At 33.5% G+C, this 144,179-nt stretch overlaps 2 protein-coding genes across 3 annotated transcripts; one reads left to right on the top strand and one right to left on the bottom strand.

Annotated features, from left to right (window-relative positions):
• Positions 1–32,428: 32,428 nt before the first annotated feature.
• Positions 32,429–87,609, top strand: LOC149085584 (fibroblast growth factor receptor-like 1). The gene is made up of 7 exons (XM_089233714.1): positions 32,429–32,524; positions 60,982–61,089; positions 74,174–74,440; positions 76,550–76,849; positions 83,463–83,575; positions 83,675–83,915; positions 85,085–87,609. The coding sequence occupies exons 2-7, from the start codon at positions 60,999–61,001 to the stop codon at positions 85,498–85,500; spliced, it is 1,428 nt and encodes a 475-aa protein (XP_089089840.1). The 5' UTR covers positions 32,429–32,524; positions 60,982–60,998; the 3' UTR covers positions 85,501–87,609.
• A 4,949-nt stretch (positions 87,610–92,558) lies between these two features.
• Positions 92,559–141,582, bottom strand: LOC149085583 (fibroblast growth factor receptor-like 1). Of its 2 annotated transcripts, none has more exons than XM_089233712.1 (8): positions 141,454–141,582; positions 126,881–126,982; positions 112,320–112,604; positions 110,421–110,525; positions 110,073–110,345; positions 109,237–109,364; positions 95,909–96,146; positions 92,559–92,907 (listed from the first exon to the last, which is right to left on the bottom strand). In XM_089233712.1, the coding sequence occupies exons 2-8, from the start codon at positions 126,951–126,953 to the stop codon at positions 92,597–92,599; spliced, it is 1,413 nt and encodes a 470-aa protein (XP_089089838.1). In that variant the 5' UTR covers positions 126,954–126,982; positions 141,454–141,582; the 3' UTR covers positions 92,559–92,596. The 2 variants fall into 2 exon arrangements, with proteins under 2 accessions (XP_089089838.1, XP_089089839.1); XM_089233713.1 differs by lacking the exon at positions 141,454–141,582 and adding an exon at positions 132,597–132,738.
• Positions 141,583–144,179: the final 2,597 nt, after the last annotated feature.

Below are 144,179 nucleotides of genomic sequence, written 5' to 3'. Positions count from 1 at the left end.
ACGAAATAAAAAATGTCATCTTTTCTCAATCATCAAATTCATCGAAAGGAATAAATGGATTCCAAATTCACTCAAATAAATTCAGCTGAGAACCAATATATATATATATATATATATTTTGCAATCACATGATTTATATCGACGATATAAATAAAATCGCTGAGAAATTCTAGATAGAGACAAGCACTTGTTCTCATGAAAATAAAAAGACTGGTCTTAGGAAAGAAGGGGCATTGATACAGCAAACGAAGACAAATATTTGAATAGCAAAATCCTTTAAATTTCTTATTATCACTCGCCTACACATTTGAACTCTGTCAACTGAAATGGGAGCATTAGTAACAGAACCACTTTTTGGTTCAATGAAAATGAAATAAGAGTAAGATTATTTTACCATTTAAAATAGCTATACTAGGCATACGAATTAGTTTATTTACCTGGACCCAATTTCGAAGGTTTTTCATCGCTTGATAATTTATGACTTTCTATTTCATTATGAGGTTTTTTGATAATTTTATAATCCAACTTTATGTATGAGTATTAAATAGTTTTTCATCAAAATGTTCGTGTTTGGTACTTGAGCCTAATAAAACTCTTCATTGAGTGTTAAACAGGAGAGCATTGTCAAATTTGTATGGTTTGGAGTAAATGACATATATACAGTGGTTCTCAAAGTGCACGTCGTGACTCCTACGGGCGTCGCCAATCTTTGTCATGGGTGTCGTGACATGCTGCCGATATTGATGCGTTCCTATTCTCAGTGCTTTGAAGTGGTTCTTTTTATGGATTCAGAATATCTACTGGACTATTCTGGGGAACTGCGGATGAACTGTGACTAGGGAAAGAAAGCCATGGGTCTCAAAAGTTTGAGAAGAACTGACTTGAAGCATAAACTTGGGATTATGACATTTTTTCCCATTTAAATATACGCATATTACACGAATAGTAGTCACGTTGACACTTTTCTTACTGCCGTATTTGCTTGCATTATTAAGTGACAAATAAAACAATCCAGCAACATGTAAACAACATGTATGCGACATATGTATACACATTTTTATACACGACATATGTATACACATTTTTATACACGACATATGTATACACATTTTTATACACGACATATGTATACACATTTTTATACACGACATATGTATACACATTTTTATACACGACATATGTATACACATACATATATGTATAATGTCATAGATTTTGGGAACAATTTGTTGCCAAATCTAATGCGTGAACATCTAATTGTGGCCTGTTGTTAAAATGACACAGTAAGTTGCACGAATGAGATGCCATAAAATTCCGCTATCTCTGCGTTTCTCGATGGTCGTTGTTTAGAATTTCCATGAATGCGACAACTTGTTTATTCATTATGAATGTTGAAAGTCATCATGAGTCGATTTCTTAAACAAAGATCCAGTACCGATCACTGATACATTCTGCTTGTCTCATGAATTAGCAATAAAAAAAAAACCAATTGATTACACATTGTATTTACTATGTCAATAATACCAAACACTCAGCAGGGAAAGACGTAACTAATATTCAGATTTATTAAGTCTATATATGGATTTTCTACTGTGTGTATTGAAAAAAATAAATTTTATTTCTGCAAATTTATTAGTCATTACGATGTTCATTAGCTAGATTTTGAGTTTCAGGTTTGTGAAAAACTATCAATTTTTTATCTATCAGATAAGTTGAGTTCTAATTAAAAAATTCTAAATTTTTTGAATATACATGTTCAGTATAACTATTTACTTGATGGTCCTGGAAAAAAAAACAACAAATTTCTTTCAAAAAAAAGGTAACTCTAATCAGCGGCAAACATCCATCACGATAAATATAGACTTATCAATATATCAATTATGCTAAGACATTTCATTAAAAGTAGTTTTCAATTATTGATCTAGTCTATGAATAAAAAGTGAGAAGAAAGGGCAAAAGCTGGTGATTTGCTTAATGCACTGGCGAAGAAGTACCTATCTTTAAAAGAAACTCCGCAGTTGCTTGACTCATTTCACAACTATCACAGAATCATACCCTTTTCTCAACTCTTGTAAGAGCTTAAGCCACACCTATAATCGATATTTTTTGCAAGATTTTACATTTGATTAATATCGATCTTTCACAGCTAGACATAAAGCATCACGTTTGTGTATCTCACATCTCTATATCTCTATAACTACAATTTTAGCAACTCGAAAGTGCCACGTATTTTTCATCAGATAAATGTCGCAATATTTCATTATTTAACAAAACGATATTTTACGTTTCATAAATGACACTTATTTTCACAATAATATTGTGAAATGGATTTATATAAATGGATCGATGCCATTGAGAGATATCATTGATGAGTGACGCGATTTTTTCCACTTTAGAATTACAGCATTTGCATTGTATATGGGCAATAGAAGAGATTATAAAGAAGTTATTCGAACAGAATGACAAGAACTATTTGCATTATATAGATTTATTTCGAATATAAAAGCAATACAAGTTAATCTTTTTTTCATACATTAAAAAAATTCATTAGAAAATAAAGAATGAATGAAATGCATGAATCATTAAAAAACAAAAAGAAATATGAAATGAGATAAATCTTTCAATATATATAGTACATATTTTCCGAGAATGTATATTTTACAAAAATCAAATTAAGAATCGCATAAAATTTTATTTCAGCAAGACATGAAATATATACTTAGAATCCAAAAAAAGAAAAGGAAGAAACTTTCAAGAATAAAGAAAAACGCATTACATTTATATTAGAAAAAATTTATTAAACGGTAAAACTTGATGATTTGTTAATATAGCAATGTAAGAAAGAAATTTAATTGAAAAAAGATTGTACATACAGATTTATTCACCTAGCTTGATTGAACCATATTTTTCAAATGTAAAGTAAACAAAAGATATCTTTTAGGGATATAAATACAAGCATAATGCAATTTTTTTTATCTACATTAAAAATATTACAGTTTTTAATAAAATATGAAGTGAAAAAAAAAACCATGAACAAAACCAGTTTAACTAGAAGCAGCCGTTCGTTCATTTTGAAAATACCAAAGAATAGGTAGGGGAATTTTCTACTGGAAACAAAAAAGTTATCTTGCTTCAATAACTTTTTTCGAAAGACGTTCATTGACGCATATTAGATGATTTTACATCTCTTCTGCAGTTTTTTCCTTTGGAGCTTTCATTATGACCATGGAAAAAAAAAATAAACTAATGAAATTTTATTAATTACATACAATTTTCCTCTCTTCATACTTTTAAGTTGAACGCTGCAAACTTTTGATGTTTCCAAGTTAGAAACAAATCAATAAGCTAGATTTTTTTCCATGTTTATACAATACACTTACTGGTATTTTTTCAAAGCTTGTCAACACAGTTTACTGAAAGAGAACTAACAAAATATTATTTTATTCAAACTTTTAGTTACTGTTCTATTATTGAATATTTCAATTTTACACTATAATCGCTTGCACGTGAACTATTCTTATGTTAGATAGAATATTAATTGAATTTTTATATATTTATACAAGGTAATTCAGAAAAGATAGGAAAAACTTTAAGAGGTGATAGTACACACCAATACAAACAATTTTAATCAAAGAAGACATGGTCTAACAAGAAACGGAAACGGCCGCTCCGCAAACGTTAAAACGACATTCCTGTTGAAATTTATCGGGAGAAAAAGAACACCACGCATGCAAATGTAACCTGGGGAAGAAGAAGAAACATCGTATGCAAATCTGCGTCAAAGGTGAATAAAAGGTGCGAACGCCATTCCTGTGAAGTTATTCCATCGTGCAACCGTTCTTACAGTTGTAACGTACGGAATAATGACGCACTTTAGTAACGCTGGAATAACTTCACAGTGCTGGCGTTCTCGCCTTTTATGAGACGCAGATTTGCAAACGGTTTCTTTTTCTTCCCCGGGTTACATTTGCATGCATGGTGTTCTTTTTCTTTTACAAAAGAAACTTTCTCTTTATTTTACAAAAATATAATATTTCAGGGAATAAAGATGACACATTTTAATGTTTTGTTTCTTGAATACAATTTTTTTCTTGAAAATATCTTCAAAGACAAGTTTACAAACTCGTGTTCGTTCAAAAGATTTTTTAATTTAAGGTTATTCGATGTCGGTGCCATTGAATTTACACGTTGGAGGTTATAGACAGTAGAGACGGAGAGAACCAATGGGTTAGCGGGAAGAAGTATCGATAACGAGAATAGCATGTGTTGTGTCCCGCTATTTATGCTAATGGTTTTGTTGTAATGTGTATAGCAGCCTAAATTCAAATTATCACTGACGTGGCAGAAAATTAGATTAGATGCGTCAAGGCTGAAATCAGTGACAACATGTCAAGCTGAAGCGTTAAAGAGATTTTCTACGAACTTTCGTAGCAGAAATCCTTTTGCGAAATTTCGTTTAGAATTTGGAAACATGCATTAGTCGTTACTTCAGTATCTTCTGCGCGGGGGGCTCTCAAGTAGTCAATACCTTCGAATCTTAAAATTCGTGGTGCCACTCACTCTGTGTATTTATAGCTAAAGGGATATTTCGATGGAAATTCTAAGGAAGGTGACTTGTTAATGGATGACAACACTTATCATGTTCAATTTCTAAAAACTCTAAGTTGAACGAACTTAGCGTTCAAGGCATTAATTTAGGGAATTTAGAAGGATTAAAAACAAAGTACCGTGAACTTAGGTAACTTTAGGACTGCCATTGTTTTCATATTTGAAATTATGTGGTGGGCTGAGTTTTTTCGTGCTATCGTCATTCCATCACGTTCTTGATCTAGAATTATTCATAACAATCAGTAAAATGTGCAGAGAGGTGCTTAAATATATTCTCAGTGATGATTCTGATCGTTGGTGCCTTGTTTCTTCTATGTAGTGATTACCATAACTTCGTGAAACCTCTTAAAACTTTGATTAGTCAAAATCGTACATCAAGTGAAAACACATGAGTAATTATTCAATTGAAAATTTTATAATGATTAATTTAATGTTTGAATTATTTCTGTATTATAACCCGTACAGCGGCAATGACGAGATATCTCGTCCAATTTGATGCCTTCCATTTCGGCAATCCCGAAATATCTCGCCTCCTTAAACTCTCTCATTCAGGCAATGACCACTTCGCACAACCTTGTAAAGACCTCTCATCAGTAAGAAAGTTTTCCTTTTGCGCCCACCACACACAACCTGTCAATCAACTGCCAGTGGGCAGTTTGTTCTGAGATTTTGTTCAAAGTTTGGTAACAGAAAAAGAGAGACGATGTTTTTCCTTTCTGTTCGAGTATAGTATTCCTTTCTGTTGTATAGGATTATGCGTAAAGCATAAATCGCAGAAAAGGATACAGTTTTTCTCCTCGTTGTTATTATTATTTTCGTCGTGAGGGAAAGCATTTATCAGATCACGCAATCGGAAAAAATCTTTTTCTTTAAAATAGGTGTAAATTTTTAGAAGGGTTAGTGATTTCCACTGTGACAGTTATAATGCAAATCAGGAAAATTTTAAAAACCGCTTAAAGAGTTAATTAGGTAATTTATTACGTAATAAAATGTAAACATACAGTATTACATTAGACAGGGTAACTCTAGAACGTAGCTGTCCGAATTTTGGTAATTTTAGAACAACATCTTTTCATTTGCTCTGAACTTTGAATCCGAAGTTAGTATGCAGGACAAACTTTGTGTAACCTATTGCAAATTTGATAAAAAAAAGTCTTATACCTCATAACCATAAAAGGTGATTTGTTTTTACTCGACATGAGAAACAGGTTTAATTTAATCTTAATTAATTAATATTTGTACAATTTTCACCTATTTTTGTGTTTTAATAAAACGTTGAAAATAAGTGAAAAATTTTCAATCTTTTACAACTTCCCATCACCTGTTTTTCAAGAAAAAGTATGTTAAAACTTGACTTATTATTACTTGTTTTTTTATTCAGGTCCATTTCATTTTTTTATATATCTGTTGAAAGCTGTATAAAAATGAAATTTCTTGTTAATATGTTCTTAAACTTTAAAAGAACAAAAAGAAATTTACTGGGAAAAAAAGAAAAAAAAATTGTTTTTAAGAAAAAAACTAAAAAACTAAAAAAAAAAGACAATTTTTAACTTTAAAACTCCTGTAGAAATTCTACAGGCTAAGATTGGGGTAACAATGAGACCAGAGTGCTAATATGGCTTTCAGAATGGGAAAATGTCTTGTCCTATAGTTACCCCGGAATGCAGGGTAACTTTAGGATAACAGAATAACGTCTCTCCGTACCTATTTTGAGAATAATTTTAAATAATCGCGCATGGCAAGCAAAAAAAAGCTGAGGATTGCATCTATATTTCCCCCCAAAAAATCAGGTTGTTAACAATCACAGTACGGATGCTATATTCAAAATTGTGAAATTCTTGTTCTAAAGTTGTTCAAGTTTACGGTATTCAATAATAATCAATATTTTGGCAGCATAATTGGTATAGAAATAGACGTCTTTGGTAAATTTTTTATAGTGCTAGCGTTGTATAATGTGTCTGACAGGAGTGAGTTTCAGAATAAAAACGAGCGACTACAGAAAACAGCAATTTTTTGAACAGCCAGAATATGCTGCATTACTCTAGAATGAAGAGAAAAAGTTTCATGTGCTATGTATCTTATAAAGAAAGAGGAATACATAATTTTTCTATACAAATACGAACTCGGCATCTTTTACTGTACTGAAAAAAAAAACATTGAAACACATCTTTTTCCCTCCCTATCGTGATTTTCCATATTTATTTCCTTATTCTTGAGAATCTAAACTAAAGAGAAAAAAATACAGCAGTCCAGTCCAAGATGAATTTCTTGAAATAGTTATCGTTGCATTTTTTTCTTTGAGACATTTCTGTGCGGCAACTTCACTACATAACATTTCATAAATAACCCAGGAAAAACAGAGCAGTACGGGAGATTAAAAGCGACGTACTGCAAGCATGAGATAAAAGTCCTTTCTTTCTTTATTTTATTTTTTTGTAGTGGTATGAAAGACATACCACAATGTTATTTCTATGGCTAGAAAATGGGTCAAGGGATCATTCCAATTTCGACCGGGAGTTCTTGAAAGATGATCTCTAACATTCTTTCAAACCAATCATCGATGAATTCGTTTTTGTGAAAAAATAAATGTTTTTATGTATAACAACTGCTAACTAATTCGGTAAAACTGAATAGATGGATGTATAATATTATACGGCATTCCTAAGCAAACCTGTGAGGTTTGTTTAACCCTTTAATTGACAAGCAGCATAGAGATATCCAGGAGGGAAAAATTAATTAAGCAAATGAGGTACCCAGAATGTCATTTCATGACAATTAAAATTTAGTGCCAATATTTAAGAAAATATGGGATGTTGAATTTTAAAAAACACACTGTATTTATATGACTTACATAGTTCAAAATAACACTAAAATGTCATTTATTGCTTGACAAGTAACTTTTCTATCATTGTTGAAGAATTCAGAGCAATATCTCTCCTCAACATATATTACTCCCATATATGATTCCCATTTAAAAAATGCGCAAAAGGCGTTCAAAAATCATCTTGTACCAGTTTTGAGAGTGAAAATACAGTATGTAACAAAATAAAAAAAAACCTAAATTTTTATACGCTCCCCTGTGCTCTAATTTCCAGTTACGAAGTTGTTGTCCTGTCTCTCCTGATGCCAACAAAAAAAAATTCCATGTTTCCAAGTGATATTTGAATTCACAAATATATTCGAATTCTAAAAATAGAGGAAGAACAGTGTTAAATGCGGAAAGACCGAATAGCTCTGTGAATATTGCACTTAGAAACTTGGAATTTTGTTGGCATCAGGAGAGACAGGGCAACAACGTTCTTACTAGTAGTTAGGGCACAGGGAGACTGTATAAAAATTTAGATTTTTTATTTTGTTACACACTGTATTTTCACTCTCAAAGCTTGTACAGGGTAATTTTTGAACACATGTTGAGCATTTTTTAAATTGATATCATACCTGTACGACGGATGGTTGAGGAGAGTTAAAAGGCCGTGCTAGAACTTACAGGACACCCTGTATATCTTGTATTAATAAGTGGATAAAACGTCTTTCTCTACATAAAAATTTATTTTGAAAACAAATTTTTATTTTTGCTTCTCTGAAGCTGATGTTGACAACTAATATAATTTATGCTTGTGTTTTTTAACCTGTTGTCCGCGGACACTTGGGGAGGGGTAAGTCAGTACTTTGTAAGGTAGATCATTTTCATTTGCTAGCATATTGCATAAATAACACATTTAATGCTGTGAAATTGTAATTTATTGCTTTTATTGTTTAAAATGATATGCAAATTATAAAGCAAATTGTCAAAAATACATTATGAATTTTATGGGGGGGGGGGGTCCACGAAATTGAACTTAACCCTAGCGGTCCGCGGAGCATTCACCTTCACTATAAGAGGTCCGTGACATCAAAAAATGTTGGGAGAAATTGATTTATGATTTTGAAAGTTGTTCCTTTCGTTGGATTGCAATGCTTGATGTATTTATTCGGCCAAAAAAAAGCATTTGCTCTGAGCTGCTGGAATAATAAAAAATGAATAATACGAACACAAAACAATACTGATGTAGATTTAAAAATCTTTATTCATTTTTTCCACTATATTGTTTCTTAAAAAAAATAAAGAAATCAAAATGCATAAAAAACCATGCGAAATAAGTATGCATTCGATAGAGTCACTTTGCTTAAAGATAAGGAAAATTTATTACCACCTACTCTTGCTATCGAACTTCTTATAAAGTTATATCGTTCCCTGTAAGATAATGATCTTTTCCTGAAAGCTCAGTGAAATAACGGAAATCGAATGCCTGTTTGATATAAAGCGACAATTTTTTTTTACAGTTACCATGAAAGTTCACCCAGTTCTTGGAATTTATACTGTTTTTATTTCCACTGTTTCGAAGTAAATAGAAATTTATCATTCCGGTCAGAATGAGCATTTATGGCTCAAACTTGTGCACATTTCAACGTTGGGATTATAGATGGTCCTTTGTTTCTCTGTGCTATCCTTTTTTGAGCTTAGAAGTCAATAAATTTTCCAATATCGAGAGAGAATTTCATGCGCACAAGGGAACTGAACTAAAAGAAAAATAATAAAATAGCTAAATCAAAGAAGCAGGAAAAAAAGGAACACCTCGCATATGGAAATTCACAGATACGAATTCCTTTTTTTTGTCCAATATTCAAGAACAATTTTTTACTAGAAAAAAAATGTCTCCCATGTCTCACGATAACTACTCACAGAAATACAAAAATATGATTCACTACTCGTTTACAACAGTGGATAAAAGTAGAAAGCCATGTTGTGTATTGAAATGTATTTTTTATGTATAAAAAAATGTTATTAACAACTAGTGAAGATATATGAAAATTGAGAAATTTAGAATAAGATTTATTCCGAGCTGAGTTGAAAATGTTTCAAAAGTCTCTGCGTTGACCATATTAATGACTGACTATATACTACAGAAAACAATAGAGTTCTCTTGTGGAGCTCTTACATTACAAAATAGCGTTATATTTTCCCTGAAAATTCAACTTTCATTGAAGATAGAGTCATAGTAGTCAATAGGGACTCTAAAATGTGATAGATTTTCACATGAAACTGCAATTTTTATTCCTTCAGTTTCATAAAAAACTTTTTTTTAATAAAACTGTTTTGTAGAAAACGCAAAAAACAATCGTAAAAAATAAAAATAAAATATAAAATTGAAAACGCTCCGGTCAAGAAAAACATATACTGTAATACCCCGTAGGAAGATCCAAACATATAGCTTTTAAGATAGATTTTTAGCTGTTGCGGCTGATTCGAAGTCGCGGCCTATCCAGTAATTGTTTCTCCAGACATCGTAACTTTAAGAGATTCTAATGATTTTTTTTTATAAAAATTTTTTACTATAGGATAATGTTTAATGTATAATCATTAATATATTACAGAGTTCTCAAAGAAAACTGAGAATGTAAATTTTAAATTTACAAAACTGAGTTTTACTTAAATTTTTGTGTTGCTTTAGTTTTCAAATGCTAATTACATTCATCATACGAGGGTTGTTTGATAAGTAAGGCAAATAAATCTCTGTGAGATAGCAGCACAATCACTTTCAAATTATTACAAATCATTACAAGTATGACTCTTCAAAACCTGATACCAGAAGTTAGAGCACAAAGCTTTGTGATTTATTTTTTGGCGTCGTCGCAAGTTCGAATTGCAGCAGTTATTCTGAAAATGTATAATAATAAGTGCTGCGCAGTAAAAAAACATCTGCATCTAAAACAGTTGCAAGCTTCCCATTTCAAAGCGCATTTATTTTATAAATGAAGACCACTTATTTTTGGATCAACGAATTTAAACAGGCTGTACATCCACCGGAGAAGAAGTGCACCCGGTTTTGGTCACCTGGGAATCATTGAAAAAGTCCATGGTATCGTCATCAAAGATCACAGGAAAAAGCTGTATGAAAGATGGGTGCCGCGATTGCTGACGACTGATCAAAAGCGAATGTAAAAGACATTTTAAAAGGGAATTAGTTGATATTGGTTCATAATCTTGAAGTTTTTCTGTGTCGATATTTGACCGTGTGTGAAACATGGATTTAGCACTGCACACCAGAGTCAAACCAACAGTTAAAGCAGTGGGAAAGCGTGGTGAAATGGCAGCAAACAAGGGCAAAGCTTGTTTTTCCTGCTGAGAAAATGATGGCCAAATTTTTTTTTAAATTCTCAAGACATAATCCACATGGACCACTTCCAGAAGGGTCAGACATTGATTGGAGAACATTATGCCGTACTTATGGGAAATCTGAAAGAGCAGCTGCTGATGAAACGGCTAAAGTAGACGCACAAAAACAGCCCTATCTCACCAAGCCAATGCATGATCTCACAGCTACATCATTACAATGCTCAAATTGCATGAATTAGTTCTTTGCCCAAATCTCCCAGCCACCAAATACTACGGATTTGGCTCCACGTAACTTTTTCCTGCTTCCAATATTAAAAGTTTTGCTTGGTAGAAAAAAAAACCAATTCATCAGATGAAGATGCCGTTGCAGCTGTAAATGACTTTTTTTGAAGGTTCAGAGGAAATGTAATTTTCTGACGGTATAAAGAAATGTGAACATCCTTGAAAAAAAACTTGTGGAGCTGGAAGCAGACCATTTCGAAAAATAAAATAGAATTGTTCAGGCCATCATCCACTCTCTTTCTAATGTCAGAGATTTTGGAAATAAGTTCTTCCCACATCTAATGGCTGCGCATTTTTTATGATAAAATGACATAGCAACTTGCACAAATGAGATGCAAGCAATTTCCGCAATCTCTGCCACAGTTTCTCGATGGTCGTTGTTTTTAGAATTTCCATTAATATGACAACTTGTTCATTCGTTAAATATGTTGGAGGTCGCATCGTAAGTCGCCTCTCATACTCGATATGCTCACTCTGTTATACAGGGTGTTCTTTAAATCTTTATTTGGCTTTTATCTCATCAACCGCTCGTCGTACAGGAATGATTCCCATTAAAAAAATGCTCAAAATGTGTTCAAAAATCACACAGTACTAGTTTTTAGAGTGAAAATATATTGTGTCCGAAAAAAATATAAATTTTTATATGGACTTGTTGTACTAAAGAACCCAATTAGAAAGTTGTTGCCCTCTCTCTCCTGAATCCAACAAAAAAATTCACTTTTCCAAGTACAATATTCGCTGCGATATTCAAATTCAAAAATCGGAGAAAAGTTGTGAAAGGACAACATAAATTAGGGGAAAAATGTTGTTTGTAAGCTTATGCTGTCTTTCTCAACTTTTCTTCGATTTCAGAATTCGAATAATAACATTTTTTTTCAAAAAAAACGTAAACACCGTTTTTTGTCTTACTTATCAAACGACCTTCGTATAACCATCATATTCATTTTAGGCAATAATTGAATGTAAGTTGATGACGTTACGGTTTTGAAACTCTAGTGCAGTCGATGTCTTTTAGCTCTGTATCTCTTGGTACTGCATCTCTACTTCTAACGAAACCTTCTCTACTTACCACTTACACTCACCGTTACACTTTGATTTAGATTCGCTGAAGGGGAAGTGTCATACATAAAGCGAGGAAATGCACTTCGGACCTTGTTAACGTTTTGGTTCAGGTTACGAGTTCCCTGTAGTCTGTGTGGTGAGAAGTTACGCCATCCAGGTAAGAAATGAGAGAACGTGAAAGCCGTAACCAGGGTAACATAGTTCTCACCGTCCATTGCCATTACAATCCCGAGCGAAAGATCTCATTCCCTTGAGCAAAAAACAAAAAAAAAACAATATGATGTGAGAAAGGAAAGCAACAAAGAATATAGAAAATATAAGAAACGATGCGATTGCTTTTCACCGTTTCGTATCGAATTGTTGCCACCACCTGCTAGTTCTCGTAAGGCCTAATTTGATATCTCTTCTCTTCTTTTTGTTCCTTTCAAACAGAAAAAAAACATATCGGCCACGTTTGCCGCGATGTTTAGATATAAATTCATAGAAAGGTTTACTTATTTCTTTTGCGTTTTTATTTCCACTGTCTAAGTAAGAGAAAAAGAACAGAAACATCTTGAGGAATTCTCGCAGATATTATGTTGATGGTTTTGCTTGAAAATAACTCCTTTATCTAAATGCATCAAAAAAGTTCTAGCGAATACAAAAATTGAAATTTGAATTTTTAGGTAGATAAAAATTTCTCACAAATATCTCGATACAGTAGACGACGTTTATTGGAATCATGGATAATGTTATCATTTGGGCATTCTCATCACTTTCATTAAGTACGGAACGGGCCATTATCATAACATGGGATAAAATTCGTTTATAATTATGAGAACTTCGCTTCATGATATGAATTTTTTTTTTCGAAAGTTTTTTCTTTTTGCATACATTGGAGCTAAGATTGAACCAGATTAATTTTTCTCTATAATTTATCGTTATTAATTTGTCAGACTATGTGGCAGGTCAGAAAGCTCAGAAAGCTGTACTCAGTTCACAATGCCCTCCAGTATCGGGCAGTAACATCGGCTAATATCGATGTATGCGTAGTGCTGCGTTTGCAATTTCTTTTCTATAGTGAATGCATGTATAATATAAAATGAAGCCCCTTTCTTCAGTTTATGGTGTTTCTTCCAACTGAACATACTGACAGTTTCTCGGCTGAAAAAATTTCACTAGGGAATCTGCACCGTACAGTGTAAAAAGTACCGTAATGTGTAATACACATTCTACCCAGTTCCACCGTAACTCCTAAAAATTGCTGAAGAAAGAAAAGGATTTTAGCTCAAAGGGAATAAAATCATGTTTTAGAACAATTAAAAAAATGCACATTAAACATTTTGGAACCTGTTATGTTAGAAAGAGATAAACGGAGTGTTGTACATTATCTATATGTCCCCATTGGACGAAACGGGATATGGTCAGCGTAGTCACAATAGTGATTTAGTTATAGTTACTTTAGATATACAGTCGAATTGTTGTTGGTTCAAAGTCAGTTGATTCAAAGTCCAACGTCACTGGAAAAAGTTTGATTATCCTTAATTCGAATTATTCAATTAATCTACCCTGGATCTGTAAAATGACTACAAATTACAACTTAATCATCAACATTCATATGGGATAGCATTTATCAATTATTTAAATTTTATCATCAGTTGTGGAATTGTTTACCAAATTTTAATAACTTATAATTATAATAATTGATCTTAGCCACTGTTACACTTATTCTATTATTCCACTGTTTTGCAATCAGCATAACTGCAGAAGTTCTTGACAATGTTCAAACCTGATTTAAGGAAACAGTTTATGATCATCCGTTATGAAACTGTTTCCGAATTTTGCTTATCGTTCTTTATGCTATCAAGGAAATATACTTTCACTAACGTATTACAATCGGAACTTTCCGATAATTTTCATATTAATAATGACGACAAATTTTGAATGTTACACCTTGATCAATAGGTTGAAATTCATTATCGGTATTCAGTGGCACAGTCTCGATGCACTTCGGTTGAACAATGTTAAAATTGGGATTAAATTATAAAAAAAAGAATAGGAGAAAAACAGAATTTTCAAACTTTTATTAGTTTTTGAAAATTTGTTGTTTAACAATTTTATTGAGAAAAGCAAAGTCTGGCTTCTTGTCGAATTTTTCCAAACTAAATTTTCTCATACAAAAATCACGATTTTTTTCCCTCCAACTTCGAATTATCCATAAAAGTTCGAGTTATCCATCCAAAATTTGAATTAACTAAGTTTTACTGTAGTTATCAATTGGTTATTATTATCAGAAAACTTGAGTCCCGATGTATTTAAGTGTATGCATTAAGTGTGCGTACACTGTATTCATTGCAGTAGGTGATGACTAAAAAGTATTGAATCGAAAATATATATAAGAAACATTTTTCAATTCTCGAATCACTGAAAGAAAAAGGAAATCCGTAAACATCTCTCTCTGGAATTTTTAATATTCTACCGGATATGAAAATCACGCGGCCTGCTTGCCTTTTCTATCATTTTATTCGTCTGTCCTTATGGAAAAAGCTTTTATTGTAAAGAAATGGACTGACATACACCAACGGGAGTAAAGAAACATGATTTCCTGTGAGTGAACATTGAAATGCATCGAACGTTGCGCGCGATCTTTCTCACCAGCCGCAAGGTTATATGGCTATGCTAGAAAAAAAATTATTGATTTATCAGATGGTATGGTTATATATACTACATGTGCTATGAAATATATATATATATATATATTCTCACTCTTGAAAAAAAATATTATACCTGACTTTCACTAGATTCTTTTTCGTAAGTAGTTGATATCGAGAATGTGACGAAAGGCATTCGCGTAATGTCTATGTTACGATAAATGTGATAAATCGGTTATTACACATAATAACCAGTTATTATGCATAATTACGAATCGTCTTGGTAAGGTTGATAAATTTGTCACTTTAACCGGTGAATATACATAATAACCAAGTGTCGTTGGTAAATTTTATAAATACTTTAAATTGAGGCAAATGCGGCACTCTATGACTCCATAATAATTAGAAGGTTTTAATTCGAACTAAGAGCATAAATTTGCATAATCGACAACTGCAAATATTAAAACGTTAAAACGACTAGTTGAACCTGACGACGTGCGTTAGTGCTAAATAAAAAATCAAATGCGCAACGAAGAAGCATTAGAAATCGTTTTATATACTTTTTAACAACACTTTAAAATTAGTATATTTAAAGAATCGAGTTCATAAGAAAGTCAGCATCACTGACCTAACGATCCTTTTCTTTGCGCGAAACAGTGTCACGTCACAATCTCACGTAACAATCCTTTTGCAGATCGATGCGCTAAAAAATTTATCTACTTTATCTGTGGTTATGCATAATACCCAAGTGTAATTGGTGAATTTGATATAAATGAAAAAAAAATTCCAAACGAGTCTAGTATTTGTGATGAATATAGTCGGAACCCTATACAATGATAACTAATTTTGCGATCATACTCCGATATAATGATACAATACATGTATGACTTATCATGTATAATATATCACATAGTACGATTTATCAGGTTTACAAACGACGCAGCGCTTGGATATTATGCATAATCGCCGGCAAAAGTGATAAACGTAGGAAAGGTCCCCCAGACGCACCTTTGACGCCCCCCAGCGTCAAAGGTGGGGTTGACTAATCTAATGTATATATGTATATATGAATTGACACCATCATCTCTCATCGTGCCTTCCCAGACTTAAAAGTCTATCTCCGCCTATGTCATCATCAATGACAGCTATGGTTGATCTATTTGTTTGAGCTTCAATACAATGAACTTTTCTCAAGAGATTTATTCTTTATATTAAGCACAATTATAACTGAAACGACCTTATTTTTTTCTGCTAGATAGATGAATGAGAATTCATTAACTTCTCAATTAAGAAAAAACAACATAACACGTTAGGTTTTTCCTGCTAAGATGGAGAGAAAAGTTGCAATTAACATGTACTTTTCTACTTTTTTGTTGACGTAAATGTTACTGAAAATGAAAACAGAAATACATACGTCAGAAAAAAAAATTCCAGTCTGTCGAATTTTTTTCTGTGGGGAAGATTTCACTTGCATTCGGAACGGTGTCTTTCTTTGTATGTGCCCATTTGTTTACAAAATCGCAAACTCTATTGAATCGGTTGCCAGCGAAGCAATTTCATTCAATGCCCGTTTTTTTCTTCTCTTATTTCCGTAATTATATAACAAACCAAAAAGTCTGAAGGAAGCAACTACTTTGTAACTTTGAAAAGACAGAAACAAGAAGTTGACATTTGTACTTTTTTTCCTTCCTCTTTATTTTGGTGAAAAGAATCCTTTAGATGAAGGAAAGTATTAAGAAAAAAAAACACACACACACACACACACATACGAAGTGTTTGTATGAAGAAGGGCGCAGAGAAAAGAATAGCACTCGAAAAGAATTGCAGAAACTTTCACTGGTGAATTCCCGTTTTGTTTTTGCTTTTTTCACCGTAAATTTTTATGAAATGTATCTCATGAATTTTTCGTTGTGATTTTTTTTTTTTTAAATTCATGAACGCAGTATTTCTTTTAGGTAAAAAATAATATGTGTGTAGGGGATACCAACTCAAATATCAACGTAATGATGAAACTTCATTTTACATAGAAAATACCAAGTCGTTTTTCAATTACAAAAAATTAAATAGAATATATTCATAAAGATTTAAGAAAGCACAGCCTGTTCGTCGAACTTACGATTTTACCACAAATTTATATAAACCAACTATAAAAGCTAATAGAATTGATAAGACTTGCTTGAGAGTTACTCTTTAACCCTCTATGGGGTCCACCTTTAAGAACATGTATTAAAATTTTTCACTTTTGCAAAAAGGTATGTAAATTGGAGCAATTATATAAGAAAAATACTGTATCGATATATTTTTAATTGAAAAAAAATACATAAACAAGGCAATTTAATTAATCAGAGTTAATTTCATAATTAGTTACAATGGATAATTAAGAGTAAAATATGAATGCTAATACAAATACAAGGCAAAAATTGCTACCGCAGGGAGTCACCCATAGAGGGGTTAGCGCACCAACCTCTCGATGAGTATAAAAAACAAGCCTGCCGTTCGGAATCGGCAATAAATTGTAGGTCCGGGTCTAATTAGCCCTCGTGTGCAGAAAATGACCGTGGTGCGCCAAAAATGACCAAATGACAAATAAAAGGCCACCATAGGCAAAATGTCTGAGAGATGGCGGAAAAAAGATGCCCATAAAAAATATGGATGTCAAATATAACTAAAATACAGCAACCCAAAATAAGATGAATTAACCACGAAAAAAATAATTCACGCTAAAAAAAAAACTAATGATAATGATAAAATAAAACCCACTGCCATAAAAAATTATGGTGGTCTCACCTAAGTATGAAGGATCTCGATTCTTTCCATTGTAGATATCGTATTTGTTTTCAAATATGTCAATTGTGGTGGAATTCACGACTGATATGTGGGGGTGAGATATTCCATTTATTCACAACCTGTTAAATAAAAATTCTCTGTGACACCACAACTTGGAATTGTCCTTTAGTAACCGATACTGGTGTCCCTTTGTCGAAATACTCGATTGACGGTGCATTAATAACTCATTATCTATCCTATCCATTCCGTTCAAAATAACTTCAATCATAGTCCAGGACGAACTAAGCCCCTGGAATAGTAGAAGGATCAAAAGCGACGACACCTTTTTAAGAATGAAACCGAGCATTCTATTCAATTTTCCTTTATTTTAATTTTACTTTAACAAACAGATAAAATCTTGCTTAGTAAAATTGAATAGTTGTTAGCTTGAATTTAATTTCCAATTCCATAAATTTGATGCGATTTTATAAATCTTTTAACATCGTAAGATTTCAGCAGCATCAAAAAAGACACCGACGTGGAATCAATTCTTTCTAGATAAAATACTATATTACTTATACAGGCTGTGTCCCAAATTGTTTGCACAGTAGATACCTCTGTAACCGTTGATTTTCGATTACAAAAAGTTATCAAATGACGTACAGTTACTTAAAATCTCAATATTTGTTTGAAGGGTCGTATACATGAAAAAATAAGGAAATTAACATTATATTCAGTCCCCGTGTGCTCAAAAACCGAGAATTGAAAAGATATTTCTCTGTCCCCCTTCTGAGACCAATAAAAAAATTGCAAGTTTCTAAGTGCAATATTCACTGAGATGTTCGTATTAAAAGAATGGAGGATATTTTAAAAAATACAGCTCTAAATGCGGAAAAACCGTTTTACCCGCGTTTAACACCGTTTTTCCCAAACTTCCCCCATATTTCTAATTCGAATATCTCAGTTAATATTGAAACGTGGAATTTTCTTTTTCCTCAGAAGAGCCAAGGCAAAAAATTTCTATTTTGGTTTTTGAGCACACGGGGACTGTATAAAAAGTTAATTTCGATATTTTTTCCTGTATATGACCTCCGAAACGAATTTTGACATTTTAAGTAACTACGCGTCATTTGAAAACTTTTTGTAATTGAAAGTATGTTTCCAAAGTCAACGGTTACAGAGATATTTCGCTGTGGAAACAATTTGGGGGAACAGCCTGTGTGAATAGCCGTATTTTATACTTTAATAATACTGAAAGATGTAATTTTAAAATACCGAAAAAATTGAGAAAATAATCTATTATAATGGATATTTTTGACCATTTATTTGCCGTGTATATTCAAATATATACCGCGCGCGCGGACAATAAAATGGTAAGTATAATGACGATTGTTTTGGAAGGAAAAAAATTTTTTTCTTTGTATATAGACAATTTTTCTTCTGATATCACTTTATACATCAGAACAAATTTACTTAATCATTATTGCTTTCGGTTAATTTTATCTAGTACTATCATCTAGTAGCTTTCTTTCGAAATTATGTTGAAAATGTCAAGACATAAATAAATCTATTCCATCGATATCTATGTATAACACAATGTACACTTTGAACGTGTTTAAATCCCACTGTTTTGAACGCACGTACATATTTAAAAAATGACTGGGAAAATAAGATATTTATTGGTTTTCTGAAAAATTTGTACTTTCAAGAAATGTGTCAATTTAATTTTACTGTTTGGAGGGAACTAACTGGTTTCGCTTTTGTCAATTAGCTCGTTGCTTTCAGCAGATAGCACTTGTCACTTTGGTGGAGCTGGGTTCAAGTGACTCCCTGAAATTTAGCACATTAACGACTCGAATGATCATCGACTCAAACGAATTCATTCGCTCGTCCTGATAATTAACATGTTCAAGCCGTTTAAAACGTTGTAGTGTCACGTATCTCCCTACCGTTTCTAATTAGCGTCGAGTGATTGTTATAGCGGAAAAGCTTCTGGAATCAAATTCCGGTTGTTCCAATACCTATTCAGACGTGTTTTGAAGAATTATTTATTGTTAATATTATTTTGTTTCTTTTGTATATATTCTTGACTTGTAAAAATTATACCCTTTCAACGCTCATCAAACTGAATTAATATATAGATATATTAAAATAATGACAATGTTGTTAATCGGTAAATATTAATAACACTAGTCTACAAGGTTTTTCTAACATGGAAAAATTTAGCTGTTCTCAATTAACTTTTTAGTCTGATTCCAGATATCTGACCTTAAAAAATGGACATCACTTCTAGTTTTTTCTTATATGGTATTTAATCTTGAATCTCTTAAAATTTACATATTCAGAATATAAGTGTGAAATAGTACTAGAGAGAAATCATATTTCTATTTTTTTACATCTAAAAATTGAGGAATTACAACACTGATTTTATCTCTAATTGCAACCGGATATTTTCTGTTTTTTTAATTGAATAGAAACACAGGTTTTATGTTTATGTACAACCCTGTAGTCGAAAAATGGAGCTAAATCAGTGTAGCACATACATTAATGTTCAAAATAAATTTTGCTATATATGTTTTACTGCCCTTCCCCCTTCGCATTAAATTGGGGTTGATCAGAGGTGTATGCTGGGGGGGGACATGGGGGCTTGTGCATCTCCCAAGAGGATCAAAAATTTAAAAATATGTTTTGATATTTTTTGTAAAAAATAAAATATCGGAGGACTGAATACGAAAGACTAATATAATACCTTTATCAGCTATTTTAATCAATTTCTGCTAACTTAAATGTTTTTTGAAGGTTAATAACTAAAACTTTATCTGGAAGAAAACCCTTGTGAATACCTCTCCAAACCTTCTGTGATCCTTCCTAGGTTAATCCTGTGTGCATCTCTGGGCTTTGGGGTTGATGGAAAACATTTTGGAGTAATGTTTTCCATCAACCCCAAACTTATAATTTTTCTGAAGTTAAATGAGACAAAACTAAAAGAAAAAGTATTTGTAGGTCCTCAAATATGGAAACTTTCGAGTGATTTTGTTTTCACACAAAAACTTGCTGCGTGGCAATCATTCGCATCTGTAATGAAGGGATTTTTAGGACCCACAGAGAAGAAAACGACCAACAGCTTATTCAAGCTGTTGAATACAAAAATCTTGGATATTGAATGACTCCAGAAATCCATTTTGATTTTTTCCCTGATAACCTGGGAGTAGTCAGTGATGAACCAGGAGAAAGGTTCCACCAAGACATTCGAACTATGGAGGAGGCAGGTGGGACCCATCAATGGTGAATGATTACTGTTGGTTTTTCAAAAAGCAAACACACACAAGAGAAAGAAATGAATTGTTTTTTTTGTAAAATACTGGAAAAATGTGTATAAATTTTGTTTTCTGTATATAAATGTATACTCTAAGGATATTATACGTATGCGTACGAAGAACTTTTTTTTGCTATTGATGCATGAATATGACGAAATAGCTATCGTAATGAATGTATTATATTTTTTTTATCAAGAATATGCCAATTATTTCAATTTTCAAGATACGTAAGTTTTGCATAGTATATACGCATTTCAAAAAGTGACCATCATGCATAAAGAAAAAACTGTACGTGATGGGGATTATTTACATTCACATTTGAATTCACCACCCCAAAATTATTCTAAAAGAAACTATGTTATATATATTTCACTGATGTTATAAAAAAGTTAAAAATTGTTGACTAGTGTAATTTGTAAATTCTAACAAGCGTGTAATTATGTAAAAAATATAAGACCTTAAAAAATGATTCTATAATCAAAACTTAGTATGTTGATTTATGGAAAAGAAATATGCTTTTGCATTATATGCGAAAAGAAAATCGAACGGAAGTAGAGAAACTGAGTTAATTATAGGATGTGTACTTGATGAAATGCAATAAATCAAATTTTATTTATTTCCTTAGTGAATATTTTTGATCAAATATGAGTAAATTATCTGTTCTTGAAATATCTCCACTGTATATTTTAATTAACGAAAAAAAAGAGAAAGAATTTTTAAATTATTATGGACATGAAAATAAGAAAAGAACCAAATTCGAACACTAATCATCTAAGTAAATAATCTCATCTTGAAATAGCAAAACATGAAGTTTTCGAAAATATATCTGTAAAAATAACGCAAATAATGAACGTAAAAACAAAATAACGCGATTCACAAATGAAACCGAATAGATGTTGCATAACAAAATTAACAACAGTAACAAAAAAGAAAACCCCCTACAATATCTTAATAATACTGTTGAAAACGGTCTCATATTTATTAATGAAAAATCTTTGTATGAAACTCTTGACAATATGATATATGTTTAACTAATGTACGTTTAATCATGAAAATAAAAATCCAATCAGCAATCAAAATTGTACGTAAATGCTTTCAAATTTTCATCAGATGGAAACAGTTTTTGTTATATATCTGATGACGAAACTTAAATTAAAATAATAGCAAATGCCAATTATCAACAAGAAAGAAAAATAACTCATTACAATTTAAGAACAAGAATATATCAAACAAGTACGTTTTTGCGGTGTATTTCATCATCATGATATCAATAAGCCGGAAATATATAGTCCACATCTTTCAAGAAAGAGTGCATTACGGAATAAATAACTATCGTCACAGAATCCGGCGAAGAGATATTTTTTCCTATATTAGATTTCCTTAGACAAGATTTGCGCATCAAATATTTATCAATGAAAGAGACATGATACAGGAAAGTAAAAGAAACTTATTGGATCATTGAAATTGGAACCTTCCATGTTTGTCATATAACCAAGGTATGAGGGAAAAGAAGAAGCTTTATGTGATGTGTTCATGATAATGCACGGAAAGCAAATAAACAGGTCAGAATCAAGAAGTGTGACAAGATAATAGTATATGAGCAGCTATGAATCTACTGCACCGCAGACAAAGACACCATAATACAAGAGAATGGAATGCCATGACAAGATGCGAAAATGGGTAATGATTTTAAGGGATCGCTTTGTTGTATGCTGCTTCATAGTAATAAGATTACTATTTTTGGAGCAATATATATCTTTCCGAGTTACAAATTGTCCTGCAAAGAAAAACAGAAGGGGTTGCGTTGTGGTTACAGTCGCTATTGTTAACCACATAACAGTTTCTTTTTTCTGCCAGATTGTGTCCAAAAATAAGCATATTTTTTGATAAACAAGTTTTTATTCAAATCAATTCAATCATTTGTTATTACAGGCATTAAATTTATTAATTTCTGATAAAGAAATGACATTTTAGCTCAAAGTTGGCTTTTGCAGTACTGAACGGTGTTTGCGCAAAACTGTCAAGTGATTAAAGCCGTAGAATACGTCAGTGAGGCAAAATGGCGAATGAGAATAAAAGAAATAATCTATTAAAACACAGTTCAAAGAATTTAATTTCCTGCATAAAAATGTTTGTTTCATTGCAAAAAAAAAATCACCATTCTCTTAGTACCATCGTAGCTTGAATTACAAATATATTTGCTATTCTAAAATTCTATAAAAATTAATATTTTTTACAAATTAAATGTCACCCCATTTTTATTAATTGAACGTGCAATGAATTAATTACATTCACAATGTATGAAACACTGGTCTATAATAAAATTGGTATGACTTAAATGCCAAGAGACCGAGATCAATATTTCACGCAAATGTCAAATTTTTAGTAGCGCTACCTAATGTAGTAGGTGGTTCGATAGGTGTATAATCTGAATAAGTGATTGTTTATAAAGCTGAGAATTTGTGAATTTGATCTACTGTCTACATTAAGAGATATCAACTAATATAATCGACACATCAGAGTGCACCTCCATGTTATTTATCAGCATAGCTGAAGGTGAATATTTGCAACATATTTCATATTATGAGATATTGACACATTAGAAGAACGCTGTATATATAATATCTCACAACAGCCTCCCCTCCACTTACAAAATATATTGGTTGGAGGGTTCAAGTAGCCTAAGCCTTCAAGTTCCGACTCTCGTGATTGTAATTAGCGCTTCTCTCGTATATTTGTCGTCACACTTGGAAATCGCTTTACGGCAGTCGGCTTCTCTAAATGCGAGACGCTACCTCTAAGTACTCCTTGGACGTTCAAAATTTTGGACTATTTGGAACCTTCTTTAGACGGTTTATCATCTGAATGCACTTTTGGTACTTTTGAAGGCACGCATATCAGAATTATATCACGTTATTTGGCGAGAGAAAGTTCTTCGCTCCACAATTTTGAACATGATCACTATTTACTTTTTTATTTGTCGTATTCTTGTATAACTCACTTTAAGAAATCCAACGATACCTCACATGATGTGATATTATGCCATAGTCCAGACTAACACTAATTTTTATCCCCGCGGAACATCGATTTTAGTGTCTCAAGTTGGCAGCGCTATTGCCACAGCCGAGAACATCAGTTCAAGGAAGGTCAATGAGTGTTTATTACATGCTTTGGTTAATGCTGTTTCGAACACGATATCGTTTCTGCCCAAGGCCGTACGCAGAATCGACCTTCGGAGGGGAAACAAAAAGCTTAAGAGAGCACAAAAATTTTCTTCTCGAGTAATTTTGAGTTACCACCCTTCAGAAAGCGGTTAACTGACAGAAATTGATTAATATAACATATAAAGGGTATTTTCTTTCGATATTTCATTTTTATCCACCGAAATATTAATTTTTTCCCCACTTTTGGTTGACTTGGGGAGGAGGCACGGACCCACTGACAACCCCAGCGTACGCCTCTGTTCCTGTATCATTCATAGTTTTCAAGTCATTACGTTTTTCATGATAAACACTTTTCTAGATACAAAAATTTAGCATGGTACCCTGTTTCGAAAAGTAAGACGTATTTTACGTCAAAAATGTACTCATGCTTTCTCTGTTAAAGTAGATGCTCAATTTATATAAGAACTGGATTCACACTTTTGGTTGTTTAATCTACATAATACAGGAAATGAATTTGACCGAATTTAAGAAAAAATCAACAAAGTGCTGCGATTTATGTCTTTAAACTTGTTGCCTTAGAGCCTTAGAGTCAGATTTTTCTGACACAAGAAAAAAATCAAATTTTCACCAGTAGGTAGCACCACGTTAATACAATAAATGAAATGCATCTAGATTATGCAGCAGACATTCGTTCTCACTTGGGAATGTAAAAACAACACAAATGTGTGTGTGTTCGACGTGTCCACCACCATATAGCAAAAAATTTTCAGATTTGTGTACAGCATGGGTAGTCGATAGCAGAGATCTTGTGGCGTATGACATCTTCCAGCTCAGATAAGGTTTGAAGTCCATCCCCGTTGTCTGAGCGGAAAGATGTCATACGCCGCGAGATTTCTGCTATCAACTACAACATGCCGTACGCAAGTGGAAATAGTTTTCTCACGCGATGTTTTTTTTCCAGGATTTTCTCGTATATATGGGGTACACACATAAAACATTCGTGTTATTTTTAATTCTGAAGTGAAAAGGAATGCTTGCTGCATAATCTAGATGCATTTCATGTAGTTTGTTAACGTGGTGCTTCCTATCGATGAGAGAATTTTAGCTATTTCTATATTCCTCTGTAGAAAAAATTCGACTGTTTGACAAGTCTAAGGGCGCAAACCATATTCCAGTACGTCAATTTGTTGATTTTTTATGATTTTCTAAAATCTATTCAGTTGTATCAGTTTGTATCATCGAAATGATTAAAGCGTTGTCTTCATTGCGTGCTTATTGGCAATAAGCATGAATAAAATTTTTTCTGGAGGTATATTCTTGTAGTATAGTAATGGAGATTTTATGAAAATTTTTTCTAAAGAAAACGATTCACATCCATGATAGTGCTTACTATCAACGAAAATAATATATGATGAAAAAAGACCTGTTGGTTAATCGGAAACCGGATACATTTTGTTGCATACTCTGAAACGCAAAATTTCGAAGCCGAAGAGTTTCTTAATAGAAAAAGAAGATGAAAGAGACCATTTTCATAAGCTGGTGTTGAAAGTGACGCAACTAATGAGAGGGTGCATGGTCATTAACGTTAATAAAACAGTTTGGCAACTCAACAAAAGAACTCCATCCGGTGCAGCCAATCTACCAAAAGAGTTCGTTCGAGCCGCAACAACATATGTGGTTTCCAGAATGACAGCGATCATTTTTGTTTTTTCATCATTATGCTAGGTGATTGCTTCAGCCATGCTTAACAACAGAATATTTGCTAATTGCTTCATTATAACTATCATCTTATTTCATTTTTTGGTACGTCTACTCCTAACAAAGATTACTTTAGAACAAATTGCTTAAATATATATATATATATGTTACGACAAAAAAAATTTCTCTTCAATTAATTCTTGAATCTAATTTATATTGACCCTTGGGGTTACAGAGTGCCTGTGTCATTGTAATGTCATTTTTTTGGCGGGGTTTTTTTCGGTTGTTTTGATTGTATGTTTTATGTGTTGTGTTCAGTCAAATAAAAAAAATTACCCTTTAATATTTTTATGTTTACCTCCTTCATTAATTTAATCCAGTACTATAATATATTGCACATAATGAAATGCCTCTTATTTCGTGATATAAATGCCTCAGAACTGAGTTAATTATTTATGTGCTTTATTTATGTGTAATTATTTATGTGTGTTCTGAGTGGGGGCTCTGCCATAAAAAGCAAATGGATAAGTCCGTTGACAGAGTTATATATTTTGTTTTACTTTTCTACAATAAGTTGTCGTTATTTAATAATACAGATGAACTTGGCTAATTCGAACTTGATTAATTCGAATTTTTGGACAATTCGAATTTTTATTAATTCAAAATTTATGAATTCCCCCTTGAGTTTCCTTTCCAATTTAATGTTAAAATTACCAGTTTAATTTGATCTTTTGTCCTCATGTTTTGGATAATTCGAAGTTTGATTCAAATACGTAATTTGCAAAACGCTTATTTTCGCAGAACTTCTGGCTAAATTTTGGACATCCTTTTCGTCATTCCGTGGTTTATTGATGTTTTCCAGAATATAACATGTAGTCAACATTGAAAATTATGAAAAAATCTAAATTTTTTTTTGTTGTGTCTCTGAGAAATAAGTAAGAAGCAATGTCTTATTACCAGTTTCACACGCTGGCTTTTGTCTTTCAGTGAGGAGTTTTGTCGATTGTTGGATGACTTGCACCTGCCAAGAGCAGATGCAAAAAATCTAGTCAGGAAATACGAAAGTTAGTGTGTATGAGTTACAATCTTTACACAGACGAAATGTTTAAAAGCTGAAGTGCTGAAATCGCAGTCACTTTTCTGGTAAAATGTGTTGGACATTCATATCTCTCTAACGTTATTGTTCATTTATTTTTAAATATCAGTGTAGTGTAGCTTAGCAACATTTTTGCCATGTCCAACCAAGGCTCATAAACTTGTTCAACTCAAGGAAAAAAAAGATAGTTGCGTGACGGATGTGTACATCTTTGAAGCAGCAGAGAATATAGAGTCATATTGAATCTGCTCATGAAGAGGGCGGACATGAATATAAGAAAGCAACAGTGTTCCTATTCCGAACACTTGCAGAGGTGACAGGATATATTAAAAACAAAAATCGCATCTTTTGTTATAAATGAACTTTTTTTATAAAAAATTTTGTGCAATGTTTAAGAGCATCCAAAAGAAAGGAAATTAAAATTTCAAATTTCAAAATGAAATAGTTTTCGTGATCGTTTACGTTTTATGCAGGCATGGTAAATGACACAGCATTCAATACATTTTTATAATTATTGAGAGACTGATGCTTTGAGAAAGTATAGTTATATTGATGAATCGGGTAACTAGAACTTTTTTACTGCCCCGTCCCATGAGTTTCGAATTAACCAATTTCGACTGTATGTTGAGTGGTGCCTGAGTTGCGAGTAATCCTGGTTACGAGTTATAGCATATTTCTAAAACTACTTCAACTCGTGTGCACATATTCAATTTACGAGCTTGAAATTCATGAGTTATTTGATAAAAAGTAATTTTAATCCTGTTTTTAATTAATAGCTTCTGGCATGGAATTATCATAATTATGCGCAGAATATGCAGATGTATTAAGGTGATCTTGAAGTAAATATACACATGTTTTGAATAACTTATGTAAAACTTTAAGAAAATGGTATAGGAAGAACTTCTTGTTCTTTCTCCATTGTTAGTTTTTTTTACAATGAAGTACTGAAATCATGAAGCTCTGAAATTTTGGTTTTGCTGTTCATGAATAAAGAAATGAAAACGTGTGAATGAAGGAAAAAAAATTCAATGTCAGAAAAATTAGGATGCCTCGAATATATTTGCATACAAAATTAAAGAATAAATCATTCGATGCATTTAAAACAGCTAGAGAAGTAGTAGTAGATTTCTCTTGATAACGAGAATGCTAGAAGACAGAAACAAACGTTACTATTCCGTTTATAACAAAAAATAAACAGAAAAAATTCCAACCTTAAAATGCGTCAGGTCATATGTTTCCGTCCTTTGAAGTGCTAAACATTTCTGCAACTTTAGTGAACATAATACACATGTATTTGAAAACGCCTTCACATCTGAGATGAATTATAAATTTAAATAAACAGCGAAAGACATCTGAAATCCGATTAATTCGCGAGCTTTTTTCACATTCTCAAAAATTCATTTTTGAATCGGTGTATTCATTTCATTCCATCTATATAAATGATGCCGATGTAATAGACACTCATGCATTATGAAAAAAAAAGAACACAGAGCTGAAAACATTGATCATAGGTGCGTTTGTGATGCTTTCATTCCTAATGTATAATTTGAGAACTAATTCCGGACTAACTTTTTTAGTGATCGTAATTGCTCTAAATGTCTACATCTAAAATGCACATTTCCAACAATATACCGTAATTATCTGCTTATAATCCGCAGGGGCGTGTAACCTGCACGTGTAAATTTTTGGTAGTTGTCTTTGTCGCTACAACACAACCTTAAGAAACGAGAGAAGTTATTGGTTACGTTTCTTCCAAAAAAAAAAAAGATTCTTATATTAAAGATCTTTATTACTGGCGAACCGTTGATGCTAGAGGCATACTTACAATTAGAAAAAAATATTCAAATAACGTTTAGAACTCAGGTATATATGTCATTCATGTTGCAAGGGGTTATGTAGTTATTAAATTATAAAATTTTACTTTTTATACGGAGAGTCGGTCCTCAAAAACCCAAGTTAAATGTTGATGCCCTGTCTCTTCTGGGGCCAACAAAAAATCCAACGTTTCTGAGTGCAATATTCGCTGAGATATTTGAATTCAAAAATCGAAGAAAAGTCGGGAAAGGACAGCATAAACGAGGGAAAGAAGCGTTGTTCGTTAGTTCATCATGTTTTTTCTCCACTTTTCTCCAATTTTAGAATTAAATATCTCAGCGGATATTGCATTTAGAAACTCGATTTTTTTATTTTCCCCGAGAAAGATAGGGTATCAACATTCTGATTGGTTTTTTAATCCTTTAAACGGGTCTTAAAATGTTCCTGATCCGCATAATGACTACCGCAGTGGAAATCACTAAACCTTCTAGAAATAGCCACAAAAATTTTCACGAAGAATTTTTTTTCGATTGCGTGAGCTGATAAATGCTTTCTCCCCAACAAAAAAATGACAGCAATAAAAAAACAAGGAAGGAAAAAAATATTGTTTCCTTTTATTCATGCTGTACGTAATAATCCTATACTAACTTGAATGAAAAGGAAAAACGCCTTTCACTTCTTTTCTGTTATCAGACTTTGAATAAAGCTGACTCTGCCGACCGGCAGTCGATTGACAGGACGGAGGGGAAAGAAAAAGTGTTATCAGGAGAAGAAAAATTTACAACGGTATCTGAGCTCGTCAATGTATTTACGGGTTTTAAGAACCCGAGATATTTAGGGATTGCCAAAATAAAGCGGATCAAGTTAGAAGAGATATTTCGGGATTGCCACTATAAGGGTAGCACGGTTAATTTTAATAACCGTACTACCCTTTGCAATATGAATGACGTATCTGAGGTCTTCACGTTATTTGGATACTTTTTTTAATTGGAACGGTTCACCAGTAAAAAACGGCAAGGAGTTGGGATGCTGTTTAATCCCGAAATTCCATCTGTTGAATTCAAAAATTTACAATAAACTCTATTGTTATAATAATGAATGGCTTCGTGGAAAACAGAATAGTAAATCTATGACTTTTCCCTCTGTGAAATCATTTGTATATAAATGTATAAGTTGATATTCCTACAATTGTTTTCTTACTTCACGTATATATTTATATCTTTTTTAACGCCAAAGATACATAAATGTAATGTACATATATAGAGAGATGTATCTTTCTGTAATCTAAGAGAGAGAGAGAGTGAAATTTAAATGTGGCATCTCTTGGAAGCCACCGATACGCAGAAAGTACTCAATCCTGAATGCTGTTTTCTCTGCATATAAACTTACTCGTCCAAAAAGCTTCATTTAAAGGATATTTCGTATGTTGCGATGTTTTAATCTAAGTAGCTTTCTACCGATCGATCGATATATATATATATATATATATATATAAACTGCTTTCACGAGATTGAAAGCTGTGTTGAATTTTTGTTTCGTTAATCACAAATACACATATTCAGAAATGGGTATTACCAAACAATGAAGTTTGTTTATTTGTTCAATCAAGTTTTTTAACGTTAAAAGAACATCCCAGATATACGTAATAAAACAAAAAACACATGTTTAAGGTATCCGACTACTTTTCTTAGCACTTTTTCTGTGAAATGCTGTGCTGAACTTTAGCCCTTTTAGCGGCATCGACGAGATGGCTCACCTTCTTAAAAGTCTCTTATTTTAGCATTGACAAGCACAGATATTTTGTAAAGTTGATTTCTCAATGAAACATTTTTTCCTACACCTCTTAATTTGCTCCTGCTGAAAAGCCAAAAAAAGGAGAAAAAAAAGTGCTTTGTTAAAAAGATATGTCATTTTGTAGGGGGTTTAGTGATTTCTGCTGTGCCACTTGAAGGATTAATAGCAGTTTTTGGGGAGAGTCTCAAAATGGTGAAAGCAATAATAAATTTTGGACTATACCTATGCCATTTTCTATATAAAAGTCATTTTTATGTCTAATTTTAAGCAAAAATCAAACATAATATTTAAAACACGATTATGTGTGTGTGCAAAAAGTTCTATGAATGAAATGTTTTGTTATTTTCACAGCACATTTAACTAGTAATGACGAAGGTTATGAATTAAAATTTAACACTAGAACTACCGGAATTTCCGGACTGAATGATATACACACAATAATAGTTGCCAGCTACTACGGAATCACCGTAGTTTCTACGTATTTCTACCATTTAATATGTAACTACAGCGAATCGTGAAAAGCTACTTTAGTCTGTTTTTTTTTTAAACTTCTTTCGTTCAAGGATTTCACTGAATTCCATTATCCTATCCAGTACAAAATGATGTCACGCAAAGACAGCATCTCTAAAGAATAAATATGAAATTAATAACAAATCAAGAAATTGACATAAAAAGGTGTAGCTTGTACTAAGATAACTTATCTTGCCCTAGAATTCTTTTTGATAAATAAAAGCAAGTTCGAATTTCACTCATAGATGGTGCTGTAAAGCAATTGCCAAATTTTTTATGTGTACCAAACAGGACCCTACTCAAACGATAAACTAGTTTAAAAGTTCTTCACAGTTGGGTAAATGTCCGGTAGGGTCAAAAAAACTGTCCGGCAACAATGACTTTTGGGATGTCTACTTTGGTCACCTTGATTTCCAAATAATGTGTTTGCCGCTTTTCAATGTTCCCAGAAAACCCGGGCAGTGCCAGGTATTACACTGCTAGTTTGATATAAAATGCCAGATTCACAATTTTTTTCTGATGTTGCAGAAAATTGATTTGAATTAAAAAAAGTCACGATAAAAAAATTTCGAATTTTTTCGAAAAATAATTTCGGTGAGCGAGAGGAGCTGTGTGTGTGTGTGTGTGTGGCGATGAACATTGTCACTACAAACAGGCTTGGTTTCAATTTTGGCATATATGATCATGAGTTACAACCAAATCTGTTGATGTAAGTGTTAATTTTTGAAATTTAATTTTACGCATCGAATATAAAACACTGTAATGAGACAAGTACATATGTTAGAACTTATATTTTTCTTCCCAACCTTAATAATGTATGGCAAAGTATCATATTAAAATTTTGTCACGATAAACTCAATACATTTTTGGAAATCATGTTTCAAACTTAAGTAAAATATCAAAAATAATATTCTTTAAAAGAACGCGTTTTAAAATTTTTATTCATAGATTACTTGATGTAAAAGCGGAACAACAAAGTAGACATAATTTTCGTTCTATGCGTTATACAAAAAAAACAAGGCCGGTTTTGGAATCACAAGAAATGGAGCTTTCGTGAAAAAAAAAAATCGATATTTTCTTCCAAAATGACGTTTTAAACGTAGTCGGATACCTTAAGATATGTATAGGATAAGTTAATGTTTTTTTAAAAATAAAAATGTAATTACTTGGAAAAGAAAGAAAAATATTTCTTAAAACGGAAAGATAAGAGTATTGAAAGTGCTTGAGGAAGTTTTATTCATGTAATCGAAGCGGTATAAATATGGCTCATGACTTTTGATATCGGCAAACACGTTCAACAGCAAACCTTCATTTCAAGAAGTTTACGTAAAAAAATATTCTTTCGTTCATTAGACTTGAGGAAAGAAAGCAATTCTTTTGTTTTCTTATTTTTCCCACTTTATATCGGAAACCTTCGTGGATTTGGACTGTCCAATGAGAGTGAGAGGTGGATCGCTTACCTGGCTGTTCGCAGCGCCTCCCATTCGAGGGTCCCGGTAGATGCAAAACCCCGGGCTCAGCTGCTCATAAGACAGTTCCCCCGGTCGGATTGCAGAAGTATTTTGCGTTCTAAAACTCCTTATAGTGCGTTTCCTCAGTACAGAATTTTCAATCTAAACGTGCAGGTATGTTCTTCATATATATTCTTGTTATGCATATCGCGACGCGATATTTTTGAAAATTCTGGAATATTTTTTTTTTTGACAAAATATTTTCTTCCTTAAACGAGAACTAGTAAATAATTTATAAATACGGAACTAGAGAAACATTATATGCGAATACAGTATAACATAAAATGCTTGCACCAAGAAAATGTGTATAAAAGAAGTGTTTTTTTCTAAGCAGTTTTCTCTCTCTCTCGTTAATGTAAATTGTCATTGTATGTTCAATACTTTTAAGTACCAATTACTTTCACAACTAACACGTGTGAAGGGCATTTTCTTTTCAAAGATAGAACTAGATAAAAAGATTGATGCAAAATTTTGTGTCGAACATTGTTAGTTTATGGAAACACCCTATAATTCACGAGATTACCCGTTTCGGTAACATCAACTGAGAATATTTTTTGTGGTTTATATAACTTGGGGAATTTTCCCGCGGGAAGCACGAACGATATTCGGGAAAGACCAAACATTGGAAAGTGCGCGATGAAAGTTGACTTTAGCGCGTTTTACTTCCAGGAAGTTTTATGAAATTATTATTTTATGAATAATTTCGACTTGATGTTTGAATTTCAGACCTTGCTGATATATTAATACTCAAATGGTTTGAACTTAGGGATTTTGTCTGAATAGAAGAAACCGAAAGAAAGCAAAAATATATTAACGACAGTATATCATACTGGTGAAGGTGTGTTATATTACCTTGGGAACCAAGCCTCAACAACATTAGGTTACTCGATTCAATCGATAGGATTCTTTAACCAAAATCGTGGCAAAAAGATGTTCACTATCTTCACTTCCCAATACATTTATTTACACACACGCACGCACACATCTTTCGCGTTACCTCTTAAGCAACAAAAAAGTTCTTACGTTTTTTTTTTTCGTTTAAAAACTTTTATTTTTTGTCACCCATTTTCTTTTTTAAATACATAAAAGATAAAATTGTTATAATTTATGGTATAATTATATTTTTGTTTGTGCGAGTATAGTTGAGTTCAAGATATAGGCAGTAGTATAAAGTAATTACTTATATTATACTCATTTTACTGTACGATAGAAATATGGCATTCAACCTATTTCTCAGGAAAAAAGAACTGTTTTCTGTTTCATTCATAATAATAATAACAATGAGATACTTATTAATAAAATAAAGAAAAATTTCAACCTCTGAGTAAGTTAATCGTATCTTATGAAAATTTTCTATAAAATTCGTCACTAAGAGCTAGAACATGTTTTGTGATCCCGTTAACCCTGCAATTAAATGAGAAAAAGTTGAAATGGTCAACTAATTTTTTCCTCACGTATATAGGATTTAATAAAGATAAAATAATGAGTTTCATAATTCATAAAGATGAAAATGCATACATTTTTTAAAAGTATTAAAGAATCAGTAGTTTGTAATAAACATACAAAGAAGGACATTGATTATCTGAGCTGATGTCAGATGGACGTATCTCGGATAACCGAAACCAAGGATGATACGGATCTTCGGAATATTGGGATAAATTGAATAAATAAAAAGCCGTAAATGGTGGAAATTACATTTACACAAAAGTTATTTCTAATAACTTCACAATAATTGGGGAAAAATGCTCACTTAAAAGGACCAAATGAATATTAGAGTCGTATAAAGTTACGTACTTACTGTTCTTAGAGTTTAAAATGCGTCTAAGTATAAGTGTCTAAGTAATGCGTCTAAGTATAAGTGTCTAAGTAATGCGACTTGTATAAGTGTCCTAATATATTTAAATTAAGCTATTCACCCATTTGTTAAATTTTCAAAATTTGTAGTTAGTTTATCGACAATCAGCGGAACTTGCCTTGAATTTTGTAAGGGCGTGAATAAACTTCGAAAACTTCGGAAATTCGACGGTATCCAGATTTTGGTTGACTTTTTTTCCGTTCACTTGAGTAATAAGTCATGAGACAATTCTCTGATACTGAACTTGGTATGAATCACAATTGCATAGAATTTTTCAAAATTAGACGATGAGGTTATAGGCTGAAGCTTGGAAAAAAAATGTAAGTGATACATTGTGCCTTCAATTACATCTGTTTTAACAATTTTCAGTTCGAAGAACGATTGTGTGGCGTCTACAAAAGGTAAATACTTGCAAATGTTTTTCAGTTTTTTTTACTTTGTATGCGTTAAAATTATACATGAAAATGGAAATCAAAACATAATGATTATTGTGGCTACAGGTGATATTTTTTCCCTACTGAAAAAACTTCTTGTAGATACCGAAGTACCAGCAACTATTGACATATGATCTATACTAATACACCAGAAGTTCCAAAAAAATTAAAGGTATATACAGGGTGATTACTTAATTCCCCTTGCCGCATTTTACTGGTGAACCGTTGATGCTTTATAGGCATACAATTAGAAAAATTATCCAAATAACGTGTAGAATTTAGATAAGTCATTCATGTTGCAAGGGGTTGAATAATTTATCCAAATAAAAAAACTTACTTTTTATACGGACAACCTAACATCAAAAACCTAATTAGAAAGTTGTTGCTCTGTCTCTTATAAGGGCAACAAAAAAATATTTTCACGTTTCTAAGAGCAACACTCATGAGACATTTTAATTTAAAAATCGGAGGAAAGTTGGGAAAGAACAGCATAAATAAGATAGGGGAAAGGAGCGTTATACGTTAGCTTTGCAGTTTTTTTTACCAATCTTTCTCCAATTTTTCAATTCAAATATCTCAGGGAATATTGCACTAGGAAATGTGGGATTTTTCGTTCGCCTCAGGAGAGGTGGGCAACGGTTTTCTAATTGGGTTTTTGAGGACAGGGTGCCCGTATAAAAAGTTAATTTTCTTTTATTTTAATAATTATACAACCACTTGCAACATGAATGACGTATCTGAGTTCAAAACTTTATTTGGGTACTTTTTCCAATTGGAAGTACGCCTCTCTAGAACCAATGGTTCGCCAATATAATGCGGCAAGTAGAATTATGGAATCCCCTGTATATATATAATACACACTTAATTTTACCTTAAATACTCAAAATTACCTCTTTCGATAGTCTTACGTCATTTCACACGAAGTTAGTGAATTTGGTTTTCAGTTGATTTTTTTTATGTGACTTGAGTTCATAAAGTCGCATGATTTTATGTGATAACACCGATGATATGAAATACTTGCAAATGATACTAAATTACAAAAAAGGGATTTATTTTCTAAACTCTCATCACAAAATGCCGTTTTTAATACCGAATCCATTTATCAGACGAATAAAAATGAATATACGGACATTCATGTGGTTTCTACACACAATTTTAGGTGATTATTTTCACATACGATGTGAGAGTAAATAGTTATTTGTTGACATACACAGTGGTTTACATAAATTAAGATTTACCACAATTACAATTACAATTATTAAATTCTACTCGGTATTAATATATAAGTGAAATAAATTATGAAACTCAATTCAGTTTGATTCGTTTCTTTGATAAAAAAACCTTTTCATAATATAATAAAAACCTCGTGTTTGACAATAAAAGGCAATAAAAAAAAACATAGCACCAATTAATTCACGTTTTTATATTTTTCAGTCTGCGTAGGTTACAAACAACTCAGGTTGTTTTCATTAATTCAGTTTTAGATCAAACAGTAGAATAAAATATATATCATTTTAAATTATGTTTCACAGACGCGGATTTTTATTTATTGATCTTAATTAATGTATTTTAAAAGTTTTTTTTTATAAAATATCACCATGCTTCATTAAGGTAAGAAGAGCGTGTATATAAACTAACTAAAATTCATTCTCTGTTACATTAACTTGGATGAGCTGCTATGTTTCTTATCTTGTAAGAAAATATAACATCCTCGGCGTCTCATATAACAAATTCGCCTCGTTACTTTAATCAACTGAGTCAAGAAAGATAAAGAACAATACTGCTGCCATTAAGAAGAAACCTCACATTTGCTGTACGAGAAAACGCAAATACCACTAAAATATTTTTAACAGTTCCTATAGAGAGATAATACATAAATTTGATGTCCTTTTTGTTCATATCCGATAAGAGAAAACACTAAGACAATATATATCAAATAGAAATATATATCAAAAGACAAAACATAATAGTAATTATGGAGCACTTAGAAGTAAGCTTTTTTTTATGTTAAGAAAATGAATGAATATAAAATATAACCAATTTCATTCAAAAATCGTTGAATGCGAAAATCCTGTGGGAGTTCATAATTTCAAACTGAAGCTTAGGCAACTACCGGTGAGCATCGAAGCGAACTAAGATACTTCATCGATTGCTTTTCTAAATTAACACATGCAATGCGAAATTCACTAGAGAGAGGGGTGGATAATTATCCTGCTGTGATGGTGAATTCTGCTTTAATCCAGAAATTATTTATCTAAGTACTCCATAAGATGGAAGTTAATGAGGCGAAAACAAATTCTTCTACAGAAATAAAACATTCGCGGTTTTATATTCCAATTAACTCCGCTCTGATTCGTAAGCATGATATATTTCACGTAAAAGTTACTGAAATTTTATCATTTATTTGTTTTGCCCTCACTTAATTACACTGCAACTTGGAAACTAAATATTTTGGCATTTGTATTCAGTAAAATTTATCTCATGCTGGAAATTCGTAAAATAAAACACTATTAGTATAAATAAAATACACATTGAATATGTTTAAATACGGATCAGTGAAATGAACAAGCATGATTCAGTTTTTACTTGGTTTAGGCAAACCACTCACCATTAATACAAAACAAGAATATGGTATCGTGATTAGCGCAACATCGCTCAGCTTCAGGATAAAACACAGTGAAAGTAACTACTGTACGCATAACAGCTAAATAAAGTCATTTCAGCTTACCCGATTTAAAAAAATTATGAGAAAAACTAATCGTACTATGTTTTATTGCAAATCCCTAAATATGAAAAATAAAAATATAAAAAACGAAAAAAAAAAATCGTAAAACATTCCAACATGATAGTCACAATACAAATCTGTTATTCAGATTATCCAATTTCCATGGAATATCGAGAAAAGATGAAAGATATTTTTTGAGAATTTCTTTACAGATAAAAAAAAATATATTTAAAAAATTTGCGAGACTACTAAAAAAATATGAGTTCCACATCATCAATTTTGTTTCGCTTCTTTTATGAATTTTTCTTCTACTATAAATTAGTAAATCTTTTTTTGAGAAGCTCGGACTATTCCGCGTTCGGTGATAAGAGACAATGAAAAATTCGCGGAGTATTTCGCTTCGGTTACTACGGTACTCACAATTAATATGAAGAAAACTATATGAACTCTAAATTGAAAGCAAACAATGATTTTAAATATTACTGAAACAGATGTGAAAATAATGAGGTTGTTCAGAATTGTGTTTAGTTCATCTTAATTTATATATATTCATTATTTTATAATGCATATACTACTGGCACTATACAGGGTGTCTTTTAAATGCTGATGCAACCTTTATCTCATCTACCGTTCGTCGTAAAGATGTGGTTTCGATTTAGAAAATTTTCAAAAGGCGTTCAAAAACTACTCTCTACCAGTTTTGGGATTGAAAATACAGTGTGTCACAAAATAAGAAGTCGAAATTTTTATACGGTCCCCCGTCCTCTAACTTCCAATTAGAAAGTTGTTGCCCTGTCTCTCCCGAGGCCAACAAAAAGTAACAAGTTTCCAAGTTCAATATTCGCTGAGATATTCGAATTCAAAATTCGGAGAAAAGTTTGGAAAGGACAGCATAAATAAGGGAAATTAGCTTGTCCGTTAGTTTTTCTGTTCTTTCATAACTTTTCTCCAATTTTTGAATTCAAATATTTTAGTGAATATTGCAGTTAAAAACAAGCATTTTTTCTGTTGGCCTCAGGAAATACAGGGCAACAACTTTCTGATTGGTAGTTAGAGGACTAGGGGACCGTTTAAAAATATAGATTTGTTATTTTGTGACACACTCTATTTTCACTCTCAAAACTAGTACAGGGTAATTTTTGAACGCCTTTTGAGCATTTTTTAAATTGAAACTACATCTTTACGACGGACGATTGATGAGACAAAGGCCGCATTAACATTTACAGGACATCGTGTATAAAGACATTCATGGTTTTCTACATGTGGTTAGGTAAGTATCTACTCAACTACATCACATAGTCGTATCCGTATCTCTAAATCTTATACATTTAAATGACAGTAAATTTTATCACGCGTTCAAGTAGTTTCATATATTCCAGAACTGTTACTCATTACAATGCGTTTGGAAAACAGTCTATGTGCACACGAATATCAGACTCTTAACCGTTTTAGAACTAATATTTTTAAAAGCAAGACAAGATTTAAATATCAGTCGGTCAAAGCTGAACTTAAAAAAAATAGGTAGCTGAGATTTGATAGAAAATAAGGGAGAATAAATAAATAATTTGTTGGTATACACATCGGTTTACATAAATTAAGATTTACCACAATCGCAATTATTAAATTCTACTTGTTATTAATATACAATGAAATAAATTATAAAACTCAATTCAGTTTAATGAGTTTTTGTGTAAAAATCTTTTATAATATAGTAAAACACGTTGTGTTCAACAATACAAGACAATAAAAAAGCTTAGCACCAATTAATTTGTGTATTTACATTTAATTTTTCAGTCTGCGTATAACTCAGGTTACTTTCATTAAGTCAGTTTTAGATCAGGGAGTGTAGAATGCAATAAGTGCTGTTATAAATCAAGTTGTAGACACGGTTATTTATTAATCTTTTAAAAGCTTAACTTTCATTAGAACTATATGGATTACTATGAGGGAATAGCAACGTATAAATTCCATCTTGGTAACTAGAGAGAAATTCTATTTAAAAAAAAAGATATGTAGCTTCAAGTCAATTGTCAACGCTGTGGTAGATCCGTTTTCAAACTAGGGTGTATCAGGACGGGCCTAGTCGATATACATGAAATCAAGAAACCTAAATACATGGTATTTGTATATAGAGATGCGTATATATGTTCTGGTGGTGCTGCTAACCTATTTTCCAAATTGCGTGTGTGAAATCGGTGAAAAAATTAATGAATTTTTCGATTGTGGGTCAGTTGCTTACTGTGACGAAGCTTTTTTTTGACAGTGAAACCCACCCGCATTTGATCCACCCAGATGGGTAAACCTTTCAACAGATCATGGGGTAATGGGGATCAAAATCTCAGAAATTTTGGTTCCAAACCATCATGATATTCAAAGTCCATAATACCAAATAATGGAGAATGCAGGACACACACACACACGCATGCAAAATATTACTACACTTCCTTCTTCGACTCTCTTTGCATTTCACTTCAATATTTCCGATCGCTGCTCTGGAACTTACGATATACGATACTTATCCGAATGGAAACACTTCACTATTGAATACTATTCTTGATTTCGAAGGAATTGACTATATTCCAGGAAGAGGATATATTCATATCAAATAGTACCGCAGCGTCTCTCCTCTAATTTGTTTCAAACGATTGATTCAGAATTGCAATCTCATTCAAAAGACCTGTATTAGAAAACGCAAGAATTCAAACCATCAATGTCTGCATACATATTTGGCTACGATTTATTAATATAGCTAATTTATTGAACCGAATGTTGCCTACATTTCAAGAAATACCATTTGGTACTTCAAAGAAACTCTCCGCAGTGCAAACAGCGAAACAATCGAGACCTGAATTTGAGTTTGAGAATTGGTTTAATATCTATATAATGATCAATATATGCGGGTTTAACTCATGCGATTAAAATTATATGCTCATGCACACATACTTGGCTATACCTTTTCCGTAAATACCAAATGACGATTCCGATTCAATAACCATTATATGTCACTACTGTAATCGCTCGTGATATAAATTTCAAGAGGGAAATGATTTTGCTGGAAAATTACTATCTTCTTCAAAAGGTTGCCTTATTAAAAACCATTTAAATCCTTTTTTGTAACATAAGACCTGGACTTCCCGTATGATTTCATATACTGCACGTAGTATATTAAAAAAACAACATGAAATTCAAAAAATGTTTGAGAATTGAGAAAGAGAAGTAATTAACATTCATTTTTATGTTAAGAATTTTCAAAAAAAATAATAAGAAAACGATATCAACAAATTGCATGATATCTTGTCTTAATATGGCATCTTCAGCTTAGCACCATCGTGTTTTTCCTAGTATCTGAAGTTTTGTCTTTGTGTGTGTGTATGTGTGCTACTAAAATTTATCTATATTCAACAGAAAAAACTATTATTTTATTATCTCAAAGAAATATATATGATGTTCCTGCATTCAAGAATATAATTTGAATATTTTCCTGATTAATAAAAGATTCTGAAATCGATTGAGAAACATGTTTATTAAAATTAATGCATACCGGTATCCAACCCATGAGTAAAAGCAAATTAAGTCTAATATTCGATGGAATTTTTGGAAATATTTACTGAAACGCCGAGATAATATCTGGGATTAATGCACAGCATGCCATTGTTAATGAAACGAGATGATTTTTTATCGATTCTGTTCGGGGAAGTGCAGTATTTTAAATATATTTTTGCAATTTAGCATTGTGCTATTCATTGTTTGTTATAGCAAAAATAGTGTAATTGTGAATTTTGAATAGGCTAGAATTTATTCCATAGTTTTTTGATCTCGAATACTTTGTGTTATTTCAAAGAAAGAAATTACTCTGGGACACGCGATACATAAAAGGATATTTGAAATGAAGTACAGCTGATCCTGAATATAACGAAGTCACACGGGAACTTGAAAAAAATTCGTAACATCCGATATTCGTTATAACCAATGCATGATAAATACTCAGGTTTAATGAAATGAACTTGAATCAGAGTTTCCCAACTTATGCAGATTAGAGGTCATCGTCAGGTAGACATAATAACGTAATTAAATTAAAATGAAAATTATTCACGCGTTTCATAAATACTAACTATATTCACATGGTTTTGAATAAAATATCAAATACAAATATAAAGGCCACAACAGACAAAATGCTTAACGAGGTGGCTGAAAAAAGATGCTCGTAAAAAATATGGATGCCTCTCGAATACATATCTATACTATATCAAAAATACAGCAACCCACACAATAAGAGCAATAAAATCAATAATTATAATAAATAATAAATCTACTGCCCACAAAAATTATGGCTGTCTCATCAATATCAAGTCCATATACCGTTCTCAAAGTGTGCATCGCGGCTCTTAGGCGCGTCACCAACCTATATCAGAGGAAAGCTGTCGATATTGGTGTGGGCCTGTTCAGTGTTTTGAAGTGATTCTTTTTATTAGACTATTTTGAGGAGCCGCGAATAAACGTTTACTGAAGCAAGGAAGCCGTGGGCGACAGAAATGTAAAGAACCACCTCTGTAAATGGTTCACCGAACTGTTACAGACATTTTAACGGTCCTGAGTTTTACAAAAACTGAGAAACGCTGACATAAACGAAACTGCGGTTATGTCAAACTCCTCCCTATATTCGAAAGGTACTGATAATTAACAGAACCAGCGGTATATCTGTAGCTAGAGACCGTCATCTAGCTATAGATGGCACTAACAGAATACTTCCATAGCCTTTCTTGGAATAGTACAGCAGTATTTTACATTCGGATTTTGTTTCTGAAGAGAATTTCTGATTTCATGGAGCTTAATCCAATAAAAAAAATCATTCTTGCAAAAAACTTTGTTAGAACCAATATTCATGAACATCGAAATTCGTTATAAGTGATATTTTTAACACTATTTTTGTATTCGAGGTTGATTGGGACGAAAAGAAAAAAAAATTATTTATATAACCGATAACTTCACAACATCTGATTCGATTATAACTGGGCTCGACAGTATCAGATTAGAGCGACGTGAGCGGCATAATTTGCGTAGGAATTTTTTCAATGGTAAAAAAAATAGACGAGATTTTTATTTCGTTAGAACTGTAAAATATAATCTATCACATACATGAAAATGAAAATCCAATATTTCAGAGAGACTCAAAATGATTTTTGATTTCGACACAAGTAATCTTTGATTTTTCTCTTGCTTGAACTGTGGTTGATGAGATTTTAATTGGCAATCAAATTCATAAATAAGTAATGTATTATGATCATCATATATAAGCTTAAAAGCTAATGCAATAGAATTGAATGATGATTACTATAGTACGAGTTTCTCGATTTGGCCGTGTGACTATCGAATATAATTTAGACTTGTTGATTGCGAGTAAGATTTCACGAAATGTGCTCAGCATACTAAAGAGCAGTTATTGATTGTGTCTAAGGTTAGAGCTAGGACTGGATCATTTCATTCCACGCACATGAACACGCCATGATTCGCATTCGAAACACGAAGCTTCGTTTCCGTGCGGGGTTTTCAAACATTGAACAAGGGGAAAAGATTAAGGTGTTAACTGGCGGAGAAAATGAACTGATGAACAAAAATTAACTCCTTACCTCTCATGGAAAGAAATTGTTTAGGTATATTGCAAAAATTTTTTGCGAAGAAAGTTTTTTTACACGTTAAATCAACAAAAAAAAAGTATTACTTGTATCACTTAAACATAATTTTACGATGCAAATTCGTTTGACGGAATACTTCCGAGAGTAGTTGAAAGTCATTATAATGCTAATAATCGAAAGTGAAACAGGTAACTAAGTAACAGGCAAACGTCAGCTATCAGTTTTTCAATTTTTCTTTGTATAAAATATTTTAAATTATTGTTAGTTTTTTGCTGCTATATTACATGATTTGGTACATTTGCGTGCGGTTGTTAAATAATATAAATACGTCATTTATTGATTGTTAAACAACTTATTTTATTAATCAGTTATCTCAGAAATAATACCAACAGTATTTTTAACCTTTTAACGGACGATATTCGCAATTGGGAACATCGTTTTATTCATTAGAAAAAAAAAAAATTTCTACATGAAAGCACTTAATTTCTTTTCCCGAGCGTGTGAGATTCCGAAATAAATTTGCAAAATAATAATTTGATTAATTTCAGTACTTATGACACTTTTTTTAGTCGTCTATTTTTAAGGAGTAGAATTTAAATTTTTTGTTTTCGTAATTTTGTTTCTTTAGACAGGAAAGTCCAGAAAACATATGGGGAATTTTTCCATGAATTTTATGGTCGATATCTCCATAAATAAACCATATGGTAAACTGAGGGATTAGAAGAAAATAACAGAAAAAAGTAAGAAAATCAATTCTGTGGTGTTTGATCAGAACATGATATCTCCAAAAAATGACTTTGATCTAAAAAAACCGTGCTAATTATAACTAATTAGAAGTGAGATAAAAGCACAAATACGTGCGTACGGCTAATCATGGTGATGTATGATATTTTCATTCGTATTTGTGTGTATGCTTTATTTTTGATTTTAAATGACAATGAAAATGCTTATATCTCAAAAATATGATTTTGGAGTTATGTTCTGACCAAACACCACAGAATTGAAATCTTAAGTCGGCCGGGAAAAGGTTAACAATCGGCTTCACGCGTGGTAAAAGAATGTGACTGAAATACACTCCTGTTCCAAAATATTAATCCTCATTTCTCTTTCGCTTATCCCTAAGCTTGTAACATTGCTAATATTATCGACATCACATTTTTCCCGAGGGATTTGAGTATAATTCCCATTTTCTCCTCATTTTATCCCGATAACAGACCAATGGATATTTATTTATGGGTAGATTATTTCGACCATTACATTCGAAAAGAATTGATTCCACTAACAGGTCAGATAGAAATATATACAGTATATAGAATACCTTTGAATCAATCTTTATGTCTAATTATATGCATGGACTGATTTCACCTGAACATAAATTGTATCTGAAGAAATTGTTAAAATTTGAAATAGTCATTTTGATTTTTGTAAATAATTTTCCACTCAACTTAATTGCCTTTTTTTAAATAAAAAAAGATGAATTATATTGCATTATCGCGTATATTTGTCACAAAGGAGTGAAATCACATTGCAGTTATCGTTACCTAGATATAGGTTATTCTAATATCTTGCTTTGTGTTTCTGACAGAGAAATGTTGCTTGTCAGTGATATATTGAGACGATATGCAGTTTTATTCTCAGTATCATGTATCTGAAATTTCTGTAGCTAGTCTAGAACACAAATGTTTTTCTCACTAAACCAGTTCACGGTGGGGATCCAAATAATATGTTATTGTTGAAAGGTTTTTCCTTGACACAACAAGCGATATTGGCTAATAATTTGATGGCAAATTATTCCCGTAATATCTGAGGTGGTCATGGGAAGACTTTGAGCCACTTTCGATTGAAAATCAGTAGTTATGAGAGATTAATTGCACCAGACAGATAGGGTTTCTGTATTTACTCAACGAATACCATCACTAATACAAACAAAAACCACATTATTTGATACATTGAATTAGAAATATGTTTTTTTCCCCATTTTATTCCATTTTTCCATTTTTTTGCTCCACTGCGAAGCAGTGTACCATTGTTTCACGTGTAAATAAAAATATAGTAACATTTTAACTATAATAGCTTACTATTAATACATAAAATTCTAGTTGAGAAAGATTATAAGCACAGTAACAAACACGAGAACGTTATTGCTCTGGATAGATCAGACATATAATTTCCTGAAATGTATCGTAAGAGGGAGGATATTAAATTAATGGATTTTTTTTCATATATTGGTAAAAATGCGATCCTTACATTTTGATAGATAGAATGGTCGTTAAAATATTTTGAAAAGCAGGGAAAATATTTTTTGAAACTGCAGTAAAAGACAAAAATTCGTGTCTCAAAATGGCTGAATTTTCACGTAGGGGAAAAGTGAAAAAAAATTTCATCAGAACCATATTTCTTACGCTCAGCGCGATAAGAAAAAGGATGGTGAAGGGACGGTGAAGAATGAAATGTTTGAAAGATTATCTGAGAAAATTCATGTTAGACTATGAAGCTTGAAAATATCGGTTCAGCTAGGGGAAAATATACTAACTTGAAGAGTAACTTAGAAAAAAAAAGTATCGAATACATAAATATGCATTTTTAAGTGATGTGTGAAGGATCTTGATTTGGATATATGTTTGTATTCAAGTATAATATATTCAGGGTCAAAATAACTTATTTAAGAAATCTTTCTAAAAATGGAGAGCAAAAAATATGGGTGTAAAAACATTCTTGATATAAGGTATGTGAGAGAAATATGGCCATGCTAAGCTTCAATGATTTTTGCTAAGACCTGCATGATAAATTTTGAAAAACAGATAATGTTAAAAAATACTTTGAAGTGTTGTTAAAAGAAAAAAAATATTGATCCACGGTATATATAACTCAACGGAGAACATTAAAAAAATAGTTTTTTTGAAGAGTCTACCTCTTGGCCATATTCCCAACGGCTAAAGGTAATATGGCTAATGAAGTCCTCAACGTACATACTGTATATCTCAACAAATTAACAGGCATTTTCACGAGAACTTATTGATTTAAAAAAGTTATTCAACTGAGGAAAATTTTAATTGAAAACTAAATACAAGATGAAATATACAGTACTTCGTCCAGAGAGAAAATAAATTTTGTAAGTTTCAACTAAATTAAAATAATCAATCAAAAATTGAAAATTTTGTCGGAGAGATGAATCCTTTTTCTTTCTTTTCAGTGAATAGGAATTAGTGGGGGGGGGAAGGGAAGGGGGCTAGCGACCTTGTCACATGAACCTTCTGACAAAAAAATGATATTAGCACATGCGCAGTGAGTATGATATACCTATCTGTAAAACCAATCCGTCAAATATTCTAAAGGAACCTACATTACAGAATTTTAAACAAATTGTGAAATTACAATGAATGCAGTTGAAAAAGCATTAAAAATTGCGCATGTCACGATTAACGAGCTAAAGTTGTGGAATAATGGAACTGAGAAAAGAAATGAAAATGTATCGTAAGAAAAAAATGACAACGTGATTTTCAAAATGAAACTTTCAGCACAATATGGTGAATGGCGTAAAAGCATACTACAGTACATCACACAAGAATAAAATATAGGTAATTTATCGAAACAAACAGTTGCACAACATATAAGGGCATCAAATTGCGAATTCCCTTGAAAATGTAAAAACAAAATACAGATAATTGGCCATACTTACAACATGCCATAATTAACTTATACGAGGATGATGCCACTCTCCGCTAACCATACGAAGGTTTTTAACAACTGGCTGTTGCGAAGATGAATTTTTAGAAAAATAGAAAAATTCAACTGCTTTTGCGGAGAATCGAACCACTGCCTTTCAGTGCACGCGAGCTCCAAGGAAAGATTGAGAGATCGTTGCCTTTGTAGTCTAGTGCGTTCACCTGGAAAGTGAAAGGACGTGGGTTCGATTCCCCGCAAAGGCAGTTGAATTTTCTCTCTTTCCAAAAATTCATCTTCGCAACACCAGTTGTTAAAAACCTTCGCATAATTAACTTGTTGGGTCATTTTTTGCAGTTAAAACATAGTATTAAAACTCAAATAAATCAATATTTCATAGATGATCAGGTTAAATGTCGCGTGTTCGTGGGATATACTTGCGTGAATAAATCTTTAAAATCCAAGGGTTCTGTTTCTATAATAAGATTTGAATGAAATTAGTGTGAATTTTTGGCAGACGTATGGTCTTATACACAGCAGTGATGCCGCAATATTCAAATCGGCTTTCCATCACGAATAAAAATATCTGTAATAACATAACGTTGTTCATAAGACGTTTTCCGGCACAAAAACTGTGTTATTAGGATGTAGATTCACATATATTATGAGTATCTTTTGAATTATTTCTCGAAACCGTCTGTGCTTACTCAAGACTTTGCGTACAGGGATATCGTCATAACACAGATCTGGGTCTGAGAAATTGCACCAAAGCTCGGATATAATAACTAGCCACATCAAGGGATTGTAAAACTTAAAATTTCATATCGGAATTTACTTGGAATGGGGAACACATAAATTATACTAATTCTAAGGATTATGAAGAAAATATCCCAGACTGAATATTACGGCTTCAATTTCCATAACACAGCCGCGTAGCATCGACACGAAGTAATTTAAGTCATGTTATTTTCATACTGGGTGGGATGTGTGAAAAATTTCAACACACCATTCACTCGGTCGGAGTTTAATAGAATCAGAATTGGACAACAATTTTATCTTAACCAATATTCACACACCAGTTTTTTTTAAGTAGATAAGCTTATATTTTAACATATACTATATGCAGTAATAATAATATGGACGATGTAGCTACAAAACAAATTTTTATAAAAAGAAAAACAACGTTAATAGCACTTTAGAATTCGAATACCACATAATATCTCATATTTCGTGATGGAGAAAATGTAGAACTAGAATTTTACTTTGCATATCTATACTATACATGTATGAATAAATGTGCAGTATGCAGTGCATAGGTAACAGGACATATGGCATTTTACTGCCAAACAGTGGATTGATTGATTCTAGAACTGGGTAAAGTATGAAAAATTGTATTTAATTAATTAATTGTATTTATTTCTAATTGAAAGTATGCCAACTTGCATACTTTCAATTAGAAAAATTAACCAAATAACGTGTAGTACTTGGTTACGCCATTCATGTTGCAAAGAGATGTTTAGTTATTAAAATAAAATGTTAACTTTTTATACGGACACCCTGTGCTCAGAAACCCAATTACAAAGTTGTTGCCCTGTGTCTCCTGATGCCAACACAAAAACTTTCCACGTTTCTAAGTGTAATATTCGCTGAGATATTCGAGTTCGACAGAGGAAAGTTGGGGAAAAAGCAGCATTAAATGCTGGTAAAACGGTTTACCCGTATTTAACGCTGTTTTTTTCCCACGAGGATGGTATAAAAAGTTAATTTTTCTATTTTAATAACTACACAGCCCCCTTGCAACATGAACGATATATCTGAGTACTACACGTTATTCGGATATTTTTTCTAGTTGAAAGTATGCCTCTCTAGGATCAACGGTTCGCCAGTAAAATACCATACGCCCTGTTACCTATACACCCTGTATATATGTGTATGTACCGCGTAGACTATTTTTATACACAATTTTTTCAAACACTTCTGTATATATACAAATGAAGTTTTTTACCAGAGATTTTTTTTGATTTCCCAGAGCATATTGATCTAAATATATCCCGTGAGCTAAAACTAACTCGAGCTTTCATGTGATCGTGAACCATAAGCAAACAATTTAATGTGAAGCCAAGAAGTTTCCCCAGCGAATTGGCGAGACACTTATCAAACCTTCCGCCGTTGAGCTCGAAATAAAACGCTGAGAACGTACACAAATAGTCAGTTTTCTAGTTTATTTCTGAATAATACAATGCCCTTAGGAACGCGGACACACAAAAAAATTCTTGCTAAAATGAAAAAAAAGTTGACGAATAAATTGCGTAGCTGAAGACAATAACAATTTTCTTTCCATTTCTCCAATGATATACGGTAGTCATATTTTGACTGAGCGATGTTATTTTTAAAACGTTTTGTATGAAGGCTTTTGTTCAATTGACTTGTTTGGTTTTGTCACCGGGAATAATAAAGTTTCAGAAATGTGTATAGAAAATCTCATCTTTAACACTTTAATTGGAAATGATTAAAATATCGAGTGAAAAATCTCTTCTTTTAAGGTGTTATGTTAAGCAAAAATGAGATACTCTGAATGCCATTACATGACAAAAAATACTATCGTCAATATTTAAAAAAAAAAAATGTGATGTTGCACTATAGGGAACACACAGTGTAATAATGATCTACTTAGATTACAAATGTCATTTATTACTTGCCACCTCACTGTTATAACATTGTTGAAGAATGCTGAACAATATTTTTCCCCCAGATATAGTATTTCACTTCAAAATATAAAGGCGAACAATTATCATTTCTTGGCTTGTCTACAAATAGGACACGTGTACTTTTGAGCAATTCTGCTGGTGATTGTAGAAACTTCATGCACAGTTCACAAGTCAAATAGAAATACAAATACAAGGTTACAACCGGGAAAATGCCCAACGAGGTGGCTGAGAAAAAGTTGAACATAACAAATATGGATGTCATATTTTATAAAATTCAGCAACCCCATTAAAAATGCAATCACAAACACTAAGCGTCAAGGAGTTGCTCAGAAGCATCAGCGTCGAAACGAACACAAAATATACAATGTCTTTACTTGAGAAATATAAGAAACTCATGTTGCTTTGGAGAGCAACACTGTCGAATAAAGGGTTCAGGAAAAGCCCAACATGATTTATTAAACAGAATTTTTGATACTGGCCTGCATTGTTAACCAGCCTCTAAATAACTTTTCGAACTCAACGTATACCTATTTGCTAGAACATTTAAATATGGTACGCATAAACATTTGGTAAAATATACCAATTACATTAGTATATCAGGGAAATTAATATGGCTGTCAAAGATTATGATGATAAATCATCACACACTGTTCACTAGAAAGGGTGTAATAGTATTGTGCTTCGTGTGCATTTTGACGTTAGACTATTCTATGCTGTCTTTCCAGACGAGAGAAAATACTATTTGCTTTTCCACGTCCAATATATGATTGCTTATAGCAATTTTTCCACTCTATCGACAAGAGACAATTTAGGTTATACTACTACCACTACTATTTCTGTTTCCGTTCTCTCAACTAAGCGAACTCACAAAACATATCCAATAAACCTCGTTGCAGATGTCAGTGCTCTTTGACCGAAGACCGACTGCATCTGTTTTACTATCAATTCCTCCTGAACTGGAATTGCATTTTTGCTGTCGTTGCTGCGCTATCCCTTCGTTTCTACGTGACGCTGCCTATATTGCTATCCTTGATCAGAAGTCACGATAATAAGAGAACCTCTCCAGCAGTTGCTTCCGAGTAAGAAAGTATTGAACGCAGTTTCCACAAGTATTGGCAACAAATATTATATTAAGCTATAAACTTTCCTAGGCTAGCCACAAAAAGAATTTCGGATGGAAACCTAGGTGAAGCTTAAGTTCAGTGCGCTCCAGATATTTTGATGGAATATTTTGAAGAAATGAAGAAGCTAGAAGAAGTGGTGGTTCATAACCACAAATGAGAGAGATTTGTCTTCCACTCATATATCCGTACCTAATACTTTACCTTTATATACTTACCTTTATTTAGGCAATATGTGACTTGTTAAATACATCAATTACTATTCGAACCAAATGTGTGTGAATGATTCAGTCATGTCTTTTCTATTCCCTAAAAGAACAAAATTAAAGGAAAAAGCAACCATAACGAATGTTTTCAATAACGTACTCTCATGTTAGTTACATGTTTAGACTGGGGATTTTCAATCCGCACACTCAAAGGACTCTTAGGTAGAACACCCATGCAATAAGGAGCCCTTCAACTGTGTTTTAGGCCATAGTTCCCAAACAATTTGTTTCATCACTCTCTTCTTCAGAAATTTTTTCTCTCACCGCCCTTCCCAACTCAAGCGAACCCATAGAATCCTATGTTATATCCGTAGCTTCTATCGCCCCCGGACCATTCCATCACCCACTGAAGGCGATATTGCACACTTTGGGAAACACTGTTGTAGACGATCGCCATATTTTCACTTAATATCTACTTTATTCTGGCCCTCTCAAGCGGACCTCACCTTCGCTGCCAAGGGACTCGTTCAGGGGCATTCACAAACGTCACTGTTATGTCAATTTCGATCAAACATATACGTGTTCGATAAAAACGTTGTAACAGAAGTAAACTTTATAAAAAAGTGACGATATTATAAATTCTTTAATTTCATAGAAAAATGTAAAATATAAATTTGTAGAAACTTATCGTGGAAGAGGCACAATGGTCACATCTGTATACATGCAGTATATTTCTACACGGTAATTATTATCAAAAAATTGCGACTTATTCAGATATGTTAAAATTTTATGCAGTCTATGCAGGATGTCTGCAGTTTTGGAAACACCCAAACGCGAATGTTTGATAAAACAAATAGCACAGAAACAATTTATCATTAAAATTAACTTTTGATCCATCAGTCTAAAAGTGGCAACAATAGACGAACAGGGACAAGTGTAGAGTTATCGCAATCAACCGAAACTACTGGAGAAAACTATTCATGCAGCGTTGCTCATTAGGACTATCTCCTTCATCTACAACAGCTCAAGTGTGCGAATGCCAAGTTCGTGTTTAAGTTTCATGGTAATTGCGAACTAAAATCAAGTGTGGTAGTGAACATATTTATTTAAATAACATGCTTTGTGTCGCGTACTTCTCTCATATTCGTAGTATTTAAAATGCGATCAACTATCGACAGCGTAATCAACGAATATCGAATCTACGATAAAAGCATCGACCCTACGAAAATATATTAGTTGTTGTCTTTATAGCTGAATATTTTGACTTTGAAATTACGTAAGATTAGTTGTTGAGGGATTTAATATACAGGGTGGTAATAAAATAACTTTGCCGATATACGAGCACCTTGTGGCCACAGAAACCAACTAATGCTAATGAAATTCGAGATATAGGTATTTCAGAGTGTGCAATCGAGAATGAGATGAAACAAAAATCTATTTTTCGCAGTTACGGTTACAGCAACAAAAATTTGAATAATTCAAATAGCAACAATTATTTTTAGGCATTACAAAAAATGATCGGTGCAGGGAAAAACCATGAATGGTGTTAAAACGATAATTGCAGCACCAGCATAAACGCTGGTGCAGGACAGGACGCCGACCAAGAAGATCTCACTTGAAAGTTAATGCACTAACCGCTACGTCGGGTACATCCTTAAGATCTGACGCTGATACCCGACCGAGCGGTCAGTGCGCCAACCTTATGAGTGCATACTGTGAAACATCTATATCTCGAATTTCATTAGCAATAATTTATTTTTGCGGCTGGTAGGTGTTCGTATATTGGCAAAGTCATTTTATGACCCCCCTGTATGTTATGCAAATGGAAAGAAAAATTTATCGAAACATATTTATATTTCTACTCTATAATGAAATCAATTTGAAAGACTATATACCATGCTTAAATAAAAAAGATTACATACAACGGAGTGAAATAACATACAGAGAATACAAATTTTACATGAAGTAAGTTGATAATTCTCTTGTCATTATTATAAAAAAAATCATAATAGAATGCTGTAAATATGTGTGTTTTGCAAACATAACGTATTATGAAAACTACGTATTCTAAAATTAGATTTTAATATGAAAGGTCCTGATGCTACCTCAACATTAACATTTACACGCTCAAAACAATGAATTAAGTGATTCTGGCGTGCATCAGAGTGATATAGCTCAAATGGCATTGTCAGATGAATGATGTTTCATAAAAAAATAATAATAAGTAAAAGAGCGCGATGAAATCGATGAAAATACTGTATGCTATAGAAGCTGGGGGAGAAGAGTCACGATATTTCTGTTGATTGGAGAACGGTAAAGGTTTTAGTACCAACACAGCACTGAGAATTCACGTCGTCTTACCTAGTTGTATGCTGAATGAATATTAATGAAGCAAAAGGGGCTACCCCACCCGTCTCAAATGGGCAGCTTGATCTTGAAAAAAGAAAGAATATAAAACTCACCAAAAAACGTCAAAAACCCATTGGCTCCAAATTGTTGGACAGGGTGTGGTCAAGGCATCGACGATTCATTGCAGAAAATTCGAGACACAAAAGTATCATGATGGTTTGCCATTATCAATCAAACAGGTATAATACCCTTTCAACGGAAAAAAAGCTGTTCGGATTGGACAGCTGTAATTTTTCTTCCTTTTTATAGTATAATGCTGGAATCAGGGCAGGTATCGTAGTTCATAATTTAAGTTGATTGTTTGCCGTTGTATAAATCAGTTGTTTCCATTGAACCAATATTCATACATTCCTAACATTTACTTTTTTTTTGGTACAGTAAAACTTACCTAAGTTGGACACCTACGGTTCCATAAAAATCTGTCCAACTAAGAAAGGTGTTGAAGATGTAGAGGTAGAAACATATGTATATTTCACGGCGTCATTAAGGGGGTTGGTGCACGCAAATTTCCTAAAAAAACAGAATTTCGATTTTTTTTTTCAATTTTCAAATCCTGTAAAATTTTCTACATCTAACTGTGTTCGAGTTTTTGTTCTAACTGCAATAGAAGTATTTTAATAGATTTTGATATAAAACATAGGGGGAGATAGACTTGAAAGTCTGGGGGGGGCACGATGATGATGATGTCAATTCATATATACACTACACAATACACATATACATTAGATCAGACGACTACACCTTTGACGCTGGGGGCAGGGGGGACGGTGCCCCCTCTTGCCCCCCCGTATGTCCGCCCATGATATAAACTGCTAACAGGAATTATATACATGCTAATGTTTTCTAATAAAATACTCTTTTCTCAAAACTGAGTTTTGTCAGATAAGGAACATTATTGTCAAACAACACTTATTCGAATGTCTTGAAACTTTGTGTGTCTCTGAACATAAAGGTGTTACATACTTTATAACAAGAGGATTTCTTATTAAAATTATTTAACGAAATTTTATGGCACAAAGTAGGAGAATAAATTCCAGTGATTTTTGAAAAAGTTACATGTTGTTCAAGTTAGAATTATAAAAAAAAAATAGCCAACAATTATAATCCTAAAGGATATCGTTAAATTTTGTAAAAATATCCATAGTTTTTTAGAAAAAAAATTGAGTGCCTAAAGTGAATAGAAAATTTTTAAATGTTTCTTTTTTTAAAGGAAGGAGAATGATGGGAAAGCATGGGAAGCCAACTCTCTTGAAAAGTTTGAACTGGTGCGGAATATGACAAAAACTAACTATACTTACAAGCTTCAACTTTTTGAATAGGTGTTAGAAAATTATTGCGTGCACACAAATTATCTCTTTACTAACAATATTTTACAATTAAGGAATTTAAATGCAGTAATCAAATATGTCAATTAAATTACTCATTAGCCTCTTTTTTTCTCTCCAATGATGAAATCCGCTAACTTTCGTTCATTCGTAATACCAAGTTAAAATTTACTTTCACACTAGCAGGAAGACTAAAATGATACTACACATACAAGATCACTATTGAAGATAATAAAATTTAGAAATGAAGAGAGAAAAAAAAAAGCTTAAGAAATAAACGGATGCGAACAGTGTGCTGTAAGAAAACACCATAATCCTTAACTGTTACAACATATTTCACAGGCAAACAACGAAGGTGTTTCAATAAATCTGTTTTTTAAATCTGCCTTAGAGTCCAAGCTGACAGTGGTTATATACTGTATCACTTAATTTGAATGAGTTAAATGAAAAAAAAAAATATATATATATATATATTTTTTTTTCATAATATATATATATATATTTTTTTTTTTCATTAACTCAGTTCTATATATATATATATATATATGTATATAACTGCGGCTTACAAATAAAAAATCTTTAATGTTTGCGGCAATAGTTTAGTTTGATATTATTTACCATTTTTTTACTCGGTAATCCAATGCAAGATTACTTCTGAGACTGGATTTCTTATTTTCCATAAATTATTTTATTAACATGTCATTGTTTTGCCATTCTACAGTGAATGTAATTTCTTTTATAATATTGGCTAATTCTTGGCGTCAAATAGAAAATTATATTTATAGTTTTCGATTCACAACTAAACTCAAAATGGCTCACCTTGGAACAAACTATCTTGCCAATGCCATAACTGAGGCAAGTAAGTATCAAAAGGAAGAGCAATGCTTATTCAGAAATATATCATTCAGGAGCGCAATTGGCATTGTGTTCGTGCGTGTATTTAAAGTTACTATACTTAAAACTTGGTTACATAATGCAGTTTAACTCTTCCATAGTGACTTTTATTATCATTTAAATATTCTTATCAGCATTCTGTAATCATACATTGCCGGCAATAAAACACAAATATTTATGACGATACGCAGAGTGGAAACATATTGAATGATTAAATTTTATCACTAGCATTCAATCGTAGTATCGTTTATTCTAAAAATTAAAATCATTCCCGCTTTCTTACGATATTTAGCGGAGGGGGTTATTATTTTCTTTCACTAAAATTTATCAAAATGTCGATGGATATCTATCTGTGTTTCGAATACAATAATTAAAAATTCAATTGAGTATTAGTAATGTAGAATCAAAAATTAAACTACATTTTCACATTAACTCAAACTGAATGGAACGCATTTCCCTGTTGCTTCATTTTCCTGGTAGTTTAATGATCATAATGATTTTATTAACGAATTGATGCGATGTATTGAATATAATCACCATTTGAAAGTCTTCGCCTTTTTAAATGATGTTTACAAAATGCATATATCAATCATTGTCATACCTAAAAAAATAGATATTCACACGTGCACACACGCTACATAAAGGCAAATTTTTAGGAGGTGCTATTGATAAAATTATAAATAAGATATTGGAAAAAGTAAATATTTTAAATTTCCTCATAAAAACAAATTGATTTAAAAATAAGAAATCTCACGTAATGTTCATTTTGGAAACTGCTAAGATTGAAATAGGCCTCAAAAAAGTTGAGTATCGGTTTCCGACAGGACAGTAAAATAGTGCAATTTGACTGCCGGCGTGTTTCTAATTTGACAAGTATTGTTGAAGTGCGCTTTCCTATAGCTAATAGGATTAGAGAAATAATACTAATTTAATGGAGTATATTTACGTATATGTATGTACTCTCACCAGCAACGCTCAACCCTTTCAATTGCTTTGGTAATTTTAGTAGCTTCTAGGGCAAACCGTCTTTCTTCCATCATTATGGAGGTTGCTTTGAAGGCCTTTAATCCCACGTCAATATTTATCGGATATGCTAATGGAGGGAAATTATCGAGAGTAAGACCACATTATACATAGTTTATCTTATGTGAGTGGTCAAGTTCCTCAATAGAATTTGTCTGTGTACTATCTATCTCCGTCCAGTTAATACTAATAAGATCTTATTTAGATAATCATAAACTCTTTAAATATTTAGTTTTACAGCAAAAAAGTTTAAATTTTTTACATAGTGAGAATTTCGCACACTTACTGATCAATATTAATGTTTTATGTATTAGATTATTATTACTATTTTATTTAGGCATGTTAACTTCCGACTTTTCCCATGTACCTCAAATACTATGTAAGCAGCGATTCACTTGAAAAAAAAAAACTAACTATCATTTTGCTTTAGAATATTCTTTCAATATTTGTTTTACGAGAACGTATATTTTCTTCTCAATATTAGAAGTTTAAGTTTATGAAGTTATTAAGTTTATCTTATCATCAGTTATTAAGTTTTTGTTTGATTAATATAATTATCGGAATCAGGAAGTAAATGATGTTTTAAAATAGCAAAGCATGCAATAAAAGTGGCATGGTGATCACATAGCCTCTTGTGCTGTGGACTTTTGAAAATATCCATATGATTAACCTAAACAACTTATACAGGGTGTATAGCTAACTCCTCGAATCGCAAATTACTAGCAAAACGTTTATCCTAGAGGCATACTTCAATTAGAAAAAATATCCTAATAATGTGTGAAACTCAGATATGTCATTCATATTGCAAGGAGTTGTATAGTTATTGAAATGAAAAAAATTAACTTTTTCTACGAACACTCTGTGCTTAAAAACCCAATAAGAAAGTTGTTGCGCTGTCTCTCCCAAGACCAAAAAAAAAAAAAAAATTCCACGTTTGTGAGTGGAATCTTTTATTCGCTTTAATATTTGAATTTAAAAATCGAAGAAAAATCGAAGAAAAAAGAACAGCACAAACTAGGGAAAGAAGCGTTGTCCGTTAGTTTATGATGTTCCTTCCCAACTTTCCTCCATATTTTGAATTCAAATATCTCATCGAATTTTACGATTGTAAAGGTAGAATTTATTATGTTGGCTTCAGGAGAGACAGCTCAAAAACTTTCTTATTGGGCAAAAGTATTTGTATAAAAAAAGTTATTTTTTTATTTTAATAATTATACTACCCCTTCCAATATGAATGGTAATCTGAGATCCACACGTTTTTTCAGCGTTTCTCAAAGTGTGCATGCGGCTCCTAGGGGTGTCGCCAACATTTGTCTCGGTGAGGTGTCGCGGCGAGCTGGAGACATTAATTTGTGTGCCTATTTTTTTGCTTTGAAGTGGTTCTTTTATAAATGAAAATATCTACTAAACTATTCTGGGGAGCCGCAAATGAACCACGAATTGGGCGAGGAAGCCGCGAATGACAAAAGTTTGAGAACCACTGCGTTATTTGGATATTTTTTGTAATTGGAGTAAGCCTCTAGGATCAACGGTTAGCCAGTAATTTGCTGTTCGAGAAGTTAGCTATGCACCCTGTATAATGTTATTCAAATACAAAATCATTTCGAACTTCTCTACGTGTTTTCTAAGCTCCAAAGGCTTTAATTATGGTGTACATTTAAACTTCTGAGATGTTTTCGTAAAAATAATATCATTTATCCTTCTCGTGATTTTCAGCAAATTACTAATTTATGTCATATTTTACGTACGTGCGAGTCTTACATTGAAAAAAAAAAGAAACTGAATTTATTTAGAACTAAATTTCGTGACATTAAATCTTTCCCTTTTACTAACATTAATATTATTTCGCTAAAGAATCGGCGATAACTGCTGCTTTTACGTATCCTGTGGCAGGAAGTGCAATCAGGGTGCACCAGGTCATTATTGAAGATAGGTATTTTTCGAATGAAGCCATCAAAGGGAAATAAATTTAATATCTTTGTACAAAACATTCATAAATATGTGCGGAGAGTGGAGTTGAATAAAACTTGCGTCCTAGATGGAAGGAAAGAAAAACAATAACTATGGTAGTCGATTGAAGGTTCTCTCGTTGTAAACGATTGTTGACTCGAGAAATAATGTCCTCTAATCAAGGACGCATATATCTTGCTGAGTATCGTTAAGTAGATTTAACAAAATGAGCCGAGAGATAGCTTAAATTTAAACTGACGATAGGTTTGCGAAACTGCAACGCGGTTTAATTCTGAAATTTACTGTTGAGGGTTGAGTTCGTACGAATTTTCATTAACAACTTTTTTAAATTTTCTTCAGTCGCTTGTAATGCATCAAAAATATTTTTATTCAATTATCCGTAATATATTTATATTTCTAAAAACTATACAGTGAAACCTCGATATAACGATACTCTGCGGACCAAGAAAAAATATCGTTGTAGAGAGGTTATCGCGTTATATCGAGATGTAATATTATCATCAAGAAACGCCAAATTTATTTTGTGTTTGGCATCTCTTCTGAATTGGCGTTGTTAGCATCACCATAGAATGCATTTAATTATGTCTATTTGCAGCAAGAAATTGTAATTGATCAGTTGATGAATAAAATTCGGTTGGTTGTTTTATCCTGTAAAGTATACTGTGTAAAGTTTACTATATAGCTCTTCTATGTGATACAAAAGAAAATGGCAACTACTTTGCATTTACGGAGGGTAGATATTGCAAATACCGATGCTATTATTGAACACCCTCGAAAGAACAAACACCGGCGAAGAACTTAAAAATCTATTAAACGTGATTTTGAATGAAATATAAAAAATATCGTTGTGATAGAGAGTTTTCAAATCTCAAAAAATATCGACACAGACGGATTTATCATAGCAGGGAATACCGTTGTATCGAAAAGAGTTTAACATTAGACTATAAGCAATGCCAAATACGATTAAAAATATTGTTGTAGAGGGATTTATTGTTGAATCGAGTATCGCTGTATCGAAGTTTTACTGTATTTCAATGAATTAAATTTATAAGTTCTCTTAAGAAAAATTATAGCTCTCTGTTGTTCAAGTTGACACAGATTACAAGATTCTTGGCTAAGCAGTCGTGATCCAGGTGAATTACTACCAACGTTTCGTTTAAATCTGAGATGGAAAATCTCAGTGTAGACGAGATGACTTAGTCATTTCTAGACAGCCGAACATGTGTCGGGATGCCCGCCGTAGATGTGGACGAAACTATCGGTAGTGATTCTCCTGGACCACGGCTTTTGAGAACGCGATCTTCTCCCCTTGACACCAAAGGTGAAAGCCTAGATTCTTCTATCCGCACAGATTGATTTATGAGACCAAATATTTTCTCGTAATTCCAGCAATGTGCACAGGAAACTTCTGACGAAAATAAACTAACTGAGTTTTTACGTTTTATAGTTAAACATTTTATCACGAAGAAATAAATACTGAGTTAGATCACTTCAAATACCAGTAAAAACTTACTCTTTATATATGTTACGGTAAATTTGATAAATCCCGTTAATTATGCATAATCGCCGAGCATTTTGGTAAGTTTGATAAATTTTCCTAAATTTATCACTTTTACCAGCGATTATGCATAGTTTACCCAAGCATCGTTGGTAAATTTAATAAGCACTAAAAACAATTATCACTTATTTCAGCGATTATACATAGCGAAGCGTCATTGGTAAACATGATAAATCGTATGAAATGAAAAAAAAAACTATACATGATAACTCATACATGTATAATTATAACGGCGTACGAAGGTAAAATTTGTTATCATTACATCGGGGTCCCACTACATTCATCATACACATGCTAGACTCATTTGGAATGTTTTTCACATTTATCAAATTCAGCAATTACACTAGGGTATGTTATGCATAATCACAGATAAAGGCGATAAATTTCAAGTATTTATCAAATTTAACAACGATGTTTGGGTATTATGCATATTCGCCGGTGAAATTGATAAATTTATCAAACTGACCAAGACGATTGGTAAGTATGTATAATAACTGGTTATTATGTATAAGAACCGGTTATTATACATAATCGCTGATCATTTACTAAGTCTTATTAATTTCCCTAAATTTATCACTTTTATCGGGGATTATGTGTAGCTCGTATTGGTAAATGTGATAAATCACATTGTAGTTAATGAATTATTTAAACTTTCCGAGCATTATGTTCAAACTTCAGTCTAGGATAACGAATTCGATCGGTAATGTTGGTTATCATTGCACATGTTGATAAATACGAAGAAAGCCAACATAAACTAAGAGTGAGAAGAGAGAGAGAGAAAAAAAAAAGGCCGATGTGAAAAAAAAAAAAAATTCTTTCTCTCTTCACACTTATATTAATTTAATGTAATTTTTATGACGCAATATGGGCAGTGCACGCATCACGTACGGGTAAAACTGTTAAGATGTTGAAGTACGCCTACTCCTAGTTACAATATAATATTTCCACAACAATAATCAGTTGGTAAATTTGACGGTTAAAAAAAAGAAGAAAAAAGATTGGAGATTCATCAGGAAAGAGTCAAATTTGCGTTTGTCTATTTCCAGGGTGACACTTGTGTATTATGGCGAGAAATATCCTGCAACATCTACTTCTAATCATGCTTTTGTTCTACAACGGTGGATATGCTTTCCCAGGACGATTGAAACCTACAGGTTAGTGCCCAAATGGAAAGAAAAAAATTTTCTTCTCCATGGTTATATGCAAGAGTATAATTTTTTTTTTGATAAAAATTATTTTTTTAGTACTGAACATTGATCTTGTGTTGAAACGCAATAACCACAGAAATCATTTTTTTTATGAGCGGAAAAAATTTCGTAGTGATTTTTTTCACATTTCTTTATTTGTTTTTCATCGACCGAAAACTACAGATTTATCAATTAGACAACATTTAATCCGTTTGATGAAGTCAGTGAATTTCCAGACCATGCGGGGTTAAACAACTGAATCTACTTCAGGCATAAACAACTGAATCTCTTTCAGGCATAAACAACTGAATCTACTTCAGGCATAAACAACTGAATCTCTTTCAGGCATAAACAACTGAATCTACTTCACGCATAAACAACTGAATCTACTTCAGGCATAAACAACTGAGTCTACTTAAGGCATAAACAACTAATTTAGTACTGAAGATAAAATACTTATATCTCAGCATACTGAATGAAATGGTTGTCTATATAGATGCCAGCGAAAGTGTAAACGCGATGATAAAGCAGTATAAAAGGCAAAGTGTTAAAGAAATCTCTTGGCTATAAATGTTTTAGATTTTCTGAAAGGAAAGCTTGCATTGATGTCCACAAGGGTTCGTTTCGCTAATCAGGAGAGGCAACAAAGCATCTCAGAGATACTCGCAAACAATGTTGACAAGTTTTGACATTGTCTTGTACCAAAAAAATGTCTAGAAATTCAAGTTGAAACTTATTGAACAGGAAAAACGTAACAATACTGTTTTATTAGTTAGAGAAAATAACACATGTCGGACGGGACTTGAATTTCCAGATATTATACAAATTATGTCAGAAAAGTAGTGCTGAGCCTAATGTTTTCAGATCGATTCGTAATCGTCGCTTACTACATTTTTATCAAGATAATGTAACTTTGCACATAGTTTGGAATGTTCAACCCTCAAATGCTGAATTTTTTTCTGAGCTGATAATTTTTTTCATACTTAATGGCACGTACTGAAAGCTGGAAAAATCATTAAAAAAAAATCTATTTTGAATTGTACTGTTTATACAGGGCCTTATTGAAGATGTGGAAAAGCCTCAAAACTCACAAAATAAATGTACAAATACAAATACAAGGCCACAACGGGCAGGATGGCCAACGAAATGGCTGAGAAAAACATGCCCATTACAAATATGGACATTATATATTTATGAAATATATCAACCCAATTAAAAATGCAATTATAAAAACTAAAGACTATATATACACGATAAGATATAATACAATGCCCATAAAAAATATTTATGGTTGCCTTATCTAAGTATGGATAGCTTCTTGATTTACCCCAACACGTTTATCGTATTTATTTTTAAACGTGTCAATTGTGTTTGAATTTACTATCCCAGGGGTAAGCTATTCCATTTATTAACAACTCCTATTAAAGAAAAATTCCCCGCGACACCACACAACCTAGAATTGTTCCTTACCAATCGATACTGGTGTCCATTTGTCAAAGCAGTCGACAGCGTATTAATAATTTATGGCAAATCCTATTCATCCCGTTGAAAATTTTGGACACTCCGATCGCACACCCCCCCCCCCCTCCGACACCTGCGCTCTTCCAATGTAACATATTCAAAAAATGAAGTCTCTCTTCATACCTCAAGCTTCGTCTACCAACGAGGAACGTGTATCTCTTCTCTGCACCCCTTCAAATAATTCTATTTTCCGCTATGTAGGTATGGCCTCCAAAACTTTACAGCGTACTTCTGTTCAGGGCGAATTAAACTTCGGAAAAGTGGAAGAATGACTTTGGGAGAACGCGAAGACACCTTTTTGAAAATGAAACCGAGAATTCTATTCTCTTATTTGACCACCACACACTGAACAATGTTCAGAAAAACCACTCGTCAATTCTCAAATCGAGGCCTAGTTGCATCCGGGATAGTGACGCTATTCAACTCGTAAGAGAAACGTGGGTTGTTCAAACCAAAATGAGTAACCACGCACTTGTCAACGTTAAACGTCACGCTCCATTCATTTGCCCATGCGGCAATCCTGTTTAATCTGGTCTGGAGCAACTCCCTATCGCTTTGATTCTCGACTACCCCCCATTAGCTTTACGTCATCTGCACGTCATTGTATTGAAGTAATATTATTTTTCAAATATAAACTACCTTCTTTGTGATTCAAACTATAGTAAGAAAAAATTCAGATTGCAAATTTCAAGATGAAAAAAAAACGAAAACGAAAATGTTTTAACAAATTATGGAAATCACATCCACACCTGCTCTGCATTTAACAAAAAGTTGTTGTTAACAGCAAATTCAAAACATAAAATGGAAAGAGTATGACCTCACCTTATATGGGAAAAAAATTCTAAATTTCATCCTCAAACTGGCTGCAGTACAAATACAAAAGCCACAACAGGCAAAATGCCTAACGAGCTAGCTGAAAAAGATGCCTATAGAAATATGGTTGTCAAATACATATGGGAAATACAGTAACCCAATAAGATCAATAAAAAACCAATAATTATGTTAAATACAAATAAACATACTGCCCATAAAAAGTTATGGTTGTCTCATCTAAGTAATTAACCTTTAAAGACCTCTTTGCACATATGCAAATCTACGCATTTAAGGGTAAAGACATGAAATATCACAGAAAAAAATATAGAAACTGCCTCTATAGGAAATAGTGAAAAAGAAGTGAGAAATAACAAATTGGAAAACCAAGGATAATTAGTAATATTTGGAAAATTTGTTAATCATGAATGCATAATTTGTTTTTGAAGCAATATTTGTTGCATTTGTTTCGTCTAAGAACAAAAAAACGTTATTTCCGTAGTTTTGTCAACTCGTTTCTTCAGCAATACTGTATTCAAATCATATATGAACAAGGAATTCCTTTTATATCCTTCTCGAAGAAGAAAGTAGACCATACGAAATCGGGTATCGACTACTTTCTTTATATCGATTCTCGAATACTCGTGCATTGTTCAGCTTCAGCAAAATGCATAAGAAAAATAGAAACACACATCTCGAAACATGAAGAATACACAAAAACAAAGAAAAATTAGTTAAAGGAAGAAATATATACCATTCATAAGAAAGACAGTGTTGGTGAAAATATATTCTTATATATTCAACGGGAAAAACCACTCCATGATGAAAATGGGGCATGCACGTGTTTGGCTTTAGACAGTATCTAACACATAGTTTCCCAAACTTTTCGTTCCATCGCCCCCCTTCAACTCAAGCCAACCCATTGGATCCTATACTAAACCCCAAGCCTCTACCGCCCCCTGGACCCTCCCATCAGCCTCCAGGGGGCAATATTGTCCACTTTGGGAAACACTGATCTAACACAGCCTTTAACAGAAAATAATTTTTCAGAATAATCATCTCATTAATACTGTTGGAAATAACTTGACAATAATGACAGAAAATAATTTAAATCATACGACAGATACATAATTGTATCGATTTTGTGTAAATCGGTATATCAATGTTCTTGAAACTTATTACCGGTAAATCATTAAAATATTTATCTCGAAAATATTCATGCTAGAAGCATATTGATATTTTTTTTATAGAAGTCTGATAACGTCATAGAACGGTCTGATACAAGAAAAACCCCTATTGTGCACATTCTAAGCTAGTGTAAACAAAGCTCTAATTCTTCCGTAGATAGAGTTGTGATCCTTTCGAAAATACCATATTTAATTTCATCTCAAAGAAGAATGGAAATTTTTGTAAAGTAAGTTTTGGTCATACTATTTTTATGATTGTTTGGTCGTATATATGTTTTTCTGGTACACCTTTACGGATCATGCGCAACAATGGTAAGAATAATCATTTTGTTTTGTTGAAGGAAATTTAAATTTATGGCAGCCTGAAGGGAGCAACATTCAATGAGCCACTTATTAAGAGAACCTGATCAAATTTACTAGACGATAACTTGTCTCAAATTCTAGCAAGTTGATAACATGTTATGTGCTTTTTATTTTTATTTTGATTCTTTTTTATTACGCTCACAAACATCATTAACGCAACTGCTGCTTCTGATAAACGATCTTGCTACTATTTGCTCCTTTCCCTTAAAAACATTGGGCAAAAACAAGAAGAAAAGCCATAAATTGCCTGAGCAGCTCTTACACAAAATTCACTCGCAAGAAACGTGTGGCGTTGGACATTCTTCTTTGTTATTTACTCTGGGCTTAACAGATACTGAGAGCTAGCACAAACTGTAGCAGTAAACCGGTCGATGGTCCTCCCATTAGATCTAAAGCTACAGTTTAGGTCTATTAGATACTAGCGTGAAGCCACACATGTACTTTATTGTAACACACTTCTAAGAGCATATGCGACCACGTACACACGGTGTGTATTTTTACTTCTGTTTTTTTAGGTAAACCATGCTCTGTCATTGGCTATCACCGTGTAAAACGATCGAAGTTCAAGGTATAATAAGAATCTCGTTCCCTGCAACAAGTCGCAATACACATATGCCTATCGTATCATTTCACAGTCAAAGATTTCTTTTCGTATTAAAACTTTGTAAAACCTTGATTTAATCCTTTGACTGACTGTACTTTAAAGCAACACTTTTTTTTCAAACTCCCGTAACATTTCTTGCATACATTATTGGGTGTTGATATTTTGTATTACAAAGACTGTATAACTACTTTACGATTACAAGATGACGGGGAAAGTGTGGAAAAACTAGTTTTTTAAATATGTTAATTAATAAAACTCAGTCATTCAAATGTTTACTGCATTGCACTTTTGAGTTATGCAGTAAAACACTGCTTTTACAAAATGTTCCCTACAAATGTATGAAGCAAATTATAACTTTCTTTCGGGGTAAGATAAATAAATATTCATTATTATGATAATTATTCAACATATTTGAATTGGTATTTTTTATTTTTATCGTAAGCGTATGGTGCTGGTGGTACTTTAAAGTACCAGGTTAATTAATTCGTTGTGTACGTTACTGTATAATTTTTTTTAAAACAATTGTTTTGTCAGTGTGCTTGCCCGGTATGCAAGAGATCCTGGTTCGATTCCCGGTGAAGAGAACAACACTTTTTTCCCCAAGTTCACCTCGGTATAATACCCAGATACAATAATATAATATATAATATGCATAATATATATTATGGGTATCACCGCTATAATATCAATAATATCCATATTAATTTCATGTATCTTGGCCGAGCAAAAATGATCATCCATCTCTACTGCCACCACCTGGACGCCATTAGCTGAAGTTAAGTGAGGCTGCAATGTCTCTACTCAGCCAGTCACGCTACTATGTGTGTTTCAAGGGAAAAGACATCGACTCTTTGTGGTATAATGGTCAGTGCTCTTGCCCGATAAGCAAAAATTATTTGGTTCGGTTCCCGGTGGAGAGCGCGAAGCTTTTTGCCCAAGCTCACTGCGGCATAATATCCAGATAGTCTATTGATTTCATGTATCTTTGGCTGAGTAAAAAAACATCATCCAATTAATATTTTGTTTTTAGAGGATTTGATTAGAAATAAAATGTCCTACCCCAAAAAATCTACATGATAATTATTAAATTTTTTTATAATGTGGCAGATAAAGTGTCAAAGCAACTATACATAAAAAGTTATTTAATGCAACTGCCAACCATGTAGACACATCGAGGAGCATAAAATGCGATCAAAAATTAGAAAAGTATTTTAAAAATATATATTTTTGTGCTGTTTCACAATCGATTTCTGAACTGCTACTAAAATTTCAAAGGCTACTATCGAAGACTAGCAACTAAAATTTTCCCTGGAATAACCTCTGCGTACGCCCCCTCCCTTCCCAAAATTTAGGTCCTGCTCACGTCCCTGCTCCGAACTATTGTGTGTTGGATTACAGCATTGAATTGGATGTTGGTTTTTTTGGTGCAAGTACCAATTAGGTGAAAACTGCACCAAAGCAAATGACCAACGAAAAACAGATAAAAGGTTCCGACTTCTTTTCAATCATTTATTTAAACTTTATAAGATTTTGTGACATCCGTTTTTTTTCGAAGTCGTTAAATGAGTTGTGGTTTAAAATATTCCTTTTTTATATACTTTCGGAAATTCAGATGTATTTTAAAGAATGTCAACACATGATCACGAGGTTTACTCGAACGAAACCTTACTCAGTTCAAAAGCAGAGCCACATTTGAAGCCAAACAAAGTAGTGAGATCGTTTGAGAATGTAAAAACATATTTTTATATTTTTTGAGAGATGGGGAATATACTATAAAGTTTTTTTTTACATCCAAATAAGTCAGGGAAATAAGCTTCCGTAAAATACACTTATATCATACAGCTGTGTGTGTGTGAGAGCTCATCTCAAATCTGACTTATTATTATATCTCTCACTCAACGTTATTGACGTAGAGTAGTATTCCTGTAGAAAAGAGCATCGTTGAAATAGTCTATTCATTTATACCGAACTTGTAGTGACATATGTGTCACTAACACGTCTCGTACAACAGGTTCGATGATGAATAGTAATCATTGACCAAATACATGCGCTTTGAATGTACCTATACTAATGTTTGAATAGCCAGAAAAAAAAATAATGATAAAAATAACGTGGTGATATTTCAGAAAAATACATAAGCAAAATATGTAAGAAAATAGTTTGCATTAAATTATGTGCCAAATGCATCATAATGGGCCTTACCGTATTTCACTCCGTATAATCCGCGGATTATCTGTTAAAAAGTGATTAAACATTAATAAATGCGGATTACTTCCCGCTGCGGACAATCTGCAGAAAATGATGTTATTAGTCGCTAAAAGATGGCTCTCCTAGCTATGAATTCAATGAAAGCTCACACATATTCAAGAAAACGTAAAAGACGTCTGCAAAAGTTGTGGTGCTTGTCTTTCAGTGTTACCTGGTGGTTTGACTAAGAAGTTGCAGAATTTAGAATCAGGAATAAACAGGTCGTTTAAAAGCAAAGTTAGAGGCTATTGGGAAAAGTAGTTGACTGAATTCCTTCCTATACAAAAGGTGGAAATTTACACCGAGCTTCCTATGCTGAAGTATGCCAGTGGGGGATAGTGATGCCCGGAAAGATTGACCATAAAAACTATAAAGAGTTCATTCGTAAAATATGGACATTGGACTCCAGTGATTCTGACTATGAAAATGAAAATCCTCTTGATGAATTAATTACACTTTTTCGAATTAGATGAAGAACTCTTGCGCTTATTTAATTCCGATCATTCTGAATTTGAAGGTTTTTGATTGAACTGTAAATATTTTGTTTTGTGTACAAAATAATGTTATTGGTTTGTAAATAAATTTCATTAATTACCGTACCAATTGATTGATTATTGAAACGCAATGTGAGGCTTTATTTATTTTTTAAAGCCTGCGAATAATAGACCGCCGCAAATTTTTTTATATATTTTTTTTCTTTCTTCATATTTCACATGCGGATTATGCGCCACCGCGGATTATACGCAGGGAAATGCGGTACAACATTGTTGATGTATATTTTATCAGAAAAGTATGAAATCTGACATTTTATAGAATACCTGGCTTTACGCAAAGGATAAAATGGTGGTTTCTAACGTTAATTATTGTTGTAATTAACATGTAATAGATAATTTGTTATATAAACGTTATTTCGCATGCAAGTTTATATATGTGTTATATTCATATTATGCATTCTGTAAGTTTATAATATGGCCAAATTACAAACGCTCGTATTTCATATTGTCTGAGAACCATGAGGTATTCTATGGAATGTCTAACCATTCTATAAAATGCCAGATTTTTCATATTTAGTCGGCAACTTACATAGCTCAGAATGGCGTTGAAATTAAATAACTATTCTTTTACGACTTTCCAGCTTCAAATGAATAGATGTTTAGTTAAAATACAGAAAGATCACTACGTACAACATGTAAATTATCATTTTAAATGTTTGTTTTGATTATACAATTTTCACATCAGTATTTGGTTTTATTATTCTGATTCCACGTTGATTATCTAAAGTGGCTTTCTCGCTCATACTAATGTTTTGGTCTTCCTCTTGTGAAATTCTAAATAATTTAGCCCTAATTAATTTCCATCCAAATTTCCCATATTCTCATTCATAAATCTTTAAGCAATACAATTTTATTTCATTGGTTCCAATAAGATTATGAAAAGAACTATGGCTGAGAATCGATTAAAAATTTTAAATGGTTAATAAAAAAAAAATTTAATCGATTAATCGACTGATTAATCTAATTTTAATTGAATATTTTCGAATGCTATTAATTCATAGCAAACGTATAGTATATTGTTGTAACTATATAATATTAATTGATGCTATAAAAATATATTCGATTCACACACACACATCATCCACTAAATAAATGTAAACATATATAGTAATAGATGAAGAAATGAAGTCCACCCACTTGAAGCTATTCAATATGCTGAACATAATTGCCATATCCTGGAACTTCTTTTTACATGGATCTTATCTATTTTTCAAATCAGTTATTTTTAGTTAGTCACTGATTTCGAAACTAATTTCTATTTTCATATTGTTAATTTTTTCCCTTAAAAAATGGTACTCGTAGGGGAGTGTGGATGATGCTTCCCAAATAAGAAAAGTACTGTTCACATTGAAAACAATAAATTTCGATCTCGTCTTCTAAAACTCGAGACCAAAAAAACAAAAAATTTGTTCCCGTATGCAGCTTCAAATTTAATTTGAAATTGAAATTACGATATCACCAGTTTTCGTGGAATCGACTTCTGTTTGCCCATGTTGGCAAATTTGATCAAAATATTTATGTTTTTAAGTAATTACGGTCACTTATCTGAAATGTTATGTATAGGAGCATAATTCACAAGACATCTAATCAGCTTAATCAAATAAATATCAAGTTAAATTACAAAACTTTAAATAAACATTTGAATCGAATTTTAATCTGATTGACCGAGTCGATTAACCTAACTAAATTTTTTTAACTGAAATTAAAAATTGATCGAATATCCGGCTCGATTAACCGATTGATCGGACTAGCCCTGAAAGGAACTATTTATCGTCCCAGAAATCAAAGTTAAATTAAATGTTTCAACAAGTAACGATGTCACGGACGAAGGGACGTTACTATAAGGGAATTTTCCCTAGTTTTGGCATGAAAAAGACTGAAGAATTCTTGAAAAAATGGAGTTTTTTCTCATTTAAGAAATATTACTCATGTTATGTTATCGGTGAATATCTCATTAATTCCTAAAATAATGCTCTTACAATGTTTTTTTATAAAATTGTTGTTCGGTGAGCTGGAATTCGTTTTCAAACCAGCTTCATTATTTTTTTGGGAATTTTCATCTAGGGGGTTATTCGATATTAATATAATAATGCCACAATGTTTTAAAAAGTAATATGCTTCGTTTCAAAAATATTTATTCCTGAACAACCATATTTTTTATTTTAAAATTTATATTTCATATTTTTTGGAACACTATGATAAACGGGCACATGAATTTCATGTGTGAAATTGTGTGTTTTATTGGAAAAAAATCTCACGTAATGAGTTTAACTTTCACATTCTTCGAAATTAATTATAAATTACTTCAGAAAATGCTAACAAAAGGTCAAATGATATGATGTAGAACAAGGATGCTCAACCGTTAAAAGAATGCGGTCCACTTCATTGGTTTGAAAACGTGTCGCGGGCCGCTTAAGTGAGCTGGAACAGCGCCGCAGGTCAATCAAGTGATCTGTAAATGTGCCGCGGGTCATTCAAGTGAGCTGTAAATGTGCTTTGAAGAGCTTGAGTGATCTGTAACTGTTCCGTGACTCGGTTAAGTGATCTGTAAGTGTGCCGCGGGTAAATTAAGTGATTTGGTGGTGGTCGAGTGGTCATAGTGACGGACCCGCGTCGCGAGGTCCCGGGTTCGAACCCCACCGTCACCACAGTGGTGGTCGGCTGAAGTTGGTTTTCTGTGGTTTCCAACTTCAAGGTGCGAATGCGAGCCAATCTTCCCTTTAAAAAGTCTCGCCACAGAGAGCAACAGACGTACAAATTGTAATTCAATCATAACACATCACTCACTTCACTTCTGAAATATAGATGGCAGCACTGAAAAGTCAAACACAACACTACATACGCACTCAGGCTGTTAGGTACGCTAACCCAGTTATACTTCCGGCACAACTCACTAGGTAGTAAATAACCCATAGATGGTGATACACCTGAGTTGTGCTCGGTTTGAAAGAAAAAAAGATGTGGACCTGCGACGCGAGCCGCTTAAGTGCTCTGTAAATGTGCCGCAGGCCGATTGAGTGATCTAGTACTGTGCAGGGGGTTACTGAAGTGATATGTAAATGTCTCGCGGGTCACTTCAGTCATCTGTAAATGTGCCACCTAGCACTTGAATGATCTAGAACTGTGTCGCGGGTGACTTAAGCGATCTGTAAATGTGCCGTGGGTCGATCAAGCGATCTGCGAATGTGCTGCGGGCCACTCAAGTTATGTGAAGCTGCACCGCAGGTCACTCAAATGACCTGTAAATATGCCACTTGTCCCTCAGCGATCTGGGAATGCGCCTTCTAGTTAATTTTTACAAAATTAGGCTTGAGATCAAGGGCCACATCAGATGACTCTGAGGGCCAAATTTGGCCCTCGAGCATGTATAATGTGGAATATGAAAAATCAGTTGTTTCTCTCAATAGAATAATTTTCCGTTTTTCAAACACATTAATAAAATTCGAGAAAAATCATTAATTTTCGTCTCAAATCCTTATATAACCCCCCCCCCCCCCGTGATGGAAATTTCACTTGCACGATTCTCACTGCCTGCAGCAGAGGTTGAATTCGTAAGTGAAAGACTTTTAAAACCAATAAGGGAAGCCATATTGAATGGGACGTAAAGAAGGGACACATTAAAGAAAGAAAAGTCATTTGGAATGAGGGAAGGAGAAAAGAAAGGAGAGAGGAAACTCAGGAGAGAGAGAGTTGATGGACTCGGAAAGAATCGTGACTTTAGGGACTGCGATGTTAAAGGATTTCTCGGAGCTTATGCCCAAAGGGAGTTACATCACTGGGGCAAATATATCCCCAGTGAGACTAGCAAGAGAGAACGTTATGGTTTTTTTCCTTACCTTTTTCTTTCCCTCAAAAACTTCCGAATCGGTTCCCATGACGACCCAAGGAAATTAGATTCTTTGGATGGACGTCAAGTCAAATTTGATCACAAGAGTGACAAAGTATTTGATTCAACCTTGCATTGAGAGCTTACTGAATTCACCTGAGCTACCTGCCCTTTTTAATATAAAATATTCCATATGACATCCGTTTACACATATATATATACACACACAGGGTGATTCCATTATTCTCTTTGCCGCCTTTTACTGCGACCGTTGATCCTAGAGGAATATTTCCAATTAGAAAATGTAACTAAATAACGCGTATACTTCAAATACGTCATTCAGGTTGCAAGGGTGTGTATATAGTTATTCAAATAAAAATATTAACTTTTCATTTATTATTTAATTATTTGTACAATAATGTTGGCCGTGTCTTATACATGAGAATGCGGTTGGTGGTGATAGAAATAATGTTTTAAATTTTTGAAAAATATAAAGGGCGCGGGTGAAACAACAGGGGAGGTGAGTGTGTTCCAGTTAACTATGGTATGCGGAAAGAAACTAAATTTCAAGCTGTCGGTGGAAGCAGAGATAAAATTTATCTTATGTAGATGGTCAAGAGATATATATTGGTTTTTTTTTTAATCGACATGCTTTTTCCTTTCCAAAAGCATTGCTAATCGAGATAAAAGGCGGTGAGTACTTAGAGGGAGAAGATTAAGTTCACGTTTCAGTTCGGAAACAAAAGCAAAGGACGACACCATGTCCTAGAAATCCAGTAAGAAAGTTGTTGCCCTGTTTTTCCTGAGGCCAAAAAAAAAATTATTCGTTTCCGAGTGCAATATTCGTTGAGGTATTTAAATCCAAAAATTGGGGAAAGTTGAGAATTGGAAAGAAGAAAGGCATGAATGAGAGAAAGAAGCGTTATCCGTTACTTTATGTTGCTCTTTCTCAACTTCCCTCCGATTTTTGAATTCAAATATATCATCGAATATCGCACTTGGAAACGTGGATTTTTTTGTTGGCCTCAGAAAAGACCGGAAAACAACTTTCTAACCCATTCATACAAATTTTTGTATGAAATTAATATTTTTGGAAGTTAAAAGGTTTAATGAGAGTGCCATAGCATTTTTTAAAAGTTTTTTACAAAGAAATTCAAATTTTTATGACTTTTCCGAAATGAAATTGTCCTGATTTTTGATCTGCAAATTATCTCTTCCATGACCGTGAACAGAAATAATTTTATATAAAAAACAGAAAAAAAAATAGTTTTCTCTCTAAATTGTTTTTAATCCCATGATACGTGAGGTTTCCCAAAACCATAATTACTGGTTATTTTAATTAAATTAAGTTATTACATAGGAAATTTACATTAATTATAAAGAAAAACACATGGTAAATTAATATTCAAATTTAAAACTTCTCAATAATGTTACCAAGGTATCCAGTTAACATATATATAAAAAATTATACAATTTTGTCATGAATTGGGGGAAGAGGTCAAAAATGAACTAATTGGGTTCTTTAGGGTAGGATGTCCGCATAAAAAGTAACATTTCAATAAGTATGCAACACCTTGCAATATGAATGACGTATCTGAGTTCTACACGTTATTTGGATACTTTTTCTAATTGGAATTATGACTCTCGGATCAACGATTCGCCAGTAAAAAAGCGGCAAAAGGGGAATTATTAAATCACCTTGTATATACTGTTTTTATTTCCATACTGAATAACCACCTCTATTTTACCTTGACGTTTTCTTCTTGTAAGTTTTAAATAGTGGTATTACATTCTATGCTTATTAGTGTCCGTTATTCATTACTCGTTCCGGTTCCGTCGAATTTATTAGAATGTAATGAATTGATAATTATGCTTTCAAAAGGATTGGATTTCGAAGCGGTTGTCATTTATAGATAAATTGACGTTGGGACTTTTGCAGATTCCCATGCATTCACCATGGTAGTAGCATATAAGAGTGAAGCGATTCTTCCTTGCTATGCCCCCGAGCTGAACAAGGCGTCGGAGCTGCGTTACCAGTGGTATAAAGATGGACAGGAGATTGGCAAAGACGATTCAAACGTTGCACAAATCGATGATGGCGCCTTGCGAGTTGCTAAAGCCGAAGCAGAGGATAGCGGGATTTATTTTTGTTATGTGTCCACTGACATTGGAACAAAGCAAGTCAACGTTACTCTGATTGTTTTAGGTGAGTTTAAGCAGAATAAATACTTTTAAAATGTAACATCGGGAAAAGAACGTTTGTTGCATGTGCAATGTAAACATGGTGTCCTGTAAGTCCTAATTCGGCCTTTATCTCGTCAACCGTTCCTCGTAGAGGTATGGTGCTAATTTAAAAATGCTTAAAATGTGTTCAGAAATCATTCTACACCAGTTTCCGCACCAAAAATACAGTGTGCCATAAAATAAAGGAAACTAAATGTTTATATGGTCCCCCAGCCTTCCTGCCCTGCCTTTTCTGAGAACAACGAAAAAAAATGCAATATTTGCTGATTTATTTAAATTAAAAATTCGGAGAATAGTTGAAAAGAACAGCATAAACTAACCGACAACGCCTCTTAAAAATTGCTACCGCAGCGAGTCCCACATCGAGGGGTTAGCGCACCAACCTCTCGATGAGTATAAAAACAAGCCTGCCGTTCGGAATCATCAAGAAATCGTAGGCCCTGGTCTAATTGGCCCTCATGTGCAGAAAATTACCGTGGCGCTACAAAAATGATCAAAATGATCAAACGACAACTCCTCTTTCCCCCATTGATGTTGTTCTATTCCAACCTTTCTCCGATTTTTGAACTCAAATATCTTGGCAAATATTGCACTTACAAACGTAGAATTTTTTGTTGGTCTCAGCAGATACAGAGCAATAACTTTCTAACTATAAGGCTAGGGGGGAACGTATAAAAATTTTGATTGTTTTATTTTATGACACACCGTATGTTTACTCTTGAAACTGGTAAAGAATGATTTCTGAACACATTTTGAGCGTATTTTGAATTAGAACCATACCTCCACGACGAACCGTTGATGCGATAATGACCGAATTTGGACTTACAAGACGCAAGTGGCGTATTAACAACTTTTCTACAACTAATTTAAAATGAGTTACCTGTAGATATGATTTGAAAAATTTATTCATTCATCTGATATCTAGTTTTTTGCGGTTCAGACGAAAATTTATTTTGGCAATAATAAGTATGAAAATTTGATTGTGCCACAAATCTTATGTTTACTAAAATAAGCTTTTAAATAAATTGAAATTGAGTGTATATTCCGTTGCTAAGTTGAGCCAAGGAAAATACAGTTATAGAAAGTAATTGTTTCTTAACCAACCTTTTTATAACATGAAATTTAAACTAGTTTCAAATTCATTTGATTTCAAAATGATTTTTACTTTTTTTATATACAGGGTGCATAGGTAGCAGGGTGTATGGTATTTTACTGCCCAACCGTTGATTCTAAAGGCATACTTTCAATTAGAAAAATTATCCAAATAACGTGTAGTACTTAGTTATGCCATTCATGTTGCAAATAGATGTATAGTTATCAAAATAGAATGTTAACTTTTTATACGGACACCCTGCGGTCAGAAACCCAAATTACAAAGTTGTTGCCCTGTCTCTTCTGATTCCAACACAAAACATTTCACGTTTGTACGTGCAATATTCGCTGAGATATTCGATTTCGACAGTGGAAAGTTGGGAAAAAGCAGCATTAAATGCGGGTAAAACGGTTTACCCGTATTTAACGGTGTTTTTCCCAACTTTCCTCCATTTTTCGAACTCAAATATCACAGTGAATATTTGACTTAGGAACATGGAATTTTTTAGCTGGCACCAGGAGAGACAGGGCAACAATTTTCTAGTTGGGTTTTTGGACACACGGGGACGGTATAAAAAGTTCATTTTTCTATTTTAATGACTATACAACCCCTTGCAACATGAATGATATATCTGAGTACTGCACGTTATTTGGATATTTTTTCTAGTTGAAAGTATGCGTCTAGGATGAACGGTTCGTCAGTAAAATACCGTACACCCTGTTACCCGGGCCGTAGCGTACCTTCTCGGGCCCCCGAGGTAGACATTTTCTTGGTGGTCCCTTAAAGAAGAAAAAAATTCATGTAAAATTAGCGTTTATTTTTTGTGAGGGCCCCCCCCCCCCATTCGGCTCTGGCCCCGGGGCAGTGCCCTAGTTGCCCCAGCATAGTTACGGCCCTGCCACGCACCCTGTATATCATTATTGAGGAAGAAAATTTTAAAAGAATAGTTGACTCTATTATTTTTTCAATGTTTTTCAGACGCCGAAAAGCCACCTTCTTTTCCAAGCAGCACATCTTTACCACCCATTATAAGCCGTCGCCAGACGGGTTCCTCAATCGAGTTCACATGTCCTGCAGAGGGTTCGCCCTTGCCAAGATTGGAATGGTACAAAGATGACACATTGATCAACAAGAGGAATTCGTCAACAGTTTTCACTGATCCGGACAACTGGACAATGAAACTGAAGAATCTTACATTAAATGACACCGGAGAATACAGCTGTGTGGCAATAAATCGACTTGGTTACGTGAATGCGTCATTTAGGCTGGAAGTTACAGGTAAACTTGGAGGTTATTATATATTAGTTATATATATATATTTTATAATTATATTATATTAGTTATATATATATATTATAGAAGTTTTAAGTGCGACGTACAGTTACTTACAATCTCAAAATTTGTTTGAGGGGTCGTGTACATGAAGAAATGAAGAAATTAACTTTTTATACACTTCCCGTGTGCTCAAAAACCAAATTACAGAGTTGTTTCCCCTTATCTCCTGAGGCCAACGAAACCTATTCCACGTTTCCAACTGCAATATTCACTGAGATATTCGAATTCAAAAAACGGACGAAATTTCTGAAAACAAAAACAGCGTTAAATGTAGGTAAAACCGTTTTTCTGCATGTAGAACTGTTTTTCCCCAAATTTCCTACGCTTTTCGAATTCAAAAATATCTCAGTTAATATTGCACGTAGAATCGTGGATTTTTATGTTGGCCTCAAAACAGACAGGGCAACTAATTTGGGGATTGTATAAAAAGTTAATTTCTTTATTTCTTCATGTGTACAACCCCTCAAACAAATTTTGAAATTTTAAGTAACTGCACGTGATTTGAAAATATTTTGTAACTGAAAGTACGTTTGTAAAGTCAACGGTCACAGAAATATGTTGTGCAAACAATTTGGAACAGCCTGCATGCCGCAAATTACTGTCAAACCGTTGATCATACAGGCATACTTCTAATTAGAAAAATTATACAAATAACGTATACATCATTCACATTGCAAGGGATTTTATAGTTACTGAAATAAAGAAATTAACTTTTTTACTCTGTCCTCAAAAACCCAATTCGAAAGTTGGTGCCCTTTCTCTCGTGAGCCCAACAAAAAAATTCCACGTTTTCAAGAGCATTATTTGCTGAAATATTTGAATTCAAAAATTGGAAAAAATATGGGGAAAAACAGCATAAGTGAGGGTAAGAAACGTTTTTCGTTAGTTTATACATATGTGGTTCTTTTTTTCTCCGTATTTGAATCTCAGCAAATATTGAGCTTGAAAACGTTGGGCTTTTTGGTTGGGCTCAGGAGAGACAGTGGCAACAACTTTCTATTTGAGTTTTTTAGGACAGGGTGTTCGTATAAAACGTCTTTTTTTTTTTATTTCATTAACTATACAACTTCAAGCAATGTGAATGACGTATTCGAGGTCTATGCGTCATTTGAATACTTTTTCTAATTATAAGTATGGCACTAGGAACAACGGTACGACAGTAATTTATGGCACCGGGACTTGGCTATGCACCCTGCCTTATTAAATATGCTGGTTGTTGTTAATCAATAAATTTATCGGCTGCGTAAGTCTTGGAAAAAAAAAAATCTGCTATATTTAAGAAATACTTGAAAGCAGCTGCAAACCAAGTTTCGAAGAGACACTTGGATTCTTTTGTTGAGAGTTTCTAGAACTTTAAGGATATATATATATTCATGGAAATTTCACCGTTTTTATTACTTTTGGAAGTTGTACGAAAAAGAGTTGAAATTAAATTTTCAATATTTGCGAGCGTAAATGTTTTAATGCAACTTTTTGGATTTATTCATAAGAGAGAAACTTTTTCTGTTCTGTAGGATACTTTTTCTTTACGCTATCGTCATCTGCTTTCATTCCTCATTTCTTTATCATATTATTTTTCTGGTTTGATTCACATATTTCATTAAAAACAGTATCTAGTGTTGCGGTGTTGCCCTTGCGGTCAAAATTTCTATGGTGCAGATGGCGTGAGATTCAAGTGTGTTAGATTTAAAATAAAAATGACAAGCGCAGTTACGAATTCATTTACAAATTCTCATTTTAACTCGACTGAATATATTTTTTAAAAAAACGTTCTTTGTTCTCAATTGCAAAGGATGAAAAAGCTTCAATATTTTTCATAAGAAATGTAATTACGTCTCGTTACACTGTACAAAGGATGTGCGGAATTTTAAAGGAGTTCTGTAGCCAAGTTTTATTTTTCCTCTAATTATGGCTACACTAAGAAACATAGTGAAAATGATATAGCTCAAAAATTAGAAGTACACGTTAGTATTTATGGGGTTTTTGCTTGGTTATTTGCTGCTATATATCATACGCAGTTGAACCACAATTTAAATATTATCCTCGTGGATATTCATGAAACAATAGGTACTCAAAAATCTATCATTCAGTGGGAAAACGCGAATTCGGCATTATTTGACGTCATTTTGCAAGCGATTGCTAGAGAATGGAGTTTCTCCGCGTCTTTTTGGGAAGTGCATCATCATACAATACTTATTTTTCTTTTTTGAAAAAAATGGCTTTTTTTTCTACTAGAAAATATAAACTTAAAATGAAATAAAATTTGCAAGAAAACTAAAAAAAGAAAATAATCAAAACCTTTATTTAAAGGGCGATTTTCATCTGTTTAAACTAACATTTATATGTTATCTTTTAAAAGTGAAAAAAAGTTCATAATTGGTTATAATCATAATGGTTTATTATAACTTTGTTTTTATTACGTACGGATGTCTAGTAGTAGAACATCTTTAAAAACAGAAAATGACAACATCTATAAAACCAACTTGTGATCTTTCATTCATAAACTGTACAATGTTGTCTTTAGCAGACGTCGTGAAGCAATTACCTCTTTATTATACTTTACATTTACTTCACGTTTTTAGCCTTTTATTTTAATCTATGTTTCAACAGTGACGCTGAATAATAATACAACGGTATTCGATCACTTTTTTTCTGAATTTTCTATACATACTAACTTAATTTAAATTGTATATTCACCGCAACATAGATGGTAGTCAAGAATTGTTGCTGTTTCTCATTCCCCTACCGTATGTCGAGCTGTCATATGTAACAGTACTTATTACAAGTAAACTTGGCTGCTTCGAACTTGGTTAATTCAAATTTTAGGAACTCCCTTTGAGTTTTCTATTCAAGTTAACGTTAAAAATACCAAAATTGTTAATTCCATCTTTTTTCGTCATGTTTTGGATAATTCGAAGTTTGATTCAGAGATGTCATTTGCAAAGTGGCTATTTTCTCAGAATTTCTAGCTAAATTTTACTCATCCCTTTCTTTATTCCGTGGTTTCCTGATCTTTTTTAGAATATAACATAAAGCTAACATTGAAAAAATTACGATCAACAAAATCTAAACTTTTTTGTCGTGGTTCTAACTAATAAGTAAGAGGCAATGTTTTCTTCGCCAGATCTACACACTAGCTTTTATCTTATAGCGGGCAGCTGGAGTTTTTCCGGTTCTTGGATGACTTCATTAAAATCTGCCAAGACCAGATGCAAATGTTAGTACTCAGGAAATACGAAAGTTTGTATGCGTGAGTCGCAATCTCTACACAGAAGGAATTTTTAAAAGCAGGAATGTTGAAATCTTAGTCGCTTGTCTGGTAAAATGTGTGGAGATTCGTGTCTCTCTAACGTTATTGTTCGCGTATTTTAGAATATCCATGTAGATTAGTAACATTTTTTTCGCTACGTCCAACCAAGGCTCATATGGTTGTTAAACTCTAGGGGGAAAAAATGTGGGTGCCTTACGGATGCGGATATTGAGGAAGAAATACAGAATGAAGTTACATATACAGTCAAACCTCGTTAATGAGTCACTCTTCGGAGAGCAAAAATATGACTTGATAAGCGGAGTGACTCGTTAAGCGGAGTGAGCCATAGCTGTGTCAATTCCTGGTTGAGGATAATTGGTACTTCCAAAAAGTGATCCGGTAAGCAGAGTGACGTGTTTACCGGATGACGCACTAACGAGGTTTGACTGTATATGAAATCTTCTCATGCAGAGGACGAAAACAAAAATAAGAAAGCGACAGAGGTCCCTACTTCCACACTTACAGAAGTTACGGACATGTTAGAAACTACGCTGTTGAAGCTCGAAAATCGCATTTTTCCTTCTCTAGAATTTTCTCAATCCAGAAAAAAAGAAAATTAAAATTACAAATGACATATTTTTCCTGATCGTTTACGTTTCCTACAGGTATCGTAAATGATATATATAGCATTCAATACATTTTTATAATTATTGAAAGTTTTTGATTTGTATGAAAGTATAGTTTGGCCTATATGGATGAATTGGACAATTTTTACTATCCCCTTGATCTTTAAATTAACTAAGTTCGACTGTATATGGCCACTTTAGACAGGCTGAAGAAAATTCCGAATAAAACTCGGTAGTGCTTCTATAACTACACAGTTGGAAATACTATAGGAGCCCGTACAAATAGAAATGGGCTTATAATCTTCAAAAAATGAAATAAAAATAAACAGAGTAGGTATCAGTAATAAAATAGACGGCAGTAAAGATGCCATCGAGTTTGAAGCGGATAACCCAAGAGACATGGAAGATGGATGATTATATACGCACTTTGAAGATCTTTGAAAAACTGTTATTGCTATTCGAAGATCGATCCAGCGAATTGAGAAGGATGTGCCACTATATACTGCTTCCTTTGCGGAAACAATGGCAGAATCATTTTCTATGGCAGATTAATCTGAAAGAAGTCGGAATCTAGATGGTTTTTCCTTTGCATTTTTTTTAATTGTCACTCGATTGCATTTGTTACCACTTTAAAATGATAGATATTTATTTTTATGTGAAAGTTCTATCTACATCTATCATAATGTTACATAGTTTTAAGTTTTCGTTCTTTGGTTTAAGTTTTTTTCTTCTAAAATACGGCTGGCTCATCCGACATGCTATTATTATATTATAAGTCGATACCCAGTCGTATGAATATCATGATTCCTTCCCCTCGTGATAGTTTGGGTTCCACAACACTGTGGTGTAGATCATGGGCTTTTTTATGGTAACTGTGAGCATTTAATATGAGAGGCCGCTTCTCTCCTTTAAATATGTCTCACAGCAAAACTATTGTCCCATCATGTCTCATCACCGGCAGATGCACAACACAAAACATTACACTAGTTTTTCCCCAAAATTTACGTCTCGTCGAGCTGTTGATATTGATATTGCGCCGGTTTGGTGCTTTGAAGCTATTCTTTTTTAGACTATTGTGGGAAGCCACAGACAGACATTGATTAGGGCAAGGAAGCCGTGGGTGTCAAAAGTTTGAGAACCACTGCAGTACACTCATTACACAATCATTCGTTAGCCAATTCATCACTCTCGATTCGGACGATAGATGACGCTTTCGGAACGACAAACATGCAAAAGTCCAGAGACACGAACTCATACTGTGCGTGTGTGTGTGCGCGCGCGCACTAACACGTTAACACTTTGCAGTAAGTGCTATTCATGGTTACAGGTTCTGAATGGGGATATTGATGAGGTACTTGCATGATTCGGTTTGACTTATATTTAGTCTTTGTATAAACATATCACAATCATGGATGTTTTCATTCAAGCAGTATGATAAAATGCGGTAGATATAAATAAATTTAATATTTTTTTTCGAAAGAAATTGTTTAAATTTTACATGTAGTAGTTTCTCACTAGAATTTTGTTGATGTATTTGTATAGCATTTGTCTGGACGTGTACTGTAGGTCGCTATAAGCATTTATAACATTGTATTGTAGTTTTTATACTTTAGGAGGAAAAGAAATCATTTCACATCTTAAAATCTCAATACGACGTCGGGGGGTGGGGTTGTATTTTTCCTTCAATTTTAAAAACACACAGAAAAAAAGTACAGAAAATACTATCTACATTGCAACTTTTCAGCTATAGAAGTAACACCAAACTATGGAAATGTTTGAATCGATATCATAACCACCATTCACTTTTTGTAGTTGCCTTATCACACTACCGATGCATTTAGGTATTGAATTTAAGTATATTAAATCTCTGGGTCGTTTTAACGAATGACGTAAATGAAGAATACCTTTATAGAACTGTTTTTCGAAAATGAGATATCGAGATAAAGAACTAATTAAAAAACGGTGATTTTTTTGCAAATAATTGATTGAGGAAATATAATTACTTAAACAATTAAAGACACTTATTAAAAAATAATCGATTCATTTCGTTTGGAAGTCTTTCCGCATTTCTAGATAATAGTTTCGAATAATTAACATATTTACACTCTTCTGGGAGGTCGAGGGATGGGGAGCTGAGAGAAAAGAGCTTATTATACAGCCTATACGTGAGTATGCCAGCTGTTTCCCAACCGTTTGTACGTTGTATATTTCCATCTCAGATACGTAATTAATGCAAATTAGGAAAATATTCAAAGAGTGAGAGAGAAGAATAATAAAATTTTTTTCATATGATTTTTTTCTCAAATCATAAACCTTTAGGCTGTTATGATATTAAAATAAATATAATTAACCAATTACCATTCTCTCATCAGTCAAACAAATAACTTCGTATATACTTACGAAATTTAAAGTGGAGGGGGGTTTCCTTGAAATTTTTTAAATGCTTATATCAATTAGTGTATTAGAAGACAATCTCATCTCAAATTTAAGATTTATGACGCAGTTGTAAACGGAATAAAGCCGTTAATGTAATTGTAAGTATGTACCTGCAATACAGGTCAAGGATCCATTCATTTCTCTATTTTGGATTAATTCTGTGGTCAACTTGAATAAATGATATTCATTATTAAAAATGCAGTTTCTTTCCTTTCAAGAGTTATAAAAGAATGTTTTCTTGCAGATTCTATTCAACCCGACCTTTCAGTGTTTCATCCACTGAATACTACCGTGAAGTATGGATCATCGGCAACATTCCAATGTCGCGTTCGAAGTGAAGCTGCTCCGAATATACAGGTAGTACGTGTAAAAGTATGATGTTGCATATGATTTCCATTTCGGTATTTGTACGAACTTAATAGGGATATTTTTTTTTTTTAATTTTGCTATTTTCAGTGGCTGAAGAAAGTGGATGATGGAAGTTCAGTAACAAATGAAAATCACGAAATTCTAAAAGTTCAAGGAGAAAACTACAGGGTTTTGCGTTCATCTCAGGTTGCAAAGAGGCCTGATGGCACTTATCTGAATAAGCTGGTGATTCCCGAAGCGAAGGAAAGTGACAGTGGAAAATATATTTGTCTTGGGGCCAACAAGATGGGTTACAGTTTTCGTAGTGCTTTCCTCACAGTGTTACCCAGTGAGTATATATTTAAAGCTCGCCAATTAAAAATGGGTTAGCTTATTATTAATATTCTTAACCAGGGATCCACAGAGTCCTTGCAGAACTTTCAAGTGGGCCCGTGAGCTTGGATGAGGAACCAATTAAATTTTTCTTTTTAAATTATCATGTACTGGATATTATTTTGTAAAGAGGTTCTTGTCCATCATCTTATTTCATCGGTTGCCTAAACGCTATAGTAATTGATAACATTGCTCAACACTGATTTTGTTCTCTGAGATATTTCAGTGATCTTAGGATGGTTTTCGGGTGCTGATGAACCAATGCCCGAATCTGGCATTGGTTCTGTCAGATTGGCTCTAGTTTTTGAGATAAAGTGAAAATTAAATTCAATGTGATACATAAGCAGCATACAGATCGTATTGTTGAAAATATGCTTTATCTCAAACACTAGATATAATTCGGCAAAACCGACACCAGTTTTTAAAATCAGCAGCCCCAATATACCGTATAAAACCATTAAAACTTCCTTAAGAACATGACAAAAAAAAAATTTGAGCAGTGTAATTAATTATTAGTTTAATTTTGGCCGCTCCTTGAATTCAAGACGAAATTGCATAATATTTTTATGATAAATCGTTAATTTAATGACATATTTGGAAATTTCTCAAAAATTGGACATGTTTTTCTTCATAATTTCTGTTAATTCCCAATCAATTAACTTTTTATTTAGTATAAAAATTAACTTAATTTAATTAAAATATTTAGTAATTCTGATTTTGGGAAATCCCATGTGAAATGTGAGAAAAAAAAATTAGGAAAAATTATTTTTTTCTATTTAAAAAAAAAGTATTTCTGTTCATATTCATGGGAAAAAAAATTCCAGATCGAAAAAATCATTTTTTGAAAAGTTATAAAAATTAAATTTCTTTGTAAGCAAATTTTAAAAAGTACAATGGCACTCATTAGACGTTTTTTAATTTCCAAAATTAAAAATTTTAATTTAATTTCATACAAATACTTGTATGAAAAGTAATTGAAAAACAAATTGAAGAAACCGTTGCGCAAATGCAACGTCAAGCCAAAATAGGTTAAACATTTTTTTTTTGAGGTTTCTCGTTTTATAAAAATATAGATTGCTTTGAAATATTCTCGCAAAAATAGTTTATTCACTTTTTCTTATTCAGAGCCAAGATCAGTAACTGGTTGGAGTCATCATGTTTCATTGCATCCTGGTGATGGTAGCAGTCTGCAGGTGTCATTCCCTACTGTAGGAGGTGGGCTGGGTATTGCACTGGCGATGGCTGTTGTCGGGATCTTCTACGTTCTCTGTCGCCGAAGAAGCCGCGGTCGTCACGACACCAGCGTAGATCCTTGTTTCGGAAAAGATAGAGCTAATGCCGCTCACCTTCTGCCCTCGAATTCCATCGAGATGGATTCGATGAGTAAGGATACTCATTCTTCCCTCAGCAAAGCACCTTTAATTCCTGCAACATCTCCCGCTTTGTCTGAAGTCGAGCTTTCTGGCGGAGTCGCTGTGACAAAACTGTATGAGAACGTCGATAACTGTGACAGTTGCTACAAACTCAGAGATGATGTGTGATTTGTTGATGTTGTGTCGAGGGACATTCCCGACCCCCAATACGTGTTTTACGCAAATGGGCGTTTTACAACTGGCGTGTTTTTACCCGAATCCCCCGCTTTGCATCGTCATGTGGAAATTTCTTTAATGGATAAAAAATTAAATAATTTGTCAGTTTCTTATTTCATTCAATTTGGCCATCAACTATGTAGGAAAATATAAAGACGTGTTGCATTTGAACATATGCAGGGTGTCCTGTAAGTCCTATTTCTGTCTTTATCTCTGTTCGTCGTAAAGGTATAGTTCCAATTTTTAAAAAAAAATGTTCAAAATGCGTTCAAGAAACACTCTGTACCAGTTTCGAAAGTGAAATGACAGTGTGTCATAAAATAAAAAATCCATTTCCATACGAGTCCTATGTCCTGTAACATCCAATTAGAAAGTTGATGCCCTATCTCTATTGAGGCAAAAAAAAAGTTCTATGTTTCTAAGTGTAATACTTGCTGAAAGATTTGAATTTCAAAATCCACGAGAGAAAAGTTGGGAAAGAACAGGATAAACAAACATACAACTCTTCTTTCCGTCATTCAAGATGTTCTTGTCTTTTTCTCTGTTTTTTTTAATTTAAATATCTCAGCGAATATGACATATAGAAACATGGAATTGTTTTGTTGGCCTCAGAGGAGACAGGGCAATAACTTTCTAATTGGGAGTTAGAAGACGGGGGGGGGTATAAAAATTTAGTTTCGATTCTTTATTTTATGACACACCTTATTGTCCCTCTCGAAACTGGTATATTAGGTGATTCCTAAACGCATTTTGAACATTTTTTGAACCATAACTTTTTTTACGACATACGGCTGATGAGATAAAAGTCAAATTAAGACTTACAGGACACCCTGTATAACGTATTGCAAAGCCAAGTTATTTTTTGAAGTACTGTTCTCACCAATTCACAATTAGTGCAACCAATTTCTTGAAATGCTAAGCCTGGTGATCCATGCGTTTTTTATGCACAGTATCAAGAATAGCAGGGGCCTCAATAATAGCAAAAGTTCCCAAAAAATATTTTAAAATACTTCTACGGATACAATCGCTTCTGTGAAAAGGACGTTAATGGAAAGAAGCGCTCCGTTTAGAAGTAAAATTACACGAATAATAGAAAAGTACTGCTCAAGAAATCATCAACTTGAGATGGAAAAAGTTTCTTTTTCATTTTACAAATCAAATGAATAGAAAATAAGTATCTTAGAGAAAATATGTTTCACAAATACGAATTATGAATAAAATGTGGCCCGATTTTTCGTAAAACTCATATGATGTAGTTTCAGTCTTTTCTGAGTAAAACGCACGTTTTCAATAAGTGTATAGAATAAAATAAAATATAAAAACCTTGAATCTTTTGATACGATCACCTATAAATACCAATGCGTTTAAAAGACGAGTTATTTTCTGTGGTGAGAAAACATCAAACACGTTTCAATTGCGAAAAATGTAAACTAGAATAAATAATGGTTGATAGATTTTAAAGAGAAACTTATATTTTTAGGATTTTTCTTACTAACGTGACTCAACAAAACAGGGATTAAATAGTTTTTTAAAATTTTTTTGCGAAAAATTTGTATGAAAATGAATGTCGCGTATTTTGCCTCGTTACTGGCGTTTCAGCGCAACAATTTAAATTTATGGACGGAAGGGAGTTGAAAAATACCCCCCCCCCCAAAAAAAAAACTAAACTGAAAGTCATTATAAAAACCTGAAGAAAATGCAAATTCCATAAACTTGAATGAAATTAAGAAACTGACGGCCGCTTCTTTTTTTATGCAGTGTATATCCCATAATGTTTCATAGCATGAGAGTGTACGTGAGAATTTGGGCCAAATGACTGTTTTTATGATGACAAAAATATAAAAAAATAAGAATCGTTGTTGAAAAATATATATATAAAAATGTAATTGCATATCGTGGTTGATATATCATTAAATCAAACGTATCAAACAGATGTCGTAAATCCATTTTGTCGTTAAATGTTTATGCGAAAATTAGCTGTGTTGATGTGATCAAGCCTGATGTGGTTGCATTTGTGTTCCACTGCTGTTATTAAAAGTGGTTATTTTCTGGAAACTTTAATGGTTGCTACTGTGTTTTTCTTTGTATATGTATATAGTTATCTATATCTTTTGGAATAATTTGAGCAAAAAGCAAATGAAAATAATCGTTCATTATAGATCATGCATATAGTTCATTTATATGTTACGGTAAATGTGATAAATCGGTAACTACGCATAACTACCAAGCGTTTTGATAAGCTTGATAAAATTCACCATTGTGATTATGCGTAACTCCCAGATGAAGTTGGTAGGTTTGATAAATATAAAAAAATTTATCACTTTTTTTCTCTTCTCGCTATTTACTGTATTTTAACGTGCATAAATAACCACTTTTTTGCCAAAAAACAATTGGGTCGCAGAAAAAGGGGAATTTCTTATACATGAACAGTATTATGGATACTGTCAAAAAAGTATTATGGATACTGTCTCGAAAAATCAGCGTGTTCCTTATACACGAAAGATTTTTGCATATGCTAATATACAGTAATTAGTTTATCGTTTTTGTCCGTATGTGATACGTACACGACACTCATTTACCATAAAATTTAGATTGAATGAAAATAAGTGTGGAAAAAGATAACAATATATGAAAAATATATAATTTGTCTGTTTATGTCGGCTTTCTTCATATGTATCAACATGTGCGAGCAAAACCAAAAGTACCGATTAAATTTCATTATCCCAGACTTGAGTTCATGCATATTTCTAGTAAATTTTAGTAATTTCATTTATAATATTTCATATTTACTAATACGACTTATGGATTATGCATAATCATTCGTAAATGCGATAAATTCACGATGCATGAACAAAATTTATCAAACATACCAAAATTGTCGGTGTGAATATATCACATTTACGTAACATGTCTGTAAACGATTCGATTATCTTTTAATTTAGTTTATATAAAAACCAAATTGAGTATTAGTTGTTTTTTAATTTTTTAAACATGTTTCCGACCTATCGTCTCTGGATTCCCATGTGCTAGCTTAGATAAGAATGCATTTTATCGAAATTCTGAATAGGTCACTCGAGACACCACAGGTTGTGTTCGCAAACTGAGCATATTTCTAAACAGAAATAAGCCAGTCATTAGTATAACTATAATTACTGATTATAGATAGAAAAAAGACTGTTTTCAGTATTTTTGCATGCTTGAAAGAATCTTGGACAGCAACAGAGCCCTTTCCGAATAAGCAAAAAAAAAAAAAAAAAAAAATGCATATAAATATTTTAGCTTCGAAAAGACTCGCTTCCCCAGGGGCGGTAACGATATTAAATTGCCCAATAGAGGTAGAAGGAATATATACACACAGAAGCAAGAAAAGAAATCAAACTTATTCACACTATTATACAATGATAGTTCTCTCGAACATAAAAAAGTGTATTTTATTAATAAAAAAAACGACAATTATACAGGATGCATAGCAAACAGGGCGTATGGCATATTACTGGCGAACTGTTGATTCTAGAGGCATAGCGGCCACCACTTAAGTAATACGTCAGCAGATTTTTGGCCACTTTTAACCCCCCTCCTTTTCAGCAAAAATCTGACCCCCACTCCCCCATCAGAAAATGCCCCTACCTCCTAATGCACATTGGAATCAGAGACGTATACGGAGGGGGGGGGGGCGGCTTATCACAAACCTTCTCCCAGACGATCAAAAACATTATTTTTTGAGGAAAATAATATTAAAAAAAATTAAAATATCGGAAGAAAATACCTTCTTTTTTTTTACGCATGTTATTAGAATAAATTTCTGTTAATTTCAATGCTATTTGAAAGATAAGAACACAAAATATCGCTTTACCCACCCTTTAAACCATATGTGCTCAACCCGTGGCCGTCAGGGTTATCTGATATGGCCAGCCACATCAAACCTAATTTTGTGAAAATGAACTAAACGGCACATTTACAGAACGTTTAAGTGACCCGCGCCGCCACAGCTCCAGAACACTGAAACGGTCTGTGGCACACTTAGGGAGCCCTTAAGTGACAAGCATAGTTTTACATCACTTAAGCGAACCGTAGTGTAGTTCTACATCACTCAAGTTACCCGCGGTACATTCCCAGATTACTTAAACGATCCACGTCATATTTATAAATCATTTGAGCGACGCGCGGCACAGTTCCAGAGCACTGGAGCGGTTCGTGACACATTTATTACGCACTTAAGTGGCTCGGACTCAAAAAACGGAGGAAAGTTGGGATAAAGGAGTTTTAAATACGGGTAAACCATTTTACCAGCATTTAATTCTCCAGAATTAAATGCAGGTTTTTTAAACCATTTTATGGTTTACCCGTATTTAAAGCTCATTTATCCCAACTTTCCTCCGTTTTTCGAATTCGAATATCTCAGCGGATATTGCACTTAAAATCGTGGAATTTTTTTAATTGGCATCAAGAGGGACAGGGTAACAACTTTATGATTGGGTTTTAGGGCACACGGGGACTATACAAAAAGTTAATTTTCATAACTATACAACCCCTGGCAATATGAATGGCATACTGCGTACTACAAGATATTCGAAAATTTTTCTAATTGGAAAAATATGCCTCTAGGGCCTTATGTTTACCAGCAAAATGCCATACCTCCCCTGTTTGCAATGCACCCTGTATATCTATAGATTGATGAGACAAACATATACGTGTATCTTTTAATGATGTGTTCGAGACATCATTCAAATTATTCGATATATAACAGACATTTTTCACACATAATATTTTTATTTGATAACAATTCATTTTGCTTTTGTAATTTTAATCATTTTTTTCACTGGTCATGATTCGATGACTTACTTTGATAAAATGACCCTGTGCTCCTTCTTTCTCATCCCATGCACACTAATATAAAACACACATATATCGTACATGACAACTCAATGTGTACATGATATTTCAAACACACCGGTAACATCAATTGTGTTAACATCGTTCGGTTTTGGATGGATAGGCTTGATTCTGCTGTTTTTGCAAAATAGCTATTTTAATTTTTATTTCTGGACTTGTGCTCTATTTTTATGAAAATTGTAAACAGTGATGGTTGTGAATAAATGGAATAACTTACCCCCAGTGGTCGTGAATTCTAGCGATGTTTATGATGGGATGAATCGAAAAGCTATTCATACTAAGAAGCGGCAACCGTAACTTTTTATGGGTAGTATATTTTATTTTATCATAATCGTTTGTATTAGTTTCATTTCAATGTGTGTTATAGTTATCTTCTCGTGACAATTGCTCTTAATTTGGGTTTCTGTATTTTAGTTATACTTGACATCCATGTTTTTTATGGGAATTTTTTTTTTCAGCCACCTCGTTGGGTATTTTGCATGTTGTGGCCTTTATGTTTTTATATTTGTATAAATTCATTATAGAAGAAGTTAAAAAGTTACGCGAAGTTCATTCTGAAGTTCGTGGTCGTTTTCTGTATTTTAATATTTAAACAGATAATTAACTAACAGATAGAGAAGAATGATAAATGAACATCTATCAAAATGGCATATATAAACATTTATTTTCAGATATTTTAGTCTAATCTTAAGACTAAAATATTTGAAGTGTTCAGACGAATAACGGTCTATGTCGTTTTTTCAAAATTTAAAGGAGACGCGATTGAAGTTATCTCTGAGAAAAGGAAATTTTTTTCGTCTGGGAGACATAGACCGTTTTTCGGTCTGGGAAGGTAACGGGAACGCAATGGCAATACAAACCGTTGTTCCAATTATAGAAATCACAATTGCAGATGGTTAAAATGGTATAGCAACGAAATATGTAGATTTCTGCAGAAACTAATTTATGGAACCTGCAACGGAAGCTACATGAAACATTATTCAGTCAAAAAACAGAGTTCGCAAAAATGTAACGTAGACCGTTATTCGTGCGAACCCTTCATTTAAGAAGAAATTAGAAAACATAACATCTGGCTTAAGTCATGAAACATATCGGAACTTTACCAACTGATGTGTGAGTTTGAATAAATTGTTCTTATTCTTATAACTGATCTATATTTTTTTTCTAGTGTTCCTAAATTCATACTGCGTGTATTACGTATGTTAAATTTTGTATGACCCTTAAATTAATACTGTAATAGGAGATTAATTAGAGATGATCGATTAAGAATTGTTGAATATAAAGGCAGTAAGAGTCTTTTTTTAAGGGGTTTCATGCCTTTTAACATGGTGGGGAAACTATGCTCTATTAAAAGTACCATTAAAAATACTACTTAACCATTGATGTATTTCGAATTTTTTAAACATATATTTGATTGCATATGCTATTCTGTGTCAGTGTAAAGTTTTACATATGTCTAGTACTTATTTTCTTTTTCACAAATTTTCAAAATAATGAGTTTAAAACAGCTTGCGCGCAAGATTAAATAGCATTACGTCAATGTAATTGAATGAAAACTGATTCAAAATAAAGGAAACTGTTCAGTTCATGAAATGAAGCAAAAGATTGAGATTTCATTAACTTAATTTAACGCCATTAACTTATTTTGTTTTATTTAACGAACTGACAGTGTGCTCTTTATGTTGAATCAATTTTTATTCAATTGCATTGATGTCATGCTATTTTATCATGCACCTAAGCTATTTTTAATGCATTTTTTTTTGAAAATTTGCAGAAAAATTAAGTATTAGAGGTATATATATATATATAACTTTATACTGACATAAGGTAGTATATATAATCAAAAATATTTGTAAAAAATTGAAATAATTCAATGATTAAGTATTTTTAATTATATTTCTACTAGAGCATACTTTTTCACTATGTTAAAAGTATGAGGCCCCTTAAAACAGTCATATTCTATACTAAAGGAATATATTTTTAAGATTATTTTTAGTTTGTTGTAGATTTTAGATTAGCCATGTTCAGCCCAGCAGATTTAAAAAACCAATTGTTTCATCATATAACCAAATAATAAACAGCATTAGAACTCATGGAAACAGCACCTTTTTTTGCCATGTCGATATAATTTGAATATTCAGTTTAATATGTTATATTATCGTAATCTGTTCATATGGCACTCTGGTACATACATAGTTATCTGATGCTGACTATTCTGGCCCCGCATGTGACGAGGAGGTTCGTATGTCACACTTCCACATGATCGGGATGATCTTGGGCGATGATCATACTTGGTCACCATTGGCACTGCTGTCGTACTGCCACTGGATGTGCTTGTACGTGTCTGGCGATTGCGGCAATACATCAAACAAACTACGATTCCAGCTATGACAGCTACACCGACAACAATGACGGCAACAACAATAGGAAAAGGCAACGTGTCACTTCCAGTTGATATCACAGGTTCTGAAAATGAAAGGTAAAAACAGTGAAATTATTCAATTGTGCGGTCCCAATTTATTTTTTATTGTACTTATTTATTTTTTGTTGATTGAAGAAAATTGATTGTTTGCAAAAACAAAAAAAAACAAAAAAAAAAACACATACACCACAGAGAAGAATGGAAAAATCACCTCGGCTTTCTGTTAGAAAGCTCAACAAGAAATGTTTCTAAAGAAATTTTAATAAACACGGCAAAATTCAACCCAAACAATTTTATTTTTCATGGTTTCTCCGATCTCCCATTGAAAAGTCTCCCCACTAAGAGCAACAGGCCTACAACGGTACAATAATTCAATCATTACACCTCATCCATAGTTTGAAAAGTTTATTGCAGATGGCAGCACTATAACAAGCATTGCACAGAAACAAACATCACTTTAGGTTCTCAACACATACACGCGCATTTTCCAGCATGGCCCAGGTCTTCTTCGACAATCTTCTAAAATCTCTTCATTAGGATGGCAGCAGTGAAATATCGGATACAACACTATATACGCACTCAGACTATTGTGTACGCACCCTCACAATTCCTGCACAACTCGGTCGTAAATTTTCCATGGCGATAGACCGGAGTTCTGCTCGGTTTGAAAGAAAGAAAGTCGCAATAGCACCCAATTTCTGGGTGCGAATGCGAACCAATATTCTCGGTTAAAATCCTCGCCTCAGACAGCAACATGCCTACAACAGTATTATTACTCAATCATTACACTTCACTCATAGTTTTAAATATAGATGTCAGAGAGAGAGAGAGAGAGAGATAGCATCATTATAACAAACATTTCGCAGAAAAAAAATTAGGTTCACAACACATACATGTACAGCTTTGAGACTGTCCCATATCTTCTCCGAAAACATGCTTATATCTCTTCGTTGAGACAGGGCGGCGGGCCATGATCTGGTTAAAAGGTGTCACAATAGCAGGAGACCTGAATAATATTTTATTCTCTCTTTCTCAGCAATAAACACACTTAGATCATATATACTCATCCTGTTTGGCCTGCAACCTCATACCTAATTTTGTAAAAAATTAACTAAACGACACATTTACAGAGCACTAGTGCCCTCTGCTACATGCATAGAGCACGAAAGTGGCCTTTGGTACATGTATAGAGCGCAAAAGTTCCACATCACACAAGTGACCCCCATGACATATTTACAGATTACTAAGGGGGTCCCGTGTTACAGTTCCACATCACTCAAATTACTCGTGACACGGTTCTAGATCACTCAAGTGGCCCACAGCACATTTCCACATGACTTAAGTGGCGCGCGGCATATTTAAAGATTACCTGAATGACCCGCGACACATTTACATATCGCTAAAGTGGCCCGCATTCTCCTAAAGGTTGAGCACCCTGGCTTTAAATGCATCATTACTTTCCTTTTATCAATACAACATCCTTGATTGATATCCCATCATGAACGAAATGAATAGTAAATTTGAACGTTGATTGTTCGTTAATAATCGTGTCATTTCTAACCGATATTGTTATTAGTTTTCGTAGAAAATGTTTCTTTTGAAATGAAACAACAAAAAAAAAAGATAGAAAAATTTAATTTACCTAAATACGTAAATTAATTTATTCATTCACTTTTCATCGTGCATGAAATGTCTTTCATGCATGATGAAGAAAGAATTTTAATTAGAAAAATTCTCGACTTCTTAAGAAGTATCCATTGGAAAGAGAGCCTACAATTTTGATTATTTAAAAAAATTGAATAACAAAATCGAAAATAATGATTGGTTACAAAGTAAATACGAGGAACGATGTATATTGTGAATAAATTGAATATTTTTACTGAAAAGATCCCAAGTAAAAAAATGTTAGTGGAGATTCATGATTGCTATCATGAACAACAATTACAAAAGCCAGTCTAATTAAATGAATTGAAGACAAGCTCTAAGACGGGCTTCGACAGCTATCGAAACAATAAATTTATCTTTACATTGAAAGTTTTATAAATGAGACAGACGCATTTCTCGAGGCAAAGTAAACAAGACGTTGTAAGATTGAGGAGGAACGGTGGACGTTCGATCAACCGAGAGATTTTCGAACTAATATTCGAAGCAATTTTCTTTCATCTTATGAGATAAGGTTTTGGGAAGGAAAAGAAAAAGAGGGTTTCGAAGAGTTCCAGGATAGAAATATATGAATGGTGGAAGAATTTTCTTAACTTTCAATAAATGAAAAGAAATATCGAGCAGAGCGAGTTGCAATTCATCGGAGCTATTGGTGGCCTTGCCGTATTGATTGGAATACACGAATAGTTCTACGATTTCTTTAAAAAAAAAGAAACAAAAGAAAAACACCGCGTTTCATATGTGCACATCGAGATGTTCAAACAATTTCTTGAAAAGAAGAAATAATAATAAAAGGAACAATCTCTGGATGTAAACCACGTACGAATACTTGGAACAAGGTTCCGTTTATTTCTCTTTCATGCAGTTTATTCACAGAAATCATGTTATCTGAACAATTTTGAGCAACATATTGATCGAATAAATTGATCAAATAAGAAATGTTGTTGGGCTTACAAAAAAGAACGCATCCTGAACAAAAGGACAAGAAACTTTATATAGAACGTTTCCAAGAATCCGGATGCTGTCTAAATTGAATGACGGCACAGAAATTTCTTAAAACAGATCGTACTGAAGATAAGGCAGAGAGAAAACATCTTCGTCTTGCTCATCAATTTAGTATATTCGAGAGTACATTTCATTTTATGAAATTAAATTGTAATTTTGCGAATAAATTGAATCAAGTGAATTACGATGACTCCCGGAAACCATCCAAAACATTACGACTCGAGAATTCAATGCATTACTGGATAAATTTAATAATTTATACGGGTGTTGTATTTTTCAGCATGTTCCTGCGTCGATCAAGTTTGCTTCAGCATAAGCATTCTATATTTTCACAGGTACAGGCTGTTCAAATTCAGTGAAACGGGTATGTATACTTACTTGGCAAAACGTTTAGATAAGCACTTCGGTAGCTGTAACCATTTGTGTTGGCTCCCAGACAGATATATTTTCCAGAATCTTTGAGAGTGGGTACACGAATGACCATCTTGTTCAAATAGGAACCATCTGGCCTACTCATGACATCGGAAGTTTTTATTACCCGAAAGTACTCATCTCCTACTTGGATGAAATCCCGAAAGTCTTCATTGATCTCGTCTTTACCAACTTTTTTCAGCCACTAACAAAAAGAAAACATTAGAAAAAAACCATTAAATTACAAACTGGACATTAATCCATATTGAATATGTGATAGAATTGCAAGAAACTTGCACGAAAACAGTTTTATTCTAAGAAGAATGTAATGAATGTAAACGCGAGAACGTAATAAATCTACGTTCATCTTATATCGTTTTTGTTCATCTGACCAATTATTTGTATTTATTGCAATACGATTAACCATTTACTATGTGAAAATGCTATGGAAAGCAACAAGAAAAATAAATTATGAATGAGAATTAAGACTACAATTAACTTAGTTCTTAAATTTTACCCTTTCTAAGACCATGGGAAGTAGCCTATAGTTACAACCAAATTCATCAATTTTTAAATGTCCATGGTAAGCTATTTTACCACCTCTCATTAGAGCATTAGAGCTACTACGTATTAATAACTTCAGAAATAGGAGCAAAGAAAAATAGTTAATCTAAATAATTATAAAAATAGTTAATTAATTAATCAATTTTTCAAAATTAATTTTATCTAATACACTAAATTAATTAATTTTCTTAAATCAATCTCAATCCCAAAAATATTTTAATATACCATTACCGATATAAAAATGGCCCTTCAAAAGGTTAACGAACTTTAATTTTTAAAAAATATCAGTGACTTCTTATTTGACCTTCAAAAACGCCCCTGGCAGACTCATTCTTGGTTTTTATTTAAAAAAAAGAAAAAAAGGAGAAATCAGCCCCTAACTCGCACTTTATTTTGAAAATTTAAATTATGTACATTTGAATAATTTTATGAGGATGGAAAAATAATTCGGAAAACTTCTCCATGCCTTAATTACTCTGAACGTGCAGCAGAAACATAGCATAAGATGCGTAATACGACATTGTGTGAATGCAATTTGAGGTTGGAATGCGTGACCCCCCGAGAGACTGCGCTTTCATGTTCTAAGTTATTTGGAAAAATAAAATAAGTATAACTTTTGAATACACCCATTTGTATCGAAGTGTAAGTTTCACTGTCAGCCTGTCCAGATCACGCGTTCCCGAGGATTAAAATTTTGAATGATATTAATTAAATATAACAATGAAATATGCAGGTAGTTGCACTTAATAAAGGATGCACTCAATAAAATAATTAGTTCAGAATCACTCTGTAGTGGGTGCTTCTACTTCAGAAAACAAAAATACGCCGAAAACGAAAATATAATTGAAAAACACACACACACACACACTTCACATACCAGTGTCAGACGTAAAATTTGTGTCATTTGGGAACGATGAGTTGTAAGCTCAACAGGCGGAATGGGATCAATTGCGCATTTTAGTTCAATTAATGCTGCAATTCTTCCATGATGCAACACGTTCACAACAAAAAATAAGATCCATTAAAGTGTAGCTAATTTGGGGCCAAGGAGTGAGAAATACGCTAATAAAAATGACTTTATTATTGGCGAATTGTTGAATTGTCGAGCATGAAGAGATCCACTATTCTGCATATAAGAGGTGTAATCGAGAAACATTGTCTTTTACAGCTGAAGAACCAGTCAGTTTTGGACCATGTCACGAAACTTAGCCGTAGTCACAGAACATTTCTGAGGACCATTAGCAGTAATGTTTCAAAAAAAGAATAATAAAATTTTAGAACGAAGGTATGGATGTGTGTCAAGTTACACCATGATCACACACGAACAGGCCTGTACGAGGTGAGCCGTTATTATTATTTTTTAAATCGAAAATTCTTTGGCATCTTTCAATCCTTTCCACGGAAATCACCGAACCCCATGTAAAATGTAATTTCTTTTGTAAGAAATTCGGCTTTCTTCCAACTTTCAGCTGGTGCAAAGTAAGAGATATGGGAAAAAGTTTTTCATTCAGAAATGAAGTTTAAAAAATATTTCGGCTTGTTAATGCTAGAATAGGAGACTTTTAAGAATATGAGATATCTCATTAATGTGCTTAGAGGGTAATTGAAACAATACGTGAGCAAATTTTGATATCGATCCGTTACAGCTGCAGTGTGCATTGATAGGCCAACTTTTTATTATTTTATGTCCATTCTTATAAATTTTATATGTACTTTATGTCCATTGTTTATAAGGGGCAAATTAGTGCATGTAAATACACTTCTTGTACTTTAGCAGCAACAATGGATTGCTGGAAAGACGGAAAACACTGGTTATATTATTTTTACCATTGTTCTTCAATTACATTAACTTTTATTCCTTTGCAGCGTTTATATGAGGAATAAACGTATCACATATTTGAAGCTGAATGAATGTATTCGGTGAGCCGGAGCAAGCATTAATTGTGGTGCGACCTCTTCTCTTCCTGATCAGAACATGGCCCGCCGCTCTTTCTCACCAAAGAGATATAAGTAGGTAGAAAAATAGTTCGGCCAAAGTTTAAGTAATCTTAACGCTTTCCGCGACATGGTATAAATCACTAAACCCTCTGTGAAATGCAGTGAAACTTCGATATAACGATATTCTGCTGACCAAGGAAAAAAATATCGTTGTAAAGGTATTACCGTCGTATCAATAGGCAGCATTATTATCACGTGCTGTCAAATTTAAGCTGGGTGCGCGCCGTAGCCCAGGTCGATAAGATACTAGCCTAAAGTACCAAAGGATGTGTAGAGGTGTCACGAGTTCGATACCCGGTTAGTCCTTGTCAGAAAACTTTCCTGACACAGGGGTACAACAAAAATGGCGGCATGACCGCAGAAAAAATTGCTACCGCAGGGAGTTCCCCATTGAGGGGTTAGCGCACCAACCGCTCGATCAGTATAAAAAACAAACCTGACGTTCCGAATCGGCAATAAATTGTAGGTCTCGGTCTAATCAAGCCTTGGGTGCAGAAAATGGCAGTGGTGCGACAAAAATGATCAAATTTATGCTACTATTGGGATATTTTCTAAATCGGGTTTGTTAGTACCACTAGAAAATGTGTTTTTATACATTTATTCGCCGCAAAAAGTTCACTGACTAATAAAAATCAGTCAGATGCATTGCCCCTGTAATGTTGTTTATTGTATTGCACCTTTGTGTCATGCACAGAAAGTATTGATAGCAATAACTTCCTTAGCGCTTTCGGTGATCCTGTGGTACAAATTACCGATGTTATTAGACGTCGTCAGAAGAACGAAAATAAGTGACGAAGTTAAAATAAAATTCAAAACGAATTTGAGCAAAATATAAAAAAATATCGTGCAGCGGTTTTTGAAAAATCTCTTTAAAATATCGTTATAGAGGGATTTATGATAGTAGAGGATATCGTTGTATTGAGAGGAGTTTAACATTCGACTATACGCAATCCCAAACAAGATTTGAAAAAATATCGTTGTAGAGGGATTTATCGTTATATCGAGTATCGTTGTAGCGAGGTTTCATTGTATCATCTTTTTTTTTTAATAAAGTAGACTTTCTCCCAATTTTCAGCAGGTGCAAAGTAAGCAATAGTACTCAAACTGTGCGTCGTAGCTCCTAGGGGCGTCGCGGTGAGCTTTTGATATTGAGATGTGCCTGCTTAATGCTTTAAAATAGCATTCTTTGTTAAAGTGTTTTGAGCAGCCACGGATGAACGTTGACTGAAACAAGAGAACCGCGGGTGTCAGAAGTTTGAGAATTACTGGGGTAAAGGGAAAAGAGTTCCATTGTGAGATCAGCTTTACAAAATATCTGGGCTAATTATTGCTTAAATAAGAGGCTTCAAAGCAGGCGCGATTTTTCGTTAATACCACTGAGAGGGCGGCCGATGAATCGCATCCACTTCCAAGTCCGCTGTCCGGCTGTCCAGAACTAGCTGATGCACACTGGTTCCGACCCATTAAAGGAAGACGTATGACATAGGTGTTCGTTTATAACCGTAAACTGTACAAGTGTAGCATTTCATTATTTCACATGCTTTTCTCTAATTCTGTAATTGCGTACTAATTAAATAAAAGTGTGAATGTTAAATAAGGCTCAAAATAATGTGTGTAAGTTAAATATTACAGAGAAAAGATAATGTTTATCTTATTTTCTTCAAAAAAGTGCTTCAAAAAATGCCGAATTCCACGTTAAATTTAGCGATGGAAAGAACTGATTCTTTTAGTATAAAGAAAAACGGTGGAAAAGGAATAGTGTGGTGTGCGTGTGTGTTTACAGCTTAAAAATGAAATTCCTTTGACGCTACAAAAAGACAACAAACAAAAAGCTCCCCGAAAAAATGAAAAAGAAGGTGAGTTTGTGAATGTCAAAAGAAGTACTTGAATATGTCATGTCGAAAAATATGGATCAAAACAAAAGGAAAAACGGAAAAATTGTCTTTAAAAATAAACGACGTGAACGCGGTCGAAAAGTTTTACTTCTCTAGACAATTCCTGCAAGAAATGGAGAAAATCCTACAAAGACATGTGCAATCTAGATCAGTGTATACAATACTGAGAGGAAAAAGGAAGAAAAATTTAGTCCGAGGCAAATAAACATTCGAAAAGAAAAGGATTTTAGTTCTAGAATAAATAGAAAATGTTATATAGAAAAATGTAATATCAAAGACATTTCACAAAATGAAAAATATCAAAATTGGATGTTTCTAAAATATAGATTGGCATTTTTTAAAATTCCTCTTTTTTAAAATATCCAGAAGAACAAATAAAATTGCTTAGTGCGTCAATTTTGCACATGAAGCGTATCCAATTTTTCTGCGACTAGATTCGAATTTATTCTTTCCATATAATGTTAGAATCACAATGACGTTTGTAAACGAAACCTTCAGTTTTGATTTTCTAGTGCAAAATCTTACTGGCAGAATAAATTTCAGTAGTCGTAAAATATTTACTGATGCAGTATAACAGGAGTTCTTGACCTTTATCATCCATGATTCGAAATCCACCTCAAGATCAGCTTCGCGACCCATTGGACTGTTTGCTATTCGAAATTAGTGAAACCAGTGACGCAATAAGTGTATTTATAACAGGACTGTTAGTGGATTTGTACCACTCATCTAGGAAGCCCTTGTGGCCTAAGTTTGGGTCGTGGCCCATAGTTAAGAGCCCCTTCAGTACAGCTTGAACCTCCGTTGTCAATTAAAGAAAAGTGTATTCTGTGCAGATGGATGTGTGACAGACTAGAGAAATGGTTTTAAGTACTCCCCAAGTACTCTAAATAGAAGTTAATTTATCTATTCACGAATAAAAATACATAATTTGAAAAATTGCTGTTGTTCACTTTGGCAGAACTTCTGTTTCCAAGACTTCACTTTGTACTATCATTATTTCAATTATTTATTGAACAAATGAAGAAGCAAACGAAGAGAAGCTGTCATGTACGTAAGCTAAGAGTCTGAAACTATCACTAATTGGCAAAAAATAAAAAACGAATCCAAGGTCTATGACCGAAAATTACGAAAATGTAACTACCTTCAACATCAGAAAAAGTATTTTCAATACTAGAAGTATTTTTTATAAGAAAACAAACTAAGAAAACGTGAAGGCCACGATCAAACTCTTCTTTCTCCTAATTAGAATTTAAATTTAATGATCTCGCGAATGCTTTTAAAATATTAATTTTTTTCCACTGAACTAAATCAATTATTTTCGATATCAAATTTAGAATAAAAATAATTAGCGATTCAAATTTCGTATTTTTAATTTCTTGAAGGAAACTTTTCCGAAACGTTAAATTTCATCTCTCAAATTACATTTTTCAAAATTCTTTCCGCCATCAACAGAAAATTGATACGTACTTTTTTGTTTTATTTATTTATTATTTTGTATTTAATATTATACTATATTTTTCATGTTTCTTAAACTTAAAACCAAAAAGTAAATACTATATAAATGACTTACGACTGATTTTGACGCGATTTTAAAAAACGACAACTAAAGTCCTTTTTTTTTCAAAAAAGATTACTCTCATTGGATTTTCTTGTAACAAATTTAAAAAAATCTCATCTCTCCGTATATATCTGTAATGTCACGAAAGCACCATTCAGTAGAAGAAAATAATTTTTTTTTCAATGTAAACGTATAGATAGATACAAAAGATATATGAAAAAGCTATTAAAAAACCAGAGAAAATTAAAACCAATTAAACTCCAAAGACAATCATATAAGCTCCATAAAGGTATTCGTATACTGTAGAATCACTTTTTTGTAAAAGAGTTTCACCTGCAAGTGACTTTTTCGAAAACTCATATTCATTAGCAAAGAAATGACAATTTATGCGGTTCTTCTGAAGATTCCCTTTAAATGGAAGTACAATCGAACTGATCAAAAGAAGTAGTACTGTGGTTGTGGAAAGAATCATGTGCGCTAACTTTTCAAGAAGATACTCCCACTAAAAGTTGTGAATTATGCAACTATTTTTTTTCTTCAATTTCATTCTAATTCTTTCAGTGAGGCCGCGATTACACTGTAAAAGTTTTTTAAAAGTGCTTTCATAAAACTTGAAAAATACAACCAACAAGCTGATCGATTACATTCGAGCAAATGAAACCGATCATTTTATTGGTTGTATTTTTCAAGTTTTATAAACACACTTTTACAAAACTTTTATACACTGTAAAAGTTTGATAAAAGATATTTGACAAAACTTGAAAAAAATTAACCTATAAAATAAGCCTATTGGTTACATTCGCTCCAATATGACTGATGCGCTTATTGGTTGCATTTTTCAAGTTTTATAAAAGAACTTTCGAAAACTTTTATAGCGTAATGCCGGCCTTATATTTTATTGGAGCTAAAATATTATAGCTATCTAATGAATAGGCTGTAGACTAAATGGAACAGATGAATTTAAGCTGAGTAGTGTCAGCATGATTAAGCTGAGTAGTGTCAGCATGATTAAGCTGAGTAGTGTCAGCATGATTAAGCTGAGTAGTGTCAGCATGATTAAGCTGAGTAGTGTCAGTTTAATTATACTTACACTACTCCGACCTATATAGAACCCGTTGTGGTGGGCGTATTTCATTGAAACTTGGTATATATGTTATCTGACCCATGGAAAATAGATAACTTTGATAAATGCGCCACTTTTCACCTGGTGGTTATTTTCATTGAAAATTTTTTTCGAATGGTTCATATATTCTATATACCAAGTTTCATCAAAATACCTCCATCAGAATGGGTGCTACACACGTCCGAGTAGTGCCAGTTTATTTATTAACCACCCTGTAATTCAGGTTTTAATTTAAGGTATAAATTAAAAATAATAATCTAATCCGCATGAAATAAGTACATACGTTTAAATCTTTCTCATACTTGAGATGTTCGTTTGTAGCACAAATTTTGACGTGTTTTTTGTTAGGGCCAAAATCAATTAAAATTTTTAACTTACTGATCAAAAAATTTTAATAGACTTTCAATCGAATATTTTCAAATGCTTAACTATATAACTATTAATGCTTAACTATATAACTATTAATGCTATTAACTTTATAATTATTAATGCTATTAACTTTATAACAAACTTATCTGGAGTTGGTTACCGATTTTGGGGAGCGAATGAGAGCCCATCTCCACGTTCAAAAGTCTCGCCACAGAGAGCAACAGGCCTAAAACGATACAATTATTCAATCATTACACTTCACTCAAAGTTAGTAAAATTGGAGGCACATGGCGGCACTACACGTAACAAGCATTGCACAGAAACAAACTTTACATAGGTTCACAAATCATACATGCACGTACCAACATGGACCAGTTCGGTAGAAGTTCCGCAGAGAAATATGAACGAGGTGCATGTATGGGTTAGTAGTAGTATAATAAACACATCAGGTAACTTTTTCTTCATTACTTCCATAAAAATGCTATAAAACTACATTTTATCCATTTCACTTACCCATGAGAAGTAATGCTGGAGATTTTCTTGTCAGCTCCTGGAATTTCTTCACTACGCCTTGTCGTTTTTTTTAGAAAATCATTCATTTTGGATTAGACACTGATTTCGAAACTATTTTTCGATCTTCATACCGTTAATTTTTTTACCGCAAGGACTTCAAGAACTGTGGGTGTTTTATCGTCGTAGTCAGGGCTGAACTCCCTGAGTTTAATTTAAAAAGGACATCAACAGCAAAAAAAAAATCTGCCTTCTCATTCGTGCGTACCACGTCTGAAAAGGTTATATAAAAGTACAGCTTCAAAAGAGAAATACGAAACAAATTCATGGCAGAGAACGAAGTAAAAGTACAAGAGTCGCGTGGTATAGGCAAGTAATGTCAAAGCAAAGCTCTTAGAGACACCCGCTACAAGAGTTATGGCTGAAGTCTACGGGAAATCGATCAAAAATTACTGAAAAGCTTTCCATTCCTAATGCGATAAGAAAGAAACCAACAAGTTACCACTGAAAGTTATCTCTTACTTAATTAATATCACAAATTGAACGGAAAAGAGGCTTTTTTTACAAATGGCATGGTAATTAACTTTTAAAAATAGTTCTAATAAAAAAGATTATTCAAGAACAATGCCCATTTTGACATTTTGAAACTGAAATCATCAGTTTCCGTTGAATCGATTACGCGAAAAATTTCATCAAAATATTGATTCACATATTTTTAAAGATGGTCTCTTGCCAAAAATATTATGTATAGGAACATAATTTGTAAGAAATCAAATGTGGTTGTTTTTTTTAAACAAATTAAGTTTATTCACACTTTTAATAAAAATTTTAATCAGATAGCTCCAGTTGATTGACTCAACTAAAATTTTTCACTGCGATCAACAATTCATCCATTAACCGACAAAATCAAAAAGACCAGCCCTAATACAAATATAAATAATAATAAGACCACAACACGCAAAATGTCCAATGAAGTGTCTGAAAAAAAAGGCCCATAAAAATAATGGATGTCAAATATAACCCAAAATAAGAGCAATTATCATGAAAAAACTAATACTGTGAAACGTCGATATAACGATAGTCTACAGATAAAAAAAAAATCGTTGTAGAGGGGTTATCAATATATTGAGAGGTAGCATTACCATCAATCGCTGCCAAATGTGTGCTCTTTTTAGCATCTCTTCGGAATTGGCGTTGTTATTCCCATGATAAAAAGCATTTGCATGTATTAATTTGCAGCAATAAATTCTAACTGATCAGTCGATGAATAAAATTCAGTTTTTTGTTTCAACCTGTCGTTGTTTGTAGTTTCCCGCACAACTTTGTTGTGTACTACACAGAAGTCCTTCACGGCAACTTCATTAATAGTTTCGGAGAGTAGATAGTGCAACACAGCGGAAACTAGATCATTTGATCATTTTTGTCTCACCACGGTCATTTTCTGCACACCAGGGCTAATTAGACCGGGGCCTACAATTTATTGCCGATTCCGAACAACAGGCTCGTTTTTTATACTCATCGAGAGGTTGGTGCGCTAACTCCTCGATGGGGGACTCCCTGCGGTAGCAATTTTCTGCGGTCATGTCGCCATTTTTGTTGTACCCCTGTGTCAGGAAAGTTTTCTGACAAGGACGAACCGGGCATCGAACTCGCGACACCTCTAAACATCCTTTGGTACTTTAGGCGAGTATCTTATCGACCTGGGCTACCGCGCTCGCGGCAACTGGATCAGCTGAGGTAAGCACGCATTTTGCCCCCCCCCCCCTCTCTAATGTTGAAGGAGAGGTCAAAGAGTGAAGTTTGCGCCCCCGTCTGGTCTGGGGCACTGGACCCACGTGCTCTTCCCCCCCCCACGAATTGTGACCCTGGTTCAACATCACGTGATTAAACACCCTCAAAAGACAGAAACTGATGAGAAATTTAAGAATATATTAAAGATGATTTTGAGAGCGAATTATTAAAAATAGAGTTGTAGCAGCTTCTAAATCTCTTCAAAAAATAGCGTTATATATAGAGAGATTCATCGCAAACGTAGTTAACCTATAGAAATTTAAGTAATTCCAAACAAGATACCGTAAACTGGGGTAACTTTAGGACAAGAATTGCACATTTTTGAAAATGGTATCTGTACCGTACTGTGAGTGTTGACATAATTTCTGGGGAAAAATTTTGCTACAACCCTCAACTTGTGCGCTTACCCCATGCCCGATTATTTAAATTTATTTATAAAATAAATAGGGAAAAAACACACACACATAGTTCTGTGGCCCTAAAGTTACCCCGGTTTACGGTATGAAAAAATATTGTTGTAGTTATTTATCGTTATATCGTATATTTCTTTCATTATTTAATCACGTAATATTGGCGTTGCTTGTAAGGATTCTTCGCACGTATAATCGTAACATTTCATAGCTGTCACAGTTTCACAGTTGTCATCTACCGTAGAGTGGAGTCTCGATAATTCGAGGTGAATGGAACCGAGACACCTCGGATTATCCGAAAAGTAATAGAAAACGACTTTCTGGGGGGGTTGTCCTACTCCTACATGTTTTGTCTTTAATTCAACGGCTTTATTCTTCACTAACTGCCAAGACTCATAGACTGTGGTTAAAGGAGGTTGATAGTGTAGCTCCAGATCCGAGAAAGCCCGACATCAGTTTTTTTGCACTACAAATTTTACTATAAAGGACCTGCGGACCCTTATATATATATTGGGATCAGAGACGTAAGCGTGAGAGGGCAAGAGACTTATCTTCCACCCCGTCCCGACGATCAAAATTTATCTTTCATGCAAATAAAATTAAAAAAAATTAAAACATCGGAAGAAAATACCTTCATATGTTATTATAATCAATTTCTGTTCATTTTAATGCTAAAGCCGGGTTTTCCTAGGAGCAGGTTTCCTGTGCCGCGCGCAACGTGATTCGCCCAGCGCGACACGCCGTTTACTCACCAGTAAAAAAAGCAGCATGACTGTTTTCCTACAGAGCGCAATACGCCTGACGACAGCGCTTTGCGTCGGGCGTGATTAGCCGACTGCTTCTGGAGGAGTCAAATGCGTCGTGCGCCGCGGTTTTGCCGATATTCTCTTCACTCTCGTGTGTGTTTTTTTTCCTTCCCTTCAAACCGGAGCATGCAGACGACAGAGTAGCTGATGCCAAAGCCATATACTTTATATAGCCGCCCTAATCTGATGCGCTTCGCTAGGAAAACACAAACGCGTAGCGTGATTATGTAACGTGTTTCTGTCGGCGCGAAATAGTCTAATTCGGTTCACGCTGCGCAACAAACCTATTCCTAGGAAAACCCGGCTTAAGAACTCGAAATTTCTCTTTAAGAAATTCCTTGCACCGACCGCCCTAAGTCTTTTGTGCCCCCTCCAAAAGTCAATCCTGCGCACACCTCTGATTGGATTGCCCTTCGAGAGTATACACAGGGAATCTGAACACCACCTGAAGACACTGCCGTAGTGAACTTTGCTATGCAAGCACGGCGATTATTTTTCACATAAATATAGAACACACTACATTTTTAGCTTGTGTTTTAAGTTTATGTATTAATTACTAGTTTAAGTAAAGCATTAAAAGAGTGGTATAGATTGCCGTTTCTAGTTGCTGCAAAGTACTCCCAGAACAACCGTGAACCCCGCTCTGACCCCCCTAGGGGATATAAGCTGGTTCGTCTCAGGAGACTCGAGCCACGGTGGAAACGGTGCGAAGTACCGAGTATTGAGCTCTCGTCTTCTCCATCATGGTTTCTGTAAATTCCAGGTATGTTGATTAGTCAATGGCAAGATGCTTGCTCTCCTCCCGTCCCATTCGAAGAGCATGTGTATCCGCATTATGTACGGGAGTCAAGCAAATCCCTCAAGGATAACGCTTGTGACGCGCTGAGTGGACGCAAAACAGTTTGGTCGACCCCTTCCCCCCTGTATAAGTGAGACAGGACGTGGGGAGGCGGTCTGAGAGGTCTACTAGAGAGGTAGGTCTATAGAGGACTTATCAATGGGGGGGGGGGGGAGATATCGTTTCAGATGCCCATAAACTAGGAAAAGGGTTTTCCTTGTTTTTGGCATTCCCAGTAAAGATGAAATTAAAAATATTTAATTTCATCGAAGTTTCGAGACAGGAATTATTGAGAACCTACTCTGTATATCTCATTAATAAAAATTAGGGCTTGTCCAATTTATCGATAAATCGCAGTTAAAAGTTTTAGTTAAGTTAATCGACTCAATCAATCCGATAAAAATTCGATCAAAGTATTCAGAAAAAGTTTGTAATTTGGCGTGATTTATTTGACGAAACCAATTTTTGATGTTTAAATTATGTTCTTATACATAACATTTTTCCCACACATACTTACACTCATACACTTTTTTTCACCTCACATCAAACTCTAATTTCCCTTAGCTAAAATTCAGAATTTCCAATTGGAAATCCCACCTCGTACGGAGCGAACAAGAGCGCATTTATAAGAAGCCCGTTACGCCTACAAAGTCCCATTTCAGTCAGTGAGCCAGACATAACACTTTAGATGAGTAACCATGTTTAAAATATATGAATATATGAATATATATTAATCATATTTTTTGTCATTGGGGAACACATGTCGATTTAATAAAAATTGGTGATAAAGAAATTTCAGTTTCAAACTGAGTTTGATGAGCGTTTCAGAAAAGACCAAAATTTATTTTCTCCACCGTGAAAACAAGTTTTCGTGTATTCTGTATATATTTTTGACATCCATATTTTTGCAGACATTTTTTTTTTTCAGCCACTTCGTTGGGCAGTTTGCCTATTGCGGACTTTGTATTTGGAAAGCGCATCACACCTCCTATCCCAAAAATTACTATCCGACAAGAATATCCAGGAAAACAAGCAACAGTATGAAGATTGGAAGTAGTTTCGAAATCAGTGATTAACCTAAAATAATTGATTTAAATGACAAGATCCAAGTGAAGAAACTCCAAGATTTGACAAATGACGTTCAGCATCTTAAATTCGTTCATGCTTTGGCACACACTAGATTCCTTAATTTATCCTTATATTTGTTTAAAATTAACGAATAGCTGTATGAAATGAATAAAAAATATTTTTATAGCATCAGTTAATATTATATAGTTACGAAAAATATTCGATTAAAATTGGATTAATTGGTCGATTAATCGACTAAAATTTTTTGATTAAGCAGTTAAAAATTTTAATCGATTCCCATCCCTAATAAAAATCTATACACGAAGCGCGCTTTATTTCTGTGTACGAGAGATGGCGCCACTTACCTCAATGTGAGCGGGACTTTCGCTTCTAACCAAACATTGCAAAGTAGCTGTCTGGCCTTCCTCTACGGTTGTATTTGACGGATGAGTTCCGGTCATTTCTGGCCTACCACGAGTTAAATCTGGAGAAACTACAAAAAAAGAGATACATGTTTTTTTGTTTTTTTTGGAATTTCAATATTTATTTGAAGAGTGCAAATTATTTCTAGCATTTGCATTTACTCATCACCATCTTAAAAGAAACATAATTCAACGCTAAAGACGTGCTGAAATAGTCATTCTATTCCGAAACTACTAGATACAGTGAAACTTCGATATAACGATATTCTGCGGAGCAAGGAAAGATATCGTTGTAAAGGGATTATCGTCATATCGAGAGGTAACATTATCATTACGTGTCATCAAATTCGCGCTGCTGTTGGCATCTTTTCTAAATTGTCGTCGTTGAAATACTACCAAAAAATGCGCTTCTGAGTACTTATTCGCCGGAAACAATTTTAATTGATTAGTTGATAAAAAAAAAAAACTAAGTAAGGTGTGTATTGGCCTTGTAAAGAGGTTTATAGCAATGCACTTTGGTGTATCACATGAAAAATAGCGATACCGAAAACTTCTTACCAACACTTTTGGCGGTCAGGCTGCGCCAAATACCGATATTATCAGACGTCCTCGGAAGAACTAAGATATCGTTATATCGAGAAGAGTTTAACGTTAGACTAGAGGTGATTCCAAACAAGGTTTGATAAAATATCGTTGTAGAGGGATTTATCGTTATATCGAGTATCGTTGTGGCGAGGTTTCACTGTAGGTGAAAATAGATAAAATTTGTCTGAACTTACTGGCGACTTCAATGATGAAAGAATGACTAGTTGTCCCCAGTATATTACTAGCTTCACAAGTGTAATTTCCAGAATGATAGAGCTGAAGATTCTGTACTCGCAACGACCAGCGTCCTTTTTTAGAATTCTGAGGAAGCTCACCACCGTCTTTTGTCCAAATTACTTTTGGATTAGGATGACCTACAGCTACGCAGTGAAGCTCCATTGTGGAACCGGGATATTTATGAATACTTGACTTATTTCGATCCGTCACGTATAGTAAGCTTGGCTTCACTAGAAAAAAAATAAAATTGTTAATTTTCGAAGTAATTTTCGATTTTCATTTCGAAGCAATTTTCGATTGCTTACCTGGCTGGCCTAATTTATGAGTTGAGAAATCTTCTTTCTCATCAGAGAAAGGTTCTTCGTCTGTTGAGTAAGACGAGTCTTCGTATTCATAGTCAAGGACATCATCTGGTGAGAGAAAAGACGATTTTATTCAGTTTAATAACTCTATTCGGATATAATAAAATTACCAACCACAATCAATTTCATTCAGTAAATTGTCCTGTATTCTTGTCTCGAGGTTGGGAACCACACCAGGCATTCAAATTACAAACCATACCCATTGCTTGTTTCTCGCATAGGCAAACGAGACACGTGATCGGGACCCAAAAATTGGCTGTCTTTTATGTTTTAGTACTTTATTTCCCGTTTCTTTAGAATATTACCCAAACGGAGAATTTGTTTTAATAATAATTACGCATAATTGTTACATAACAATACTCTACTATTGCCTTAAAGAACGCTATATAAAAGGGGGAGGGACAAAAATTCATGTATGCCCAGGGTCCAAGCTTATGGGGACTCTGACCATACCAGAATTTTTGTGCCTAGTCTGAGGTTTCTCATGTAGGAATTCAAGCTATGCAAATTCTCACTGTCAAACAAACCATACGGTTACACTAATTGCCAAACTTCTACCTCTGAATTGATATAGGTGTACCGTTTATGCTCACGTACGAGCCGAAAAGGTTGTTGATTGAAATTGGTAGATACAATACACTCCACAATGCATAATAAAAAATTAATTAAATCCTCTCAGAACTCACACTCAACGCTGGAAATGATTTAATGAAAAGGGACAACTGCGTTATAAGTTTTTCTTTTTTCCTCTCTAAACGAGTTGATATATGATATTCGTTCGATGTTTAGAAAGTATTAACTTGAAAATACTCACGTGGATCTAGTTAGTTGGTGAATTATAGTCACAGAGATCATGACAAGATCTATTTTGAAGGGAGAGGGATGGATATGAGAAAAAACCGTACACACACAGAGAGTCGGTTTCATTGATTGATATCACAGTTCGAAGGTCATTTTCCATGAAGTTCCCTCACGATTAGACCTCGCGGTCGCGGTAATTCACCAAAACCTTAATGAGGGGAAATGTTTCAGTGAAAACAGTCGTGAGAGAAAAATGATCGTCAAACGAACCTTCCTTCTTCATTTTCCAACATGGAGGGGAAAATAATGAAGATACAATTTTCTCGTGAAGTTTCGTAATGATTTTTGTTTCCATTTTGAACTATTCAGATGTACAGGTTGCGTGGGCAAGTCCCTTTATCCTGGAATAACTCGTGAATCGTTGATCCCAGAATGATACTTCCAGCTGGAAAGAGCATTCAAATGATATATAAACCTCAGATACGTCATTCATATTGCAAGTTATTGTATAGTTATTAAAATAAAAAAATTAACTTTTTCATTTAATTATTCGTTCTGAGAAACCTAATCAGAAAGTTGTCGCCCTGTCTTTCCTGAGCCCAACAATAAAATTTAATGTTTTTGAGTGCAATATTAGCGGAGATATTTGAATTCGAAAATCGATGAAAATGAATTCAAGAACAGCATATGAAGCGTATAATGAGCTTTTCGCTAGTTTGTGTGGTTCCTGAATTCACTTTCCAGCGATTTTTTCATTCAAATATCTAAGCGAATGTTGCACTTAAAAGCATGGTCTTTTTTCTCAGGAGAGACAGTGCAACAACTTTCTCGAATTTGGTTTTTTTTGGACAGGGTGACCAAATAAAAGGGTTTTTTAAATAACTATACAACCCATTGCAATATGAATGACGTACTTGAGGTCTACAGGTCTATACGTTACTTGAATATTTTTTTCGAATTCAAAATATTTTTCTAAAATCAACGGTTCACGAGTTATTCCAGGATAAAGGGGCTTTACTATTAATAAAGTGAATGCTTTACCTAAAACGATGAGTGTGACATTGAATTCCACACTTCCAAAGCCATTTACAGCTCGGCAAGTGTAAATACCAGTGTCAGAAGGTACAAGCTCCTTGATACGAAGGGAACCATTTCCCGTCACTCGAAGCCTGTTTCCACCAAAAGGCAACAGAGATTCGGCGTCCTTGTACCACTCGAACATCATCTGACTTTTATCGCCGTAAACGGGGCAAATGAGACTTACTGTTGTTCTGGGTTTGACAATTTTCTCTGACTCTCCTGTATCCGCAGATAATTGTGGAGGACCTGAAATAAGAAAACTGATAAGCCATTTTTTTCATAGACTGGCAATCTAATTTCGCATAAATTATACAAATAAATATGGTGATCCTGGCAATTCCAATATTACGTCAATAATCAGCGGTAGCGGCGATTTCATTAGTAATACAGACTGTCCCAAATTTTTTGCTAAGTGAATATCTCTACAACCATTGACTAATAAAGGGAAGTATGTAAGACATACTTCCAATTAAAATTTTTTTTTTCAAATGATGTGTGGTTAATTGAAATGCCCTAAATTTTTTGAGAGGTAAAAACACTTAAAAATACAAAAAAAAAAATCCATTTTTTATGGAGACCCTGTGTCCTGAAACTTCCACTTGGTGAAATGTAAACTCTGCTTACAGGCCCCGCACTCACGGTAAATTATTGGAGGCTTTCACCTGTTCTTAAATTATTTCTTACACTAATTCTGAATTCTAATGGAATTCTGGAATTTTTTTATGAGGTTAATTCTGAATTAATTTTCAATTCTGGCATTTTTATGTACCGATAATTCTGAATTTTCATCTTCTGGAATTATTTCTTTCGTTAATTTCAAATTTTCATCAACAGGCCCTGGAATTATGTCTTTCATTAATTCTGAATTTTCATTGGCACTGGAAATATTTCTTTCACTTATTTTTAATCATTCAATTTTAAAATTTCCAGGTTTTGGGAATTGATTCTCTCATTATTTTAAAATTACCCTTTCAATGCTGAATTTTCATTAATTTTTTGTGTTAACCTACATTTAATTGTTTTAAAAAAATTATATGGATATTTTTCAGAATTTTTTCCTGTATATGCTCAAATAATGGATGTCAATTCCCCTCCACCTAAAATATCTAACTTTAGAGCAGGGAGGAGGGGGGGGGGTCCTGAATATTTTTGGTGCTGAGACGCACCTGAATCGCGTCTGGTAAAAGCGGCCCTGCTCACTATAGGTTGATTATGAAGAGCTATTTTCTTCATTATGAAGAGATATAGTGCTAAGAGTTATTTAATTATTTTCATAATCCAAGGCGGAAAAAAAGCCAATGACCAACAGAAGCCCCTCTTCCACAATCTCCAATTTGATCTACTAGATTCTTTTCCAATTATTTTACATTTTTAGTACCAAGATTAAAAGGTAAATGATAATCTGCAACCATTCAAAAGATATGAACTAGATTATCCAATGGAATTCAGCATCACATGTCATCTGAACTTGGTCTAATGTTTTTCAAATTCGAGAAGTTCGTTCCCTACTCAGAGTAAATTTCGTACTTCAAACTGACTGAAGGATAAAAAATTACAGGTCAAAATCTTTCCAAAAGCGTTGATCAAAATATTAACACTCGCCAAAGCTCCAAAAAAGGTATCTACATGTAGATTCCGTTAAGACAAATTTAATGATACCCCACAGTATATATATACGGGGTGATTATAAAAAAACTATCCCGACATATGGGCCCCTAACTATCATACCATTCACAGAAACTGAATGAAATTTTGGCATAAGGTATTTTGAGGTATGCGCTCAAGAATGATATGGAAAACAACAGTGTCACTCTAACAGTTACGGTTACAGTGAGAAAATTTGGAAAATATCAAATGGCAACACCAAGTTTTTTGTATTGGAATGCGATCTCCATACTGAAAAACACTAAATAGCGTTGGAATGGCACCTGTAGCACGAAAATCCCCGGAGCTAGGCAAGGAAAAAGTAAAAAGGACTTTGCCGTTCACCAGAGCATTAATGGTCGTTTCATTCGTCACACCGTTTCTTCGGCTGAGATCCCAGCCTGATTAGTCCTCCACAAGGTCATGTGGAAAATTTGTGAAACACAATAAAATGCTTTATTTTATGCTGCTTCTCTGTCCTTATTGGTTGTCCTCACTTTTAGCCTATCTCACACTGGTGATTTTCATGCTACAGTTGCCGTTCGAACGCTATTTAGGGTTTTTCACAATGGAGATCACATTCCAATACAAAAAACTTGGTGTTGCCATTTGATATTTTCGAAATTTTCTCACTGTAACCGTAACTGTTAGTGACACTGTTGTTTTCCATATCATTCTTGAGCGCATGCATCAAAATACCTTATGCCAAAATTTCATTCAGTTTCTGTGAATGGTATGATAGTTAGGGGCCCATATGTCGGGATAGTTTTTTTAAATCACCCTGTATATAAATACTTTTCTAAACTATCTAAAGTGCAAGATGCAGATAGAAGCAATGGTACCCCTAAGGATAGATGCACGCTCCAGGGATTGAAATTCTTAAATTGGTTCCATTTATAATCTGAACTTTTTCTTTTGTTTGAAGGGGGTATTTTCTGTAATTTTCTTTGTAATCCAGAACCTGATTCGAGAAATACACCAGAATCAAAGTACGCGTATTTGTTGTTTTTATCATCAATTCAGATTTCAAAAATGTGTTCAGCGTCTCGATATACGAAGACCATCTATTTCTTGGAGCTGGTATACGCTATATTACTGCAGTATTTAACAAAATACCGTAAAAACCTTGGTTATAACGGCAAAAATTCCAGGTTTTTTGAATGCCGTTACATCCAAGTTTGACTGAAATTTCACAAATAAATATGCGCGTATAAACAGTTCTGTATTTTGACTTTCTCAGTCAAAATAATGCTGTTAGCGGTAATGTCAACTTTGAAATGAATCGGATTATAAAATGTTCGTCAAGGGACAGACATCAAGCGCCACAAGGTGAAAGACAAGAATCACGTGGTTCAGAAAGAGAGATGGTAAAAGTAAATCAATTTCACAACTCATTTGAAACTTGTCAAACTTTCCAAAATGACTGCAGATATTGAAATGGTGCGAGACAGGTTTTTCATAATCTACGAAATGAGTTTTTGATGAACGTGAGAATCGAAACACGCAAAAAGAGATATTAGAAAATCAATAAATTTTTTGCTGTATAAAACTATGAGGAAAAAAAAATCATCCGGTTACAATGTAAAATACCATCAGCATTATAAGGTTAAGAAAAATAGTGCTAGTTCCCTAGATTCTACACACATTTCTTTTACCGTTACAACAATAAATATGCAACACCACTCGCAAATTATCTCGATACAGTTGGTGAAGAAGTACATTCCTTATTTGTCTAAAAAGATAGTGTTTTTCTCTTCTTTTTAGAGAGAATTATCTAATATACAGTCGCGTTCCGTTGCAACTCAAACGACGGATGTGCTTGAATCCCTGATAGCAAATGGATTTTGAGAAGACTGTAAGTTCAAAAATAGATAAGAAACGTGACTTTGGGAGATATAAAACTAGTTTTGATGAAGTTCTTCAGTCGTAAGTGACCTGAACATTACTCAACCCCGAGACGAGATAGCTAGATGACTGCTGCTTACTGTTCAAATTGCAGCTAACCATAATGAAAAAAAAGTCGACTAATATGATAATCATGCGATGCACGTCAGTCACTAATCCGAGCTTACCGAAAATAAAAATAAAACATGGAAAAACGACTTCGTGTCAAATGGATATGTTTCTTTCTTTGATGTCACTGTAAGGGTTCTGTCAACCCATTTAATGTCATAGTGGCGGTCAGCGACATTTTGAACATCTGTTTACTCGATTACGTGGGGATATTTAGTCGGAGTAGCCGATGGAGATCGAATTTCTGTAAAATAGTGTCGGGAGTAAAAACAAGCAATGTACTGTATTCGCAAACAACCGTCTTTCAGCGTTTTTGGCCCTCATAAATTACAGAAACCTGAACATGCTTCTTTCACATTTTTTCAATCTGTGTGATTTTTTTTAAATTTATGAAATTATTTTATGAACTATGGGAACATTCTTGAACTTAAAGAAAAAATTAAAGTATTTCTTGACCTATCCAACACTTCGATAATTTTTTAAGAACGTAATTTGGAGGGATATACACTGATATGGCCCTTGACGCAAGCAATGGGGGAGGGGGGGGGGAGGTGAACTTAAAGCCATTTCTTTGAGTCGGGATTATATATATGTTGTACTTTTTGCAGTAAAAACCGTAAACCCTTCTACCGGGGGGAATAAAAAAAAATTTTGAACCCCCCTCCCGGAAAAATTCTGGGTAAGCTACTGGATGTGGAACTTAGGTTAATTCTCTTAACAGTTTCTACATCAATTCTACCAACAACCTACATCAATACCAATACTTAATTAAATTGAATTTTAACTATTTGGAATGAGTTCTAAGGATTTTATGATGGATATATTTTTTGTAGAATGCAGAAAAAAGTAATCACACAAAATTTATCCTGGTTAACGTGCAGCACTTTTCGCAACCCTTACGCTGAACATTTTTTCTTTTGACTGGCACTTACACGCCAAGATTAACGAATTTTTTTTTCTTTTATTCAGGAAATATATATTATCGACTTTTCTTAATTATAGGAAAATTAGCATTTTTGAAAAGTAGAATAACGTAATAAGTTAATTCTGAATCTCAGAGCTAGAGGAACGTAATTCCAAAAACCTAATATAACAAGAGCACCAAATAACAATTTTAGCAGTGAACGCTCAGCCGGAGTTAGTATATTTTAATCCTCTCTCTGTGAAAAGTACTTATATTTCAGCATATAGTGCTTCATTGCATTGATAAAACTGTACAATTTTACATTAAACATTAATTTAAAATATTGGGGTAGGCGGTATCGTGGTCACGGCAGAAATTTTTGACGTGAATACGTTCTTTTGTGCCTTAAATCACGGGGTAGGTATTGACATAATGAAATGGGTATCATTAGATTTGCCTTTGGAATATCCAACAGACGACACCATTGTCTTTCATTTGCGTTGCAAACCTCCTAAGATATGCAATTTCGTTGCGAATGTCGGTCACGGGTCTGGTGGCCACACCGGTAGAAGTATTAACCCTTTAAGACGCAATTAGAAATCACTGAATTCCCTTCAAAATGCCATATACTTTTTAATTAAGTAGATTTTCCTCAGATTTTCAGCAGGTGAAAATTAAAGGGTTTCCCATTGAGAAATAATATTTACAAATTATCTGGACTTGTGAATGCTAAAATAAGATACATTTATGGAGGCGAAATTTCTCGTCATTACCACTTAAAGGGTTAAAACGAGAGAGGTACCATTAAATTTGTCTGGGAAATTTCTATCAGACGACATCACCGGCTTTCATTTGCGTTGTGACCCTCTCGAGATAAAGAATAAAACAATTTCGTTACGAAAGTGGGCCGGGCCGCGGATCTGGTGCCCAGTTCAGAAGATGGTATTAAAAAACCAGAGTGGTATCATTGGATTTGTGTTAACGAGTTCTACCCTTAGACAAAAACACTCTGATATATTCTGAATACTTTCTAAGATATGAGCGTTTGTCGTTACACAACTTTTTTGCGAATGCATCCAATACCGTCAGATCATTTGAAAGACGTTTTCAAGTCAAAAACTACAACAATTTCAGTTATGTTTCCGATTTTACATTTCGATTTTTAATTCATATAATAAATAAATAATTATTCAGTATTACCAAGAAACAACATTCAAATATAAAACCGGCTTAATATTCTGTATTCAAAAGGAGGAGGGAAAGTGAATGAGACATTGATGGAAAAGTTTTAAAGACATTCCAAAGCAAACATATTTAAAAGGAGGATGGTATAAGAGCAAGTTATAATGGAATATAGAAATGAAGCAATATAAATATTGTTATCTTCGGCAAAAGAGGGTCAGTCTCTGTGTCGAAATCAGTGTGTGGTAGTAAATCAGCACGAGAGCCGAATACTATCGGATGATGCAAGGTTGGATATAATTGCTCATAATAGAGACAAATCGCTGTTGCGGTCGAGCAAAACTCTAATTAGAAGGCGGCTCGGTCTCGATCGGCCACACGCAATACTAACAAGCTTCCCTTGTTTGGACGGCCGAAGAAAGGCCCAGTCTCTCTCCCCACAGCCCAACAAATTTACGCAATAATTTATTACTCTTCAAGGAATATCTCAAGAAAATGGCGTAAACACACAGGTTAAAAAAATGTCTCATCCCTATTCTATAAAACAGTCGAGCTTGTATAAAACGAAGTCGCGCGGGAGCATGAAAAAAATTCACAATATTCTATATTCGTTTTCACAGATATACAATATATGCATAAAGTTAAAACATAAGGACCACAAACACCCTTGGGCCGATCTCCATTTGCGGATTTGCAGCCGATTACAGACAATACCGGAAAAAATTTAGTTTTAAAGCCGAGTCTAATAATAGGAATCTTCACTTGAAGCAACCTTTTTCAACCCTATGGTCAACGAATCAAAACTGATCTTCAGATAGAATTGGAAATTAAATGCCATTTAAAATAAAAATGCTATGTTATTAGATAAGCAAATTTTAAGATCCAGGAAGTCCGTAGATATATATATATATACACACACACGGACTTCCTGGATCTTAAAATTTGCTTATCTAATAACATAGCTTTTATCGGTATTTTCGACAAAAGGAAAGAATTTCAATTTAAAGTCAATTTTCTGACTAATTTCAATTCTAATATTAGTATTAGAATTTTGAAAAATATATTTTTTGGACAACTTTCAAGAATTAAAAAAACTTGCAGTAATGCTAAAGATTATTTAGAAGCATATTCCGAATTTTTAAATATCTTGAGTGGCAACGGATTTCCATCTTCTTTTCAGGGTTTCAAAATTTCACCCAAACACTTCTAATAGTCAATTCAGGCGGCACGCTTTAAAAAGAGTCTTTACTCTTGGTATGTTTTATTCAAGCTTTCTCATTTTTCAATTTTTAACACACTTTGTGTATATCTATTATGTGTTTTTAACTCATTTGTTATTTCATATTTTGATTGTTATTGTATTTTGTCATTTTTGCTGTTTGACTTCCAAAGATCCATATTTTTCCTTTTTACAATTTTTCAATAACTTCTCATCTTTCGCCTTTTACACTTATGCCTCAACACAGTAACTAAATTAATTTTGCAGTGAATTTTTTTAATTTGTTACATTCCCCAATTAAGGGTAAAATATAGTTTTACTTCATTTTATTCTTATTTTTCGACTGATAGTCTTGCTTAGCAAAGTTGAATAGCTGTTACTTTGAATTTCACATTTTCCAATACCCTCAATTTGGTGCGATTTTATAAATTTCTGAACTCGTAAAATTTCAGCAGCTCTCTAAAAATGACACACATATAAGTAATCAACTCTTTTTACGTAAAAAAAAATATTGTACTTATATATAGCCGCATTTTCTACTGAAATGACATTAAAAGATTTACTTTCTAAAATACAAAAAACAGAGCAAAGAAATTGGTATAATGGATTTTTTGACCATGTATTTGCTATGTATATTCAAATATACATTATATATCGCACATAGAGGGTAAGTTCTATAAAAAAAATCTCATTCTTGCCGAAGATTCGTTGTATTCGATATTCATAAAATATGACAATGCATTATAAGTAATAGTTTAAATAGTACTATTTTGGTATTGCACGATCATTCGGACGGGAAAAAATTCGTTATAACTGACTGATACTTCTAAATAGCCTGTTTTGTTATAATCGGGCTCGACTCTGTATAATTTAAAAATCTTATGAAGTATTTTACAGATATTCACATATTATTTTATACTTAAGAGATATTTTCTACAAGCATGTCGATCGTGAAAAGCAATCTGATCATGATAGACTGAATTTTTTTTTTGGTTCTCTTTTAAAATTAAAGACCTTGAGGAAATTTACGTTCGATGGTTGAGTAAACCGATAAGACATCAACTCAAAACTTCAGTCACATCTCCAGACTACTATTAGAAACTTGAGTGACTGATGAATTTAGAAAAATGAGTTAATGAGGTAACTTTATTAATGAGTCCGAGTTTGTGATTTATTCGCTGGAACAAGTTTTGGAAATGAGTTTGGAAAATTTTAAGAAGGCAAAAGAAATTTTTGCCAGGAAGAGAAATGAATCTCTTTTTAGAGGTAATGCACATGACATCGTCGCTATATACGTAAAATATATCTCGCACAACGTATCGGGTTCCCGAAATCTTAGAACGACTAATTACGGTAATTTTTGTTAACATTATATTTCACTCGTTATATATAGCTTGCACTTTACGGTAATTGCTTTTTCCGATGGAACTAAATTTTATGAAATATTTTAAAAAATTTCAAAAACGATTTTATCACGATTTTGCAATATCCGATGGAAATATTGAGTATCGAACAAATAATAACGAATATGCTTGTACAATTTGGATATTATTTCTGCATATTGCGTTGTCAAGGATATTATAGAACTGAATTCCCGATATAATACAATATTTATGACCTTATTTGGGGTGAAGCTGACAGTGCGTCTCCACTGCGCCCGAGTGGTATGGTGGTAAGATGCTCGTCTACCACCGTGATAGTTCCCGTCACGGTCCCAGGTTCAAACCCAAGGAATAATACAGGTTAGATATTTTCCCAAATGAACTTGAGGTGACCGCCGCTAGATCGTGCCTTTATTCCCAACCCATCTCATTTATGGCAATACGATGATATGGCCGGAGTTGGTGTTTAGCGAAGTAGGTGTCTCCACTCGGGGACTATCCCTATTTTTCTTCATAATATAAATTTACATAGATTATAATACTAAATAGAGACAGGGTATGACAAATCCCAGGTGCCTGGTCCCCATGGTGACTAGAAAATAAGTTAGGTTTTGACGCCTGTATAAATTTTTCCATATGTAGTTGCTGAAGTGGTGTCTAAGGATGACACAAAATTTTTATTGTAATGTCTTTTAACATGAGGACCAGTCAGTTAAATCTCAGAAAAATCGGAAACACATTATATATATTTAGAGAACCGTTTTTTTTTTAAATCATGCTGAACTCCTACGAAATTTAGTTGTGACTAAATAGTTTTTTGATTTACAAGTCCTTTATATAGTTATTTGCCCAGCTGCAGGCCCATGACGTGTAATATCGGCTTTTTCCACACACACACACAATCCAAAACCTAACAACGCACATGTAAAGTTTCTGAAGAATGGTTGTGTACATGTTAAACTATTGCTGCATCTGTCTTCAAAATTGCGAAGCAAGGTTATTTTTGCGTTTCGAAGATCAATATGCCTCAATTTCAAATGTTCTAGGCCTGCTTGCTTTCTGTGGAGAGACTTTTTTAAATGGGAGATCGGCCTATATATATATATATATATACATTGACGCCTCAAAGTTCGAAAACCTCAGAAAACCAACTTTATGTGGTGGCCGAGTGGTTATAGTGACGGACTCGCGATGCGAGGATCCGGGTTCGAACCCCACAGTGGTGGTCGGCTGAAGTTGGTTTTCTGTGGTTCCCAACTTCAAGGCGCAAATGCGAGCCGATCTCCCTGTTAAAAAGTCTCGCCACAGAGAGCAACAGTCCTACAACGATAAATCATTCAATCATAACACTTCACTCATAGTTAGAAAAAAAACTGGTGGCAGATGGCAGCACTACACATAACAAACATTGCACAGAAACAAACTTTACGTCAGGTTGCACTACACGTACACGCACATTACCGCATGTACGGGTTCGTTGGGGGTTCCGTGGGGGGGTGCATTTGGGGTGTAGCAGTAGTAGGTAGGGCCTCCAAAAAATGGCTCGGGGATCCATGATGTTCTTAAGTCAGCCACCTCGTTGGGCAATTTGCCTGTTGTGGCGTTGTATTTTGTATTTGTATTTGTATTATAATTTCTATTAACACCCTATATGTCGTACAGACATTGCTTATTTTAATTCGCTTAAGGGAAAAATGAAAATTCTGTGGTTAATGGTAGCGAGTGATGAAAGTAGTAGTAATACATTTCGAAAAAGGCAAAATTTTTACATGTCAGTGGGCTTCACTAAAATTATATGCTTTAGGACAGGTAGTTAGCAGTCTTAGGCCCAGATCTGATTATTGAGTTGGCGTAGGTAATTGAGTATCGGTCTGTGAACCTGAAGGCCAATGTTCAAATGCAGAGCGCGTTCGTTTAGTTTTTTTTTTTCACTCCTCGTCCGAAAAAATTATTTAAATCTTTTTATATTTTTCTTTGCTGATACAATACATTACAATATATTTTGTCGACTCTTAAAATTTTAGTATATGATAAATCAATTGAAAATTTTATAACATGAGGTTGATTTTAAAAATGTAATTCTTTTTAGCATCTTTTTTCTCTTTCGAAGTTCTGATATTTAAATAGGTGTTTAAATATTTTATAGCTGTTTAGGATTATTAACATGCGCGATATATTTTTCATACTATGATTTATCTGTTTATTTTTAGTCAATTTCCTATCAAAAAACACATTGATGAATTAGAGAAATTTTTTACTAAAATTTGCGAAGATTTTCTTTCTATCACATTTTCACAAATTTGAAATCGTGATCCACCTTTAGCTGTTCGAATATTTCAGTTTGTGCTCTCAGTGTTTAAATTTGATGGTTTGAAAAATAAAATAGTTTACAATTGCATTGAAAATGGCGCGATTGCACATTTGAAAAATGTCTCACAAGTGACTATTCTTACGGACGGCTACTTTTGGAAGCTACCCTCGCGCATGCGTAATATGAGAGGAGGCAATTTCTTCCAGTAAGTGTGTGTATCTCCGGCTGTTGCGTTTGGAAACTTATCGCCAAACACTAGGGTTCATTAACGATTTCGCTTTTATTTTGTCATGACTGCTCGCGCGATAATATTACAATGATATATAATTTAATAGTAATAAATATAACATAATGATAATATAATGTAATACCGCAACGCAAAAAAAAAAAGTTTCCGACTGCTTTATAAGTAAATACACCTGCAGGCCAAACTCCGTTCGGTGCGGGCCCGCGGCCCGCAAACTGCTTCGCCTGAGCCGCCCCCCCCCCCCACTATGATCGGACATCGCTTCGCTCCTCCGGCCAATAAGGGGGCACCTGCCTCGGACCAGACGACTTTGTTTCCACCACAACCGGAAACATGGCAAAACTGATAAGTTCGAACAGGATACTCCAAAAACCTGCCGCGGGTAATACTGTACCGCGGCCGGAAATGTTCCAAACTTTTTAACTTTTTTACTAGAAAGATAAGAACCAGAACAGTTTTGCTAACCGTCGTTTGCCGCCGCGACACGTTATTATTGTCAACTAAGAAGATGCTATCATTCAATGTCACCAGGAAATATGTTGGCGCCAACTTTGTTCAATCATAGCATTTTTTCAATGTGCATCCCAGTTGCGTCAGTCTACATGTTCAAACGAGCATTATAGCTGCATATTCTAAAGTAGCGCGATTGATTTCTTGAATAATTGCTGTAACATGGTGTATCATGCTTCAATTCGGACAGAGTTCATATGCTTCGTGAATAGACTTGGCGCCTTGAGGCGTGCTTCCTCAAGGTCCTAAGAAACGGTTGACAAATGAAAGAACTCGCTTCTCTAGATACGAATTCCTGGGACTTCTGGTCAAGGGATTCTTGAAAAATCGTGTGCATGGAGGAAGCATATAGATGCTGCCTGAATTGAAAACAAGTATAACACTTCACGTTGCTCAATTTCTCAAGAAACCCTTCACGCTACTATTGAGCATGCTGCTAGAATACGTGTTTGAACACGTGATTGACACAATTGGGTTGCTCATTGAGCAAATACTGTGATTGAATAAAATTTTATGGGTCCAATCTGGGTTTCTTGTTTCTTATGTGGCGCTTTTTCTTATGTCCTGGTTGTCAAAATTTGAACTATAATTTTTTTTTAATTTCAGTGTTCTTCTTTCGCCGTGGTCAGTTTAATTATAACCACCCTCTATATGTGAAAATATACAACGCGTTCTGCAACATAATTCTTTATCTCACACCGGCTGTGAATATTAAAGTACTACCCATAGCAAAAGAAGAAAGATGAATGATCATAACAAAAAAGCAAAATAAATGTTGAAAAAATGTACGGGGACGACGTGAAGTGCACATTAATTGCGCCCTGACAAAACACCAAATCCACAAGTTCTTTCAAAGAAGTACAGAGCCAACACCTCTTTGTGCCTTATTTAAAAAGTTCTTTGTCATGCAAGAACGTCTTTGTATGAATGACACAAATTCTAACTTGTTGATGTTCATAGTAGGTGGTCCTCATTTAGCAATGCTCCGAACTTGTATGACAAGAAACATCTGTCACTTTTTTTTTGGCAATGGGTATCGTGTGATATAGGAACATTTTTCTCAATTATTGCATCACTGGAGCTTTTTCTATTCGTTTTTTTTATATGCATTTCTCTCATTCTCTCCTCCTCCTCTTTTCTATTTATTCGATTTAAAATAAAACTTTTCATGTGAGACAGCCCTTTTGCTCACACACATAAAGATGTCTAAAAGAAGACACAAACACAAATCTCTCTCTCTCTGTTTCCATTTAAATAAATTTTTGTTCATGTGGAAGATAAATTCGCAAAATAGAAACAAAAGAAAAAAAAGGAAATCACATTAAAAGGAAAACACATTTGTTCCTTTTAATGTGATTTTAAAATGTTCCGTTACTCGCTGTGACGAAACTATTTAGTAGAGAAGTCTATAGAAGACTAACATCGGTCGACCACTATAATGCCACGCTGCGGGGATCGAACTTGGGCTTTCGTGATGTGAAGCCATAACGATAACCACCCGATAACACATCGCCAAACGTTCGTGCTAATGACATTTTTTGTTCAAAACAAATATGAAATTGAGTGACAAGTCAGCGAATTTAAGCGTGAATACGTCAATTACATCTGGTTACAGTGCAATAATGACGGTCTGGCAACCAATCTGAAAACTTGTTTGGAAAAATATGTTATCGTTGGATTTGTATGCACAAAGTCTATCCGTAGATGTCCAAAATTCGTATATAGTAGAACCAACGTTACCAGGAGCTGATTATAAGGAAGTGGATTATAACTGGGGTAAAATTTTTTTGAAACTTTAGAGAAGGTGAAAGAGAGCTGAACACATAAAATTATTGCTTAGATAGCGTGTGTGGTTGAGGGGAACAAAAATTATAATACTAGAAATTCGTATTATGCAGAAGATGTCATATACATAAGTTACGTCATTATTTTGATTATTTAAACAGTGGTCTCTAAGAATGAAAAAGATTAAGGTGGAAAAAGCCGATCACACAAAGTGCTCAAAATTTTCAACGGGATGGATGTGATGGACCATGAGTTATTAATAAACCGTCAATCAATTGCTTCGACAAGAGGACACCAATATCGTTTAGTAAGGGACGATTTCAGGTTGTGGTGTCGCAGGGAGTTAGTCTCTAATAGGGTTGTCAATAAATGGAATAACTTATCTCCGGGGGTCGTGAATTCTAACACAGTTGACACGTTTAAAAATAAATACGATAGGCTTCGGACAACCATAATCTTTTTTATGGGACAGTGTATTATATATATATATTTATTTTTTTTTGTGATATATGCTTTTTTATATTGGGTATTTTGGTTATATTTGACATCCATATTTTTTATGGGCAAATTTTTCAGTCACCTCGTTGGGCCATTTGCCTGTTGTGGCCTTTATAATTGTATTTGTGTTTCAATTATTGTGATAACAACGTTTATTGAACCCGAGTTCTGCTGCTTTATTTGCAATTAAGACCTTCAAATTGTAGGGGCGGTAGAAAAATGTGGGCATTTGGAACCTCCAGGAATAGGTTTAAAGATATTCGGTTATTTAAGCCATGAAACATGAAACTTTGAGGGGCCCCCGGAAGAAAGCCTAACTTGCCGGTGCAGAAATCATGCCCGCCTTGTATAGAAACGATAGTAGAAAACGCAAATATGTTTTCTGTATATTTTCGCTTTCATTAATTTAAATTTTTTTGACAGCAATAATATAAATATAACATGAAGATATACACGCTGAAAATCGAGGGCATAAACAGAATTCGTTTTTAAATCAATTATTAATCTAATTTTTATTCTTTTTGGTTTAACCGTTGATATTTCCGGTTATCCATGATCCTCTTATCCATCATCACCCCGGATAATCGAGATGTTCTACTGTATTCTTATGTTATTCTTGATGATATTGCTTGTTTAAAGTTTGCCAACTAATTTGTAAATGCAGAAATTTTAGTTAGATAGTCTATTTAAAAGACATGATCTCGTCAAAAAAAAACAAAAAAAAACCCATGTTCTATTTTATAGATTAATGGTCTATGAGAGTTTTTGACAACTTCCTGTATAAGGGAAAACATTTATTTATGATAGGAAAATAAACTTCTACATACTGTGTGCGGCCACATCTTGACATTGTAGACAAACAAGCAGAGTTAGAGAAACAATAGGCAAAACTGCCTTCATGCTTCATTCTTTCATCTTCTTACTGCTACCTAGAGTTAGACGGGTAGAAATAAATAAATATTTATGAAAATAAATAAATAAACGGAAATTGCAACAAGTATTTTAATTCACAGCACATTATATCTCAAAGATTCTTGGAAAGAATTTGTTTTGATTCGAAAAAAATTCGAGAAAATTTCCAGTGTTGGCCCAATCTGTTATTTTAGATATCACGTTATGAGCTAGCTCCATTTTTGTGCCTTAAACACACAAAGGGCTGTTACGATTCCTGAAGTAGATTTTTAAAAATTATTTTAAAAACTGTTTCATTCAATTGCAAATCAAATGCAAAAAAAATTCGTGTTAATCGGTTAGTTTGTTCTTTCAAAATAAAAGAAAGAAATAATGTTTGAATGTTAAATGTATACAAGAAAAAACTTTGAACGCGATTTTCTCAGATTGCAGTTTTTTGAGCTCATTTGTAAGATTCTAAAATTTTGCAGAAATGTTTATTCGACATGTGTTAGTAAAATAAACCTTCGATTTAGCAATTCACTAATGGGAAGCACTTTTTTTTTTTAAAATGTTGAATTTAAATTATTGAAATTTGTATTTTTTTTCAAACTTTAAAATTTCATAAAATTCTAACGAATCGAGAAATCCAAGTTTGAGGTTAATTTTACTGACACATGTCGAATAAACATTTCTGAAAAAATACAGAATTTTGAGTGCAGTAGTTTTTATTTCAATCTTAAGGATAAGCCCAAAACCTGAAATCTGAAAGAAAAAACACGTTTCAGGTGTTTTTTCTTATATTTCATTCAACACTGTAATTCATTAATTCTTTTATTTTGAAGAAAAAACACCAAAAGCAAACTAACTAACCGATTAACACGAATGTTTTTTTTACTTGATTTGGAATTGAATGAAATATTTTTCAAAGCCATTTTCGAAAAATCGGTTTAACGGGTCGTGACACCCGTTAACAATAATCGCAAAAAAGAACAACATACCCAAAAAACAACAAGAAGACATAGCGTGTGTTTTTTTGGTTTTTTTTTTAAAAGATCGTCGCGAATCAAAAAATAGAAGAGCATTGTTCTTCAGAAAAAGGAACGCAACTATATACTGACGTAAAAATTGAAAACATCTGTACCTGTCTTCGACCGAAATGTCTGAAATGTTGCATCAGTTGCATACAAAAAAAAGGAACGCTCTGTGTGTTTACTTAAAAAGAACAAAAAAAAAAAAAAGACTTTGGATTACATAGAAACGAAAGAAAAAACGAGTGAAACGTTATTTGAAAGAGCTACCGTATGCTACCGGTTGGTCGTTCTTCCGTCAAAACAGCACGATAAACGTGGATCGTGGTTTGCACACGCATATACAATCAACAACTATGAGCGGATTCTTCACAGCTTATCTACTCGAAACCATAAATCAACATGTTTATCGTTGATCCCCCTTTTTTTTATATATACATGTTTTTTTTTATTCCTTCCTTTAGCTCAAAGTGCCTCACCTTACAAAACCGATGAAAGATCCGAAACATTTTCTTTTTATTTTTGCATGACTAATGCATACACATAAATATGCAGGGTGCATAGCTAACTGCCTTTGCCACAAATCACTGGCGAGCGGTTGATCCTGGAGGGATACTTCCAATTAGAAAAAACATCCAAATAACGTGTAGAATTTAGATACTTCGTTCATATTGCAAGGGGTTGTATGGTTATTAAAATTAAAAAAAATACTTTTCATACGGACATCCTGTCCTAAAAACCCCAATTAAAAAGTTGTTGCTCCGTTTCTCCTCGGGCCAACAAAAAAGTTTTAAAAATTGGAGGAAATTTGGGAAAGATGAAGGAAAGAAGCGTTGTCCTTTTATTATGTTTAGAGCCAGGAAGTTCAGGCAAAATGCCATAAATTCGTTCGAACTTTTTGTGAAAAGAAACGCCTTTTTGGAATTTTTCCTTCCATAAATGTTCATTTCAGCATTGTTTTAAATTTGCTTGTGAACTTCAGAGGACATATTCTGTAAAACTTGGATATTTTGAGTATGAAGAACTCAAAGGATCCCCACAATCATTTTTTCTACAGGCTCCGCGTACATTGACGGTGAAACAGTAGATGGAATAAGGACAACCAAATTTTAGCCAGTTTTCGGACACTCGATATATCTAGGCTTTCAGTTATTTTTCCTTTGTTCATCTTAATTATAAGTGCCTATTTTAAACATATTTAGTACCTTTCTGCCTACCTATTTTGAGCATTTTTCGTGCCTAAACTTCCGGGCTCTAATGATGTTATTTCTCTCAACTTTCTCCAATTTTAAAAATTAAATATTTCAGCGAATATCACTTAGAAACGTTAAACTTTTTTACTGGAGTCAGGAGAGACAGGGCAACAATTTTTAATTGGACTTTTTAGGACAAGGTGTCCGTATGAACAATTATTTTTTTCATTTTAATATCTTTTCTATCACCGTAAATGCGCCCCCCTTCAAAACGCGGGGCCTGGCGCGATTATACCTGTCGCACAATTTTAAGGGCAGCTGTGTGATGACTAAGATTTTAAAGCCGATCTTCAGTCCACCTAGTCGAACCTCGTTGAAACGAATTCGCTTAATACAAAAAAATATTCTTAACGTTGGAACGAAATCAAATTGATAGGTTAATACCTAGAGTTTTCGGTGGTTTTCCTGACTTTGTCTTAACGAGGTTCAACTGTACGAAAAATTAAGGGCAAATTAATATAATAAGTTACGTATGCGTAGTAAAACCAATTCTTGACTGCATATCATCGTTCACTTCTACGTGACGGTGAATAATGATGAGTGCGGAAATGAATAATCCTGCCTAGTGTAACATTATGATCACTGATCAAAATATTTTATCAGTGTAAAAAAAAATTATAAAAAAATTCAAAATCCAGAAAATCGATTTATTCCGAGATTACTTTTAGTAATTGAAACCTAGTTTTGGAGCAAAAAGTATCTTGATAAAATTCATGGATAATGAACAACTCATCACCGTGAAATATTTGCAATTAAAAAAAATGCTGAACCTGCAAGAGATTTTGCAAAAAACATTTTAAAAATGCTAGTTCAACGGCATCAAAAAATATGCGGAAACAAAAATGGAGATATGTATGCAACGTCATCAATAATACAACATTTTCTTTCTCCGTTTGGTCTATTTTGTATGATGGAGCGACCCATACTTTTGAAACGACCATCGTATGGTAAGGTACGCAACTTAATGATAAAAATAAAAATAAGGAAAAATCGATTTGTGATGTATTATGATAAACTGATTGATTTTTTATGAGGAAATGTCAATGAATGACATCGATTTTGTTGAAACGTAATTGAAATTTCACGAAACGTAACCTCAGTATTAGTATTTGGGTTGAAGGATATTTTTGATGCGTGTGTTTATCTGAAAGCTGGTTGAGTTCATATGGGGAATGCCTTTGTAATCTAGAAACTCTATTTATAGCTCGTAATTCTTGCCATGATAATAAAAGCAGAGATTTTTTTTCGGAGAAACGGTCGCAAATGGAGATTTCCAACTACACTGATGATAATGCTCGTTGTGCCACACACACTATACGAATTCAGACCCTTCTAATATGTGTGGCAATAATTACAAAAATCATCATACTTAAGTACACTAACGGCAAACTTAACGACAATGAAATGGTTTATTTCCAGATTCCATTTTCAGAGTTTTAGTCAAGATACATAAGAATTTTCGAAGTTGTTTATTAAGTCTTGGTGTAGCGTATATGTAAACTGTGCAGAGTACATTAAGTATTAAGTTCAACTGTATCCACCCCCATTAAAAAAAACCACAAAATTGAATCCAATTCTTATAGCTGAGAAAACATCTAAGAGAGAGAACCTTTTATTTTAAAAATAAGAAATTCACTAATAGGACATGTGTCAATGTTTTTCTTGCTGAAATACCTGATCACAATGAAATAATTATTTTATTGCAATGATGGTATAGAAAAAAAATGATTTTTTTTTCGCTTTAGGAAAGAAATTTTCTCTAACTTATAGAAAAATAAGAAAGAGGTTTTTTTTCTTTTAGCTTGAGAAGTGTATTCGATCATGGATTCGTGCTGCTTTAAGTGATTAACCGTGACAAACGTTCAAGCACTTTTTTTTTGGTGTTGTCATGCTGATCGTTACAGAGAGGAGAGAAAAAAAGAATGTTGTTGTTTCTCTATGAGCAAAAGAAAATTGAAATTCCAATGATGTACCAAGGTGAAGGTTAGAGTCGGAAAAATTAGAAGAAAAAATCAGAAAACAACTCGTTTCTTCATTCCAACGTTTACCGGATTTGGAACGTTGCGTTAAATCCAAAAGACGTTTGTGATCTTAACATAAAACTTAATCAAATTTGGAATTATATGAATATTTGTTTTCAAATTTCAAAACCAAAGCTGTCTATAATATACAGCTACAATAATGAATCACATCTAAATTAAACTACCAAATCTGTATCTTTTGATACAGAGGAACGTAACTAACTGTAATTTTTACACTTAGGATTTTGCATAACATCGTTTAGTTTAACGTTTCTCATCGCTGACACGAAGCATCAGAAATCAGCGTTTCTTGCTGAAGGAAAAAATTATATTTTATTTACAACCTTATTTTCCAATTATTCCAATTAACGTCCGAAAGTGCGTGCCCAGATTCCCTATTTCTTCATTCGCTCTTTATTCTAACCTTAGCATCATTCTTAGATCTTCAAACACAAATACAAATACAACACCACAACAGGCAAAATGCCTAACTAGGTGGCTGAGAAAAAGATGCCCATAACAAATATGAATGTCATATATTTAAAAAATACACCAACCCAATTAAAAATGCAATTACAAACAATACATATACATGATGAAATATTATACAAAGCCCATAAAGAATACTTATGGTTGTCCAATTGTAAGTATGGATAGCTTCTCGATTTACCCCCAGCATGTTATCGTATTTCTTTCAGTACCTCGTTCGTTTCTTGTATTTCGCGATTCAGCCGTAATGGTCTGTACTATATCGTATCTGAGTGCAGTCTGTTTAATTTTTATAGGTCAGCCTGCACATCGGAATTCTTGAGCAATCTTTTACACGCAATAACTATTAGGCTTTATTTTAAGATCCAAGCCCAAGTATATGTTAAGCTTTCTTCAGTTTTATAGAAAGTGTATTGAGCATAATGAACTTCATTGAACTTTATTTCTAAAGTTTCCGTGCGGTCACAATATTTTCATACCTTTCAACTTTACGTTACTCAATCAACTTTATTATGTATTCATTAAAATCTATTACTTGCAGGCACGATCAACTTGATATTGAAAAAAATTGTAAATATATCATTCTGATTTTTTTTTTTGTTTCTGCTCCAACTATTCTTGAAATGTTCACCTTTAACGTTTGGAAATTATTAGATTTGTACCATTCTGATAGACACGCGTGTGGATGTCAATAAAATTACTTACTCTCCTGTCAAATCAAGTTTTTGGAGTTACGTCCGTCTGGTTCTCGGTCACAGAAAACATTTAAGTACCAAAATATATTTCAAGTTTTTCTAGCTTTGAAGCATTTCATCATTTAGTCGATAATTTTGAGAAATAATTGTTCATATTACTCACTCGGATTCTACTAGGCTGGCAGAAAAATCTGGTCTATCTCTGACGAAAAATAAAATCGACACACGAACCTTGTAATGAATCTATTATCTCCGATGTCACTTCGGGTGGACAGTGAAATCTCAAAATGCCTGAATTGATAGATGGTGAGCGTAATACAGCAGAGAGTAAGTATACTGGGGGAACCTTATCGCAACGTCAACACAGAAGTGCTTGGAATGTCCTGTTATACTACCGATTTTAGGTAAAAGTCCGTTATCTGGGCGTCGATTATGTCACCGTGTACCCTTCTACTTTATCACATGGGCGGATAGTCGGGGTTAAAATACCCTGTTTATGCTCAGGCGACATATAGTCTGGGATTAGCTTTTTTGACCAAATTTGTGCCAGATAACAAAATTAGGAATATAGGGATCTTTCCTAGTTAATCGTATCGTTTCATAATTTACCAGCGTTGTTGCGGGACAACATTCCATTATAATATATATAATAATGCACCTGCTAGTTTAATCTCGTATAAGATAAATACTGCAACAGCAGAACAAGAAAAAAAAAAATACGAAAGTAATCCAAACATGTTTGTTGTCGATTTCACCATCCAATATCAAGGGTAAGATTGTTGTTTCCTCTTAAATGGTTGTTCCTTTTCGATGGGCCGCCAATTGCTGTTTGTTCACAAATTAAATTATGAAACAGATAAAAAAAGTTACCTAAACTTGTCCTTGGACATCTTCGTCAGAGAAATGATTCTGGATCCACCTGCTGAGTTTTTAATTACTGGTAATACAAGAATAATCACGAGGCACCCAAAGGGATATAAAAGGATATACTGCGATGCACGAAAAGTAATTGCGAGAGAAAAAAAAAGGTATGGTCGTCCATGCTTGGGATTTCTTTTCTTGTACAGTCGAACCTCGTTTACACGTCGGTCAGTTATACGACTTGTACATTTATACGACGTTTGGCTTCAGTCGCAGATGGTTCGTATATATTTTGATGTGTTAAAATAATGCATTTATTTGATGCAACTGTTTTTGGGCTATTTCACTTCAATTCATATCATCTAAAAAACGTTCTTTGTATACATCAAATGCGCAATTTCTGTAGACAGGGAATACGCGCGTTGCTGAAACAGTTCTTCTTGCATGTTGTCAAAGCAAAAGCCATAAATTTTAGAGCGATTGCTGACATATACGAAAATAGCCATTGAGCTGGCTGATGACCATTTAGAGTGGACACTCAAGTGATTTGATTATTGCTTGTTTCTGAGAATACGCAGATGCAGCGAGCCCCAAGGAAACAGGTTTTAATTGTTTGAAAGAGGGTCTTGTGTCTTTTTAGAAAATTTTCACCCAATTTTTTCAGTGTTATCTCTATAGGGTGAGGAAATCCATTGTAAAAATTTGGAGAGTAATGGCTTTGCCAATAAGAGACATGTACGGTACACACACACAGTACTATATCGGTTCTTTCAATCATTTCCAGTGGAATTTTCTTCCGTTGTGTTCTTTTTTATTTGCTGGCTGTACCAAATCCGCCGGTCGAGGAAACGAAAGGCGCATTCTCTAAATGAAAAACATGGAAGAATTGCACAAACATTTTAAATTAATGACGGAAATTTATCTTGCAAAACCGTTGAATACCCTGTGTCAACTTTGAAACGATTATAAAGCAGAGAAATATTGCAGATCATCTGCTGCCAAAAAATAAGAGTGCAAGACGGGGAAATTTTCCAAAGCAAAAAGTTAATGTTTTGGCAATTTTATTACTCTAAGCGATTTGAAATGGGATTTTAAAATTTGTTTTTCCCTCCTCAACCATGATTGAAATAGTTTTCTTCTATTTAACAGAATGGAGATGCAATTAAACAAATCGAATTTAATAATATCTGTATGTCTGTTGGGGGAGGAGGGGGGGGGAGGTATTTTTAGTCTCAGTTGTGCGACTTGTCGCATTTATACGACGACGTTTTGACCCAGCCTCTTGAACGTCGTATAAATGAGGCTCCACTCTACAAGAACTTATCGATAAATTTCATAATGAAAATCTAAAAGAAAAAGCCAACAGATGATTTAGGGAGTCAAAAATTTGTTTCTCTTTTCGATTACATTTGTGGCTATTTCTGAAAGTTGTAACATAGTTCTTTTTTTCTATTCACAAGATACAAAAAACCTTAAGAACCAGATGAATAACCGAGCTGAAAAACTGGTTTTTTTTTCTTACTTAACAACTCTCTTTGAAGGACTTAAACCCTCCCCACAATAAAACACACAAAACTTTTTTGTCTATGTATTTATTCTATAACTTTTGTTTATTTACTTTTTCTTGTGCTGCTGCTATTGATCTTTTCCCGTCTTTACGCTCACCTACGAAAATTGATTGAAATGGAAGCCTGCACTTCAAATGGGATATTATCAAAGGCCAAGATCACGACCTGCTGGTTACGCGGGGATATTTTTCAAAAGGTTGGTATAACGTAGCAACTTCAAAACCTGTGTGTAAAACACACAGAAGTTGGCGATGCCCGAAAGCCGTGGAAAATAGAAAAAGAGTACGCCTACTTAATTGGCGAAGAAAAACGAGAATTTACTGATCACGTGCAAAAGAGTGACATAAAAACATATATATATTGGTTCGAAATTTTTAAATAGCATAATATAACCGATTCATAAATCGTTATTTAAATAAGTTTTAATGATTGTGGCTCGTGTTAGACATCGAACGTGTCTCGGTTCATGATATTATTCTTCCCAAATTAGCGCCTGTTACGTATGGCGGAAGTGTTTAGAAGAAGCTGTTATGATGTTTTAAGACGACTGACTAACTTCGAGACACTTTTTCTTACCAGTACAGTTTTAACAAAACATATGTGGTTTTAATCATATTAGGTAAAAAATTAAGTAATCCAGTGAATTTATTGAAATATTTCGATAACTTTTAGAGATATTCTATATTATGTTCTTGAAATTAGCTTATTTTCAGTACTTACGTCAGACATTATATACCGAAAACTAAAGTATATAGCCTACAGTCGGCCTTCGGTATTCGCTGTTTTTCAGTATCCGTGGTTTCCGTTTTTGTGTAAACACCGTTTCTGCGTTTTTTCTGGTATTAAAAGAAAATATGAATTTTACGTGTTAACGTGTGCTCTCCAGGATTTCACTGGGCTCTCTAGAGCTTCAGAAATTTTTTCTGAAATGCAAAAGAAAGTGAAAAATTTGCAAGAACAATTCGACATATTGACTATGCATAGCAAAACGAAGTAAATCACTGCGATTATGCATAATCAAGGCACCAATGAATGTATCACTTAGATACACTCATGTCCATAAATTGAGGATAATGCCAGCTCCGGCAAATAAAGGTTCAGAAACAAAACAAACGTTACTTATTCATAAAGCCCATTTATTAAACAAAAGATAAAGAACAAAAACGATGGTGTATGTATGATACCATTCATAAAAACTACGATTTTTGCTCCCTGGAGCAATTGTAAAAAATATCTCCTTTACAAAACTTAGTATTACATGGTTGGTATGATGGTTAATACATTGTATGTCTCCCATGCGATGAAATACAGTCCGTGCAACGCCTAGGCATGCTGAGTATCAAATTATCGATCTGATCTTGTGGAAGATCACTCCACTCAGCAAGCAATGCTCTCCGAAGTTCCGGTACCCATGTAGGAGATGGTTGACGGGCTGCAACTCGTCGGCCAAGCATGTCCCACACATGCTCTATCGGATTCAAGTCAGGTGAGAATGCTGGCCATTCCATACGGGTTATATCCTCAGATTCAAGGCATTCGTTTACGATGTTTGCTCGGTGAGGACGGGCGTTGTCATCCATAAACACAAATTCTGCGCCCATGGCACCCCTAAACAAACGTACATGTTGTTCCAGAATGATGTCCCGATAAATTTGGGCTTTCATGGTTCCGGTTTCAACATGCAGATCTGTTCTGGAACCCAGTATAATGTTCACATTGCATGTTCTCTATTCCAGGCTAATCGCTGCCGACAGTGAGTTGCCGTGAGCGGAACACATCTGACAGGCCTGCGAGCATATAGACCAATATCTCCCAAACGTCTGTACACGGTTTGCCTTGGAACTGTGGTACCCGTGGCTGCAGATAGCTGACGAGACAGGTCGGATGCTGTGCTCCGTCTGCTTCTTTTGGCAGTTACTGCCAAATACCGGTCTTCAGTCGGCGTTGTAACTCGGGGGCGACCTGTACTGTAACGTCTACTGACATTTCCGTTATCTTGGAATCGTTGCCAATTCCAAGTTCCTCGGATACTTCCATCTGAGTACGCCAACATTCCAGGCGGCCGATAATTCTACAACGTAAAAAATCATACACATTCGTTCTCTGTGTCATAACTATTCGCTTATGGCACTGAGCGCCTTACAGAACTCTTGTGAACAGTTTTACTTCTTTGCCACCATTCCTTATATACCCCCCTCTTACACTCTCGTCATTGTGACGTACTATCGGCATCATCTGGTGGCTTCCTGAAATTTGCATATCATTCTTGCAGATGTGTGTGATAATTCTACAGGTGAAATTTTTACTTTAGATTTCGATTTCCGTTTGATTCTGAATTATTCTTAATTTATGGACATGAGTGTATTTTATACATAGGCAGGATGTCTCCTATATGTCCTATAACACAGCATCATCCAGCCGCCTGATCAGGATATGATGCGAGTATTTAAGGCTGACTATACACGTTACTCAATTATGATAATTGTGCAGCTAGTCAAAGAAGCTAAATAGTCAATTAGCTTAAATAGTCAATCGTATCAAATTACAAATAAATTACACCATCACTAATCTCATTAGTGTCACTGCTGTAGCCGTGGGAGCTATAAAGATGAAAACGGTAAATCCGTGTAGGAAAAAAAACTGATAGAATATGTGCCCGAGGATATTTCCATTTCTACAAAACCAATGGAAAATAATATAAAAGACATTGTCATGTTAACGGAGGATGTATCTATGATATGGACATAGAAGAAATCCAAGAACTAATTAAATATCAATCAAGATACATTGACAGAGGGGGAATTGATAGAGATGACTGGTTCTGAAACTGAAGCCATACCCCATGAAGAAGATCAAGATGAAGTGGGAGACAAATTCACTATGTGCTAAAAGCCAGATGGGCTTCGATAGCTTAAATAACCAATTGATTATTGCCATGACGAAGAAATAACACATGATACTACCAAATCTCCATATGTAGATAACTTGGTATATGTGAAGTCTCGTCAATAAAAATTCAACATATTTAGTTATATGAAGAAGAAATGATGTTAAGACATTAAAATGTACTTTCAGAAATCATACCAGGGAATCACCCACACCCAGATGCTTCTTTGTACTTCAGGTGCACCCTGCTCATTTCACAATATGTCTAAAAAACAAAATTTTATGGTTTGGGTTATACGCGGGGACTCTCGGAACGCAACGCCCGTGAATACCTAGCACCACGTGTATTCAAATACAGTGGATCCGCCGTCAAGAAAAACATTGTAAGAGGAAAAGCACTTTAAACTTTAAACAGGAAAAAATCTCGATGAATATATGACGAATTGATTAGTAAGCATTGGGGCCGCGAAAATAAGTCGTACTAAACGGGAAAACGTTGTAAGTGGGAACACGGACGTAACTAGGACTTTTTCCGCCCAGGCCAAACATTGTTTTGCCGCCGCCCCAACCTTAAAATTCCATAATTTTATAACGGTGTTCTTTGTTCCCACCTAAAATTGCCGCCCCTAAATTTTTGCCGGAGTAGTTGCCCCTCCTGATCCATCTAGTTCCGGTCCTGAGTGGGAAGCTTATAAGCGGGGTTCACTGTAGTTTTAATAATGTATTGACGCAAATTCAAATCTTGCAATGACGCAATGAACTAAAAGATTTAAGGTACCTTGACTATTCTCTGGAATAGGTCAATTTTCATGGAAAAATATGTGAATTGAACAATAAAATTCAAAAATTTAATTTCAAACAGCTGTAAAATATTAAATTCTAAACGTAGAACCAACTTCTTAGTTCATTGCACAGATAACTAATATTATAAGAAACACACTTCATGAAAATATCTTGCATATTTTTTGAGAAATTAAGTTGTTTTATGCAATATAAAGTAACGAAAAAACGAATCTTGGAAAACTCTGAAAATTGTTTGTTCGATTTGAAACTATTGCCTCAGACGATTTAATTTTGCTATAACATTGTTTACACTTGCCGCATGTATAAGAATATAAAACAATTTTGGTTATTATGTGGGAATTTTCTTTTTCGAATAAACATTTCTTTCAAATAAACATTTCTTTCAAATACAAATAAATTCAAATAACTCTTTCAAATAAAATCGTTCAAACTAAAATTACTCTTTCGAATTCAAACTAATCGATCAAACTAAAATTACTCTTTCAAATTCAAATTAATCGTTCAAACTAAAATTACTCTTTCAAATTCAAACTAATCGTTCAAACTAAAATTACTCTTTCAAATTCAAACTAATCGTTCAAACTAAAATTACTCTTTCAAATTCAAACTAATCGTTCAAACTAAAATTACTCTTTCAAATTCAAATAAATCTTCCAAATTCAAATAGCTCATTCAAAAATTCAAATAGCTCTTTCAAAAATTCAAATTTAATCTTTCAAATAAATTCAAATTTAATCTTTCAAATAAATTCAAATTTCATCTTTCAAATAAATTCAAATTTCATCTTTCAAATAAATTCAAATTTCATCTTTCAAATAAATTCAAATTTCATCTTTCAAATAAATTCAAATTAATCGATAAATTAATAAAATTAATTCATCCTGAATTCAACGATCGATTGACGATCGCTAATGTGGAACTACAAATCTGAAATATTTAAATCACCAGTCACAGTGAGAGAGAGCTTTTCCAAAGTATAGGGAGCTTAAATTATTACTTAAAGGGTGAAGATTAAATGTAAATATCTGTTCACTACAACAACACTCGGAGCGTTTTTCTGGATTATCATGGTAAATATTACGTTTGGTCTCTTCGCAACTAGAAAAACTCCGAGACTTGTAAATCGGATTATTCCATTTCCTGAACATTTTTTAATCCGGGGACTAAGTCGAAGGAAAGCATTCATAGAGCATACTCATGCTGTGGTGAAAATAATATATTTTTCTTACATTTCCATATTTCACCAACTTTTGAAAAGTTCCGCGAAATGATCCGTTTCTGGCCATCGAGTGATAAATCCCGAAAACAATTTCTGTATGTATAATCTACATAATTTAATTCGATTTTAACGTCGTGCAGTTTGTTCATTTGTCTAATATATCAAGTTATGTATATACGTATTTACGTATGTTACATGTCTGTAAATTTTACATGTTTTAACATGTCTGTAAATTTTACATGTTTTAACATGTCTGTAAATTTTACATGTTTTAACATGTCTATATATTAGCATGTTTATAAAATACAGAAGTGTTTGCGAAGAACAAAAAATTATCTCACAAATATTTTTTAGGTAAATTATTGTCAATAGAATTTACCTTGACTTATGATTTTTAGTACATTTGCTGTAAACGAGTATGAAAATTGTTTCCGTTCGGAAGTGGAAAATTAGTTGCTATTTTAATTTTGTTGATTTACTATTTCTTTTAACGAATTTTTGACCGCTTTTCCAATTCATGTAAAAGTACATACACACACACACAAACACAATTTTTATATATGATTGCCATACTGGTCACTTGAGTAACATATTTAGAGTTCCGAAAAATTGAAAGCTATTTTAGTATGTTTTCTTTAATTGATGTAACTTTTCAATTAAATATAACTTTTCGATGATTACAAATTAGTAAACTTTATAATTGAAATAATTTTTAATTATGATTACGGGAAACCCCATGTACCATGTGACAAAAAAAATTATGAAAAACTACAGTATCTTCAAAAAAGCTATTTCTATTCATGGTCAGAACAAAAAAATTCCTTTCGAAAACGAGGATAAAATTTCTGACAATTTAATTTTTGAAAAGCCATAAAAATATTACATTTCTTCTTAAACAAAATTTAAAAATATTAGGACACTCATTGGTCCTTTTAATTTCCGAAAAAATGATCGTTTCTTACAAAAATGGGCATTAAAACTTACGTGAATTTTTTTTAACAAAGCGTTGTACAAAAGCACCATCAATCAAAAATGGGTTAATTAATATAATAATTATATGGGTTATAAGTCTTTGTGAATCGGATAAGGAAATTGATTTTTGGAGCTCAGGAAATTGATATAAGGACAAAAAGTGAGAGCTCAAGAAAATTGTATCATGAAAGAATTGAATTTAATAATTATCGTTTTCAGTGAAATTTTAAAATTTAAGAAAACAAAACTAGCTTTATATATATATATATATGTATATATATAAATTTTTGAAATCAATTTTGATGAAGTTAGATTTATTAATTTTTCAAAATAATAATAATAATTAAAAAAAGCATTAAAATATTTATATTCTTTCCATACTTTACATAATTTTAATAAATTTCGTTCCTACCCACAATTTTTAACTCAAACATCAATTTTAAAATCACATGAGATGTCAATTTTTGCTACTTGGAAAATTTTCTGACGTATATATTATTTTTCTGATACTAATATATCTTTTTTTTTTAATCAGAACTAATAGCTTTGCATCGTTAAATAATTGCAGCAAATCAGGATAAATATGAGAAAATATTCTGTTGGCATTCATTAACCCATAAAGAAAACGAGAGAAAAAAAAAAAGTAAGAAAGAAGAGGAAGAAACATATCCAGCCGAAACTGGCTGTTGAAGAAATTTTATGGTACTTACCTCTCAAAATCAGAAATCCAAAACGAGAAACTAACGAGGCCATAATGTTAAATCAACGCGCCATCTATTTTCCCAATTCGACACGTGTTACTCGTACGATGGTTACACTTCAAATGCTTTAGTTTCGTACGCGAAAGAAAAGAATAAAGTTGGTTTTCGTAGTTGGCAGACTGGATAGACCTGTTAGCGCTTGTTGGCTTAACCGTGGTGGAGCCAATCAATGTTTCTTCTCTTTTTGCTCGTCTTATATACATATACGGATTTATATATATATATATATATATATATATTTTACAAGAAAAAGAAAATAGGTAAACAGAAAACCCCCGAATACACGTTGAATGAGTTGTTTGTGCGTAGACAGACTGTCTAAACATGGCCATCTTTCAACGTTGAGTGGTGCCGGTACAAAAGTGTCTATCGTTAAAGAGGATCAGCAAGGGATTCTCGAAACGAAGGCAGCACTGTGCATCCCTGATGAGAAGAAGTGTACTCAGAATTTCGCATTAAATTTATTTTGAATGTGTTTACCTTACCTGACAAAAACCTTTCCGAAACGAATCAGCGAATATTTGCTACGAAGGTAACTGTGTATTCGCACAAAAAAAAAAACCCTCTTTTCTTCCCCATCTTTCTTTTGTTATTTTTTCGATGTACTTTAGTAATTTTTGTATGACAGGACCACCATCCACTATTCAAACATACTTAATTTTGAATGATTCCTGAAATAATATCAGAAAGAATATTATACGTCTACGTAAATTTTTTATATATTCAATTTATCGGACCAATATCATTTTATGTATTCCAATAGGCAGTTCAAATCGACAGAACGAATTTGTAGAAGATAAGATTTTCTTCCACTTAGAATCAAGATAAAATTTCATTTCATTGTTAAAATTTTTCCTTACCCCTTTACAATACAATACAAATACAACGCCACAACAGGCAAAATGCCCAACGAAGTGGCTGATAAAAAGATACCCATAAATTGCCATCGAGACACAAGTATTCATTTTCAAATTCTTTTTTTTTTGCATTTTTAATACTCAAAAATACATTAAAACAGAAATGTCAACAAATCTTTATATTTTCATTTTTTAAATTTTCGATTTTTTGTGAATAATTCAATTCATTCAATTTTTTTCAGCCAAGATGATGCAGGGTATATTCATCTTTACATACAATTTTTTTTCAGAGTTTCATTGCTAAATTTTATGCAATAAATCAGTTTTCCTGGAAGCACTTTCCTGGAAGCCATCTTAAAAAAATTCCCTGAAAGATATTATTCACCATATACCATTCACCTTGTTATTCATTCCCCTATTCATCATATTTGTAACTCAAAGCTTACACAATTCTTTAAGTCAAGGCTTAAATCCCTGAGGTCAAAAGAAAATTTTCTACAGTCAGAAAAAGCAATCCACACATTTGTGGCACCAGGGTTTGAAAGGGTTTTGCTGTACTATGCAATACTCAGTTTATTTGCGAATACGTTGCTCATAATATTTAAAAATGTCCAGTTTTCTTATTCTTTGTGAATATGAAGATAGACCTATATATTATATATATATATATAGAAAACAAGCCAAGAAAGGGAAAAGGATCGAAATCACAATAACATGCAAATAATTAAAATGAAATAACATGAATTTAATCGTATAGCAGTATGAAAAAAAATAAAATACACGAAAGCCTATTGGAAAGCAACGCTTTCAACTTGCTAATCTAACGTACAATTGTTACTGAAATCGGCTGATGCTCATAATTTTAGCAAATTCGCAAATGGTAATATAAACTGAATTTTTATTTTTTTAGATAGCAAACATTTCTATGTGACTGTGCAAGAATTTAGAAGTCTGTTTGTACCCATAGCTCTTTCCTCAGCTGTCCAAAACCAGACAAAATTTATCGTACGACCTGCTCTATGATCAAACAAAATTTCGCAATCTACTACTGGTGGCTATGGTATTGTTTGCTCGGGTATTCGCACTACGGTTACTTAACACCTGAACCAACGTAGTCATTCCAACGATTGGAATGTTTCGAAGAAGACAAAGAAATATTCGAATATTACTTGTTGAAATAGATAAAATTATTAGTTATCATGTCGCGACCGACATGATTTACATTTAAACCCTTTTTATGCGGACACGGCGGGACAAAAAATTTATCCGTAAAAGAGGGATGACCAAAAAAAGGGGGGGAATTATTATTGAAGCCTATAAAACAAAACTTAATTATTATTTTGCCGTAAAAGAGGTAGGGGTTTTACCATTAAGAGGGGGGTTTCACGGTGTAAAAACAATAATCTGAATTCTATGGTTATTTTAAATATTTTTTTTAGATTTGTTGCTTTTGTAAGAGTACGTTAACAGAAAATAATTCGGTCTTTAGATTGAAATGCGATTAGAAAAAAAACTTGTACATTCATTTTGAACTGCACTTACCAACTATTAAATTGAAATTGTTGCATTCTAAAATTGAGGGAAAATATTTTATGCGCACGACTGGCGAACTTCAGAGAAAGCATCCATTTCGAAGAAATAATTTTCTCTCTCTTTTGTTCTTCTTTTTTGCTAAAACTGAAACGATATCCTCTACGGAACACCCTGATTGCAAAGTGCTGTTGAACAGACAAAAAAATGGTAAGTAAAAAGTACCATTAATATACATCAAATAGTAATTACACGGCAACTGATGACATGTAATCACGCCCTACCTGA

This window comes from Pholcus phalangioides, unplaced genomic scaffold (assembly GCF_987345545.1).
Source record: "Pholcus phalangioides strain wild (caught in Gottingen) unplaced genomic scaffold, Ppha-v1.0 ptg000007l_1, whole genome shotgun sequence".
Classification (NCBI taxonomy): Eukaryota; Metazoa; Arthropoda; class Arachnida; order Araneae; family Pholcidae; genus Pholcus; species Pholcus phalangioides.
This window is presented reverse-complemented; position numbering and strand designations above follow the sequence as displayed.

Coding starts and splice junctions, on each gene's coding strand:
- LOC149085584 (XM_089233714.1), top strand. CDS start 60,999: ATGGCGAGAAATATCCTGCAACATCTACTTCTAATCATGCTTTTGTTC. Junction 61,090..74,173: donor AGGACGATTGAAACCTACAG/GTTAGTGCCCAA, acceptor GGACTTTTGCAG/ATTCCCATGCATTCACCATG. Junction 83,576..83,674: donor AAGCTGCTCCGAATATACAG/GTAGTACGTGTA, acceptor TGCTATTTTCAG/TGGCTGAAGAAAGTGGATGA.
- LOC149085583 (XM_089233712.1), bottom strand. CDS start 126,953: ATGAAGGCAGTTTTGCCTATTGTTTCTCTAACTCTGCTTGTTTGTCTA. Junction 112,605..126,880: donor TCAAGATGTGGCCGCACACA/GTATGTAGAAGT, acceptor TTCTTATTTCAG/GTCCTCCACAATTATCTGCG. Junction 110,346..110,420: donor TCATAAATTAGGCCAGCCAG/GTAAGCAATCGA, acceptor TTTTTTTTCTAG/TGAAGCCAAGCTTACTATAC.